This window comes from Schistocerca nitens, chromosome 6 (genome assembly GCF_023898315.1).
Source record: "Schistocerca nitens isolate TAMUIC-IGC-003100 chromosome 6, iqSchNite1.1, whole genome shotgun sequence".
In the NCBI taxonomy this organism is placed as follows: domain Eukaryota; kingdom Metazoa; phylum Arthropoda; class Insecta; order Orthoptera; family Acrididae; genus Schistocerca; species Schistocerca nitens.
Window position 1 is genome coordinate 296,144,590 of NC_064619.1, and position 144,179 is coordinate 296,288,768.

Consider the following 144,179-nt stretch of genomic DNA (forward strand, 5'->3'; position numbering starts at 1 on the left):
TTGCAGTTATGATAAATATCAGTGAAGTTTATTGAAGATCATTCTTCAGAGTTGTGTAACATATTAAATTATTTGTGTAACCAGTCATTTACCACTACAACATTTCCTGATTGGCTGAAGTACACATTAAGTTAAGCTACGGTATATGGAGGAGATCAAGAAATACCATCAAATTTCAGTACTGTTCCACTCTACTGGCATTATCAAAAACTTTAGAAAATGTAATATAGAAGAGGCTTCTTAACCATCTGATTACAAATAATGTCTACCGGAAAGTCCTCAGAGGAAAAATAATAGAAGGAGTAAGGTAACAATTCACCATATATTTGATGTGTTCAGACATTGATAGGCATATAAACAAGTGCAGCTACTCATGGAGGTCCAGCGTAGACTGTAATTATTGTACAACAGTGAAACTTGACAGATATGATAATGCGTTAATATGCATCTGACTTATACTATACAAAAATTAGCTCATTTTGGCCGCCAGACGTAGATCTGGCACTGTACAGCATCATCTCCTGTGCTCATACTGAACAAATTGTTTAAGTGGCAGGTAATAATAAAATCAACATTATGCCTTTCTCATTTGTTTAACATTTTCTGCCCATGTCCCAGTCTTAATCCATTGTATATGGAAATATTTCTATATATTTTTCTTGCATTCGCAGCACCAGATTTACACCTGGTGGCCAAACCTGGAACAGTTGTTTTACCAATATAAATTGGTTCCGCAGTAACACATTCCAATATTTACCAAGTTTTGCTGCCATACGATGATTACGGTCTACACTAGAAATCTGTGAGTAGCTGCACTTTAATTACGACCAGCTGGTATTTGTTACCAAAAAATTAGACATTACATTTCAATATCAGATGTGAAATATTATGAGTAATAATTGATAATATTATTGTATGGGAAACTGCTCCACTTCTGGCCTATGTGCTTCATATCTGTTGGATTAAACTTCAGAATTAAGCCACTGTTGTAAAGAAGGGGACCTGAAAGTAACAGTAATTCCTTTCCTCTGACCAAATGATTTGTAATTTTGGGTTAGAGGAAAGTGCATATGTGTTATGTATGAGGGAAAGAAGTGATATATAGGATGTAGTACACAGGGGATGAGTAGGATTGGAGTTTGGCAGGAAAAGGGTGGGTTGAAATCTTCATTTGGGTTGAGATACGTAGGAATGATTGCAGTGGTTATTGTGAGTAGTTCTCAAAGATTATTTGATGGTCTCTGAGAGGGACATAGTGAAAATTGCATTTGGAAAAATAGTGGAGAGTTTGCAAATGAGAGGCAAGTACGATGAGCTGATGCAGGTGTGCACAAGAACTAGGAATAAACCAATGTGTTGCAACTGAGATAGGACAAACAAAAGTGTTGTCCAAAAATGTGTCTGAACCTTTAAAATAGTTCAGGATACAGATAAAAGAATGCAGATGAATGTGGTAAATCAGATAAAGTGTAAGTAGTTCAAGAATTTGGAGGAACTGGTTTAACTTGGTTGGACTGAGGACCATACCATAAACAGCCTGGTCAAAAGTATCCAGACACCTGCTAGTGGTGTCCACCCTTCACCATTGACACCTTGGACTGCACTGGAGACATTTTCAATGAGCTGTCTGAATGTCTGTGGAAAAATGGGAACCCAAGAGCCAAAACCAGAAAGGTGGTGATATTGGACACTGGGGTCTGGAACGAACTGACATTCTAACTCTTCCCAAAGGTGTTTGGGAAGAGTTAGAATGTCAGTTCGTTCCAGACCTCAGTGTCCAACATCACCACCTCCACTGGGTTCAGATCAGAACTCTGTGCAAATCAATCCGTTTCAGGAATGTTATTGTCCCCAAACCATTGCCTTACATGTACTGTCATGCTGATACAATCGGTCATCATCTCTGAACTGTTCCTCTACTGCACACTGAACAAAACACTATGAAATGTGTTTACTGCCTTCCACATTTAGAGTTTTCTTCAGTACAGTAAGGGGACCACACCCTAACCAAGAAATCTCTCCCATACTGACTTCACTGTTGACTCCGCGCATGATGACAGGATGTTAACCTCTAATTGATCTTACTTTTCAAATGGTGTAACCCTATACACCACTTTGAACTTCACTTAGCATTGACTACAGAAATGTTTGGCTTATGATGGGGCTGCTCAGCATTTGCTTCCCATTCTTTTTAACTAACTATGTTTATTCATTGTGGTAGGTGGACTGCTTGTAGTACTTTGGAACTCATGAGTGATTCCTTCCATTGACTTTGTGCAATTTCTTACAACCATACTGCATGATGCTCGATGGTCCTGGTACATTAGTATATGAAGTCTGCCTTGTCATGGTTTAGTGATAGTTGTTCTTACCTACTTTCACTTCACAGTTGCATCATCAACAGTCAGCTTGAGCAGATTTAGAAGGGCTAAAACATCCTTGATAAAACTGTTATTAAGGTGACATCCAATAACTAGTGTATGTTCAAAGTCATTTATCTCTTCTGACTGGCTCTTTCTACCGTTACTGCTTTTTTATTGACAACACTTAACACCTCCTTCTATACTGACAGTTCTGCTTCTTGTGACATCTAGAGGTTGATCTTGCATTACATTGTGGTGCCCACATACTTTTTGATCAGATACTGTATTTACAAAAGTGAGGACGAGGCAAAAAGATAAGTGTCTCGACATATGACATAAACTGAGACAACTTTGAAACTATTTCCATCAGGGGATTAAGTGCTGGGATAAGTAAATTGGGTAAAAGACAGTTTTGTAAATGACCTGTGAAGTACAAAATGCATAACTGAATATTTCTCATTATTTTTTGGTCATCCCTAATCTGCATAGAAATAAATACTTTCCACTTGATATTAGGTTACAATACTGCCAACTGATGGTGGAGACAAGTCTTACCAATAAATATTAAGTTTTATAAACGAATTGTATTTCATTTGCAGAAATGAAATATCAAATGATCTGCTTAAATTGTACATTAGACCACAACTAGTTTCGAAATCTCATGTAATGTACTCTTTGGTGGAGTGTGCACTGATAGGAAACTTCCTGGAAGATTAAAACTATGTGCCAGACTCGAGACTTGAACTCAGGACCATTGCCTTTTGCGGGCAAGTGAGCCATTAACTGAGGTATTTAATAAATGTAAACATGGTCCACAGTAGGCTCCAATGCGATTTTTATTTAATCGAGCCATAAGCTAATTTCGACTACATGTCATTGTCAAGCACATTTGTAACAACTGCACTTCATGTAATTTTCAAATCACTCTTAATTACGAATAATAGTGTGATTAAACAAAAATTGCATTACAGCTTACTACAGACCACGTTTACATTTATTAAACATCTGGAGGCTGTGAATCCCCACAAATACAAAATTTTAAGGACTGAGCTATTCATACAACGGTTTACATGGAGGGATGATAAAGGCCAGAAACTCAATGTAAATATAGAACAAACTGCCTGGCACAGCAAGCAAAGGGCTAACAGGGGTGTGTGACTGAGTTACAACACAGAAACTCTCTTCTTATTGTTATGCTGCCTACTGAAGGCTATCCACACATACTCAACCTGGTAAGCTTACCTGTTATCTAGTTGTTAATACTCTGGACTCCAGTACGTGAAAACTGATTAAGTCCTGCTTTTACACGACGACACTCCAGCAGGTTTTCGTACACTATAAAATAAATAATAAACTTATCTGATAAAATATTAACATATTGTTGAGGCCCTAAGTCCCAAACTTAACGTAACACAACTGCTCTGCCACAAGGGATTTAGAGATGAAGTGTCAGAGCAGTTTTGGATCAGCTGGCACTAAGTCACATGATATTACCCAAGAGTGACCATCTCTTACCAATACAAGACAGTACAAACAAGATAATCAGCATTGTCCGACTTACTGATTTATGTTGTAAAGTTACTTCAGACAGGAATGGAACACAAGCACTGCAGAATCATATTTATCCACTGACACTGTGGCAAATGACTTTCAAGTAATAATATCTCCCCTTTATGGGAATATACATAATGGAGGTACAAGTACAGGTTGCAGACTCTTTGTTGACACTGTATGGGAGTTTGGGTCAGGCTACTGAGTTGTTCTCAGATAGCATAACAGTAAGTTGACCACTCATGACAAGCAGGAAATCTAGGTTCAAGTCCCAATCTGTCACAAATTTTGATTGTCATTTCATTATACAGCTGATGGTTGCCCATATTTGCAACTGCAAATACATGTCATGTATTACTGATAAAAGATTGAGCAATGTTATTATGTGACATAAACTTTGTTCATTACACTACCCAGTCTTTGTCAACGTAAAATCAACAAATACAAATCTTGTTTCACAACAGAGATGGAACTGTCATTTGACACGAGTGTTGCCTCAGTCAATACTTGATGGGTTCTTTGTTATACTATGGTCTCTCACTACTATTTACAACTTTTTTTGGCTCCTATGATGCCAGACAAACTTCTTTACTAATATTTTCACTCTTAGTAATATAGTGTGCTGCATCGGTTCCTCCAGTGGAGACTCTTTTGGAACACTATAAATAATTTATGTTCTTGCTAATTCTTAAAAAATGTAGTTTTTGGATGGACTGCGTTTCGTTTCCCAGGGTCCAGGGCATGTGACAGATCCACGTGCTTGTTGCTAAGGGGTGTCGGTCCCACCAAACTGAGTCTAACCACAGGGCACAGTCTAACATAACAGTCACGACACTTCGCTTCAAATGCGAACATTTTAGGTTAGGCTTTGCCGTGACTGTTATTGACATTAAATGAAAAACAAGTTTGCTGTTACCAATCACCGTTTTATTTATTTACACGACGCGTTTCAAAGGTTTAAACCTCCATCATCGGGTGGATTTACATTAGTTAGTATGCCATTTGTGTGTGTGTTGTGTTACAATTTTTTGGAGGAGCTTGTGGCGCTGCCTCCAGTGGTCACAGGTTCCTTTCGCTGTCGTAACACATCACATGTATACTGTCGCATTTGTAAACAAACGTGACACATCACATGTATACTATCACATTCGTAAACAAATGTGACAGTATACACATTACACACAGTCCAACATAACAGTCGGGACACTACGCCTCGATCGATTGTTGCCTACAGCGCCAGCAGCGCCCCAAGCGGCCGGTACGTTAAACTGTGAGTTTGGCGCGATCGTGAAAGCGAATAGTGATTGTTTATTTTGATTTATACAATGGTTTTTACCATCGGGAGCGTTTGTAGCGATAAATTGCAGCAACAATAGGAAGAAGACACCACAGCTGTCTTTTTTTAGGTTTCCTAAGGTTCTTGAGAGGTATATACCATCGTGTTACTAAACTGTATCGTCAGGATTCGCTTGCAAACTATATGTGTGTAAATGATGACTGTTTCGTTTTAGGAGCGGAAAGTGGCTAGTTAATAGCAGACGAGAAGACGTTATGAAGAAAGACCCAGTTTACCTGTATAATAATATTAGGTTTTGTTCGCTACATTTCGAACAAAACCAGTTCATGAACGCAGACAATAACAAACTCGTGTGGAATGCAGTATCCACACTGTTTGACATTCCAAATAAGCCACCTCAACTGACGATGAAGAGGAAACTGCCACAAAGATTCGACAGTTTTTATTGCCATTGGAACACTACTCTCCCAGCTCTCATATATCGTTAGAGTTATGTTAGCACCCCGTCTATGACAATGTCGATGACAAATTGCAAACCAGGTAGTATCAGAGTCAAGTTCAGAGCCTGAGACTTCTGGGAGGAATGGTAGCAGAGTTTACCAGCGTAGCGAGAATTTATTAAACTGATTGTATTAGAAAAAAAATGTTCTGAGACAAATATGTAGTAACTGTGTATGTTTGCCATTGTGATGGCAACCAATAAAATGTGTCTGGAAACGTAACTGTTATGATTAATGTGTAGTGGAACTGTGACACATCTGGAAAGACGATGTTTCCACAAGCTACAGTTGCAATCCTGCAGACAGTGTAAAGGATGCGGAGATGTTGGAGGAAAAAGAGGAGGTGGGGAAGGGGATGAGGTCATACAGGAGCCGTGTGGAGGAAGGAAGGCAGATACGGAGGGCAAGGCAGAGCGCATGGCGTTTGAGGATTTGGAGGGCCTTGTAAAAGTGGGTGGGTGCAGAGATCCAGGCAACGCTGGCATAACAGAGGATAGGATGGATAAGGGATCTGTAGGTGTGGAGGATGGTGGAAGGATGCAATCCCCATTTTGGCCAGACAGGAGTTTCAGGAGGCAGAGGCGGGAATGGGCTTTCTGCTGGATGGTCAGGAGGCGAGGGGTCCAGGTGAGGTGACGATCCAGGGTGAGGCCAAGGTATCTCAGGGTGGGGGTTAGCTGGATGGAGGACTTTATGGACTCCCTGTATATAGCACTTGTGTACTGATCCCCACCAGTAACAAGTGCAGCGTAATGTTATTGGTTTTTGGAGAATTCTTCCACTTAGTAAGGGTTGTGTCTGAGGGTGGGGGGGTGGGGGGGGGAGGCACGGGACACGTCCTCTCACCCCACCCTCCCCACTGGCAGTTCGAGAGAGAGAGAGAGAGAGAGAGAGAGAGAGAGAGAGAGAGAGAGAAAAAATCACGGCATAATATCAATTTTTTACCTAGGGGTAGTATGTAATTCTGATTTTTAAAAAATGCAGAAAGCCTGGAACTAACGCAACATAAGTGTGACGTGTTATGTTATGCCTTCTTGTTTCTTTTTGCTCAGAATTTATGATAAAAGTACAGTAAAACATGACGTCATTTATCATTTCGTGAATGCGTTGTAGATAAATGAACTACTGTGTAAGCTTTACTCGCTATGCTTGTAAAGTTAAATCTTTTACTTCTTGAAAATTTTGTAAATGTCTAGAGCTGCATTCAGGTTCAAACATTCAGATATTTTCGGCAAATAATTAATCTCTCTGGATTCTTTTCCTAGTTATTAAGAAATAGTACTGCCACGAGTTACTACTATAAGCAACTTTATTTAAAGCTACACGTTTCGATTTTCCATAATCGGCAGGCGTCTTACAGTCAGTACATTTGTTGTTCTATGGGTCTTGACATTTCGCCAAAGTCCTCTTGTTGGCAAATAGTACATTATGTCGTGTTTGGCGTTTTTGTCAGGAGCGAGATGGCCGCCGAGTGAGATCACAAGTATTTTCTTCGTCCGCTAAAATAACTTATTTAAGAGGAAATATTGTCAAATTTAAATTTTCTTTGTTTCGTATATTTTCTGTAGTGTCCGTTCTTGTCACACAACTGAATATTAGTGTTCCAACAGAGTTTATTCTCTAAAAAAACTTCGTGTTATCTGAAGTCCCGATAATCGCGACGTAGTCCGAAATTTTGCGTGACATAAACACAAAAAATTCTATTCAAGTTTTTTGATAGTGCAAAATTCGTTTAAGAAAGACAGCTACGAGTTTCATCAGTGTCTATTGTCGCAATAAAAGTGTAATTAAACGTTTCTAAATCGTATTTAACGAACACATTTCGTATTGTTCACTAGTTAGATAGACGCGATCAAGGCTTAAATTTTCCGAGCTACAAACGTTTAAAAAAACCACCATAATCGCTTGATAACGTAAATTCTCTAAAAGCAAAGCAATTACTAGTTCATTCTTCTGTCATTGTATCTCTAAATCAGTACAAAAACAACAACAACAACCACCGCACGTAAGACCCTTGTATCGTTTCTTGTTTACATAGAGCCAATCTCACGTCCTTGACAAATTTAGAACATTCTTAACTTAATTATTCTTTCGAAACTGACCATGAGTGAGAAATGTGGGAGCTGTTACAGGGTAGTGAGTAGAGAGATTTGATGCCAATCTTGTATGAAATATTTTCACTGGGGAGGATGCAGTAGGGAGAATGTTGGGAAAACAGAAGAGGCTCTCTCCTGGAACTAAAAAAAAAATGTCGTGTGACTAGGGCCTCCTGTCAGGTAGACCATTCGCTGGGTGCAAGTCTTTCTATTTGACGCCCAGGCCCTTAGGATTGACATTCTGTCGCACTGACCACTCAGCTACTGGGGGCGAACTCTCTTGGAACCGCAGAGTATACAGTAGGAACATTTTGACTGGGGAACAGGAAAGGAAAATCTGAGGTCTGAAGCAAGGAAGGAACTGATAAGGATCAAGGGAGATAGGGGGAGGAGGTTGGCTGGGAATGGCAGCTAGTAGGAGGATAGGAAAAAAGAGAACATGATGTAATAGTTTTATTATTAACACCAAAAACAGATATCTACCACTGCCAGAGTGAAGTGGAGAAGAGCCTCAGGTAGAAAGAGGAGCAAGAAATGTCCAGCACACTTCAACCAAGGCCAAGAAGCCTAGGGATATACCAAATGTTAGGAGGAAGAAAGTGCTGCTGCTAGGTAGTAGCCATGGGCGAGGACTTGGCCGTCAGTTACAGAAAAGTTTTGGGGTAGCGTACCAGGCCACCAGTATCTTCAAGCCAAATGCAGGGCTAAGTCATGTGACAGAGGACTTAGGGTCTTTATGTTACGAATTTACAATAGGGGACCATGTAGTGATAGTGGGTGGGGTGGGAAACAGTTTGGACAGGGATGGGGCATATGACATAGGTGGTGATCTGGACAAGATAGCTTCCCTGACTCAAAGCACCAACGTACACTTTGTTGACCTGTTCTGGCGTCATGATCGACCACACCTTGATGGAGCTGTGAGGTGAATCAATGTGGGGTTAGAGAAGGCTCTGAGGGCAGCCAACCTTGCTCATGTTTCTCTGGTGCCCATCGGGACAAACAACAGATGGGGTTTCATGAGGCATGGCCTACATGTAAACAGGACTGGGAAGAAAGATTGGTACAGCTGATTAGTGGAAGTATAGGGGGTGGATCTTGGGCCACAGATGGTCTAATACCTGTTGTCATGGGTAGGTGAAGTAGGTCTTTTTTAGGATAAATTCAGACAACAGGTTCCCCTGCCAAATGAGTATCTCCAGCAGTTTAAAAAATATTTAAACAACCACTCACAAGACAGATTTTAATACTTCAAATATCACACTTACCAGATGTCACAAAGAAAAACAGACCATTGGAGAGAGGTAACATGGGGCATTTCACAGACTTAACAATCCTCCATCAAAACATGCAACCAATAAAAAATAAAATACAACTATTAGAAGTTGAGCTCCAATCTTTGAACTGCACAGTAGTTTGTATTACTTAGCACTGGTTTAGAGACACAGAAATCCAACATTTAGTATTATCATTGTATGAAAAGGCAAACTCTTACTGCAGACCTACTTCAAAGGGTGGAGGATCATGCATTTATACCAGAAAAGGAACACAGTTCAAATCAAGACATGACCTTGGTACCGCAAGTGAAGACAAACACTTTGAAATATCAGCTATTGAATTTACAGGGCTTGATATCACCAAGAAAGTAATCATTTTGTGTGTGTATAGATCTCCCGGTGGTAGTGTGGACACTTTTTTCAACGAATTAACAGAAATTTTAGAAAAAGCCTCAAGTACAAATGTCAGCATCATTCTGTGTGGGGACATTAACATAAACACTCATGTCATAAATGAATCCAGCAGCACACTCATAAATATCCTTCAGAGTTTGGCATGTCCCTATTGGTCAATAGTGCAACAAGGGTTACTAGAGTGACTTCATCAGTAATTGACCATATGGCCACAAATATGGACAGGGAAAAATGTGATGTAGTTGTAAAAGATCTCAGACAGTCAGACTATCTGTGTCAAATAACAACAGTAAAATCAGCTATCGAATAATTCCCTAAACTACAAGCCTACAAATGATATCTATCAGAAAACTAAATAAAAGATTTTTCAAAAGATCTAGTAAAACAAAGCTGGGATGAAGTGCATAAGAAAACCACTATGAATAAGAAATTCTCTAAATTCTCCACATTATTTAAATTGAACTTTGAAAATGCATTTTCCAAAAGTATGTATGTCTGTATCAATATCACCAAAAACAGATGGATACATCAGGTATTAAGAAATCCTCCCAAACACTTAAATACCTCAGTTGCATGAAGAAGAGTCCCCATGATCAAGAATTCTTAAATTTCTGTCATAGATACAAAAAGATCTGTAGGAAGGTGCTGACTGCTGCAAAAAAGTCATTTAATGACAAAATAATATATAATACAGAGAATAAAACCAAATCAGTCTGGTATGCTATAAAAAAGGAAGCAGGGAGAGGCAAACAAATGCAGAATAACATACTGCTAAGGGAGGGGGATACGGTAATAAATGATCCACAACACTTAGCAAACTATGTAAATGAGCATTTTTCAAGTTTTCCACAACACTTAGCAAACTATGTAAATGAGCATTTTTCAAGTATTCCATAGAAGTTACAAAAAATTCCCCAAAATAAATATAACACCTGTAAATATTGTTGCACTAAATACAATAATATTACTTCCAGCCACAGAGGATGAAGTCAATAAAACTGTTCAAAAACTAAAAAATAAAGTTAGTAGGCTTAGATGAAGTATCAATGTGTCTACTAAAACAATGCATAGAGATTATACAAAGCCCCTTAACAAATATAATAAATGAATCCTTCACACCAGGGACATTTCTAGAGCAGTTAAAACAAGTAAGAGTTGTACCTTTGCTCAAGAAAGGTAATGCAGAAGACATAGAAAATTACCGGCCCATTTCCCTTCTGTCACCTTTCTCAAAAATAATAGAAGCAATTATGAAAGACAGATTAATGAATTATCTGAATAAATACAATCTTTTAAGCGAATCACAGTTTGGTTTCCAAAATGGCAAAAGTTCGGAGTCAGCCATAATTCACAAAAGTTGTACTTGGTGCTCTTGATAAAGATGAGTGTGTCACAGGCATAAGTTGGATCTTTCTAAGGCCTTTGATACAGCCGACCACAAGAGTCTACTAAATAAATTAGAAGCATTAGAAATAAGAGGGGTAGCTAATGACTGGTTTCAATCATACCTAGCAGATAGGGTACAAAGAGTAGAGATAATACATACTTCAAATAGATCCAAACATTTAGTAAAACACTTATCAGAACCAAAATACATTAATTTAGGGGTTCCACAAGGTAGCATATTAGGACCAATACTATTCCCAATATACTTCGATGACTTTCCCTGTAGTGTTACTCATGGTGAAAAAATTATATTCACTGATGACAGCAATATTATAGTGACTGAGAATACAAGAGAACTCCTCACAGAGAAAGCAAATGAAACTCTCAAGGAAGTTTACGATAGGTCAATAAGCAATAAAGAGACATTGAGCATAAAGAAAACTAATGCCATGAATTTCAGTTTGAAGAGAGAAAATGACAACGTTAAATTAAAAATAGATGCCACCTCTATATACTGTGTAACAAATGCAAAATTTCTAGAATGAATATTGATTCTCAGTTGAAGTGGTGTGAACACACAAAGGTACAAGTAAAAACACAAAATAAGAACACGATTTTCAAACTCCATAAAAGAGCCATAAGAATAACAACCAAAAATTGTAGTTGAGCTCATTGTAAAGATCTGTTCAAAACACTGGGAATTTTAACTGCACCATGTGAATACATTTTCTAGTCAGTTGTACACATCAAAAATAACATTGGTAATTACTGCACAAACAGCTCTGTCCATGACCATGGAACATTTACATTTACCAAGAAAATATAAACATAAAACTCAAAACAGCATTTTCTACAAAAGAATAAATCTGTACAATAAATTACCAAAAGAGATTAAAGAAATTGCAAAAATACACTTATTTAAAAAGGCAGCTAGTGCCTGTTATGCAATACATTTTATACATTGAAGGATTACTTAGATAAAACAGAGTAGGGGTTTGGTAAAAAAATGTTATATAAATAAATAATAATAATGATTATAAAACATGCAACATTCCACATAACACCTTCACACTATGTTTTTTCCATTCTTTTTTCCTTGTCTATAAATACTTACCCACAAGCTATGCACAGCACAACACTAACACCTCTTCCACTTTCTGAGCTCAATGTCTCACTCATTATAGAATGATGCTCACTCTGTGTGTGTGTGTGTGTGTGTGTGTGTGTGTGTGTGTGTGTGTGTGTGTGTGTGTGTGTGTGTGTGTGTGTGTGTGTGTGTGTGTGTGTGTGTGTGTGTGTGTGTGTGTGTGTGTGTGTGTGTGTGTGTGTAAATACTTTGTCATGTCCCATATCCCTGTAAAAAGAGATCTACAGATCAATAAAGCCGCTAGTACAACTACTACTAACCAGTGTGTATTGTCCATGACTAGCACTTCACTTCTTATTGAAAGGCACAGTGAGTAATCCATGTTGTTGTTGTTGTGGTCTTCAGTCCTGAGACTGGTTTGATGCAGCTCTCCATGCATCCATAAGATACCAATATTATAAATATGAAAGCAACTCCATCTTTCTGTCACCTATTCAGGGCAGAACCACTGAACCGAATTTGATGTAGTTTGATATGGAGATAGGTTGAATCCTGAGAAAGAACATAGGTTATTTAAAAAATTAAATCAGTTGGCAGAGGTGATAATAGTTGATAATCGTGAATCAAGGTAGCAAAATCTTTGTTGGCAATGCACTCTTTTACGATATGTCATGCAGTCAGTAAGAGTTACGTCAGACTGCAAATTCTAACCTGTAGATCTCAAAACGATCTACCCAAAAGCCCACGAGAGCATATGCTTAGCTTTTACAGTCCACCCGTAATAACATTTGTCTTTTGATTGCACCTGGTGCAGCCAGTCCGGAAGACATCACAAAAATGGTGATTGTGGATGAACCATAAAAGATAAATCTGTGTTCTTGTGGATTTTTTTGCAGAGATTTTTGAAATCTGTGTTGTAGCTTGGCATGAAATTATGTACCACATAGTGATTAGACAGTGTGTTACTGCTTTCCAAATCTCTATCTTATACACCAGATTATCTTTAAATGGCAGAACAAACTTTCATCGAACATGTCAGGATAATTCTAATTAAATTAGCCTTCAGATAAATAAAATGCCCCATTGAAATCGATGCATTCGTGTCTGTGCTGTGATGCCACAGACATACAAAGATTTACAACACCTGACTCTGTGGGATGGGGCAGCGGAGGGAACAGCACAAATTGCGAGACGTGCTTCTCCAATACTTACTCTTCATCACACTGCCACTGATACGCGAATGAAGCCGCAGGTAAAAGCTAACAGAATAATGAAAATGTAAACATTATTACTGATCAGTGGGGAACTTTCAGAAATGCTTCAGGTGGCACTCTGTTTATGTAGCTGTACAGCTATACTTTGAACAGATCAACAGATCCAATTTTCATACAAGGCTGTAGAAGAGTATTACCGCTTGTCAGTGTTCATACCTTCTCTCGATCATTTTTTGAATGAAATATAAGTAAGACTTCCTACAACTCGGCTGCAAAGAATCGGACTTTTACAAAAATTGCTGTCGCAAGACATTAGTGATAACAGATATAGAGCGTGTTCTGCGAAGTGCTGAACCTTACAAAGATGATTTCTTTTGTTTTGTAGCTTGGAAAGGAGAGCTACAAATTTGGCAACAAATGGAGAACTCCCCAGTAGAGGCCTGGAAAACAGCAACGGCGCTGCCAGATATCAGAGTTTTGAGTCAGTTATTTTACATATCTTTCCCAACAACCTCATACCATCTGAAGACATATCGTCTCTGCGAGATGACAGAAGCTCAAATGGACTGGCACTGATTCATATCTATCCAGGTATTGCATCAATGACGAACGCTGAGTATATCTTCTGTAGGAAACACACGAGGAAAATTTCATTGCATCATATGTAATAATGACAGTTGTAAATGGTCCGCCTCAGTCGTTGATATCTCTAGTTGCTGTAATCGCACTATTTCACTCCCATTTACGGAGCTTGTTAGCACTTGATGATAGGTTGGCGCCATTACAATGCATTGTAGTAATCGCTGCTCCTTGCTGGATCGCTGCTGTGTCTCGATGCTGATGCTGGCTCTAAATCTGGTTGTCTAGGGTTAAAAACATGAGGTCCCGTGTTTTTCATGTGCTTTTGATGATAAAGAACAAACGAAACCAACACATATGTAAACATCAAATATTTATTACTTTGGTGGCCATCTTAATTCCACTGTCCACCAAAGACCATAACACAACACAAAGTAGTACTTCCTTTACATGTTCTTTGCATTGTTTTTCCATCCCAAACAATAACACAGAAACACACTTCACCAAAGTGACATTCCGACTGCCCCACTGCCTCCGACTGCTCCTCGACCCTTCTCGCTGCTTGTATTTATAACATTGTCAAAGAACTACTAAAAAGAGATATAGTTTATAAGTCACATGTACATCTGTTACCATAATTTGTGCAGAAAAGTTATTAATTTGCATCGATTGACATAATTTAACATGTTATTAAAATGACAGACAGATTTGTTGACTTGACAGAATAATTCTTTGTTACAAAAAGGTCGTTTTTTAGAAGTTTGTCAATTGACTTCTCTAATTTGCATAAATAAGTAAGTAACATGAATTATGAAGAATTACATTGGTTTTCGTCTAAAATAGGACTGATTACGTGAATACTGAGTGAAAACGCTCCTAGTGAACAAATAGGTTTCACTGGGTGATTTTTATTTAAGGAGATCCAAAATACCTAAGTTGGCCACTATTTTTCGTACTTCATATTAATTATTTAAGATGAACTTAGTGTTTTTACATGATGACATTTGCTGTATCAGTGATCAAGTGATATGAACTTTTGTGTGGGTCAGTTATTCAGTATAATTTAATGGGTTGACTGTTTATGGAGACATGTTGTGCAATCATTGTTAACATACACAATAACTTTACTATAATCATAAATACTCATTAAACTGGTTGAATTTGGAGGGTATCGCATACTTCGGGAAAGTAAAGCCTTTAATATGTTCCGTTACAATACCCCCCTCGGGTAATATCATTTACAGAATGTTAATGATATTAGCCGACTAGGACAAATGTGTCAATTACTATGCATAATGTGTATGTATACAACGACCGTTACACCGTTTCAAAATGACTTTTTCCTGCAAATATTTTAGTTGTGTTGTTTCAAATGCACTTTGTGTTATGGCTCTCAGTATGACAGCATCATAAAAATATTTAGTAATATATGAAAGTAAAAAAAATGTTAATCTTAGCTCCCAGTGAGCCACATGAAAAATGATCAAAAACAGACACAAATATATCACATGCGATTTTAAGATATTATAAAATAAATATATGTAAATTATTTCAAAGTCAGTTCTCATTGAGTCACAGAATAATCAAGATAATAGAAGGAACATAAATATATTACATAGATGGACAGGTCAGATGTCCATAGGAAAATTTTGCAACGGTCTGCTCGTTTTGAGCCACATAAAGGAAATGAAAATGAACATAATTATAAGTATGGACATGATATATAAACACAAACACTAGAGAAGTCACATGTATGAATATAATATGCATTTAAAAAAAAGGAAATATTTTAAAAAGTTGTCTCCCATTGAGACACATAGTCAAGATAGTACAAGAACGTATTCATACCAAAATTGCACACTTCAATTTGGTCACAACATAACACAAACATCAAACTTGGTGAACATCTGATTTTCTGTAGAAAATTGTACACAAATCTTATGCCTAAAAAAATAGTAACAAAATGATGGGTCTTGCACACCAATTTTTACATTGTCTTTTATATTTGGTGCAAGTATGTCCCATATTCAACAATACAAAAAAGAAAGTAATAAATGTTTGTCACCTTCTTGCCCATTGCAAGTAAAGAAGATATCACAATATTTAATATTCAATAGTGACAATGAAAATATAAAAACGATCTCTCAGAGATCTGGAACTTTTCCATGGTCTGTAGGATGAGTGGTAAGTGCTATTTGACACACCCAGTAAAAATCTTTGCTGATAACATGCTTTACGGAAAATGGGTAAGTAACTGTATTCAAACAGGGAAATGTGCTTAATCATGTTTATATGGTTTCAATTCAGTGATGTTTCTTAATCCAAATAACCTTCTTGATCTGGGAAAGATAAGTCTATACTCATTAGGATGTGGGCTTTCTTTTATTTCAAATGGACTAATGTCAATGTTTACTTTAACATATAGCCAACCTAGATCAACATCTTTGTCTATTTCAGTATTTTCAAACAATAGATCATTTTCAATTTCTTTAGTTCCTAAGTCTAATGTCTCTTTCCTACATTTAGCCACATCCCTCTCTGTTTGCAAAGCATTGACATTTATACATAAACCTTTGTTTTCATCTGTTCCTCTTAACACTGTGTTGCCACTCAACAAATTATTGTTTTCACCCCATTTTTTATAAAGTCCACTACGGATTCTTATCCACCATATAGGATACAAGGTTGCACTTACCTTTGCTAATTCTTTCCAAAAGGCATCTTTGTTTATACAGTTTCCATACTTGTTCCACAAAACTTCTAAAAACTTTTCCCCTTTTTCTTGAAAACACACATTTACATTCCATCCCTTAATATTTTCTTTAATATTATTATTAGTACCATTCTCATAGATTAGTGTTTCATAGTTCCCAATAGGCAATAGCTTGTCCTCAGATACACATTCCCTAGTCTGCATTTCACTTAAATTAACCTCATCATTACCCATGTTTGTCATATCACTTACATTTACCACATAATCACTTTTCAATTCTACAAATACTTTTATTTCTTCCTCCACACTCTCATCAATAACATCACTTGATTTAGGATCATCATTTAAATGTCCCTCTATTACTTCTTCCTCCTCCTCAACAACAACCCCCTCTTCAGTTTCCCCCCTATGTATCTGAATCTCAGCAATTGAGTCATTTGCTCCATTAAACACTTCGTCATCCCCCTTCGTATCAAATAAACCCCCCAAAATAGATTCTATTTGTGGTGTGTCTGACTTGTTATTAACACCAGTATCCTTTTCAGCCCAGCTATGGAACTCTGCAATACCTTCAACTTCTGCACTTTCACTAACTACCTGTGCTTGAACACTGTTTTTATTAACTGTATCACTATTACTCATAGTATCCCAAAACCTTTTATTAAATTCTAATTTATTCATTCTAACAACATCAGTATTTTCATGGTATTTACTCTTTACATTGTATCCTCTCCTTTTCCAGTTTCGGTTATGTGTTGTCCTGTCATAATATTGTCTAGCCCCAAAACTACGGACATCTAGTGGGAATGTCCACCGTTTCCCGGCTGGTTCCCTCGGTCTGTCTGTTTGTAGCTGTCGTTTTGTTCACTAGTTTCAACAAACCCCCTTCTATCTTGTTCTCTTCCCCAATACCTATTTCTATCATTCCTGTTATCTCTCCTCCATCCTCCCTCCTGTGTATTGTTTCTGAAATCATTTTCATATCTCCTATCTCCCCTATTTGGAGCATTATTTCCAGAATTTTCAAAGTTTCTCCTCCCATAATAATCTCTATTTGCATTCCTGTTCCACCCCCCCCATACTGGTTGTTGCCAGAGCCAAAACTTTGGTTATTTTCTCTTTCCAAGGCCGTATCTAATCTATCTACAAATTTCAGGAACTCTTCCATTGAATCGTATGGTCCATGGACCAATTCCCACTGCAGTCTCTCTGGTAATCTTCTTTTTAAAACATCAATTTGTGTCATAATATCAAAAGAGTTATTCAAATGAGCAAGTTTTTTCAATTGATCTCTGCAAAATTTTTGCATTCCCCCTACTTTCCCTCTATACACTGGTCCATTTAGAAATTCTGACTTTAATCTGGCTTGTATGGACTGTGACCAAAATTTACAAACAAATTTAGCTTCAAACTCTTCAAAAGTATTCCAAGAATCATTATTCTCATTTGCCCAGGATAGGGCCTCCCCTTCTAGAAACCGTTTAACTAACTTAATTTTTATGTTATCTGACATTCCTACAACAAACATATCTTTACATTGGTGAATAAAGTCAATAGGGTGCAGATTTTCACCAGGAAAGCATTTCACTTGGATGTGCCCATACATTGTATTTTGATTGTAAAACATTTGTTTTGACATTAATGCATCTTCCAATTGTGTATATTTAGTGTGTATATTTTCTACTTTTGTATCTACATTAGTGGTGTACAGGTTGTATTCCTGTTTAAGGTTTTCTGATGTTTTGTCTATTCTCTGATCTAATCTTTCAACTTCAGTATCTACTCTGTTGTAGATGACAGCAATGCTGTCTGTGTTCGCTTGTATGTTTTCATTTAAACTTTCAACTTTATCTTGAAATTCTTTTCTGAAGTATATCAGCTGCTCTCTAGTGTCCTTACTGAGGGTAGTTTTAATTTCCTCACACTTCTCATTGAGATGAGTACTTAATAGATCAAAATCCAAACTTAACTTATCCAGTCTATCTGTGTTTTCTTTAAGTTTCAAACTTACTTGTTCACTTGATTGTTTAAAATCCAAACGTACTTGTTCACTTGATTGTTTAAGTTGCGAGCTTATTTGAGTTGCAAACTCTGCTAGCCACTCTGTTAAGTTTAATTGTTCACCACCCCCTGGTTCAATTTTTACATTTCCTACGATCTCATCACTCTCAGGTAGAGACATGTTCACTATTAATTTGGTAAATGACAACAACAAAATACCTTGCTTTATGTAGCTATGTCGTGATCGGTGTTCTTGTTGGCTTTCTTCACTTATATTTGGTTTTATCGAAGCTGAAGTCTTGATTGATGAATTCCATTGACATAATCCAGACGTTAATCTTCCGAGCGGTGTGATGAGTTTTTCGTAGTCGCACAAACACACTTTATTTATTTATTTATTTTTGACATATTTTCACTGTTGCCACACTGCACAAATAAACTTTTTTGGAATGCTAAGCACTTACGAAATTTATCGCTGCACTATTATCATCGATGCACTTAAAGATCCCGGACGAGCCCCCACTTTTGTAAATGGTCCGCCTAAGTCGTTGATATCTCTAGTTGCTGTTATCGCACTATTTCACTCCCATTTACGGAGCTTGTTAGCACTTGATGTTAGGTTGGCGCCATTACAATGCATTGTAGTAATCGCTGCTCCTTGCTGGATCGCTGCTGTGTCTCGATGCTGATGCTGGCTCTAAATCTGGTTGTCTAGGGTTAAAAACATGAGGTCCCGTGTTTTTCATGTGCTTTTGATGATAAAGAACAAACGAAACCAACACATATGTAAACATCAAATATTTATTACTTTGGTGGCCATCTTAATTCCACTGTCCACCAAAGACCATAACACAACACAAAGTAGTACTTCCTTTACATGTTCTTTGCGTTGTTTTTCCATCCCAAACAATAACACAGAAACACACTTCACCAAAGTGACATTCCGACTGCCCCACTGCCTCCGACTGCTCCTCGACCCTTCTCGCTGCTTGTATTTATAACATTGTCAAAGAACTACTAAAAAGAGATATAGTTTATAAGTCACATGTACATCTGTTATCATAATTTGTGCAGAGAAGTTATTAATTTGCATCGAGTGACATAATTTAATATGTTATTAAAATGACAGACAGATTTGTTGACTTGACAGAATAATTCTTTGTTACAAAAAGGTCGTTTTTTAGAAGTTTGTCAATTGACTTCTCTAATTTGCATAAATAAGTAAGTAACATGAATTATGAAGAATTACATTGGTTTTCGTCTAAAATAGGACTGATTACGTGAATACTGAGTGAAAACGCTCCTAGTGAACAAATAGGTTTCACTGGGTGATTTTTATTTAAGGAGATCCAAAATACCTAAGTTGGCCACTATTTTTCGTACTTCATATTAATTATTTAAGATGAACTTAGTGTTTTTACATGATGACATTTGCTGTATCAGTGATCAAGTGATATGAACTTTTGTGTGGGTCAGTTATTCAGTATAATTTAATGGGTTGACTGTTTATGGAGACATGTTGTGCAATCATTGTTAACATACACAATAACTTTACTATAATCATAAATACTCATTAAACTGGTTGAATTTGGAGGGTATCGCATACTTCGGGAAAGTAAAGCCTTTAATATGTTCCGTTACACAGTGTAAATTAATTTGTGTGTGCGCTTATTTTAAAATTAGACTCGCAAAGCCTATAAGGACATGTTCATTGCCCCCCCCCCCCATCCAAAAAAATTCTATATCTGCCCTTGGTTGTGTTACAGCATTTCTGAAAGCAGCCATAGGTTCTCTGCTACGAAGTGCAGTCAGCAACCTTATAAAACTCATAGATTGATCATAGCTCTATTTTTTCTTCATCATAGGAAAGAGTATGTGAGGCTCTCTTGTGTTACAAAGATCATAATTTACCACCACATACGTTTCCAGAACGCACTTTTTTTGGTTGCCAACGCAATGGTAAACTTGACACAAGTTGCTACGTATTTGTCTCAGAATGTTTCTTTCCTAGTACTTAATAAAATCTCACTATTCACGTGAACTCTGCTACCAATCCTCCCAGAAATACCAGGCTCTGAATTTGGCTCTGATATTACCTGATTTGCGATTAATCATCGAAAACAACGTCATAGATGGGGTACTGTGACAGCTCTAACGTTATGTGATGCATTCGTGTCGGTGCTGTGCTGTGATGCCACAGACATACAAAGCCCTAGAGAGACGTTTTTCGCAGTGTGTGGGCGCAGCTCAGCTCCTGTTTCATTTTAACGGCGGCTGTCTTCCAGACACTCGCGTCACGCGAGACATAGGTTGATGATTCCTCCAATTTATAAGCTTTGCATAGGCCGCTTTCCGTGCTTTCCATCAGCCAACGTCCACACTTTGAGGCTGTGGATCTCGGGACAAACGGGAGAGACGTTGCATAGCCAATGTATGGTCAGTATTTCCAGGACTGTAGCAGAATTAGCAAATAAGAGCAGCAACTCGTCAAAATTGGGGTGCTGATTGCAGTGTTATGAAGTATGTGCAATCTGTTTTCTATTGCTCGTAGAAATAGTTATTATTATTATTCCTTTTCTTCTGCTGCACTGTAGTCATTGCTCAGTCTCGTTTGTGTGTTGTGGTGAGGAAGCAGTATACTTTGAAGTATTTCTGCAGGTATTTACGAGTATTATAGTGATGTCAGGCTATAATATTGTGAGAGTTAAATGACTGGGAACTGTGGTAGCTATAGCCCACCGTCAACGTGGTTCCTGGGTCGTATATAGTCACTAAATTTATTCCTGATACAGCCAGTACGGTTCACATGTAGTGGGGAATATCTTAGTTGCACTGCCCTTCTCACATTTGAAGGATATTTATTGCTAATACCCAGATAATTTTTTGTAACAGTAATTTCTTGAACACTTCTCTGTGTTAGGTGTCCAGCGTGTGTATTTGGAAATCTGTGGATCAGTCAAAACTACATTAACTGTAGTGACTAAACTCCGATTTTCCTGTGGTTATTATACGAGACGTACAGTAATGTCACATATAATAATAATATTGCAGGGTTTATTTTATTTAGACATCGTAATTATGTGTATTTAATCCACCTGGGAGGCTGCCTGGCTGAAAATGGACTCACCCAAACTACAGGGTTATTACAAATGATTGAAGCGATTTCACAGCTCTACAATAACTTTATTATTTGAGATATTTTCACAATGCTTTGCACACACATGCAAAAACTCAAAAAGTTTTTTTAGGCATTCACAAATGTTCGATATGTGCCCCTTTAGTGATTCGGCAGACATCAAGCCGATAATCAAGTTCCTCTCACACTCGGCGCAGCATGTCCCCATCAATGAGTTCGAGAGCATCGTTGATGCGAGCTCGCAGTTCTGGCACGTTTCTTGGTAGAGGAGGCTTAAACACAATCTTTCACATAACCCCACAGAAAGAAATTGCATGGGGTTAAGTCGGGAGAGCGTGGAGGCCATGACATGAATTGCTGATCATGATCTCCACCACGACCGATCCATCGTTTTTCCAATCTCCTGTTTAAGAAATGCCGAACATCATGATGGAAGTGCGGTGGAGCACCATCCTGTGGTACGTTTAGCTCCCTGCTTGCTTTATTCGTCGACTTCTGCGGGCTACGCGTGAAACTTGCCCGCATGCGTTCAACCGTTTCTTCGCTCACTGCAGGCTGACCCGTTGATTTCCCCTTACAGAGGCATCCAAAAGCTTTAAACTGCGCATACCATCGCTGAGTGGAGTTAGCAGTTGGTGGATCTTTGTTGAACTTCGTCCTGAAGTGTCGTTGCACTGTTATGACTGACTGATGTGAGTGCATTTCAAGCACGACATACGCTTTCTCGGCTCCTGTCGCCATTTTGTCTCACTGCGCTCTCGAGCGCTCTGGCGGCAGAAACCTGAAGTGCGGCTTCAGCCGAACAAAACTTTATGAGTTTTTCTACGTATCTGTAGTGTGTCGTGAACATATGTCAATGAATGGAGCTACAGTGAATTTATGAAATCGCTTCAATCATTTGTAATAGCCCTGTAGTTTTAAAAGCATGGCAGTGGGTGTTGAGGGGAATATGTTTCTGATTGGTCCAGTGGAAAAGGGTGGTAGGGAGGGATGTGCTTGGCACTTAAGCTTTAGCAAAGTTTATCCACAAAGGAGTCCACAGATTTCCTCTGAGAATTATGAGTGGTTTGCCTAGGTGGTATGCCATCTCCCTGAATTATTGTCTTTTTTGCCATCTACCAGATTGGAGATGATTATACATACAATGTGTAAATTTCTCTACCACACCTGTGGATATGGATGTGGTGTAGTGTAAGCAAGACGCTAAGAGCTCTTCTGTTCACGAACTGGTGGCTGCAACTGCACGAGGAGTAGTTTCATACCCTACCAGCATATCACTTGACTCATTCGATATGAGAATGCTTGGAAGAGTTCCTCATTATCTAAGTTTGTATTTGTACCAATCTTTAATATTTCCACTGGCGTATTGGGGTCACTTTGCCATCGTTTTCACTAAGGGCAGGATGCCCCTTGGCTGGAACTGACTGGAGAGAATTATATCACATTTGTTTTCAGCAATTGGTGGGTAGTGTGTTGGCAGTCATAATCCAAGCATTGGTGTTCATGGCAACGCAACCACATGTCAGAGTCTGAGGGAAGGGCTATCCTCCAGATGACATTATTTTTACTGGGGATCTTTCAGTTCCTGGTTGACTTTATCTCTACATGTGTATTGTGTAGTGCTGTGCTACACACATACTGTGACTTTGGTTGGAGGCATCAGAATTTTACTGTGACTCACACAAGCTAGTAATGTAGAGGAGATTTATGTATTGCAGTGTGTTATTTCTTTTCCAATATCTTTGGTTATAAATCGGTAGTGTTAATAGAATTTGCTATTATGTCATTATTTCTACCAATGTGTTCATTTCTAATACTAAGATATCACGCCAACACACACACACACACACACACACAACACACACACACACACACACACACACACACACACACATACACACACACACTAGTAACAGAATGGAGGCTTAGCAATGATACATAAATTGGGTCTACACTACACTGTGTCTGGCTAAGAACATTATGACGTTATGACGTGATGCAACATGACGTGATGCTGATGTCGACACATAGGGCACTTAACTTGGTAAAATATGAAAAATTCTGGAAAATTGGGGAAAAGGAGAGTAATTAAATATCTGTCTAGGTGTTGTGTCTTCTGGTTCCTGTAATGACAAAATATTAATTTATTATTAACAAAAAGATCTTGACTGATGTAATTTGTTATTAACAAATAGACACCACCTATAACTTCTTCTATGGTGCCCAATCAAGTGCTTCAGGCACATGCTGTATTATATTTGCCTGAGAATGTCACGACATTGATGCAACATTGGGAACAGAGGGTCAGATCTTGCATCATTGGGTAAAATACGTAAAATTGTGGAAAATTCAGAAGTTGGTGACAATGGATAAAATTGGACAAAATATGAAAAATTTGTAAAAATGAGAGTACTTACATATCTGGCTGGGAGTTGTCTCTGCTGGTGCATAGAATGATGTAATATTAAACTGGTATTAAGAAACAGAACTTATGTTATATGACTTAACATAATTTGTTATTAATAAATAGACACTGCCTGATCCTCTCCCTATGCTGCTCAGCTGCAGAGCGACCCCAACAACTCAGGTGTTCTATTTATAAAAGATGAATATGTGGTCAGGGTACTTGATCGTTATTGGTACAGAGTGGAGGGGAGAAGTGGGCAGATGAAGAGGGGTTGGTGATTCCCTTGGGTGACCTTAACCAATTCCTGGTGGTTCCTTAGGGGGGAGGAAGTGGGGATAGCAATTAGTCCATGTGTATAACCTGACACCTTATGTTTTTGTAAGTAACCTTGAGATAAGATCGTTATCTCAGCCAAAACATGCACAGCTATTCTACTGATGATGATCTTTTTCCAAAACACTATTGAGAAAATTTAGGCAACTGGTTTTTGAGGCTGACTGAAGAAAACTTGTACTGTCACCAATGCATATTTCACATAAGCACCACGAAGATAAAATAAGACCAATTAGGGCTTGCATGAAGGCATGTAGATAGTCGTTTTTTCCCTTGGACCTTTAATGAGTGGAACAAGAAAGGAAATGACAAGAAATGTTAAGGGTACCCTCCACCATGCTGCACAGTTGGTTTACGGAGTATGTACATAGATGTAGATGTAGATATTTTCTCTGGTAAATTTGTTAGAATATTTTGGCAATATCCTTTGTCAGAATCGTGAAAACTTTGGTTTCTTGAAACTCTCACTAATGAAGTGTTCCTTCAAAAATAAATATAAATATTAACTTTATTGACTTTATTCATTTAACTTTCGTACTGAAAACTATCGACTTACTAAATATTGGACTTCTTTTGTTTTACGTACACTTTTTCTTTGTCTCTACATACAAGTACATACATGTTTTGGAGTAAATTATGGACTGAGCAGACACAAGCACCAGAATAAGTAGTAAATGAATCATGTACAGTCTTAGACATAAAACCTGGGTTTCACAGGACTAAATCCAAGTTGTTCAGTTAAGGCAGACAATAAAACTGGCCTCTCCTGTCCAGGGCATCTCCAGACACATCTCGGCCTGGAATCTTATTGACCGGAGTAGAATTGCCCTCAGTGATGAGTCTCGCTTCGAATTGAGCCCCAATGACCAGCAAAGACGTGTCTGGAGGCGGGACAGAGAGTGGTGGGATACCAATCTGATTATCGTCCACTATACAGCTCGACAACCAGAAGTGATGGTTTGAGGGTGACGTTCGTTTTCAGAGCAGAGCCCTTTGGGTTGTCAGCTTGGGGCACCCTTATTAGCACATCGACAATATTCTGGGCCCCATTTTGATGCCCTTCGTGGCAAGCCATCCTGGGATTACCTTTCAGCAAGATAATGTCCACCCACACACAGCGAGAGTTTTTACTGCTTGTCTTCGTGACTGTCAAGCCAAAACTTCCGCCTGATCTTACCAACTGAGAACATTTGAAGCGTTATGGACAGTGCTCTCCAACATACTCGGGATTTCGACGATCTATCGAGCGAGTTGGACAGAATTTGTCACACTCTCCCTCAAGAGAACATCCAACAACTCTATCAAAGTGAAGCCGAATAACTGGTTGCGCTAGAGTCAGAGGTGTACTAACATGTTACTGGCTTGCTCAATTTGTGAAGGTCTTTCTCTTGAACAAAATCATCCAATTTTTTCCGAAATCGTACTGTACATGTGCATCACATCTACCTGTTTCTGTCCCATTTGGATAATTCCTTTGTTGTGCGTCGTTTCTTGCCTTAGACTGTATTTTGCATCTTCCGGCTCAAAATCATGTTGTGCACTATGCACTCCTCTCCAGAGGTGTGTTCAACGCAGCTGGTATTTGTTACCAACAACTGAGACAGCTTTCGGTCGCAGTGTAAGAAAAGCTACCAATAAAACTGCATAATGTGATGTTACTACATAATAACACACTCAGCTGATTTCACAAACAAAACTATCCGGGACTTGTTAGGGAATTCATCCCTTACGCACTTATTCTTCGGATCTTATGCACACAAATTTTTAATTTACGATACATAGTAACCAAGTGTCAAGAAAATTAATTTCCAGAGGAAAATTCAGTTGAAACCTGGTTTGACGACATCTTTAAGTCAGAAACAATAGATTTCTATGGTGTAGAATGGTTAAACATTGTCAGAGTGTTTTAGATAAGCTGAAAAAATGTATTGTTGTTGATTAATTACTCTCTGATATTGACTGCTGTGTTCAACAGACTAATGGAAATAGCTGTTAAAATATGCACTGTAGCAATACAAGTGAAATACAACTTACCATGATAACCTTATGATAAAAAGTCTGTTTCAATTAAACATAAAGTATCTGTGACACAAAATGCCTAAACTGACATGATAGCACTTACTTTGGATCTTGAAAAATGGTCTGTGTTTACTTGCTGTCTTGTGACGTACTCAAGTAGTAGGGGACTGTTGAAATATGACATTTGATAAATAAAGTCGTGTATTCTGAGTCATCGAAAATTATATTGGCAGAAACAGGAACGGGTATTATCATTTGTCATTTATCATAAGTTTTTCGCCCTTACACTATGGAGTGTCTGATATGGTGCGAGTGGCAGCAAAAGGCGTCTGTATCCCATATTAGGGATGGCCTCCAGAAATGCAGAAGGCAGTGGAATACTACCACAGATTATTTTCCCTGTATAATGTGGTCTCCATTTTATGTTTAAAAATGTGGCTTCCTCTCATGTTACCATAAATCAATATCTGGAGCTATAATAGGCCCTTACCTGGATCTCCAGTGGGAGGGGGGGGGGGACATAACTACCTGAGAGGATACAATATCAAAACAAAAATTGGTAAATGGAATGTCAGAAAACTGCTACAAGCAGGAAAACTAGAAAACCTTAAAAGAGAGAAGGAAAATAATAATATGAATCTGGTAGGAGCTGCTGAGGTAAAACAGGATGGACATGGAGAGTTAAAATCTGATGAATATGTAATATTCTATTCAGGACAGCAAATGAAAGGTAGAAATGGAGTGGGGATGATTATGGCAAAGGAATTGGCTAAGTGTGTGGAAAACATAGACTAGGCAAGTGACAGGGTTATAAGCAAAAGGCTGAAAGGAGTACCAAAAGATATATTGGTTATCCACTTCAAATGCCAACTTCAGAGCATAATGACCAATTCATAGATGAAACCTGCAACATGACAGAGAAAATAATGGGTGATAATCAATTATGTTGCAAAATAGTAATGAGCAACTGGAATGTCATTGTTGGAGAGGGAAGGAGGGAACTGTAATGGGCAGCCATGATCTTGGAAGGAGGACTCCTGCAGGGAAAAATGGCTGGTAGTGACAAATACACGGTACAAAAGTCACAGAAGGAGACTCTCCACTTGGAAATCACTAGAGGATAAACATAAAACCAAATTGATTTCATACTGGTGGATGAAAGGTACAGAAATGGAATTAAGAAGAGACACACATTACCAGGTGCAGAAATTAATAGTGGACATAATTTACTTATGGCATATACAGAAATAAAAATGAAAGAACTGAAGAGGCCTGCTATGGTGAAGAAGTGGAACTTAGAGGAGGTAAGATCCAGGAGAGAAAGAATTATGGAAATTCTATCACTTGAATTTGCAAACACATTATGAGAAAAGAACGTCCTGATAATAATAAAATAATAATAAAAGGGTATTGGAATATGTTGAAAGAAGGAATCATGAAAGCAGGGCAGCAAAGTATAGGCTATGCGAAAGGGAAAACAGCAGTGTGTTGCACAGGAAATGACTTCAAAGACGGAGGAGAGAAGAAAATTCAAAAGAAAAACAATGAAGATTCAAGAAAAATGTCATGTAGGCTGAATAACGAACTACGTAGAGAAACAGAGCAAGCCAGGAATAAATGCCTAAGAGAGGTGTATGACTCTATTGAAGAACTGGAGAGGAAGGGAAGATATGATTTACTGTACAATAGAGTAAAGACTACAACAAGGGTTCAAAACAGACCAGGAAGTGCTACTTTTGAAACTCTCAGAAAGACGAAAATGTAGTGTACAATGATCCTGAGATCATCCTGGAGAGATAGAAAGACTGTTTAAAAGAGCCATATGACACATATCACAAATCAATGACTCTGGAACTTGAGTCCTCCAACAACATAAATGGTGATGAGATACGACCATCAGTCACAACTGAAGAAGTAAAGAGTGCAATAGCTACAATGAAAAATGGGAAAGCAGTACGCATCGATACAAGACCAGGAGAAATGATAAAATGTTTGAACAAAGAAGGTGTAAGAGAAGCATTTAAGTTACTTAACAAAAAATATATGGCAGTGGTCAATGGCCATGGGACTTTCTGACTACAGTAACGATTCCAAGCTGGCCGGTGTGGCCATGCGGTTCTAGGCGCTTCAGTCTGGAACCGCGTGACCGTTACGGTCGCAGGTTCTAATCCTGCCTTGGGCATGGATGTATGTGATGTCCTTAGGTTAGTTAGGTTTAAGTAGTTCGAAGTTCTAGGGGACTGATGACCACAGATGTTAAGTCCCATAGTGCTCAGAGCCATTTGAACCATTTGAACGATTCCAATAACAAAAAAACAAAAAAACAAGGAATCAAGAAATTCCACGAGCACAGGACAGCTGGCCTCCTTTCACATGCAGCTAAAGTTATGCCTGGAAATGGTAGAGGAGGAGAATTTGACTGAAGAACACTTTGGTTTTAGATGGAATACAGGAACAAGATTTGCAATATGACGTTTGCAAATTTTGGGAGCGAGGTTTATTAAAAGGGGAAGAGACCTATATATGTGTTTTACAGAGCTGGAAAAGGCCTTTGGTAATGTGGCTTGGGGTAAGTTGCAACTGTTGTGGAGAGTAGACTGGAAAACCCAGAGACACTTACAAACTCATAACATTTAAATATAAAAAAGGTGTAAGACAAGGCTGCTGTCTTTCTCCCACCCCTTTCAGTCTATACTTAGAAAATATGATTGACCACATGAAAGCGAGTATTTTGGAGCACATAAAGAGAATCATTAAAACCTGGATGTGTATGAAATGTAAACATCATGGTTCATGAACATGGCTAAACATTCTCCCACAAATAACTGGGGAGCATAATCGAGCTGAACATCGTACAATTAAGATGCGACCCTCTGTTGATGTACATGTCACTGGATCTCTAAATACAGCATTTATCATATTAAGATGGTTCGTCCACACAAGTAGAAGTACAGTGTAGGTAATGTGGTGTGAATTTCGAAACACAAAACTGTGTTTGAGATGAGAAGTCGTACCTACCTAACTAGTCAAGAGAACTATTTATTGTGACCAAAGTAGAGAGGACAAACCTCAGAACTTATACAGTATGTTAAAGGATAGTGATGTTGAAGGAATCACAAAAAAGTTTTACACAGAGGAGTTACAGAGAAGGTCTGAATCAGACATTTCTCATAGAGGGTGTTATAAGGCATCACAGGAGCAAGGCTTCAGCAAAATAGTTTGGCTTTCCAGTATTGCAGAGAAGTTGGGTGAACACTCACAGTCTGATGTATAACAGGGCATCCAAACCTCAGACAATGCACGAGCATACCATGAATGCTAGAAAGCGCTTCATGAGTGGTGTGTTTGGTAAACTGCCAGTTGAACTTCTTAGTAGTGAATACATTTCCTGTGGACCTGGAATGAAACTAAGATAGCATCTGGTTTGTGGTGATACGCAGATTATTATACTTGATGAAGCCTGTCTGAAGCATGATTTAGCAACTGTTGCAAATCAATGTATGGCAGAAAGTCATGCCACCAACCAAACTTTAGCTGGTAAAGCCAAGCAAATACATCAAAGAAGGGATATTAGGCGTAGGACAATGTATTCTAGCATTCACAGTTGGTAAAGTAATGTGTGCCAGACTCAAATTCGGTACTGGAATAAAATTCAAACAAATTATGAATGCAACTCATTGCTCATTGTATACTAAAGAAGAAGAAACATACAGGATGTTTAAAAATAGTATACAATCAGCTCCAGTAGTGGCAAAAAGTGCCTTGAAGAAGAAAGAGTATCCAATTAGTTCCTTGGAGAAGAAGCAGAACGAAGGAGTATAAACAGGCTATGTTAAATTGTCTAGGGTTTTGCTAATACATCTGGTGGAATTATCCCATTCCCAATTCCAGGGCTATTGGCAATTTGGTTGTTAGCAGAAGGAGCTGCTGCCATAGACTGAAGAGTGGAGATCGTGCAAAGTACTCAGGAGCAGCTACATGAATATAAAATGTATAAGAGGATGGTGGAGGATGTCACTTGGCAAACAAAAACATATTTAAAACCATACAAGAAATACGCTGACGAGCTAAATAAACGGGTACACCTGCCTAATATTGTGTAGGGCCTCCGCAAGCATGCGGAGGTGCTGCAACACAGCATGGCATGGACTTGACTAATGTCGGAAGAAGTGTTCAAGAAAACTGATGCCATGAATCGTGCAGGGCTGTCAATAAATCCCTAAGGGTACAAGGGGGTGGAGATCTCCTCTGAATTGCATATTGCAAGGCATCCCAGATGTGCTCAATAATGTTCATAAGTGGGGAGTTTGGTGGCCAGTGGAATTGTTTAAACTCAGAAGAGTGTTCCTGGAGCCACTCTGTAGCAATTCTGGACATGTGGGGAGTCGCACTGTACTGCTGGAATTTCCTAAGTCTATCAGAAGTGCATGAAGTGGACATGAATGGATGCAGGTGCTCAGACAAGATGCTTACATACCTGTCAGGATCATATGTAGACGTATCAGGGGTCCCATACCACTCCACCTGCATATGCCCCACAGTATTACAGAGCCTCACCTGCTTGATTAGTATATTCGTGGGGTTTCAGGACCAAAGGCATTTAAGAGTAAAAATTCCAAACCTGGAGTTTTATTCTTTAAAAATAAGAAGCATAAAACATCATTTGCTGATATCGAAAATGGCAACACCCATTTTCTCATTTAAAAATTTTCAAATATAACACATTTTATTCTTTATAAGCAAGAACCATCAAAGCTCATTTGCCTATACCGAAAAAATCAAATTCTCATTTTCTCATACAAAAATTGTGAAATCTAATAAATGGACAACAAAGTTGAACTATTTAAGAAAGTATTAAATAAAAGTATGGATTGAGTTATAAAGATTTAGAAAAATATTGTAAAGAAAATGTTTAGTGAAATGTAACTAGAGAAAATCTGTTGGAATTTATTGATTACTCTAATAGGAAATAAATAAATAAGGAAATAAAGAAAAGAGAACTGAAATATAAAACTTTAAAAGAACTTCGATCAATTGCTAAAGCAGAACATTTAAAGAATTATTCCAAACTGGCCAAGGTGGTGCAGTGGTTGGCACACTGGACTCGCATTTGGGAGGAGGATGGTTCAATTCTGTGTCCGGCCATCCTGATTTAGGTTTTCTGTGATTTCTCGAAATTGCTCCACGCAAATGCTGGAATGGTTTCCTAGAAAGGGATTCCATAATCTGATGAGACTGATGACCTCAGTCTTTGGTCTCTTCCACCAAACACCCCAACCCATCCTCCTAACATATGGAAATTGCTCCAAACTTAATAAACAAAATGTAATCGATCTTATTGCAAATCCTATTGACTATGTTAATAACAATGATAAATTACTCCAAACTGAATAAACAAAATGCAATCCATCTTATTGTAAATCCTATTGACTATGTTAATAACAATGATAACAATAATGAATAAAAAATCTTTAAACTTCATTAGAACTGAAAAGTGAAAAAAATAAAAACTATTTTAAACTTAGGAGAAATGAATGTATCATTCTTAACAAAAAATTGAAGCTAAAATTAATACAGATAACGATTTGAGGAAAAATATCTGTAATTGAGAATAAAAATATTAAAAAGGATAATAAGAAAAAATAATAATAATCATAATCACAATTATTTTCAAAAACGTGTAGTAGATAAAAATCAAGAAATTAAACCAAGAAGTTATCAGAAAAATTTACCAGTTTTCAATTTTCTAGATGATGATGATTTTTTCAAGTCACCTAAACGAATTTATAAAAAAGGTGCTGCTTTTAAACCAAGAATAATAACTTATGGAATTAATAATAATGATAATATTGTGGAACCACAGGAATTTTTTAATTAAATTAAAAAAGAGATAATCACCAAATTAAACAATATCTTAATACGAAGAATAGCAATTAAGTTGACACGAAATTTTACTGTAACATTAAAACACAAAAAGAAATGCAAGAGTCTTATTTTAAAACAACTAATGAGGTTTTATAATGAACAAAAATCTGCGAATAAACTATTTACTGAAATGGAAGAAATGCAAAGGAGAAAATCTGGTTGGTCTTAATGTCATATAGATTGTTTAGAATGTAATGTTAATAAACAGAATAAAATTTTTGATTCTTCTTATACCAATTTACTGAAGCTAATTAAAGATAAAGAAGCTGTAATTAGTGTAAAAAATGCAGATCAAAAATGTTTTCTTTATTCAATAAAATCAGCAATATATCCAGCAAATCATCATGTCAAAATAGTTAATAATTATAAAAATACTGGCTTAGAATTAGATTAAGTTTTTGAGAAAGAGAAAATTAATCTTCCTGTTCCGTTGGAAGATATTCCAGAATTTGAAAAGATATTAAATATTTCAATTAACGTTAATGCATATGGAAACAACGAAGAAGAACTGATTATCGTATGTCCTCTCTACCATGCACAAAATAAACAAGAAGACTTGTTCTTCTTCTTCGTTATTGGCTCTACAGCTCATAACGATCCTTGGCCTCTTCTACAATTTCCTTCTATTTCCCTCGGTCATTTGCCAATACTCTCCAGTTTCTATAGCCCATCTTCCTAAGATCTTCGATTACTCCATCTTCCCATCTGGCTCTTGGTTGACAACGTCATCTCTGCCATCCTGGCTTTCCTTGCAATATTATTTTTGGTACTTCTGTATCATTCATGCAAGCCACATGGCTCACCTACCTCAGTCTGAATAATTTCACTATCCTTCTGATGGGTTGGTCTTTGTATATGATATACAACTCATGGTTGTATCTCCTCCTCCATCTTCCTCTTTCACAGATTGGACTGATGCCCAAATGCATCCAGTGTTTCAATATCTTCAGTTGTTAATGTCCAGGCTTCAGAGGCATATGTAAGCACTGGTCATATAATTGATTTATAGATAGTTAATTTAGTGGTAAGAGTCAGGAGCCTTGAGGATAGAAGTCTTGTTAGGGCAAAACAGGCTCTATTGGCTAGTATTAATCTCTGCTAAACTTCATAGAAGGTATCATTTAGATGCGTAACTGTCGAACCGAGGTACTTGAAATGTTCAACTCTCTCAAACGTATAATTGCCCATCGTTATTTCATTTGGCATATTGTCTCTATGTGCTTTTCCAGCTGCATATATTTTGTTTTTTGTTCATTAATAATTAACCCCATGTTCCTACTAGCCTGTTCAAGAGCTGTAAATGTCTCTTCCTTTGCTGTTTGGGTTTTTGTTATTATTTCTATGTCATCTGTGTAGGCCAGTATTTGCACTGATTTATAGAAGATCGTTCCCCTGTTCAGAAGGTTTGCATTCTCATCACCTTCTCCAGGGCGGAATTAAAGAGGAGATATGCCAATGCATCCCCTTGTTGCACTCCGTTTTTAATACTCAATGTATTGGACATTATTCCTCCTATTCTTACACTACCATGTGTTTCGCTCATTGTCATTCTCACTAACCTCACCAGTCTTACCAGCTTTCTCAAGATTACCAGTTCATCTAGAGCTTGATATAACTGCTCTCTATTTATACTATCATAAGCTGCTTTGAAATCTATAAAGAGGTGATGCATGCCAATCCCGTATTCGTTTGTTGTTCCCAGGATTTGTCTTAAGGTGAATATTTGGTCTATAGTTGACTTCCCGTGAAGGAATCCGCATTGGTACGGCCCTGTCTTCCTCTGTATGATTGGGAGTATTCTGTTGAACATTATATTAGAGAGTATTTTATATCCTAAATTAAGTAGTGTGATCCTGCTGTAATTGCCACACCCCATCTTATCTCCTTTCTTATATATGGGACATATGACAACATCTTTCCATTGTTGGAGCATTTTCTCCTCTTCCCATATCCTTGTGACCATTTTCAGAAGCTTCGTTCCAGCTCTCTGCCTCATTGCTGAAACCGTTCTGCTCGAAAACCATCTGTCCCCACTGCCTTGTTGGTTTTCAATTTCTTCATGGCAATTTTCACTTCCTCTATATTTGGTGGGGTAGTGTTGTTGTCTGGGTCCTCTTCCCCATTCGTTTCTGCTGGATTCCCTGGTATAGTTATTCTAGGGTTGAGGAGATGATCAAAGTACCTGTGCCATCTTTCGCGTGTTCCCTTCTCTTCACATATTTTATTCCCTGTCTGATCTTTTATTAAGCTTGTTTTACTATCAAAAGGCTTCAGTGCCACATTCACACCTCTATAGAACTTTCTTGTTTCACTTTTGCTTCTCATGAGCTCCATTTCTTCGACACTTGCTTTCATCCATTCTCTCTTTTTTCTTTGGTGAGTCCTCTTTTCAATCCTCTGTTTTTCTTTGTATTCTTCTACTATCCTCCTCATACAGTGTGATCAGAGTGTCCTTCTGTATACTTTGTTCTTTTCTTCAGTTACTATTTCGCATTCATTATCAAACCATGATGGTCTTACTTGTCTTGTCCCAATTCCAAGTATCTCTCTCGCCGATGTCTCCACCGTCTTTTTTATCGCTTCCCACTGATCTTCGATATTGTTATATTCTCTAATGTTTTCCAGAATCCGAGTTACCTTCTCCTGATACTGTTCTCTAACTTCCACTGATTCAAAAGTTGTTATATTTCTGTGCTCTGGGTCAGACTCCTTTTGCTGCATTAGATATCCTTGCCCTCACCTGTGACCATACCAGAAAATGAACAGAATTTATGTTTGGGCTTCTGGGACACCTCATGTCCAGTAGGTTCGATTTGTGTGTCAAATCTATCAACACATGGTCGATCTGGTCTACTGTGTTGCCATGCAGTGAGTTCCATGTTCCCTCACGTATTTCTTTATGTGGGAACAGTGTTGATCCTTTTACCATGTTTCTAGATGCTGCGAACAGTATAAGCCTTGTTCCGTTCTCATTACTTGTTGCATGTTTGCTGTGGGGGCCAATTGTCGGTCCATAAATCTGTTCTTTCCCCACCTGAGCGTTTAGATCTCCGGCTGTTATTTCAATATCATGCCCTGGGCACTCATCATATACTCTTTCCAAAGATTCATAGATTACTTCTTTCTCTTCTTCTTTGGATTCTTCTGTTGGTTCATGGGCATTAATTATGGAATAGTAAGAGAATTTCCGCTTTACCTGAGTGCTGATGATCTTGGACTAATGGGTGTAAACCCAATTACCAAATGCTTTAATTGATGGTGTATAATAAATCCTGTCCCCAACTCATGATTTCTTTCACTGCATCTAAAGAATATATTCGCCTCTTTCTTTTCTAAAACTCAACTCCCTGTCCATCTAATTTCTTGTAGTGCTATTATACTTTGCTTCTGATTCATTATTTGATCCAGCATTATTTTCAGTGCTCCTGAGTGGCCGAGCGGTTCTAGGTGCTACAGTCTGGATCCTCGCGACCGCTACGGTCGCAGGTTCGAATCCTGCCCCGTGCATGGATGTAGTTCTAAGTTCTAGGGGACTGATGACCTCACATGTTAAGTCCCATAATGCTCAGAGCCATTTGAACCATTCAGTGGTCCTGGTCGATATAGGGGTCTCACATTCCAAGTACCAATATATATAGGGTGCTACAAAAAGGTACGGCCAAACTTTCAGGAAACATTCCTCACACACAAAGAAAGAAAATATGTAATGTGGACATGTGTCCGGAAACGCTTACTTTCCATGTTAGAGCTCATTTATTACTTCTCTTCAAATCAAATTAATCATGGAATGGAAACACACAGCAACAGAATGTACCAACGTGACTTCAAACACTTTTTTACAGGAAATGTTCAAAATGTCCTCTGTTAGCGAGGATACATGCATCCACCCTCCGTCGCATGGAATCCCTGATGCGCTGATTGCAGCCCTGGAGAATGGCGTATTGTATCACAGCCATCTACAATACGAGCATGAAGAGTCTACATTTGGTACCAGGGTTGCGTAGACAAGAGCTTTCAAATCCCCCCATAAATGAAAGTCAAGAGGGTTGAGGTCAGTAGAGCATGGAGGCCATGTAACTGGTCCACCTCTACCAATCCATCGGTCACCGAATCTGTTGTTGAGAAGTGTACAAACACTTTGACTGAAATGTGCAGGAGCTCCATCGTGCATGAACCACATGTTGTGTCGTACTTGTAAAGGCACATGTTCTAGCAGCACAGGTAGAGTATCCCCTATGAAATCATGATAACGTGCTCCATTGAGCGTAGGTGGAAGAACATGGGGTCCAATCAAGACATCACCAACAATGCCTGCCCAAACGTTCACAGATAATCTGTGTTGATGACATGATTGCACAATTGCGTGCGGATTCTCGTCAGCCCACACATGTTGATTGTGTCGGGACACCTTCGTTCTGGAAATCTGTCTTGATACAAATGTACCGCGCCACGGCTGTTGCCCCGCGCTAATCCATACATCAATTGGGCATCTGCCAACTCCGCATTTGTAAACATTGCACTGACTGCAAAATCATGTTCGTGATGAACACTAACCTGTTGATGCTACGTACTGATGTGCTTGATGCTAGTACTGCAGAGCAATGAGTCGCATGTCAACACAAGCACCGAAGTCAACATTACCTTCCTTCAATTGGGCCAACTGGCGGTGAATCGAGGAAGTACAGTACATACTGACGAAACTAAAATGAGCTCTAACATGGAAATTAAGCGTTTCCGGACACACATCCACGTAACATCTTTTCTTTATTTGTGTGTGAGGAATGTTTCCTGAAAGTTTGGCCGTACCTTTTTGTAGCACCTTATAGATCTGATCTATGCCTTATGTTTCTCTTCTTCCTTATTTTCCCTCCTTCATTTACTTGTGTTCCATCCTCTATCTCCTTTTCCATGCCAGGTCCATCTTCCTTCATCCATCTGACCTCACTTTGTAGAAGTTTCGCAACAATTGTTGTTTATAGAGCGGGCTGTCAACTCTTCATCTAACCCCTACTGGGGGACAAGTGATTTTTAATCAGGGTTTTCTTCCCTTAGCCTTTGGAAACCGAACTCGCAACTGCAAGGTCTGCCCCGCGTATTTTATTTCCCTGGTGTCCACCATATTTGGTGAATGTTCCCCAATTTGCCACCTGGGGAGGCACCCGATGGGAGCCTAGCATCTCCACAGGGTAAGAAGAATTGTTAGTCTTCTTTTAATTCGAGAAGAAAATAATTCATATTAATGTCAGATAAAAGATATATCTAGACTGACTCAATCAGAAGCAACTAAACAGAAAACGAAAATTTATCTTTGTGATCGATGTTTAAGATTTTTATATTTGCAAGGAAAATTAGGGATATTTATGAAAACGATTGTTAAGAACAGAAAAAAGTGAAACTAAATATGTCTGTAAAAGGTCAAAAAAATGGAATTTAAAAATTACATTAATTCTTTATTTGTACCTTTTGTCCTTCATATAGATTTCAAATGTTTAGTAAAAGATATTCAAACTTGTCAACGAAATCTTGAAAAATCTAATGTTGACAAATATGAAAAACTATTTCCAATTTGGTAATTATGCTAAATATGGTAATGGAAATGATAAAAATCCATTTAATTATACAGGTAAAGATGCAGAAAAAAAATTCGTTGAATTGTTAAAAGAAGAATTGCTAGAATATATGAACAAAATAGTCCAATGAAAATGAGTAAAGAAGATGTAACAGTTATAAAAATTGAGAAACTCACCTTATTTATCAAAAGAATATACGTTTTGTGAAAAGAGAGTGAGAGATCATTGACATGAAATGAACAAGTATCGTGGATTTGCACATGAAGATTAAAATCTTAATTATAAAAATCGTACTTTTATTCCAGTTTATATTTATAACTTAATAGATTATGATGTTAATTTGTTTATTACAGAATCAGCAATTGATAGTAAAGATATTGATTCATTTCCAAATAATGAACAAAAATATATTTCTTTTAGTAAAGATGTTGAAGATGGATTAACATTAAGACATTTGGATACATTTAAATTTATGGCAAATTAAAGAAACAGCAATGTATTTTGAAAGTGAACAATTAGATTTAATAATTAAAAAAGGAATTTATATTTATGAATATTTTGATTCTGACGAAAAAATCAAGAAACTAAATTACCAGAAAAAGAATGTTTTCATTCAAAACCTAATACAGAAAATATTTCTGATGAAGCTTATGAATGAGCAAAAATCGTTTGGAAAAAATTCAGTATTAAAAATTTAGATGTAAATCAAAACCATTTAATAAATCTGATGTTTTAATCTTAGCAGATATTTTCGAAAATTATAGAGATACGTGTATTAATTCTCACAATCGTCATACATCTTGGTATTTTACTGCATGAGGATTATCTTGGGATTCTATGACAAAAGTTGAATTAGATTTATCACTCGATTATGATATGATTTTATATCTTGAAAAAGGAATTCGAGGTGAAATTTCTCATAGTATTAAAAAATATGCAGAATCAAGGAAAATGCAAATTTTGATCCAAAGAAACAAAGAAATAATTTTGCATATTTAGATGCAAATAATTTATGTGGCTGGGCAATGTCTGAATGTTTACCATTTAAAATTTGCAGTTGGGTACATCCAGAACGTTTTACTTCTGATAAAATACTTAAAATGCCAGATGATTATAAATTTCCTTTTATATTAACGTTGATTAGAATATCCAAAAACTTAAATGAATAACATAAAGACTTACCATTATCACCAGAAGGAGGAAATAAATTATTAACAACTTCAAATAATAAAGAAAGATATGGTTTACATTTTACAAATCTTAAACAGTGTTTATATCTTGGCTTAAGGTTAAAGAAAATTCATAGACTTTCATCATTTGAACAACCAGATCGGTTGAAAAAATCAGTGATATATGAATTATATACCAAAACATAATTATGAACACACTACAAAGCTTTCAAAAAATTTTGTTGCAGTTTATATGAAGAAAATTCAAATAATCTTCAATAAATTAGTTTGTATTGAATGAGTATTCGAAATATTTCGAAAATAAAAATTTATGATTTTCAGTACAATGTTATGAAACCAATATATGATGCAAATATTGATTTATATTATATGGACATAAGAACTGAAGACTTTTAAAAACATATGAAATCAATGAAAAACCAATTTGAAACAAGTTATTATCCAAAAGGACTTACACAAGTAAATAAAGGTTTTGGAAAAGTGAAACATGAAAATTGTGGGAAAATTATGTTAGAACACGTTAGTTCAAGATCGAAAATGTATGATTATTAAGTTGGTGGACAAGCAGAGAAAACATCTAAAGGAAGTAAGAAATCTATTGTGAAAAATGAAAGAAATTTCGATGATTATAAAAAATGTTTAACTGACAGATGGCAACAGTACAGAAAAATGAATTTGATTATGTCATTTAAAAATGAAATATATACAGTTAAATGAAATAAAATTGTTTTAAGTTCTGATGTTCATAAAACATGGAAATGGAAATAATATATTACCATATGGTCATTATAAATTAAATCCAATTAAAATAAAAGATAATAAAATTGGTTTCTTATGAGTATTAAACACTTATGCAGAAGATTAAATAAAAAATAAAAAAATAATTATATATTTATATTTTTTCATGATGTAGTAATTTTTTCACCTTTTCAAATAAAGATTACAAACAAGTTTTCCACAAAAAGAGTCAAATTTTGCTATTTTTAATTGTTATATCATCTTTTGAACGATCATAGTATGAATATATTTAGAAGAAATTTTACGTTCCTTTCCACATTTTTCACAAATAAATGTTTTAATATACTAATTATGAAGAAGTTCTTTTTGTTTCGTTCTTGTAGAATCTATACAGCCTACTTCTGAATAAAAATTATGTCTTGTTATTTTAAATTCCTTATGGATTTCTTTTTCTTGATTGCACAGTGGACACATGATTTTATTTTTGCTTTTCATTATAAGGAACCAAACAAATGTATTACATTTTTGTATATAAATGGAGCCACTTGTAGAGCTAAAAACCAATAAACTAACATTTAACAATGAATAAGGTTTAGAAATCTTTGATGAAAAATAATCCATTGTTAAAGCTAGAAATATTTGTTATATTTTTGAATATTCGAACTCTAGAAAACTTAAGTTAAATTGTCAAAAGTACATAAAATATAACGAAATGAAATGCAAGCAAGCTTTGCACTGACATTTGTGTATAAAATTTTTTTAAATGAACAAGGATTACATTCTTTAAGTATAAAATAAAAAATCAGATTATCAGTATGGGTCAATAAAAAAGTTTTACAATCTATTCGAAAATACGCAAAATGTACCTTAGTAACTATTAACAAAGATCAGATAAGACATAAATATTATTGTACAGAACATCTAGAAAAAATTAATTTAAAAAATGGAGAAATCATTAAATTGGAAGAGAAGGGAACAGAAAATTTAAGAGACGCAGTTAATATTGTTATGAATTACTAAACGACAGAAATAAGAAATAAATACACTACTAGCACTTGTTAGTCCTCAATTATTAAATGGAAATTTAAGACCAACTTTTTATTATGAGTTTTCATGATTTTAATTAAGAATATTATGTTATTTGAATCCAATTAAAAATTTACAAAATCAAATAGATATTATTTGAAACACACATTAAATGGGCAAGAAGTTTTAGATAGTAATTATGTACAAAATTCAGTAAATTAATATCAACAAATGAAAGAACATTTAAGAATTGTTTGCAGCCGAACTTATTTTAATACTTTGTATAATTATTCACAAGAACAATTGTATGATTCATATAAATAATGTTGCAAACGTCTCTTAGATTATAAACTGAGTTTTTGAATACTTTTTTCATAATTAATTTCGTAGAACATTCATAACTATTTGATATACGTTTAATTAGCAATACTTAATCTATCAACTCAAATATAAATTCCTCAAATGATGTTTACATTGAATCGTTATTGTTAACCTTTGTTTGAATATCAAAATAAACACTGTCTTATTTAATACGACAATAAGAATGGTGAACATTATATTCAACAGATTTGCAATAAATAGCTGTATTTAAAAAGAAATTTTTTATTAATCAATATATATAAACACTCCAATTTGGAATTATTGAAAAACCATTATTTTTTAGTACTAGTAAAAGCTATAAAATCATATTGCTTTTATTTACCCATCAATTTCGTGAATTATCTAAACTTCACATTAAACAGACACATTATTACCTTTCTTATTTAAAGCTCTACTATCAAGATCAACATCAGTAAAATTTCGTCCTCAGTATTACTTGTTCAGAAAATTTCATTTTATTTGTTCACCGTCTATATCTTTCAGTTTATATGTGATTGGATTAGAATGAATAACATCTTCAATTTCGAAAATTTCTTTTGACCAATTTGCTGCAGATCATTTTTCAGAAATTCCTTTTAATTTCCTTATCCTTTCTTTATCACCAATTTTGTATTTAGGTTCACTATCTTACAAATTGGTTACCAGTTTTTTGAAAATAATATTAATCAACTTCTTTATTCACATCTTTTGGTTGCATTTTTATTGTTGAATATTTTGTGTTACTATATTCATCAATTAATTTAGACACTACGACAACACATTTATAATTCCCTTGAAGAGCAAATTTCTTCCCCAAACTTCCTTTCAATATTTTATTAAATTCTTACACAATTCACTAAAAGTTCATTATTTGCAGTTACTGTTGTCCCACCGACAAGTGAACCAGTTCTTACTAAATAATGTAAAGGAACTAATAATACTGGTGAAATTTCATGCTAATATTTTGTTTCTTTTTTTCATTATATATTCAACACTCTTTTTCACAACAGGGAATGAATTTAGTTTCCATCTGTTTTCTTTCTTTCTTTTCTGAATATCAGTTAATAATGGTTCAATAATGTTTCATTGAGTTTAAGTTTATATGATTTTTATTTACTTTTGCCACTAAGGAACAAAGTAAAATCAATTGAAAGGTTATTTATTTATATAGATTGAAAAAAGAATTTTTTATAAACCAAACCATTTTTTTCAGCATACGAACCCATTCCTAATCGATTTTTCATACATAATTCTTCTTACTGCAGTTGCAGGATTTTTTCTCCTAATCAGGAATCATTTGTTTTGTAAATAATTGAAGTTTTTCATGTTCTTCATGTCTTTCTTCTAATCCTTTATTATCTCTATAAAATGTCATGTTCTTTACATTTTTCATCGAATGGATAAATTCCTGTATTATTATAGCCAATCTTTCTACTAAAGTTTTTCCTGGGCCTCAATAAATATAACCAGGTAAATGAACTACAATTTTTGTTATTTAAAGTATTAACTAAACCTTTTCCATATTTTTCAGTTTTCCAAAATATGTGTTAATTCCTTCCATAATCTAATTAAATAAAGAATACCTTAAAATCACTAAATTTATTTGATAATATTTGTGTTATTTCAACTTTTTCATTATGATGATTTTTTTATTTCGAGCCTATTCTTCACCATGAATTAATGTTAATCAATCAATTAAATCTCTAACAACATTCACTGAAATGTATTCAACTTTTTATCCTGTTTATTTTGTTACTAAACCTTCATCAGCTTCTTCAAATGAATCACTAAGATTTCTTTCTGTAAAAGTTCTTTGAAAACTGTTTTAATCAAATTATTATATTTATTGTCATATATGATGTGATTTTATTTGGATTATTTTCATTATATGCAGCAGTTGCATAATTTTGTAAATCAAGAGAATCATTATCTGTTCCTAAATCACTCATACTTAATTTTTTTAAAGATTCATTATTCTATCTGTTCCTTCTTATTATTTTTCACTAATTTTTAATTTATTGCAATTGAACTGTACTGGTACTTTTCGAACATATTTAAATTGTTCAACAAATCATCCCATAAAAATTCCAATTTTTGACGTTATTAAATATTTATAAATAGTTATAACTGATGAAAATGATAATGTAACTTACTATAATGGTGTTCATGTGACAGTTGTTTTTGCAATGAATTAATTACGTTTCTCCTTAATAAATCATGAACCAAATCGAAAGTTATCAATTTTACTCATTTCCTGTTAGTGATTAAACAAAAAGTAATTCAATTCTTCCTAACAAGGAAACTGAAATTAATATATAATCTTGGTGATAATACCACTGATTCGAATTTTTCACAACTTCAAATGACTTTTGATGTTATCCAGACAGTTGGAACTGATGTTTCTGCATATAATGGAAAACCAGTTATTAAACTAATTGATAATTATGTTCTAAAATTCTTTGATGTTATTATCATTAGGAAAGGAAATAATATTTTATCCATAATAGAAGATCCATTTATTTCTTCTTCAACTCTTATTTGATTAACTTCTTCCCTTTTTAATGAATTAAATATAGAAGGATATATTAGTAACAATAGAAAAATAAAAATTTCTATTCATCATTTTGATTTGCAGCTCCTTTTGTTGGCCATGTTTGCAGTTAAAATTGCCGGATGTAAGGTCTGCCAGTTATGCAAAACACCGTTTTTTCTCAGTTCCCAAACATATTTTGGCACCACTGTGCCAACATCAGCGGGTTTTCATTTTTATTTATTCTGCAATATGAACATTTTCGTTAAATGATTATAAAATTATATGCATCTTTAGTTCAAACAACAGACCGTTTATTTTTGTAAATGCCTTTGATTTGGTGTGCATGAATTTTATGGATCACTTGTGTGTTAATTATTACAGGTAGCTTGTCGTCTGCAACCAAACGAATATGATGAGAAAGTGTTTTGCTGGGAGTTAACCTATCTTCTAGAAGTTCATTGAGTTTGTCGCGATGTTTTCGTGCCTATATTAATTTTTAATTACGTTTTCGTGTGGCAAGCACTTCTATTCTTCCCATCATGCTGAGGTGTTCTGATGCACTTGTAACTAAAACAAGTATATTCTGCAAGTAACGTAGTAAAACGATTTTCACTTCACCAGAACATTGTGGTTGTCATTTGTTGTGTATCCCAGCCCAGTCAGTGTTCATTTGTTCACCAGAGAGTTCGGCACCTAATTTAAATTTTGTTTGCATTTTATCTTTGTGTTTGTGTATATATCTATGTGTGTTTTCTGTGCACTTCTTAGGTGTGTGTGTAGTTCTTTATCCATAAGCACTATTTGGTGGATTTTTTAATAGATTTTTTATAAATTTTTATAATTCCTTCTTAGAGTTCAAGAAAAGTTTCAGAAGATTCTGTTCTTCATTGGACTACAGAAAATGGTAATTCTACAGTTGCAAGACAAGGTAAAATTCTTGTGAAAAATATAGAATTTTTTGCTCCTGTTGCTAAATATGAACCAGAGTATTCAACTGAATTAGAACAAGAAGTATTGAAAAACCTAAAATTTCAGTTTCTTTCATCGAACTGTAAACAACTGAATATGCCAGATTAGAAGGAAAAGGAAGTTTTGAATTACAAATTACTAATTCTACAGAATTTGACATGCCGTACTTCATTTTTGTTAATTTGCAAACTACTCGAGAAAATTATTAGTTACTTGATTCTTCTTTATTTGACAATATTAAATTACAAAACATCTATGTTAAAAATGAAAGAAATGAATTTTTTGCTCAAGAATTATAGTATCTTGGACCTTCAGATAACTTCATAAAAGCTTGATTCTCCCAGAATTTAAAAAAAAATCATGTAAAAGTACATCTATTCAATTTTATTCATAATTATCTTGTTTATGTAATTAATATATCTAGAAGATTGAATGTTTTAGCTACGAAAACACAAGGATGTAATTATGTGCATTCTTTAATGAAAATATCCAAAATGAGAAAGTGGCATATAGTATTATATATAGAAAAAAATTTAACATACGTTTCACAACCTAGAATCTTAACTGAAAATTTCTAATTAAGTAAATGAGTAAAAAATTAGAAACATTTGAAGAACTTTTAACTTCTTGTTTTCATTTGCTTTTGAAATATTTTCAAAAAGCTATAGATGATAAAGCTGAAAACTTAAGTTTTTCAAAAATTAATAAGTTCTCCAAACGTTTGGAAAATATTTTAATTTTTGATTCTTTAGTTATTTTCTATATAAATAAAATCAAAAAGCATGAATAGAATTTATAGCATTGAAAATCTAGCAACTGAACTTGACGGTTATAGTAATGGTTATGCAGAGGTGTTCTCTAAATAATCAGAGTTGAAAAAAATAAATCTTACAGTATTTCTATACCTGCAATTTTGTCAACTAAATATGGTCAAAAGGTTTTATTACTTTTTGATCATAAATATACACTTAATCTTCCTGGCCATTATACTAAAATCCTTTTAGGTGACGATGAAAAATTAGAGAAAATTATTGGATTGAATGTTATACATCGACGTGTAAATAGCCTGTTTTTATGTTGGTAGCACTATAGACTGTGTTAATATTGCTGACAGTGGTCTGCGCCCTCAGCAATAAGATTCCGTTGTTGGACAGACGAGCAGTTAGCGAGTGGATAGGGGAGTTTGTGGACATGATGTTCTTAGTGGAGACTATTGTTGGTTGGACATGCTTTGTAAAGTGAGTTGGAATGATGTGTTTATAAGAAAATATGCAAGTAGATGTATGAGGAGGGATGTATTGATAATGTTTGAGCAGTGGAATTATTGACAACTATATAATTTTTGGAAGTGAATGTCACATCCAGTAAACAATAATTTTATGATCCACATTCTAAAAAAGAGAGCACTTGGAAACGAAAGATTAATAAGAAGGAGAATAGACCAGAAACAGGAACTGCACACATAATTTTCTTTTCAAGAACTTGGTAATTTTTTTTGTAGATTAAGTTGGTGTACCACTTTAGCGTTAAGATGTGACACAGGACCATTGCATTTCACATGTGAGATAATATAGATCTTGCTCCTATGCTGGCCGTTTGCATACTTTTGATGCTCACAGATGCACTTAAGCTTACACATATATTTCCCTTATCTGCATTGCTGTCTTTACTGTAATGTTTTTTCTGATTCTGCTTTGTCATGTTTACAAATAAGTTATTGCATTTGCTGCTGCTGTTTGTCAGGCATTGTCCTGCTGAATTTTACTTTGAATTACTATGCTAAGCCAATTTTCCCATTGATTTATTTTTCTTGTTTGCAGCATATAGCCTTATATTAGTTGTAATGTTGCATTTGCTTTGCTAATTTAGGCATGCCGCTGCTTGCTTTACCGATCTGCATTTCTGTCTTTTCTGTTTATGTTAATTTTTTTGTGCTGCTACATTGCCTCTTTCTCTAGTTTATGTATCTGAGCTCAGCAGATTTAAGTTAGCTTAAGAGAGGCTATGCTATATAAGAAAATGAGTTGTGACGAGGTGGGAATAAATGCATTGAGAAGCTATAAGGAAAAGGTCTAACCAAAGAACGTTGTATAATGAGGAAACAATCATTTTGAAAGAGGAAATGAGCAGATATAAGCAAAGTATGGTGACAACTGGTTTAGGTATAATTTTCTTGGAAACGAATGTTGAGGTAAGAAAAATATGGGAATGTAAGCACTGTTTGGAAGTCTAAATACAGATAGCATGCTTAGATAGGACTTTTTGCAGAAACAAATGTTGAATTAAGAGAGGTCTGAGAGAATTAAATGAAGTTTTGGTTGGAAATGAAGTAGTTTTGGTTGAAATTAAAGGGGGTATGAACATGAAGTATATTATTCGAAAGAGAAAAATGAAACAGAGGTATAAAATCCACCCCACGAGTACTGCAGTATCAAATGTTACACTTACACTTTGACACATTTACACTTGAAAATAGATCTTGTCCTTTCCTTTAGTGTTATTCCAATATGTTTACATGTACCCTTGTGTCTCTGTGTTCTTCCTATCTCTTTGTGTTTACCTGGTAAGGTAAATTTGGTACAATTTTTTTCCTTCTAATTCTAGGCTGCATGAGGACTACTGTTATCCTCAAACCTAATCTCTGTTTTTGCACCATGTTTTTTACTTTAAGATGATGTTCAGACATTATTTATTCTGTTATGTTTTATTTTAATATTCATGTGTCAAGTTAATGTTTCTACTCATGGCCTCATTTTTTATTTATTTACTTACATCATAATTCCTGTGGTGCTCATGGATATGCTTATCTCTGCTCTTTTGTAAAGCCTGCATACTACAAATTTTATTTGTATTATCATGTTCTTTACTATAATGATGTTTTCTTTACATTTGTCATTATATTTTTAAGCCGTAAAATTGTAATTGTATAGACACCAGTTCTTCAAGTTAGATAATAACTAGGGATTCTATTTACTGCACACATTTGTCTGTTGGTCATAATATATGTATCAAATCTGAGAGATTATATTACTGTGTTAGTGCTTGCACCTGTGTTGATAATTCAACAAGAATCTAACTAACAGCATTGCTGGTTGTAATGTCATTGCAAAAAAAAAAAAATCTGAGTGCACAAGTGGTGGCTCAGGGACTTGTGATATGCATCAATACTGACTCCACAGTAGTAGCCAGTGGACTTGCTATTGTGATTGTGCACCCACTGCTGGCAATCTCTACAAGGTCTATAGTGGGTTTGCACCTGTGGTAGGACACTACTATCATAATCTCTACTAAGACTATAGTGGGTCTGCCCTGTGGTGACCCACCAATTCTACCAATATTCTTAAAGACTTTGACCGATACTGCTGTGGGTCTGCTCTGTTGTGGCACATCACCAATCTTATGATACCATTTCAAAACTTCATCTCAAGAGTCAGCACTATATTTCTGTGGAGAGGAGAACACTACTTCTTCAAGACTGCATGGTTGTGCACTGCTTGCTTTGTCAGTGAAACTGGCACATGCATCGCTTCTGATAAATTATTAGGACTGTCTTTAGGGACTGTGAAGAGAATTTTTACTTTATTGAGCAACAGTATATTACTTAACCTTTCTGTGCGTCTGCTGTATTTGATATCGTTAATATAAAAGTTTTAACAACTTAGTCTTGGCCACTGCCCAAAACACTTTGTAAAATTTTTTGAGGGAAGCAGGGGAGCTATGTAAGTAGCCTGTTCGTATGTTGGCAGCACTATAGACTGTGTTAATATCGCTGACAGTGCTCTGCACCTTCAGGAAGAGATTCTGTGGTTGGGTGGACAAGCAATTAGCGAGTGGATAGGGAAGTGTATGGACATGATATTCTTAGTGGAGACTCTGTGTTGGTGAGACATGCATTGAAAAGTGAGATGTAATGATACATTTATAAGATGTGCAAGGAGATGCATGGCCGCGAGGGATTAGCCGAGCGGTTTAAGGCACTGCAGTCAGGGACTGTGTGGCTGGTCCCGGCGGAGGTTCGAGTCCTCCCTCGGGCATGGATGTGTGTGTTTGTTCTTAGGCTAATTTAGGTTAAGTAGTGTGTAAGCTTAGAGACTGATGACCATAGCAGTTAAGTCCCATAAGATTTCACACATATTTGAACATTTTTTTTGGAGATATATGAGGATGGAGTATGACAGATAATGTTTGGGCAGTGGAATCATTGACAACTATATAATTTTTGGAACTGGATGTCACATGAGTAAGATAAAATTTTGTAATTACATTGTTTGCTCTTCTACAAAATCTTTCTTTTTGCTAACCATATACCTTCTAGTAGTTAGAGTCTATAGTAGTTAGAATCTTTTTATTTAGCTGGTCATTGTTGCTACTTGGTGTAATTGCTGTAGTTCTTACGAAGATTTTCTGTGAGGTAAGTGACTTATGAAAAAGAATGGGGTTTCCATTATCAGGATTTGTATCTGAAATGAGTTTAGGCAATTAACAGAGTTGGAGGTAGTTTCATATTTCTTTAATTTCATATATTTGAGATTTGTGTTATTGTTAGGATTTCTTGCAATTCAGGACCATTCTTTTTTGTTAATTATCGGAAGTCATACTGTCAATGTATAATAGTCAGATTGCATTGGGTTTGTATATTGAGGGCAATAAATGAATACAGTGAGTCAAGTTGTCTTTCACAGGGAATATTCAGTAGGTCAGTTGTTAATAAGAAAAAATTAAAGAGCTAGTTTCAGAGGTAAAAAACAAAATAAAGATCTTTCAACTGACATTATTGAATTTAAATATATTTTAAAATTTTTTGTATTTTCGCTTTTAATTAAATTAAAATTTCCTGTACTATAATTTTCTAAGTTTCCAAATACTCAACTTTGTTGGTCATTTTGTTTTTGTTGTATTTAGGTAGAATCATGATTTGAAAATTTTTAAATGGGAAAATTAGAATTTGCATTTTTTCAGTATAATCAAGTGAGATTTCTTGCTTCTTATTTATAAAGAATAAAATTCCAGCTTTCCAACCTGGAATTTTTACTCAAAAATGCTCTTTGGTCCAAGAACCCTACAAATATACTACTAGTTTGAACAGTCCCCTGCTGTCATGCAGGGTCCATGGATTCATGAGGTAGTCTCCATACCTGTACAAATCCATCTGCTCGATACTATTTGAAACGAGACTCGTCCGACCAGGCAAATGTTTCTAGTCATCAACAGTCCAAAATCGGTTCTGATTGGACCAGGCGAGGTGTTAAGCTCTGTGTCGTGCAGCCATCACAAGTACAGGAGTGGGCCTGCGGCTCCAAAAGCCCATATCGATGATATTTCATTGGCTCAAATGTCTTTGTTTGAAACAGGACACTATAGGCATAAAATATAAAACCAGTTCACACTGACAAGTAAGTACTCATTCTGTAGTGGAAGAACAAGGTTACAACAAGTCAAAATTACGAATTCGTCAAGTCGATAAGACTGAATCCTCGTAACGAAGTCATGCAAAATAACAACTTCAGTTCAATATGACGAACAATCGCTCATCAGGAATATATCTCCCACAAACCTTTTGCTTCAGCAACGTTCAGTGAGATAAGTTGAGTTAGCAATTCCTAGCTGCAGTTACCTGTACTGGGTAGATACATTTATGAAGATGATGGAGGTGCTCCAGGAAAAACATTGTGACTTACACATGATACATTCGCCTTTTTGTTTTAAAAATTCCAATAGCAAACTCAATGGCGTCAAAGTTGACCACAGTAGATGGACAAAGCAGGTGTCACCTCACTTTGTTAGTATGAGTTTCATACATTCAGGGTACCCCCCCCCCCCCCTTCGATGACATCATGGGTTTTCCTCAGCGAACACATCAGATTCTTCCCACGCCCCTCTTAGCGGTGGTGGAGGTGTCTAGAGCTGTGGTTTCAGGGGCAGGAATCAATCACATGCCCAAGCGGCGTGCACCATTTTGCAAAGCACTGCTCTTGGCTGTGAGAGAGGCGACTGTGATCGCTGCAGTGACCCCCAACAATAACCCGCCGCCGCGCTCGCACCATCACATGCACTGTGGTGTCTGTGGGTGGTTCATCAGTGGAAGAAGGAGAGCAACAATCTCTCTCAGGCTGGCAGTGGTGAAGGCTCCAGTATGCAGCAGCAACAGCATCAATTTGGGTGCTCCCACTGTGTCTCACGATTGCTGCCACGTCCTACTACTGCTCAGACTGATTGCCCTGACTGATGAAAGATATGTGTGTCTCGGCACATACCCCTGACCCCAGCAAGCATCTCCTCCCCAGCGTCGTCATCCACCAGGTGGACGCAGTCATCAGATTCATCTCCTGCACATAGTACTAACGATAGTGTTAATGATAATGAACCTGTGGCAAGTGGCAGTTTCCTTCCCCACCCTTTTAGTGAAGGACATCAGATCAGTGACACCATACCACAGTTAGAATACTTGGTGATTGCAAATGCCTTTGAGGAGCGAATCTCGTTCACACAGACTGAGAACCTGGCAGGAGGGTACCGCAACCCCATTGTGTTTCAAAGAGTGTGCCTTTGGTATTCCGCCATTAATTGCAGTGTGGTACTGTGCACTGAACTGTCACACCCTCCAAAGCTGCCTTTGGTATTGAAGAGACACGTCTTTGTTATATTTGGGGGGGGGGCATGATAATGCAGAACACGTCAATTGCTGAATGGTTACATGAACCAGCTTGAGAGCTATACTGGCATGATTTTCCGAGATGGAAGTTAGAGAGTTGGCTAAAGCTCTCAGCCAAATACTACACCTGGAAATCCACGCACGTGTCTATGATCCAATAAATGGAGGGTCCAGCTATGTAGAGCTATCTAAATATGTAGCTAATAAGAAGGCATGTATTAATGCTACAAATGAAATGGGTCAGGCCTGTTTTACAACTAAAATCCTGGCTTTCGAAAGAAATTACAGTCCTAAGGACCATCCAAAATGCACATCTCGACACGGTAGATAGTGCTATTAATTTAATGGCATTGAGTTCCCCATCAAGATCCAGGACATAGCTAAATTCGAGGCGCAGAATACTGGAATATCAGTTCACGTTTATAGCCTGTAGAAACGCAGGACAAACATCAGCCTCCTCCATTTCCGAAAATTTGCAGTGAGTGGGAAAGCATGTAAACATGCTCTTATTCTCTGATGAGAAAAATGAAGAGAAAGGCAATTATCATTATGTTTGGATCAAACACCTATCCCATGTCCTCGCCCCCCAGATGAGTAAACATGAACATAAACACCTTATTTGCTTAAGGTGTCTGAATTATTCTTCCTCAGGCAATTTATTAGCAGTGCATCTAGTAGATTGTGCTTCCAAGGAAAACAAATTCATAAAGTTTATAAATGCTCATGATCTGGAGGGATGCCCATTTTTAGTGTACACCAACTTTGAATGCCTCTTTGTTCCTATGACCCACTGTAAAGGTGGGCCTATGGAATGTCCCCTTTGAACAATTATACATGACTGTGCTTAAACTGACACACAATATTTTTTTTATAGCGCAACGCAATCTGACTTTCAATAATCCCTACAAATAATGGTCCTGACTAACATTAACCTATACCTTTCACAAATCACTTACCTCACAAAAATCTTCCTTACTCGAACTACTGCAATACAGCGAGCGCCAATACTACCAGCTAAATAAAAGATTTTAACTACTGAAGTCACTAACTACTGATAGGCATAGTTAGCAAATGAAAGATTTTGATAGAGAACAAACAATGTATTTACCTTAATAGTGTTCAAAAGTCATAATATATATATATATATCAGTTCATGATATCCAGTATCACAAATTTACTCTTTCTGGCGGACACACGTCCAGATCGTCCGCTCTTAAAACTCCGCCATTTCACTCCCCACATCCACCACTGCGGGCAGCGCACCTGCAACTGCGCAACGCTACGCGCTGTTCACATCCAGCTGCCCAACACTACAATGGCAGATATTCCAACAACAATGAAAACCAGCCACAGACTGCACACAGCACATACAGAGCGCTACGTGCCGTTACCAGTATAAAAACTTAAACAGCCTACTTACACCTACAGTCTCAAATTCACCTTTACAAAGGAACATGTATCGTATGTGGCAGAGTACCAAATTCTATCGTCCTTTGATTCAAGTCTTATTTGCTATAAATCTCATCTAAGGGATAATCATATGGTTTGGCTACTCACTGAACTCGAAAAATTTTCATGGGAAGTTGATAAGTTTTACAGCGACAACATTCCCATGACCAGATTAAAGGAGAATGAAGATTTGAATAATAACATGGTTGACCAGCTTACCTGTGGGTTGCTGTTAGATTGATAAGTGGAAACTTCTCATAGGGACCACTGTCATCTTATGGGGAATTTTCATGGAGCAGCTCACCATATGTGCAATTTGAAGTACCAGCTAATGAGGCACATATCCATTTTCTTCGATAATTTAAGAGGCTGTGATGACCACTTTCTTGTTGAGCACTTGGCTGATTTCGTCATGGAGAAAGATCAGGTGAGTGTCTGCCTGAAAGCGTTGAAAAATATATTTAATTCTCCAAGGAATGATGCCGAGAATTACACTACGATTTATGCAGACACCATTCCAGAAATTAGTTAAAACTCTAGTTCAGGAGGATATGCACATCATTCAAGCTGCATTTTCCGGTGAGAAAAACTTTCAACTTGTGACTAGGAAGGGGGTTTTCCCACATTAGTATCTGGATAGTATGGAAAAGCTTAATGAAACCAGGTTACCCGACATAGTTGCATTCTCCAGCAACCTTACAGGCGATGCCATTAACGGATACAAAGGATGAGCATGTCGTGAATGTCTGGCAGGAATTCAGTATCACCACTTTAGGAGTATACGCACGGCTTTACATTGACACAGATGTTTGCTTGCTTGGTGAAGTTTTTGAGAAGTTCCGGAGTCTATGCATGGCCACATTTTCTCTGGAACCCACCTTTTGGTACACAGCACCTGGATTGTCTTGGGATGCAATGCTCAAGAAAACAAAGTGCAGCATCGAATTATTGACTGATGCTGACATGCTTCTTTTCTTTGAGCGAGGGATCTGTGAGGGACATTGCCAATGTGTCCATAGGTATACCAAGGCAAATAAGCAATGGATGAGTGACAGGTTCAGTGCATCCCTTGATTCGAGTTACATAATGTACTTGAATGTAAATAACTTATACGGGCATGTCAAACAGCAATCACTGCCGATTGCCCAAAGACAAATGCAAGGAATTCGATGGAAAAACCATAGGGGGTAATGGTAGCTGATTCGGATGGATTGTATGTGGTGGAGGCAGAACTCACATACCCTATTAGTTTGCATGACGTGCACGCCGATTTGCCGCTGTGTCCGGAGGAACTAGTTCTCCGAGGAGGCTCTGCCCCAAAACTGATGACAATGCTGGGAAATATGCGGAGATATATTATTCGTTATAGTAATCTCCAACAGTGTCTCAGCTTGGGGATGAAACTGGTTAGGATTACCCAGGCTGTCTCCTTCAAGCAGTCCCCCTGGCTGAAGGAGTATTTTGTTATGAGTACAAGACAGAGCTGCAGTGATGTGTGACTCTGAGAAAGGTTTTTTAAAATCAATGAATAATTTTATTTTCGGCAAAACAACGGAGAATTTGAGGGAACAGCTTGCAATTTTGATTAGAACCGAATGAGATGGGCATTATGGTGTAAGAAAATACATTGCCAGACCAAATTTTAAGTGGGTTACTTTGTTGCTGTGGAAATGGTGAAGACTGCAGTACAGTTTGCAAAGCCTATTTATGTAGGGATATGCATACTAGACCTATCCAAACCCCACATATACTGCTTTCATTATCAGTTTGCGAAAACTCATTTCACAGATCCTAAATTACTTTATATAGATACAGATAGCTTCATCTATTGGGTGAACAACTCCAATACATACGAAGAAATGAGGTGCCACAGTAATGAATTCGGCATGTCCTCTTACACGGCCGATAATCATTACGGTATTGTTCCACAGAACTTGTATCTTATTGGTCTTATGGAAGATAAGGTGAATGGAATGCCGATTGTGGCGTTTGTAAATGTGTGATCAAAAATGTATACATATCGCCCATCAAAGGGTGCCACCCAGAGGCGGACTAAGGTTGTGTGGCATATGACATCGAGAGCCCTCTTTATCGAAGACTGTTTGTAGCATCTGTACAGTGGTGTTCACAGCACTGCACTGCAGCCACCACATAAGGTACGGCTAACTAGTATTGAATCGAGAGGACATGAGATGTACACTGTGCTGTGGTCTAAAATCGGCCTGTTACTTCATGATGATAAAAGAGTCATTTATGATGACAGGACTGAAACTCTCCCATACTCACACTACTCAATTGTAGCAAGAGAAGGGGTGGGGGACTCTGTTTGTGTAATAGGGAGAGAATGAGTGGGAGTGAGAAAGGAAGAGAGAGAGAGAGAGAGAGAGAGAGAGAGAGAGAGAGAGAGAGTGTTTACAGAGTAGTATGGTAATTTTGTGTGTGATGTATATATATATATATCACATATATATATATATACACACAGGGTGAGTCACTTACCATTTCCACCAAGAATAACTCCAAGAGTATGATAGGAGCGGCTACTGAGACTAATCCAATGATGTGTAGCAGTAAGGTCTTTGAAGGTCAACGAAGGTCACAAAGATGGCATGAACGTCCATTTACAGAAGATGTTCAAAGTAATGACCATTGGTATCAATGCAGTGCTGCAAATCTTCTTTTCATGGATTGAGTGGTATTCCTTATCACATGCTCTAACAATTCTCTCTCGCATATCTTCAGGAGTAGTTGGAATGTCTGTACAAAAGATGTCTTTTAAGAGTGCCCACAAGAAAAAATCCAGAGGCATCAAGTGTGGCGACCAAGCTGGTCACTACAAATCTCCTCTGCGTCCAATCCAGCGATTGAGAATTGACTCTGCAACTCATTTCTAGCAAATCAGTGAAAAATGTGCCGGACACCCATCGTGTTGATACCACATTTGGTACCATGTTCCTAAAGGTATTTCTTACAGGAACAGACCTAATGTTTCTTGCAGGAATGTGGTGTACTTCCTACCATGGTTCGTGAATGTAGCCTTGTCAGTAAATAAAATCAAATTAATAAATGTGTCATCCCCCTGAATCTGAAGTTGAGCCCATCAGCAGAACTCAATGCGACGCATTCTATCAGTACGAGTTAATTCTTGGTGGAGACTGAAATGGTAAGGATGATATTTGTGGCGATGCTGAACACGAACACTACTCTGGTCAGTTAGACCGTCAGCGAGAGCGCATCGCTAGCTCCTGCTGCTACTAAGGCGAGTACACCGTTTGCTTCTTACATATTTTACAAACAGCAGCGACTTATTTTCAGTTATCTGTGTAATTACTAGTTTATTTTTGTAATTTCTTGCGTGTTCGAGTGCTTACTAGGTAGAACCTTTTATTTCAATAACAGTGTAGTGTACAGTACCGCCATTGCTATCGACCGTTGTATCGACTCTCGTATCGTGCAGGCTTGTATGTTTGGTTAGAGCAGCTCAGTCAGTGTCAGTTAGACCGTCAGCGAGAGCGCATCGCTAGCTCCTGCTGCTACTAAGGCGAGTACACCGTTTGCTTCTTACATATTTTACAAACAGCAGCGACTTATTTTCAGTTATCTGTGTAATTACTAGTTTATTTTTGTAATTTCTTGCGTGTTCGAGTGCTTACTAGGTAGAACCTTTTATTTCAATAACAGTGTTTTTGTACTTATTTGCTGCGCTTAGCTTTTAAATAGTTTTTCTGGGAAAACCTAGCGTAGTTTTCGCGTCTCGTATTTCAGTGAGTGTTTCTTGATTATCAGAGTAGCTCATCAGAAGATTATCTTGGGAATTTGTCACCGTATAGAGTAGGGTAAACATAGTCATGTGTAGGGACTGTGGTTGTTGTGAGCGGACGCAAGGAGAATTGGCCACTCTTCGGGGACAGGTGGAGGCTTTGTCTGTTAGGCTCATCGAGCTCGAGGCGCAGGCGTCGGCTCGTAGTGGCGTTGGGGCAACTGTGGTGAGACCTATGCCTACTTCGGTGGCCTTGGAATCACATGGAACCCCTGATGTCGCTGCGTCTTCCGGCAGTGAGCATCTTACCGGTCAGCCATCACTCCAGGGTGAATGGCGGACAGTGGTGGGCTCGCGCGTGCCTGGCCGAAAGGCGAAGGTGGGATCTGGCCGCGTGGCGGCTGCCTTACCCCTTTCCAACAGGTACGGGGTGCTTCCTAGTGGTGATGACATCGTTTCCGAGCCACCACAGGATGCCTCGCCTGTTGGGCCAGTGGCCGATTCTCCGGCAAGGTCCCGACAGTCACAGAGGGCGGGCCTATTAGTTATAGGGAGCTCCAACGTTAGGCGGGTTATGGAGCCCCTCAGGAAAATAGCGGGTAGGTCGGGGAAGAATGCCAGTGTGCACTCGGTGTGCTTGCCGGGGGGTCTCGTCCGTAATGTGGAGGAGGCCCTTCCGGCAGCTATTGAACGCACTGGGTGTGACCGGCTGCAGATAGTAGCACATGTCGGAACGAATGACGCCTGCCGCTTGGGTTCTGAGGCCATCCTTGGTTCCTTCCGGCGGCTGGCTGATTTGGTGAAGACAACCAGCATCGCACGCGGAGTGCAAGCTGAGCTTAATATCTGCAGCATAGTGCCCAGAGTCGATCGCGGTCCTCTGGTTTGGAGCCGTGTGGAGGGTCTAAACCAGAGGCTCAGACGACTCTGCGACTATAATGGTTGCAAATTCATCGACCTCCGTTATTGGGTGGAGAACTGTAGGGCCCCCCTAGACAGGTCAGGCGTGCACTACACACCGGAAGCAGCTACTAGGGTAGCAGAGTACGTGTGGCGTGCACACGGGGGTTTTTTAGGTTAGAGGGACCCCCCCTTGGGCGAAACGATAAAATACCTGACGGCTTACCAGAGAGAACATTATCATCGTTGATAAAGAACGTCCGTCCTCAGAGACCAAAAACAGGAAAAGTTAACGTAATATTGGTAAACTGCAGGAGTATCCAGGGCAAGGTTCCTGAATTAGTATCTCTTATTGAAGGAAATAGTGCGCATATAGTATTAGGAACGGAAAGTTGGTTAAAACCGGAAGTGAACAGTAACGAAATCCTAGACACAGAATGGAATATATACCGCAAGGATAGGATAAACGCCAATGGTGGAGGAGTATTTATAGCAGTAAAGAATTCAATAATATCCAGTGAAGTTATTAGCGAATGCGAATGTGAAATAATCTGGGTTAAGTTAAGTATCAAAGGTGGGTCAGATATGATAGTCGGATGCTTCTATAGGCCACCTGCATCAGCAACCGTAGTAGTTGAGCGCCTCAGAGAGAACCTGCAGAACGTCGTGAAGAAGTTTCGTGATCATACTATTGTAATAGGGGGAGACTTCAATCTACCAGGTATAGAATGGGATAGTCACACAATCAGAACTGGAGCCAGGGACAGAGACTCTTGTGACATTATCCTGACTGCCTTGTCCGAGAATTACTTCGAGCAGATAGTTAGAGAACCAACTCGTGAAGCTAACGTTTTAGACCTCATAGCAACAAATAGACCGGAACTTTTCGACTCCGTGAATGTAGAAGAGGGTATCAGTGATCATAAGTCAGTGGTTGCATCAATGACTACAAGTGTAATAAGAAATGCCAAGAAAGGAAGGAAAATCTATTTGCTTAACAAGAGTGATAGGGCACAAATCGCAGAATATCTGAGTGACCACCATCAAACGTTCATTTCTGAGGAAGAGGATGTGGAACAAAAATGGAAAAAATTCAGAAACATCGTCCAGTACGCCTTAGATAAGTTCGTACCGACTAAGGTCCAAAGCGAGGGGAAAGATCCACCGTGGTATAACAATCATGTACGAAAGGTACTACGGAAACAAAGAAAGCTTCACCATAGGTTTAAGAGTAGTCGAATCATAGCTGATAAGGAAAAGCTGAACGAAGCGAAAAAGAGCGTAAAGAGAGCAATGAGAGAAGCATTCAACGAATTCGAACATAAAACATTGGCAAACAATCTAAACAAGAACCCTAAAAAGTTTTGGTCATATGTAAAATCGGTAAGCGGATCTAAATCCCCTATTCAGTCACTCGTTGACCACGATGGCACCGAAACAGAGGACGACCGAAGAAAGGCAGAAATACTGAATTCAGTGTTCCGAAACTGTTTCACTGCGGAAAATCGTAACACGGTCCCTGACTTCAGCCGTCGCACGGACGCCAAAATGGAAAATATTGAAATAAACGATATCGGAATTGAAAAACAACTGCTATCACTTAGTAGCGGAAAAGCATCCGGACCAGACGAGATACCCTTAAGATTCTACAGTGATTATGCTAAAGAACTTGCCCCCTTTCTATCAGCAATTTATCGTAGATCTCTGGAAGAACGTAAAGTACCTAGCGACTGGAAGAAAGCACAGGTCGTTCCCATTTTCAAGAAGGGTCATAAATCAGATGCGAATAATTATAGGCCTATTTCACTTACGTCAATCTGTTGTAGAATAATGGAACATGTTTTGTGTTCTCGTATTATGACGTTCTTAGATAATACAAATCTCCTTCATCATAACCAACATGGATTCCGCAAACAGAGATCATGTGAAACCCAGCTCGCCCTATTTGCCCAAGAAATTCACAGTGCCGTAGACACTGGCGAGCAGATTGATGCCGTATTCCTGGACTTCAGGAAGGCATTTGATACGGTTCCGCACTTACGTTTAGTGAAAAAAATACGTGCTTACGGAATATCGGACCAGGTTTGTGATTGGATTCAGGATTTCCTAGAAGAAAGAACACAACATGTCATTCTTAACGGTTCAAAATCTGCAGATGTAGAGGTAATTTCGGGAGTACCGCAAGGAAGCGTGATAGGACCTTTATTGTTTACAATATACATAAATGACTTAGTTGACAACATCGGTAGCTCCGTGAGGCTATTTGCAGATGACACGGTTGTCTACAAGAAAGTAGCAACATCAGAAGACTCGTACGTACTCCAGGAAGACCTGCAGAGGATTAATGAATGGTGCGACAGCTGGCAGCTTTCCCTAAATGTAGATAAATGTAATATAATGCGCATACATAGGGGCAGAAATCCATTCCAGTACGATTATGCCATAGGTGGTAAATCATTGGAAGCGGTAACGACCGTAAAATACTTAGGAGTTACTATCCGGAGCGATCTGAAGTGGAATGATCACATAAAAAAACGATTTGACGTGAACTAACACAAGAATATCGAACCACAGTGGCAAGAGTACTAATTTCCGTTTCATCGTTAGTAACTTTTCTTTGCTGGATGTGTTTCCGATGCGTTAAATATCCAGTTGTTCTCAATTTATCATACACGTATTTAAATGTAGGACGTGTAGGGCGAGTACATTGAGGATATCTTTCAGCGTATAAGTCTCTAGCTCTCACTGAATTTCGTTGGCATTCTCCGTAAATGAGAAGCATATCGACTTGTTCTTCGAATGAATACATCATTCACATTCGCTTGATTCGACGATACTAGTCTTACCGTTCCTATTAATGTTGTACTGCAAAACCGTCGAACGGTGTTTACATGTCAATGGCACGTTAGATGGATACGCCGTATCTGGCGAATATTTTCTATCTGGAGGAGAGGGTATTGGTACTTCAGGTCCATGAGGAACAGGGCGAATGGCTGATTGAATGTTAGGGTAAGAAATAATCTTTTTTTTAGATTAAAAACTTGTACATTGCAAGAGCAAAAACAGCATCATCACTATGATTTTTGGGCTTCCTCCAAACCATTGGTATTCCAAAACGTAACGACTGCTTTTTACATTGAAACCATTGCCTCAGTTCTTCAACACACACTGAACAAACTTTGTGTGGAGCCCAAGGCTTATCTTGATTACCTACCTTTATACCAAAATAGGCGAAATATATTTTTTCAACAAAATCGTAAATGTTTCTTTGTTGCTTTTTAACTGTATAGTTACCACAAATTTAGCAGACGAAATCTGGCGAGTTTATACATCCTCTGGTAGCCATTGTCCATTCTCCATAAAACAACTTCACAACACAAGAAAACAGTCACTACTTTAAAGCACTAGTGACAACAACACGTGAACAGCACAGAGTGAAGGGTTACTGTGAACTGAAGGACGATAGCAGAAGCTCACTGCTTGGTGATGGTGGGGGGATGGGCAGCGTGACAGACAGACACTGACATGAAAATACTGCTGGTTTGTTCTAATTACTCTTTATTTTACGTACATCTAGTTTAAAAACGGCTAAATAACAGTTTATGGAGATCCTAAAAACCAAAATTCAAACTCACTAGAGTGCTGAAATATCGAAAAAAGCTAAAACTAGACAAGCAGTTTGTGAAATAACTGTACCCGGTGGAATTTTTTCACTATTTTTCCCGAAATCAGCGTTGAAAACACTATAAAAATCACTTAATAAATTTGAAACACTTTTTATGTGGCAGACCTGTCTAATCATCGTGTCTTCAACATACATCAGACACCGCTGTGGTGTCAGTCCTTCTAGTACTCCATTCAATAGACACTGTAATACTGCTAGTGCATTTTTTAACCCAAAGTGCATCCTTCTGCACTGATTCTGTCCCCAAGGTGCTGAACATGCAGTTTTTGCTCAACCTCTGGAGCCACTTATAACCGATGGTATCCACTCAAGTCCATTATCGTGAAGTAATGGCATGCCTAAGATTGTCAATCATTTCTTTGATGTTCTTTGTTTATTTATTTAACCCGATCTGATCAGGGCCATTGTGCCCTCTCTTACACTGCACCTAGGTTTCACACATACAGTACCATTTTTACATTATAGTTCTCGAAGAAATACCAATTTTAATACGACAAATATTAAAATGTCTATAGAGACAATGTGAGTAAATAATGCTGACTATGAACTAATAATGTTCATACTGGCTGTACTTTTAATACTGCTGCTAGAAATAATATAGAAATAATAATAATAATAATAATACAACAAATATACAGAAGAAAACTGGAGAAAAAATTGAAAAATACACCCATCTGGCTGAGGAAGTCATGGACATGTGGCATCAGGATAAAGTTGACATTATACCAATTATACTATCAACGACAGGAGTCATACTACACAATATCCACCAGTACATCAACGCAATACAGCTACATCCAAACATATATATACAACTACAGAAATCTGTAATTATTGATACATGTTCAATTACCCAAAAGTTCCTAAATGCAATGTAACATATACCGTACAGTTAAAAGGAAGTCACACTTCATCAAGGTCCACGTCACTTTCCATTTTTAACCAGACATAATGTCTGAGACAGGAAAGAATAATAATAATAAAGACAGTAATAATAACGATGATGATAGTGGAAGATATTAAAATAATTTATATGTGTAAAAAATAAATGTTTTCTGATAAAGCCAGTTCTGGGGAAAGATAATTTAAGGAGACAGCACCAGCTAAGGATATTGGGGAAAGAGGAAGATCTGGTTGGAAAGAAGGATGTACAGGTATAACGAGTGTCTATATAGACAATGGTAGTCATTATTGTTGCTTCAGCAGATATGTCGTTAACCATCTTCTGAAGCTGGACATGTTATTCAGCTTTCTAATATAGTCTGGGAGATTATTCCACAGGTGGGTTCCTGCTACTAAGAAGGCCTGTGAGAAAGTGACTGAGAAATGAATTGGGACAGAAAAGAAATGTTGCTGTGACGGGATGGGTGTTTCTGAAGTGTTGTTCAGACAAAAGACTGAGGAGAAATGTGAGGAACAGTGAATGTTTATAAGATAGTTGAGAAGACAGAATGTACAGAAATCTTTTCATCTGTCTGCACACAGCCAGGATAGTTGGCATATGATGGTGGCAATATGATCAAAGAGTCGAACATCGCAGATGTAACGAACACAGGCACTCATAACCAGTTCCAGACACTGTGTGCTTTCCTGGGAAAGACCTTGCAGGATAACATTGCTATAATCAGTAATTGAAAGTTTAAATATTCATACAAGTTTCTTTTTCAGGGCAAGAGGGAAGAGCTTTTTATATTTTTGTAGGGCGTGGAGAGATGCTGATGCTTTCTTGCACATTGCAGTTACACGTTCAGCCCAATTTAGATTTCATCTATTATTACTCCTAGGCTCTTCTCTGATGAAGAGAAGTTGATATTTGTCCCATTTAGAATTAAAGATAATTGGGTTTCCCGATATTTCGGTTTAATGAGCCTAGAATAACCAACTAGCATCGCTTGAATTTTGGATGGTATGAGCTTTAACCCTATATTCTGTGCCGATTTTGATAGTGCACAAAGGTTGGTACTGAGATTTTTGACAGCTGTCTTCAGCTTTATTGGTTTTCACTTAAAATACTACTGGAGGTCATCAGGGTACATGTGGTTTTGCAGCAGGACAAAACTGGTGACACGTCACTGATATGAGGGTGGTTTGGAAAGTTCTCGAAACGGAACAGAAAAAAAGTACTTACATCACTAAAATTTCTTTTATTTTTCAATGAAGTCTCCTTGTAGATTAATGCACTTGGTCGAACGATGTTCTAGTGCCTTGATCCCATCTCGAAAACGAGTTTCCTCCAGGCCTGCAAAATAGTTGTCAACTCCAGCTATCAGTTCTTCGTTTCAAGTGAATCTTCGTCCACCAAAAAAAAATTTCAGTTTTGGGAAGAGATGGAAGTCTGACGGAACCATATCAAGTGAATAAGGCGGATGTGGTAACAAACAATTCATATCTTAGTTCGTGTAATTTTGCCATGGCATTCTCAAGCGTTTTTGATCCAGCGCCAAGAGTCGCGGCACCCATCTTGCAGATAATTTTTTAATTTCTAATTATACAGTTAAAATGTGATATACCCTTTCAGATTATATCTGATAACCGCTAGCAATTTCACGCACTTTCAATCGGCGATCCTCCACGACCATTTTGTGCACTTTTGCAATGATTTCTGGAGTAGTGACACATCTTGGCCGACCACTGCGCGGATCATCATCTAAGTTCTCCCGACCAAATTTAAATTTATTTGTCCACTTGGCAGCAGTTGAATATGAAGGAGCAGAATCCCCCAGTGTATTATGGAAATCGGCATGAATGTCCTATGTTTTCATATCTTTCTTTATATAGTACTTAATCACTGCTCGAATCTCGATTTTTTTTCCATCTTCGCAAATCACTACGTGGGAACAACAAGAAAGCCACGTCACCACCACAGCTCTCTTCCAAGGGCACTGACAAGGCACGTGTTTACAGGCAACAGTCCAATGAATATCATGTGAACAACTCGTTGCGCTAGCGCTGACCTCTCGTGATGATTCCGAGAACTTTTCAAACAACCCTAGTATTTAGTGAAAAGAGTGTAGAACCTAACACCGAGCTCTGAGGGACACTGATACTACCTGCCGCCACTGTGACTTCGCAGTGCCGGCGAGGTGTGAAGTATGAGCGAAACCATTGCGCTGAACTTGGCGAAATAATTTGGCCGTTTGGAAAGAAAAATATCGAAGTCGACAATGTCAAAGGCTTTGCTGGAGTCTAAGAAGCAGATGACAGTCGTCTCTTGTGCATCCATGGCCAGCTCCAGGTCATCTATTACATTTATTAAGGTAGATGGTGTGCTGTTATTTTACGGAAACCTGATTGGTATTCGTCTAGAAGATTGTTTGTAGTTAGGTAGTTTGTTAACTGGTTGTGGTCTACATATTCTAAGGTCTTGGACAGTGCAGAAAGAATGCAAGTAAGTCGATAATCAATGGGTGCTGTGGCAACTTCACTTTTAGGTAGTGACTAAACGAGGCCCTGTTTCCAGACCTCACAGAAAACACTTGACATTAAGGAGTAATTGAAGATACCTGTTTTAGTGGACAGTAGTGGATGGATCAATAATAAGCTTCATCATTGGGACTGTGACGCCGTCATGTTCAATAGATGCTGAACTGATATGCAAGATGGCTTTTTTGACAGTACTGCAAGTAACATGCTTTAGACTGAATTTCGTGGCTATAGTCTTTACACCCATGAAGTAGTCAACGAGTCTCTGTTTTGTTTGCGGTGTTCGTACGTAATGTGAAGTACTGGTTCAGTTCTTTGGCTGAGACAATGGGATCAGCTGCAGCTTTTATTTTGCCAACACCATGACCACACAGATTTTCCCACAAGAGAGTCGGACTATTTCTGTTGTCAGTTAATGTATGACAATGCCGGAGTTTAGCATTTCTCACAACTTGACTGACTCTGTCCTTGATTCTTTTTGTAAGCAATGTGATTTTCAGGCCTAGGACATAGTTTTTATGCCCAAGGTGCAGTGTCTCTGATATTCATGAGTTGTTTTGGTTCTTCAGTTCAGCAAGGCGCAGGTTTCCTTCTTACTTTTCCGGCCTTTAGGGTAGCGTATTTGTCATATAGTTGAGTGAGTATGTTAGTAAACCCATGAAGTTTTTCGTTTATGTCCAATAAGGGACTAGAAGACGTCTGCCAAGCTACTTCTTGTGCCTCAAATGCAAATTCAGATAAATTTAATCGTTTTAAGGCTTGGTATGTAGTCAGTTGTGGTTATTTTCTGCGATATTCTAGAGTATGTCATGAAAATTATGTTATGGGCAGAGATGCCAGATATAAATGTTTGAGAGGTATGAATCACTCTATTTGGGGATTTCGTTGCAAATATATGTTTGGGAGTGTGACTACTGTTCGTTTGATGAGTAGGAGCAAGCTTAAGTAGCAACACATATGAAGAACAAAGCATCTGCTTGGATTTCACACTGGAAGGATTGTTGTATAAAAAATTTATGTTACTGTCACCAGCTCTAATTATATACCCGATACTTGAAAGAGCAGTTTCGAAGCAAGCAAACCCACCTACTTCAGGAGGTTTGCAGAGTATATATATCAGGCACTTCCTGTTAAGGGATTTGATCTCTGTGAGCATACACTCATGTTCATAAGAAACCGAACACCTTGAACGACTACAGATAAAAGATTAATATTCACAGGACACGTGCATTAGTGTGTTCTGCAGCAAAAATTAGCATTTAAGTCACCTTGGTTCAGCATGTGTCCAGTTGCCTAGTAGGCACAGGGTCCAAAATGGGGTCTGATACTTGTTCCATACGTGATAGCATCGACGCATATAAGACACGAATGGAATCCTGTTATATAGTCACCTATGCTGCGTTCACCTGGTTCCAAAGCTCATCTTTCGTGGTTTGCATTGGGTCACAGAGCTGCACCCACTGTTTGACCATATCCCACACGTTTTCGATTGGCGACTAGTCTGGTGATTTGGTGGACCAGGGCAAAAGACTGACATCCTGTGACATCAAGAAGATAAATATTCGTGCAACAACACATGGTCGTGCATTCTCTTCCTGAAAAATGGCGTCTGGGGTGTTGTGCAGAAAGGGTATCGCTATGGGTCGCAGAATTCACGTAGCTCACACTGGTCACAGTGACCTGTGCACACACCACGGAGATTTGTGGTTGTACCCGATAGCATTCCACTCCATGAAGCCTTGAGTTGGTGCTGTACGAGGGGGGACCCAAAAGAAACCGGATTGTTCTCATAAAAAATTTATTGATGAACCTTTTTACAAAATTACTTCAGTCACCTTCAAAATACTCTCCATTAAATGCGATGCACTTGTCAAGTCTCTTTTCCCACTGTTGGAAGCATGTTTGGAACTCCTCAAGTTTGATAATGTCCAGTGCCCTTTGCGAAGTTGTTTTTACCGCCTCCACATAGTCATAACGCTCCCCTTTTAGCGTTTTTTTCATTCGTGGAAATAGGAAAAAGTCGCACGGGGCTAGGTTCGGCGAATACGGAGCATGGGGAACGACAGATCACCTCTGAGATGCCAAGTAGTGGGTCACTCGTAAGGCCGTGTGTGCTGGAGCGTTGTCGTGATGCGGAAACCAGTCACCCGCTCGCCAAAGTTCCGGGCGTTTCCTCCTCACATCCTCTCGCAGACGCCTTAAAACATCCAAGTAAAAGTGCTGGTTAACAGTCTGGCCAGGGAGTACGAATTCCCGACGCACAATTCCACGAACATCAAAAAAGACAATGATCATCGTCTTCACATTTGACCTCACTTGCCTTGCTTTTTTTGGTCTGGGAGAGTTGTGAGTCCTCCACTGGCTTGACGCTTGCTCGGTTTCTGGGTCATACCCGTAACACCAACTCCCATCCCCTGTAATGACTTTGTTCAAGAAGTTTGGATCACGTGCAATCTCTGTTTTCAAGTCCTGACACACATTCATGCAAATGGTTTTCCGCTCCTGTATGAGAAAGCGCGGAACAAATTTAGCAGCAACACATCTCATGTGCAAATCCTCACTCAAAATCCGCTGGCACGAGCTCCAACTGATTCCTGTCTCTGCTGAAATTTGGTCGATCGTTTGGCGACGATCATCGTTGATCTTTTGTCGGACCTTTTCAATGTTCTCCTCATTTCGCGATGTTGAAGGGCGTCCAGATCGAGCTTGGTCTTCAACGCACATCTCACCACGTTTAAAACGCCCAAATCACTCGAAAACCTGTGTGCGGCTCATAGCGTCCTCCTGGAAAGCTTCCTGAAGCATTTGGTGTGTCTCCGTTGCAGTTTTTTTAAGCAGGAAACAAAATTTCACACACACTCTTTGTTCTTTTAAAGTTGCCATAACGACTTCGCAGAGGTAACCCGCCAACAGTCAGAGAAACACAATACCACACTTGCACGTTCAGCTCTACACTGACGCCGTCTGCACAGCTGTTTCATGAAGGTCTCTACTAGCACCATCTAGCGTGAGAACCCTGCACTACGTCTACGAGTGGCAGCGCCCTCGGAGTCCGGTTTCTTTTGGGTCCCTCCTCGTATGTCTTGTGTGAATGCAGTCACTATGATGCCACTTTCGCTGTCTGTGGAGAATCAAAGTGCGGTCACCATTTTCAAACAAACAGAACCTGGATTTGTACAAAAACCTATCTAATGATATTCCTGTCCCCATTGACGGCGTTCCTTACACTATTGCCCTCTAACATACTTCTGCAGATTCGTCAATTGTAGACGGGTACGTGGACAATGCGCACATAACCCATACCGTAATAAACGGCGATGGACTGTCATCCCTGTTAGTGTACGATGTGTTAAACTGTTCCACTGTTGCGCCAGATGCGGGGAGGATGCAGATCTGTCCTGCAATGGCAATCAGATGAGGTGTCGATCTTCTTTGGGGGAAGGGGGTGGGGGCAGTCTAGGTGGTGCGACATGACTCATCTTGTCATGTTCTACGAACTTCCGTGAACCATTTGGCATACACCCGTTGCACTGCCAAAACACTTCGTCCCACACGGGCAGCACTTTCCTGGATGGATGTATCACATTCTCTTATGCCAGTAATGCTCCTTCTTTCAAACTCCTCATCCGTCTGCGGAGCATCCTGCATGTCTTCTCAAGGCACACTGATCCCCTACCCTTTGTTTGTAGGGACAACGAGAGTCACAGACGCATTTTACCTGTAGGTGGTGCTGCGCCGCGATATCGATGTTGATCTTGAATCCATGGGCTGACTGCTCAAATGCTAATCATTTGTACAGAAGATAATAATGTACATTCCCTGTGAATATGATCGTCTTACCTCTAGTCATTCAAGGTGTTCTATTTTTTTCTGAACTTGAGTGTATATATATTCGACTTGTTTATCTTCGTTATTGTTGGATGTGTGTAGCACAGTAGGTGATTAATCAGAGTGTTTGTACATCCCTGCCCCAGCCCATCGTCTTTTATATCTGAATGTCTTAGAAAGATGTAGCTGTCTACATTTACCAAACTTGTGGGAATACTTGGTGTGTGACAGGTCTCAGACAGAAGTATTACATGGATGTCTATATCTTGAAATGTATGGCTGAACTCGTCGAGATGAGCTGATAGAGATTGGATATTTGCATGTGCAATATGGAGTTAGTGCAGACAGGTGCAAAGTGTGGAAGGATGTGAATGAGGGGCACATGAGACTGTGGGTTAGTGCCGGGTGGGGAACAAAGCATAATGAAATGTGCTCTTGTATGCATACAATACTACATCTCATCAAACAACACACTGCATGCAAGACCTCACTATCCTCCAGCAGTTCCACTATATGCACATACCACTAGGTAAGTCAAGCTCCACATTCATCAACAGCAACTTTCTAGTGTCACTTGAAAAACAGTCATGTGAATTAAGCCTTTATGTCATTGTTTGCAGTTTAACTGGATTGCTCTCTATACTAGACACTCCTCACGACAAGTCAACATTGACAACAGCTTCCCTAGCTTGAATGTCTCCTTACTAAGCTCCACTAAACGGCACTGAAGTCCAGTTATGGCATGATGTTGGTGCAGGAAGTCTAACCCTGGGATCATGCTGAGCCCTTGCTTACATAAGACACTACTCCCACACATAGCCTAAACTTGGTTGACTCAAACGAAGATTGATCATAATCAATCCGAATGGTCGTATATTGCTATCCCTTACTCCATGTAACTTGTAACAAGATGGATTGCAACGCCTCCTACCTACAATTCTAATTCTCTTGAAGCCACTGACGCATGCATCCCTGTGTCCAATAAAACTTTATGTTCCCTATCGCCTATCATACCACTAGATGCACTCCGCCTCTGCATTCGTTTTTACTGCATTTATCTTTAGTGGAAACTGCTTCCAGCGGCTCTGGGGTTCCCACTTAAGTTCAATAGGTACTTCTTACTCCGCAAACCACCCCTACATTACGCCTGTTAACACATCGGGAGTCCACGCAACTCCTGTTACCGCCCTGTGTCTGGTAGCATCATCGCTACACACGCCATGTATTCCCACAATTAAATCATTTTGCATTCTACGTGAATATATTTCTCCAGTCCCTCACAACTGTTTCAATTTCCTTATACTGCACAGAGATCTCTAGGCATCGCAAGGTGCACTCACGTGGATATCTCTTATGCTAAAACTCTTAGGAAAGCGTCAAGCACACGTTATTCGGCTTCCTGGGTTAACTCGCAACAACCAAGTTTTCAACTGCTCCATTACGCCTTTCGGAAACCAGACTCAACTGATTACAGAAAAACGGTGAACTGCTCTGTTTCCTATATCTTTCTTCTAAGCCCCGTCTGAATTGATCAAAAGTCCCCGTTAAACGTAACCTTGCCATCTGTGACAGTTGCTAATCTGTTCCAACCCTCTATGTCAGCTGATAACATGAGATGTTACACAAATGGTAACACATCCTTAGATGAGCTACCAGAAAAGGAAGAAACAAGGTTAGCAATTCTATCTCCTCATTTTTCTCCACTAGTTAATTGTCTGAAACTTATCCGCCCTTAAACGATTTACCTGATTCACCAATCACTGTATAGCCTCCTCTCTGGTGACATCTTGTGTCTCTGATTTTACCATTACCTTACCATTATTCATTTCCACGATTCAAAATTAATAATCCAAAAACAACACAGAAATAATCATCCAACAATGATCTAGATAGGGCACTCTATGGATATCTGTACTATCAACCTACTTCTCTTACCTAATCATGAGCCACCTGGACCCTCTACGCTGTCTAATCATGTGTCCAGCACGATTACATATAAAGCGAACAACTGCTACGGACTCGGTAAATGTACAATACATAAGCTCTAACCACTCATCTCTAGAATTGCCCGTATACTGTGATAAGTACACTGATTTCTCAAGTTTTGCATAAGTAACTATAGCTTTATCATGCCCTGTAAGCCTCAGTCCCATGATTGTCACCACAAAAGTACAAAATTGCCTCACTGCCGCAAACGACGATATAGTAGGCTGTGGTTCGGACGTCCTGCTGCGGGGAAGGTGGCACACCGTCTGCTGTAGACTGCGGCGATGGCGGCTCCCACAACATCATTCTGCAGAACATAATTGCAATTGGTGGGGTGAGCGGTGGTGGTGACGGGCCAGAGGGTCCCATCGACACACTGCTGACAGTAAAAAATTCTTTATTCAGCTATGGTACTACCACCCAGTCACGATGCTCAAAACAAGAGACTTATGGTGTGGTGACATCGACCGTCCTGCTAAGGTTAACACTGCTACACAGTCGAGTTTTCCACTAACCAGGAAAGTACTTCGGCTCGAACAAACACAAATACACCAAAATCGAGTGAGAAATAATGTAAAGGTCTCTTATTGCACTAGTGATACTCCCGCATCTGCAAAACTCTGCAGTCGTCCGTTAGAGGCCTCCGCGTATGCCATGCCGCATTGCACACTGACCTGCCGGTACGCCAGTCGGGACCAGTAGGGACGGTGCAGTGTGCCTCTAAAGTTGCGTTTTGTGACATTATTTGTGTATTGAAGCGTCAGATGGCTCGGCGATTGGTAATCAATCCTGCTAATGTATTGCGATTGGTTGAGATGAAGTTACGAAGAACCCTTCTTCGTGAAGATGGTATTGGTGTAGAAGACGAATCATTCGCATGTTTTCTGGTTTCTATTACAGTGCAGAAATATGAGCATAAGTTAGAAACAGATACCGTTGTAACACTAACACATAATGATGATGATAGGGATGATAATGACGAACAACTCATTGCAAACGGTAGTGCTACGGCAAGTGCGGGAAGAGGCGATGGAAGCAGTGACAGTGAATACAACCGTCTCCCAAGAAGAAGGTTAAAGTTGCAAGTATCATCACGGCGTTTGATGACAACACACTGGAGAACATGTACGACGATTATTACGTAAGAGGTTTCGACACATGCGACAAGCTTCTGAAAAGATACCCTAAACTGAAGTCTAAAAACAAAATTAAAAACATACTGGATTACATGGCAAAGAAAAGAGAAGGAAATACAGTTTTCAATGGAAGTCGTACACTGCTCTTCAAGACCATCAAGGAGGGTGTAATAGCGAAATTCGATGAAGCGCGAGAATGCGGTTCCGCCGTTCATTATTGGCATTTACAACATTGGGCATTGGACGTAGCCAGAAATCTCGGGTGTACAAACTTTACAGCTTCACTAGGATTTATTACTAATTTTAAAAAGGAGTTTACGGTAACATCAAGCCGTATCACTATGCTCCAAGCACGAAAAGATAAGGATGGCGAAGAAGAGCTGATTGAAAGAGCTCAAACGTTTGTTGCTGACGTCAATGAGCATATCACGAGAGAAAACATCGATATTAGTTCTGTATGGAACTGTGATCAGAGTCTGTTCAACTATGAACTTTTTTTGTGTGACAGAACACTATCCATGAAAGGGGAGAGAAACACTGTCGCGATGTTGCAATCAGTTAACTGTCCAACACATAGTTACACGATCGATGTTGCTATATCAATGGACGGACGATTGGCAGACAAACTCTATATTTGCTTCCAAGAATCCAGTGGAAAGTTTGGACCCCGCGTGTCAAGGGAAATAGAAACGCGGTGCCCTCCAAATGTCGTCGTCGATGCAAGTGTGAGTGGGAAGATGACGAAACAACATCTGAAGACGTTTTTTCTGTCAGTTTTGAATCCACATTTGTCGAGAAAGTCATTAGTACTTTGTGACTCCTGGTCTGGACATAAGGATGAACGAGTACTACTGGAAGCATCTGGCGGAAAACTTGTAGATTTAAAAATCATTCCGCCTAAAACTACAAAATATGCACAACCTCTGGATGTGTATTTCTTCAGGCAATATAAAATATATGCCAAGAGAATAACAGACTTCATTAAACTACGTTCCAGTAATATGCAGCCGAAATTGCACGACAGATTCTTTATCATGAATATGCATTCTGTCATTTACAATCAGTTATCTGCGGGAGTATACAGACCAATGCTTCGTTACGCGTGGCAGAACGCTGGCTACGATATTGGTGAACCAGTGAACAACTTCAAAAGTGTCATTGACGTGGCGTTCAACACTGATATTATAGAAAGTGCAAATACGCCATGCGATCAACTTGCATTTCTTCACTGTGCGTTTTGAAGTCATTCGTATTGTTCGGAGCATTTTATTGACATTCCGCATTTACATTTATAGTGAAGATTGTTGCGTTGCGTATGGCGTCTACAATTACATCTACAGTGATATCTAGAGCATGACTGCAGAGTTTTGCAGAAAAACGACACCCACCAGCACATTCAGAGGTACATAATGGTCCTGTAACCAAACGTTCAACAGATCTGTTTGTTCGAGCCCAAGTACTTTCCTGGTAAGTACGACTGGTATCATCTTGCAATCCCCTTACGTACATGCTATTCTGACCCACATATCGCCACGCTGTGGCCACTAGCCTACAGCTTCCAATGCAATAATTCACGGCAGCTCTCTCACTACCTCTTATTAGTGTTAATAAAATACTGGGTAGCAACACTACAACAGCAACAAATTCTCACGTCAGCCGACAGTGCCACAAAATGCAGGAGTTCTGGTCTTGAAGGAGGGTATATGGCTGATATGGCTGGCAGATCCGAGAGGGGACACTGAAGATCTCTCTGCTGAAGTTCTGATTGGAGCCGACTATTACTGGAAAACTGTGACGTTGGAAAAAACAATTAAAACCTCACATTCTCTGGTTGTCCTTCCCACAATCTTTGAATATGTTCTTTGAGAAAAGAAATATTGTAGCTAACAAGGCGATCGTCAACTTCACTCAAGACAGCTTCAGTGAGGTGTCTGATAAGACACTTTTGGATATGGAGACAATTTGCATAACAGAGCGAACGTTGAAACCGATGCATCATTCAGTCTCGCAAGAGTTCCGAACGTCATACCATGGGAGATTGGCCCCAGAGTTTTATGCTTGCCTCGGAAGGAGAGCATCCGTTTCTCCAGAAGCTGCACTACTGCTGAAGCACGTTTTCGCTCCTTACAAAACAATTTGCAAGGGAGTGAAGAACTGAAGAAATTTTTGACGAGAATAGGTCAAATTACCTTAAGATGAATCAGGTGTAAGTTGCACCTAAGGGCTACACAGTTGGAAATGTATTTTACCTGTCCCCCCCCCCCCCCCCCCCCGTATAGTGAATAAATTCGGCAGTGGAAGCATCAAGTACAGAACTGTGTTCACTGCATCATCACACGACCCCCAACTCTCCATCTCTGAATGACGCCCTCAAAACAGGACTAAATTTACTGCCAGACATGCTTGTAATTTTGCTACGATTCCGTAAACTCCCAACGAGACCAGTTTTGATGTAGGTCAAGCCTTCTTGCAGCTAACACTAGACGAAGAGGATGGACATCTCACTACATTCTTTTTGTATCGTGTTCAACAAACTGAGAATGGGGCCTATACAACCACAGATAATTTGATAATGTAACCCTTTCGAACGTTTGCTGTTTGGACTTGCGCCTAGGGCATTTCTTTTGTCATATGCCATAAGTGAGGTAGCAGTATTATATAGTGACAAATATCCACGAGCGTCAGCGCTTACATACAGTTCTATATTCATGGAAGATTTTGTAGCTAGTGTGATGACGCTGGAACTGTTTATTATGAACTGACGGCACTCTTCCTCCAAATAAGCCTTTCACTTTCCAAAGGGGTGACTAATTCGAAAAAACAGAAGGTAATGTAGCATGACAACGACTTCGGAACCAAGCCCCCAACGCGAGTCGTGGGAATCAATTGGAATTCTGAAGATGACTCTATCTCCACCGACTACCAGAAGACCGCGGAAGACCTGAGTGACAGACTGGTAACTAAGAGAAACATTCTCCAAGCAACCGTTCAGTTTTATGTGCCTCTTGGTCTGTTCACACCCATTAGAGTTGTTGCTGAACTCATCTTCCAAGACAAGTGGCTGAGAGGACTTGTATGGAAAGAAGTTTTGCCCAAAGATTTTGCATATATTTTGTAAGAGGTCCATGACTAAGGAATTTATTGCTAGCGCATTCGAGCAGCTGTAATTTCGATGGATTTCTCACGCGCTGCCTACGATATATAAGCTATAATAGAATCGCGGACCAATGAGCAGTGTTGGCTGCAGTAGGAGCTGTGTCAGTAGTAGTGGTAGTAGCTAGCAGTCTGGTGTATGGTATAAGGTAAAAGCAGCCGCGCGCACGTGTAGTTTGTTACAACAAAATATGTACCATTGTTATATCATGTCCCATGTAAATGTTTCAAAAAAAATCTTTTAATAATAATCTTTTTTATAAAATTAACTTTTTGACAGTCATTCATCTGAATTTAAAGAATTTATTAATTTCTGCAATCCATGGTCATCCCGATTATCGCAAAGAAAAATCAGTCGTTTCCTTTTATACATGACAAATCTAGCGGCCAGCATTGCACTGGGCTTTGCCAGAAAAATTTCCTATAGGAGCAGATATATACGCGTTATACGGCGACTTCATTGAGGTAAGAATTTTCAATTTATTCAGAATGATCTTTCAGGGCCATGGCGCAGCACAGCTGACGTCCAAAATTTACCAGTTTAAATTCACAGTCAATTATTTAAAGGTTATAAGTGAGCCACAATTTTATTGAGAGGTTAGTCACGTTATTATTGCGAGGTTACGGAATAATAAGCTGTTGGGAGGTTACACTGAATGTGAATGATATACATAATTTTTTGCTATTGGGAGGTTACAACTTGGCACTCTTTGATCTCAAAGCTTCATCACTTACCATCAGCATGAATAGCAGATGAATAGGTATGACAGGCACAAGTGATTCCGTAGAGGTGCACGTATTTTGTGACGTATCTGAAAGAGCTTATAGTGCTGTTTGTGTGTACAGACAACTACTGAAATTGGTTACATAGCACATATTGTTTGCAACAAGAACCGATTGGCTCCAGCCAAGACGGTAACAGTACCTAGGTTGGAATTGCTTGCTGCATTGGTTGCCTCACTATCTTTTTTTGTTGTCAGGAAACATCGTTTGATGCCAACAGAATTACTTTATGGAGTGACTCTACAGTCACCTTGGAGGGACAGAAATACTGACTTACGCAACACCCAGCTAATGGAGGCGTTGTGCTGGAAGTCAAAATCCCACAGATAACCTCGAAAGGGGAATAGAAGCAGACCTACTATTAATGCATGACATCTGGGAGTTCGGTCCATCTTGGCTTTCCTAACACAAACAGTCATAGCCACTGAACATCCCAATCCAAACTCCACCTAAATAAATGCCAGAAGCCAAAACTCGAGGACATGCTACTCTGACGATTACAGAACGTCTATTCAGTATCACAAAATTCAATTCATAATGTGAATACTGCCCATAGCCGTATTTGTATTTCGATTTATTGATATAACTAAGAATAAGATAAGAAGTTCTGGCAGTCTGAGTGATGTGGAACCACAAAACGCCTGTACATTCTGGATTAGAAGAATTCAATAGGAACTATTCACTGCTGAAAACTATCTGCATTGCATAGGGGAGAACAGTTACCCAAGGCATCAAAGATTTTTCAGTACAACCCGTGCATGTCAGATAGCGTGATTCGGCTTGGTGGTAGGCTACAATGCACTGCATTATCCAACTCCGAGAAGCATTCAATTATAATGGATGGAGGCCGTCATTTCATGGAGCTTCTCATCAAACATACACACGTAAAACTGCGTCATCTCAGCATAGACGTTGTGAAAGGAGAACTGCATGAAAAATTTTGGATTCTGCAACGACGACATGCTGTTTGGAGCGTTCTTCAGCCTTGCCTTCCCTGCAAGGTGATACATAGTCGTCGACAGGAAGAAATCGAGACTCTACTACCACTGGACAGAGGTCAATCTGCAAGACAATTTGAAGAAACAGATACTGATTTTGCAACTCTTTATATGTCAAACAACGAAGTTCTACATGGTCCTATTCACATGCACCCCAACACATGGAATTCATACTGAACTTGTGGCGGTTATATTCAGAGACAGTTTTATATACACTCCTGGAAATTGAAATAAGAACACCGTGAATTCATTGTTCCAGGAAGGGGAAACTTTATTGACACATTCCTGGGGTCAGATACATCACATGATCACACTGACAGAACCACAGGCACATAGACACAGGCAACAGAGCATGCACAATGTCGGCACTAGTACAGTGTATATCCACCTTTCGCAGCAATGCAGGCTGCTATTCTCCCATGGAGACGATCGTAGAGATGCTGGATGTAGTCCTGTGGAACGGCTTGCCATGCCATTTCCACCTGGCGCCTCAGTTGGACCAGCGTTCGTGCTGGACGTGCAGACCGCGTGAGACGACGCTTGATCCAGTCCCAAACATGCTCAATGGTGGACAGATCCGGAGATCTTGCTGGCCAGGGTAGTTGACTTACACCTTCTAGAGCACGTTGGGTGGCACGGGATACATGCGGACGTGCATTGTCCTGTTGGAACAGCAAGTTCCCTTGCCGGTCTAGGAATGGTAGAACGATGGGTTCGATGACGGTTTGGATGTACCGTGCACTATTCAGTGTCCCCTCGACGATCACCAGTGGTGTACGGCCAGTGTAGGAGATCGCTCCCCACACCATGATGCCGGGTGTTGGCCCTGTGTGCCTCGGTCGTATGCAGTCCTGATTGTGGCGCTCACCTGCACGGCGCCAAACACGCATACGACCATCATTGGCACCAAGGCAGAAGCGACTCTCATCGCTGAAGACGACACGTCTCCATTCGTCCCTCCATTCACGCCTGTCGCGACACCACTGGAGGCGGGCTGCACGATGTTGGGGCGTGAGCGGAAGACGGCCTAACGGTGTGCGGGACCGTAGCCCAGCTTCATGGAGACGGTTGCGAATGGTCCTCGCCGATACCGCAGGAGCAACAGTGTCCCTAATTTGCTGGGAAGTGGCGGTGTGGTCCCCTACGGCACTGCGTAGGATCCTACGGTCTTGGCGTGCATCCGTGCGTCGCTGCGGTCCGGTCCCAGGTCGACGGGCACGTGCACCTTCCGCCGACCACTGGCGACAACATCGATGTACTGTGGAGACCTCACGCCCCACGTGTTGAGCAATTCGGCAGTACGTCCACCCAGCCTCCCGCATGCCCACTATACGCCCTCACTCAAAGTCCGTCAACTGCACATACGGTTCACGTCCACGCTGTCGCGGCATGCTACCAGTGTTAAAGACTGCGCTGGAGCTCCGTATGCCACGGCAAACTGGCTGACACTGACGGCGGCGGTGCACAAATGCTGCGCAGCTAGCGCCATTCGACGGCCAACACCGCGGGTCCTGGTGTGTCCGCTGTGCCGTGCGTGTGATCATTGCTTGTACAGCCCTCTCGCAGTGTCCGGAGCAAGTATGGTGGGTCTGACACACCGGTGTCAATGTGTTCTTTTTTCCATTTCCAGGAGTGTAGCAATGCAACACTTTGCAGGATGTAGAAGCCCACTGCTCACTGTTTAGGCAGAGAACGCAATAGCATTCCATGCAGCCAACACAGAACTGTCTGAGCTCTTCAAAACTGTCCACCTTACTGACATATAGTACTACTGTGCCCCCTATGAAATTACCTGGAAGTACATACCACTGTGGGCAGCTTGGTGGGAAGGCTGGTGAGAATGCGTCATACGGTCCATAAAATGTTGCTTAAGGATGGTGCATGGTTACTCTCAGGTGGATAAAGAGAGTCTAAACACCTTTCTGATAGGAATAGTAGCCTCAATAAACCCAAGCCCCATCACTCAAGAAGAGAGTGACACCGTATTGACGCCAGTCCACTTCCTAAATTATGGCAAACTACTAACCATTCCATGTGGGCCAGAACCAGCAACTAGGAGAGATCTTGACAAGGAGTTTCAGCTAAAACAGCAGGTTCACGAGGACATTTGGCGTAGATGGAAAAACGAATGCCTTCTGCTGCTAAGAAGCTGCCATGAGGTGAAGGGATATCCCTCAAGAAGAAAACTGAGAATTGGAGAAGTCGTTCTGCTTCAAGAGGATATCAAACTACGACACAAGAAGTATCATTATCCACCAACCGAAACGTACGAAGATCTGTCGAACGGTCCAGCTGATCATCCCCCCCATGAGCGCGAGCAGGGTGGGGAAGTTATTGGGGGATAAGAGACTTCTACGCCATCTGCCGACGTAGACTGTGCTGCCCTGTGCAGCAGGTATGTGTGTGTGTGACTAAACTGTAAAAGGCGCTGTGAATAAATGTGTGACCTGGAAGTTGACTCTGTTGCAATTCCTTTAAATACTAGTAAGTAGCGACGAAGCCACGTAGTTTTCCTCGGAACACCTGTAAGGTGTCAGGCAAATCCAACACCTTCCATGAAAACCCTGACATGATAAGCAAATCCAGTAGTATGTCACATAGCTCCGAATAAATCGTGACATTAAATTAACCAAAGTAATACGAGTAACGAGTGAGCAAATGGAATACCACAGACTAACACAAGAATGCCTAAATGCATGTCATACCTTCCCACCGTGAGACAGACGCAGTTCCGAGGGGAGAAACGAGAACAGAAGCCGAGAGCAGAACCGTGTTAAGCTGGAAGGCCCTACGATAAGGGACGGACGGACACCCACGTCGCCAGCTAACTGCTAGGACCACACCACCCGCAAGTTTTTGCGTGTGACTTTTTCGCGTCTCTATTACGTTAGGACCACCCCCCAGCCCATGTTAAAAGATAGAGCCCTCCAGAAGAATAGTATAGATCTTACGATAACGCTAAAAGGACCACACCAGCTGCAAGTTTTAGCGTGAGACTTTTTCGCGTCTCTGTTACGTTGCAAACTTTAAAAACATTGCCCCACCACGAAAAGTATAACGTTTCTCATTGGATAGACAGAATTTTTGTAGGTGGAGCTTAAGGTTAACATTCAGACCCTGATTGGTAAGATGAAAACACAGCCAGATAGTTTTTTTTTAAACCAACTTCGGTAAATTGTAGCAAGGGGAAGTTAGGAGAGAGTTGCTTCCGAGACAGCGAGGTGAGCGGAGCTGTGCTGCCTGCCGCCCCCTGACGAACACCAACAAGGTAATGAACGCACGCGATGCCGCATTTTTGAGCGCATAAGGCTTCACTCAGAACTGCAGAAGTCTCATCTGTTACATCCCCTTTACGTAATACTAGTGTCGATCGTCAATTAAAGCTCATGGTGTTCACATTTGCCACTTGAAGTAAACATCTGAAACGCGATGATTTTCCTGTTATGTAGTTATTGAGAAGCCACATCAGCCACTGTAATTTACGACAAGTTAGATAAGTAATTAAAGATAATTGAGGGTCACTGTAGACCAGTTTTCTCTTTTGTGAAACTTAATTTAAACCTAGATTATAGATGTGATATGGCATAGGTCATCCTTCGATCCATTGTAGAACTTGGAAACCCAATCAGGGAATATTCGTTCACATTTTTGTTGAACGCAGTTGGTTTTTACCATCCTGTATTAAAACATTTCCTTTTATCAATAGTGCAATTTATAAACGATGTTTTGTGAGTAGAATAAAATTTCCAATGGTAAACTTAACTGCTTTTTCGACGTTATTTTACCAGCTAACTAAAAATAGGAAAGCCTTGAACCCCTTCCACTAAATTTAGTTAGTATTAAGATTCCTTTACAGGGAGTGCAGTGGAGCTGACGCTGAAATCATTAAGTATTTGGTTATATCATCGCTAGTCTCACTGAACTCTTCTGAATTCTACATGTCATGTGTGGTCTGACGTCTCCTTACCAGCAACAGGTCCCAGGTTCAAACTAGTCAATTCCCTAAAAAACACGCTCAGAGCGTCGTTGCGCGAAAGTGGTAGGGAGACACGATATAGAACAAACAGACACCACACAGAATGTTTAGACACCGATGTGAGTCACGACTGTTATTGATACCGTCACGAGTGAAAGTGCCTTAATCAGTAAACAGTATTAACGGGGTTACTCGCCGATTTGCGTTTAGCCAACGACAAAGTGCCAGCCGTCAACATCATCTCCTCGATGGTGCTGAATAGGCTGTAAATGATACAATGTCTCTCTTATTCTTTTATGTGGAACACCGATGTGTGTAGAAATTTTGTGCGTTTTTATTAAGGGACTACGTTCTAGCAACTGAACAATGCCTTCTTCTTGATCGCATACTGTTTACTTATTAGACCAGAAGCGATATGAATGTTGGGCGCTGCACCAGTCTCACGCAGTTTCGTGATGACACGACTGAACATTCTTGGTACTCTGCGATTAGGAAATCGTCTACTGTATTAAATGTAAGCAGCGTCAGTGTCTCCATTACAAAACTCGTGCACAAATGCCGCATTGGCATACCCAGCGTTTGTAAACAAGTGTGGCATGCTTGAAGATTCATTAGTACTGGCTAACAAACCAGCACCACAATCACAGTTGAAAAATTCATCTTTGTAATCTGAAGCACAACTTGAACTTCCGAACAAACATAACAGTCGAGAAATACATATATAATATATAATGGGAATACCAACAAACAAAATGAAAAGTTATCTCTCTAATCAGCTGTGCCTCTGTAATCAATAAAAATTGGACCCATGTTACAGGAAAGTGTTATTCGAATCAGTCTATACTACCAGCTTCTAAAATGTTTACTAATGCTCCTAAAAGATGCTGTATGGTTATTTATAATGTCAAGATATTTCTCGATGCGTTCAACAATGTTGTATATTCGGTTTAGTAAAATAGCGGACAATCTTTGCTACAAATTCGTGAGAGTTCCGTAACGATTAAAATACCTCTACCCAAATTCAGGAAGACGGCTGGGGAGGGGAAGGGGGGCGGGGGTGGGTGAGGAAGGAGCCTCTCTTGCTCTAACCCCTTCCCCCACTCCTGCCCCTCCTTGCGGACGCGAACGGTAACATGAACAGTGTGTACATTCTCACTCTGAGAGACGCAGTCTCCGTACTTGTTGAGACAGGAGCAAGTGCCACCAGCTCTTATCTTAATGCGATTGTGCTACGCAGCTGGCTTATCACATCCTGGCTGCCCGTGCTACTTCAGTACACATCACCTTACCCTTGGCTAGGAACCCGGAAAACGTATCGATATATCGATACCTCTTGGTATCGAGTACTTTCATCTCGATACACATACGTTTTTTCACGATGTCTTTTAACTGATAATTTTACTATATAAGTAATATATAGCAGTTATTGTATCGAATGACTTTATAACGATTTATTACATTAATGTTACTTACCCAGAATTTTGACCACATGACTAAATTCCAACAAATGCAATAACGAAACGTGCGAGCACCAACAGGTTAACAATTACACGAGCAGTGAGTGAGTGTACGAGCGACATAATGAGTGTACGACAATATTTGCGAAGCTTCACCAACCTTGGCAACGTGTCATTCAAAGCTGCTTCATCTGAAGCCCACTTCGCCTTACTTATTTGTTTTTATATTGCTGCTTAAAACTGTTTAAGTGCAAGAATGACTGAATTGCCAAAAATTTGAAGTCTTCGCGAAATACTTCAGACGTGAACATGCATTTAAGAAAACACCCCCCACAACAGCAAGATAAAAGTACACTGCTGGCCATTAAAATTCCTACACCACGAAGATGTCGTGCTACAGACGCGAAATTTAACCGACAGGAAGAAGATGCTGTGATATGCAAATGATTAGCTTTTCAGAGCATTCACACAAGGTTGGCGCCGGTGGCGTCACCTACAACGTGCTGACATGAGTAAAGTTTCCAACCGATTTCTCATACACAAACAGCAATTGACCGCGGTTGTATGGTGAAAAGTTGTTGTGATGCCTCGTGTAAGGAGGAGAATTGTGTACCATCACGTTTCCGACTTTGATAAAGGTCGGATTGTAGCCTAGCGCGATTGCGGTTTATCGTATCGCGACATTGCTGTTCGCGTTGGTCGAGATCCAATGACTGTTAGCAGAATATGGAATCGGTGGGATCAGGAGGGTAATACGGAACGTCGTGCTGGATCCCAACGGCCTCGTATCACTAGCAGTCGAGCTGACAGGCATCTTATCCGCATGGCTGTAACGGATCGTGCAGCCACGTCTCGATCCCTAAGCCAACAGACAACGTTTGCAAGACAACAACCATCTGCACGAACAGTTCGACGACGTTTGCAGCAGCATGGACTATCTGCTCGGATACCATGTCTGCGGTTACCCTTGACGCTGCATCACAGACAGGAGCGCCTGCGATGGTGTACTCAACGACGAATCTGGGTGCACGAATGTCAAAACGTCATTTTTTCGGATGAATCCAGGGTCTGTTTACAGCATCGTGATGGTCGCATCCGTGTTTGGCGACATCGCGGTGAACGCACATTGGAAGCGTGTATTCGTCATCGCCATACTGGCGTATCATCCGGCGTGATAGTATGGGGTGCCATTGGTTAGACGTCTCGGTCACTTCTTGGTCGCACTGACGGCACTTTGAACAGTGGACGTTACATTTCAGATGTGTTACGACCCGTGGCTCTACCCTTCATTCGATTCCTGCGAAACCCTACATTTCAGTAGGATAATGCGCGACCGCATGTTGCAGGTCCTCTACGGGCTTTTCTGGATAGTCAGCACATTCTCCAGATCTCTCACCAACTGAAAACGTCTGGTCAATGGTAGCCGAGCAACTGGCTCTTCACAATACGCCAGTCACTACTCTTGATGAACTGTGGTATCGTGTTGAAGCTGCATGGGCAGCTGTACCTGTACACGCCATCCAAGCTCTGTTTGACTCAATGCCCAGGCGTATGAAGGCCGTTATTACGGCCAGAGGTGGTTGTTCTGGGTACTGATTTTTCAGGATCTATGAACCCAAATTGCGTGAAAATGTAATCACATGTCAGTTCTAGTATAATATACACTCCTGGAAATTGAAATAAGAACACCGTGAATTCATTGTCCCAGGAAGGGGAAACTTTATTGACACATTCCTGGGGTCCGATACATCACATGATCACACTGACAGAACCACAGGCACATAGACACAGGCAACAGAGCATGCACAATGTCGGCACTAGTACAGTGTATATCCACCTTTCGCAGCAATGCAGGCTGCTATTCTCCCATGGAGACGATCGTAGAGATGTTGGATGTAGCCCTATGGAACGGCTTGCCATGCGATTTCCACCTGGCGCCTCAGTTGGACCAGCGTTCGTGCTGGACGTGCAGACCGCGTGAGACGACGCTTCATCCAGTCCCAAACATGCTCAATGGGGGACAGATCCGGAGATCTTGCTGGCCAGGGTAGTTGACTTACACCTTCTAGAGCACGTTGGGTGGCACGGGATACATGCGGACGTGCGTTGTCCTGTTGGAACAGCAAGTTCCCTTGCCGGTCTAGGAATGGTAGAACGATGGGTTCGATGACGGTTTGGATGTACCGTGCACTATTCAGTGTCCCCTCGACGATCACCGGTGGTGTACGGCCAGTGTAGGAGATCGCTCCCCACACCATGATGCCGGGTGTTGGCCCTGTGTGCCTCGGTCGTATGCAGTCCTGATTGTGGCGCTCACCTGCACGGCGCCAAACACGCATACGACCATCATTGGCACCAAGGCAGAAGCGACTCTCATCGCTGAAGACGACACGTCTCCATTCGTCCCTCCATTCACGCCTGTCGCGACACCACTGGAGGCGGGCTGCACGATGTTGGGGCATGAGCGGAAGACGGCCTAACGGTGTGCGGGACCGTAGCCCAGCTTCATGGAGACGGTTGCGAATGGTCCTCGCCGATACCCCAGGAGCAACAGTGTCCCTAATTTGCTGGGAAGTGGCGGTGCGGTCCCCTACGGCACTGCGTAGGATCCTACGGTCTTGGCGTGCATCCGTGCGTCGCTGCGGTCCGGTCCCAGGTCGACGGGCACGTGCACCTTCCGCCGACCACTGGCGACAACATCGATGTACTGTGGAGACCTCACGCCCCACGTGTTGAGCAAATCGGCGGTACGTCCACCCGGCCTTCCGCATGCCCACTATACGCCCTCGCTCAAAGTCCGTCAACTGCACATACGGTTCACGTCCACGCTGTCGCGGCATGCTACCAGTGTTAAAGACTGCGATGGAGCTCCGTATGCCACGGCAAACTGGCTGACACTGACGGCGGCGGTGCACAAATGCTGCGCAGCTAGCGCCATTCGACGGCCAACACCGCGGTTCCTGGTGTGTCCGTTGTGCCGTGCGTGTGATCATTGCTTGTACAGCCCTCTCGCAGTGTCCGTAGCAAGTATGGTGGGTCTGACACACCGGTGTCAATGTGTTATTTTTTCCATTTCCAGGAGTGTATTTGTCCAATGAATAGCCGTTTATCATCTGCATTCCTTCTTGGTGTAGCAATTTTAGTGGCCAGTAGTGTATGTACTTAACAAAATAATGACGGTGAACAGAAGTACTGAAAAGCACAATATCAGGTGCTAAAAGTTAGTACAGCTGCTGGCTTAAGAGTCGAGCAAATAAAAGGTTTCGGTTCAGAAATAAGTGAATGAGTTCCATGTTTCTTCAATAATTGTCTCAGTAAACGCCGGATCCGAGAGTTATGGAGGAAGTCTGTTGTAGTTGGCATTCAGAATCCAGGCAAGCAAATTAAAAACGCAAGGAGTTACAGCTCAACCTCTCTTGTATGTCATCTGTACGAGATCTTAGAACGAAAATTCCATAATGGACTGTTAGAATCAATTGAACGTCTCTTAATCACACAATAAGCTGAATTTAGTCCGGGTAAGGACTGTACAGCACAGGTATTAAATCAGAGAAGTTGGCTTTGAGACAAGAAAGGTCATCAAGGTAGCATTTATTGACCTAACAGCAGCTTACCACACAATCAACCAATAAATGCTCCTTCGCAGAATATATGGAATAACGAAAGGTTATCATTTTACACGGATTTAACATCTCCTCCAAAATAAAATGTTTTTCATAGAATTTCAAAATCACTGCAGCTGTTGGAGGGTTCAGAAAAATGGGTTATCACTGGACTGCGTTTTGCCTCCTCTATAATTTAACATTTATACCAATGATCAAACACCACCCAGCAACACGCCAAATTTCATCTATCCCAGAGTGTGACATTTGAAAAGCTGCAACAAAATCTTAGCGCTGCTCTGGGGGAGTTAGATAAGTAATTCTGTAAGAACCAGTTAAAACCAAACCCCAGCAAAGTGTAAGTGTGCGCATTCCACATGAGGAACAGGCAAGCCCTCAGGAAACTTCGAAACTTCGAGCGACTTGGAGAGGAGAGCAGCTGGAACACAGTTTCCATCCCAGATATCTTGGAATCACTCTTGACTGTACATTGATTTTCAGGCAGCATTGTTCAGATGTACAACAAGAAGTGTCTGCACAAAACATTACGTCGCACAAAATTATATGAACATCCTGGGGTGAAACAGTTAAAACTGCAGCTTTATCTACGTAGCAGGGGAATATGCTAGTCTTGTTTCCTACAATTCTGCCCATCCGCAAGAAGTGAATGTTGCTCTTAATGAGTCGTGTAGAATCATTGCCAGACGTCTGAATCGTACATCGTGGGATAAACTCCAACAATTAGCTGGGAATGTCACTCCTGTCATCAGTCGTGAGGTAGTTGCGTGTAGAGAAAACGGAGCTCTTGTACCGTTGTAGACAATGTCCTTGCCAATCTGATGCCCACAAGCTCTTAAGCCGTAGTGATTACCAAATACTGGTCTAAAGTTGCTTAGATTGTCTTCTTGGCCTTTCAAATGTTCAAATGTGTGTGAAATCTTATGGGACTTAACTGCTAAGGTTATCAGTCCCTAAGCTTACACACTACTTAGCCTAAATTATCCTAAGGACTAACACACACACACACCCATGCCCGAGGGAGGACTCGAACCTCCGCCGGGATCAGCCGCTCAGTCCATGACTGCAGTGCCCCAGACCGCTCGGCTAATCCCGCGCGGCTCTTGGCCTTTATTTCCTTCTTTTCAACATTATTTTAATACCTTCTTCAAATTACAAATTAGCATAAGTTTATATTAATGACTGAGAAATTTAACAAACTCTACCAACGTAGATTATGTCATCCAAGACGTACCACAGTCTTCAAATTTTAAGTCAGCAATTAGTTTATAAATTCTATTATCTTCGTACGTATATGTACACACCCTGTACGCTGAAAATACTTTTCTTACGATACTATTCAATTTCAATACTTTTCTTTCGATACAGTGTTCCTACGCGGGATGCTCGAAAGTGAGTGCCTGCAGGATGCTAAACGTAGACATAGATGGAAAGACAACTGGCATGGTCAGGATCGCTACAAACCGTACGTGTCACAAGTTCAAGATCGTGCTATAATTGTTCTGAGAGCGTTATCACGAATTCGTGCTGATATCCTGCCCCTCAAATACGTTTGCACAGACTATGTCAAACAAATCTGGTGACATTGTGCACAATCTCAAAGCTCACAATTTACCTTCCCGCAGCTTACAGGCATTTCCTGACCTATAATCACGTATCTACATCTTCCAACATAGCAGGCACAGGGGCTGGACAACAATACGGAAACACTACAAACACAACACGCTACTAAGCGTAATACGGTAATGCTAAGCTCGGCATTCAATACAGCTTCCAGTAGTCCAGCAGTGGATAAGTACAGATCCTGTATGGTTTTCAATAAAATTTTTGGACCATTTTTCCTGCAAAATAGCGAAATGCTCAAGTAACGATGATGGAGGCGGGTAGCAGTACGAAAACAAAGGAAGTAGGTTACAGCACACTTGTTCGCCCACTGCTTGAATACTGTACACCGGTGTGGGATCCGTACCAGATAGGATTGATAGAAGAGATAGAGAAGATTCAACAGAGAGCAGCGCGCTTCATTACAGGATCATTTAGTTACGGATATGATAGATAAACTCCAGTGGAGGACTTTGCAAGAGACACGCTCAGTAGCTCGGTTCGCGCTTTTGTTGAAGTTTCGAGAACATACCTTCACCGAGGAGTCAAGCACTACATTGCCCCTCGTACGTATATCTCGCGAAGAGACCATGAGGAAAATCAGAGAGATTAGAGCCCACACAGAGGCATACCGACAATCTTTCTTTCCACGAACAAGACGAGACTGGAATAGAGGCGAGAACCGATAGAGGTACTCAGGACTCAGGATACCCTCCGCCACACACCGTCAGGTGGATTACGGAGTATGGATGTAGATGTAGATGTAGCGATCACGGACCTTTCTCACTAAAGTAGATATTGACGTGGCGGCCAGGGAGATGCGACAATAATTCATCCTGTGCTCACAAAACTAATCCTGGACAATTTGATCTGCGTGAACAGGGGTCCTATCGTCTCGGAACACAGCTTCATCGTTGGGTTAGAAACATTGTACTATGGTATGGATCTGATCAGCCAAAATGGTCATATAATCCTTAAAAGTTAATGCAACATAGCAGAGTAACGATGGGGCTCAGGTAGTACCACGACATGGCTACCCAAAGTATCGCCGATCCCCTGCCATGTTTCATTCTTAGCAGTGAGCAGTCTGCACGGCAGGCCTGGGACGACATACATCAGATATAAACTCGGGTTGGGTTGGTTTTGGGGAAGAGACCAAACAGCGATGTCATCGCTCTCTTCGGGTTAGGGAAGGGTGGGGGAAGGAAGTCGGCCGTGCCCTGTCAAAGGAACCATACCGGCATTTGCCTGAAGTGATTTAGGGAAATCACGGAAAACCTAAATCAGGATGGGCGGACATAAACTGGACCAAAAGTTGGAAACAATATGGATCAAGACACATCTTGTAAGTAGGCTGTTTAGGTTTTTTTATTGGTAACGCCACCTCTGTATGAAAATCACTGGCTGTGCTGTGTGCAGTCTGTGGCTGCTTTGCATTGTTGTAATACTCGCCATAGTAGTGTTAGGCACCTGGCTGTGAACAGCGCGTAGCGTTGCGCAGTTGGAGGTGAGCCGCCAGCAGTGGTGGATGTGGGGAGAGAGATGGTGGAGTTTTGTAATTTGTCATGAACTGCTATATATATTATGACTATTAAGGTAAATACATTGTTTGTTCTCTATTAATATCTTTCATTTGCTAACTATCCCTATCAGTAGTTAGTGCCTTCCGTAGTTTGAATCTTTTATTTAGCTGGCAGTAGTGGTGCTCGCTGTATTGCAGTAGTTCGAGTAACCAAGATTTTTGTGAGGTAAGTGATTTGTGAAACGTATAGGTTAATGTTAGTCAGGGCCATTCTTTTGTAGGGATTTTTGAAAGTCAGATTGCGTTGCGCTAAAAAATATTGTGTGTCAGTTAAAGCACAGTCGTGTATAATTGTTCTAAGGGGACGTTTCATATGTCGACCCTTAGCCGAGGATACCTCACTGGAATCTTCTGATTTTTTCTTGTAGTTTGTGTAATTAGTGTAGCTTTTGTTTATTGCTAGCGCGTAATTGTAGAGAAAATCTCCTTTGTAGTTGCAGTCTTCCATTGTTGTACAGTAAAACAGTTGTGGCATGCATGTAGATTTGCACCAAGTATTTCGCAGCTGCAATTAACTAGATATTATTTTCAGTGTTATGTTAATGTGTTCTCTTCTTTTTGCTCTTCAAATTGTGCTTTTCTGTGTTGTCGTGTGAAATATTGTGACAATAATGGCAGGCTCCAAAGTAAACTGAGAAATAATAGTGACGACGAGCGTAGCTTGCCAGCACCACTGTGTAATGAATTAACAGACGTTCAAAGTAGTAATTTGGTAACTGTGCATAGGGAAATGGAGCGGGCTGCAAACAATGGCGTGGACAGTGAAACAGTTAGTGAAGAGGGAAGCATTATCGATCGATCGGTCGGCAACAGCTCGCCTCAGGAATCCGAAATGACAGGACACAATTTTGCAAATACTGTAGATTCAGGTTTTGCGTCTTCACCGTTTTCTCAAATGAGTCAAGACACATTTTCCGCTTGTCAAAATGTGAATGTTGCCGGTGCAAATTCACTGCCGAAAAGCACTGAGGAACATGTTTCAGACACCAGTGCATTGTTATTACAATTAATGCAACAAATGGGACAAAAGCTTGAAAAGTTAGACACAATGGAACAAAATCAGTTAGACACAATGGAACAAAATCTTAAAAAGTTAGACACCACACTTGAACAAACACGTGAAGATTTAACTACTGAGTTACATAACATTGAATCGAAATGTCAAAAAGTCTGTAATGACGTAAAAACACAAATTTGTGAGCATTTTCAACCTATTTTTTCGCGGCATGAAAATGCATTACAGAATCACGAAGCAGCCATAAAAGAACTGCAAACCATTGTTCATGAAAATCATGAGATCTTGTGGGCTAAAATTGACTCAGTTGCATCTACCGATTCGGTTACGCAACTTGCAAAAACTCAGGAAAACTTGAAGTACACAATAGATTCGATTTCAACACAAATGGACACTCTGAAACTTGGTTCAGAAAAACACACTGAGGAAATGTGTTCACTATCGGAGAAAGTAGCCGAACTTTCGGATCAGGTCACTAACTTATCTGCAAAGGTAGATGATGATCTGAATGACACAAGACCTGTAGCCATCACTGACACAGAAGAGTATGAACAAATTAAGAAATTCAAACAAAATCAGAATCAAATTAATACGCAATAAAAAAGAGAAATCCGGGAAGTACAAGATCAGCTGACTCAGGTAATACAAGAATTACGTATTTCAGAGGACACTCGCGCTCCAACACGGGAAGAGGGACTTAGAAATACGGAACACCCACAAGATAATAACACAGGACACTTCGGAAATTATGAAAGAAATTGGCAAGGTGCACAGAATTTTGAGATGGAACCGCCGACACGACGTAACAATGACCGATATGCTACTCGCCGACACGATGATTTTGACTATAAGCTGTTCATTACTACACGTAAATTCAAAACATTTAAGAATTCTGGCAACGACATTCATCCACAAGCGTGGCTCCATCAATTCTCTCATTGTTTTCCTCCCAACTGGTCATTGGAGCACAGATTAGAATTTATGTGTGGCTACTTGGAGAATGAACCAGCTGTAAGAATGCGATCGGTCATTCACGATTGCCACAATGAAGGAGATTTTTATCATGCCTTCCTCTCAGCACATTGGTCTCAAGCTACACAAGACCGAGTAAAACATAGCATCATGATGATGAAACACTTTGAACAATCTGAATTTTCCAGTCTTGTCAAATATTTTGAAGACATGTTGCATAAGAATCAGTATCTTTCAAACCCATACAGCCCCTCAGAACTCATCCGCATTTGCTTAATCAAATTGCCTGAACATTTACGACATATTATTCTGGCAGGACGTTGCAAAGACGACATTGAAGCTTTTCAGGGACTGTTACAAGAACTAGAAATTGACATTGATAATCGCGGAACGCGAAAACAAGAACACAACAATTACAGGTCACATCCGTCGCAATTCCGCGATGAAAGAAATAATAACTGGACACGACAAGGCTATTCTTACAACGCAAAGCGTGAACAAAACAGACACCACCCATATGACACCCACTGGCAGAGTAATAGTTACAGAGAAAGATCGCATTTCCGTAGTGATGAATATGACAGAGACAATAATAGAAACAGACAATATGGTAACCAGAACTATTATTATCAAGGGAGACAGAGTAATTTCAGACGCAACAGTTCAGCGTGCAGTTACGATTCAGGGAGAAATTCTCCACCACGTGACAGACAAGGAAGAAACTACGGAACCTACCGACATGACGACAGACGATATATTCGTAACAACAGACCTGAATTGCATCAGAACTGGCGGGATTTAAACAGGGCAGGGCCTTCTCGGCAAGGTGAATTTGTAGAAGTTAGGTCTCCTAATCCCAATAACGACGCGCGCCAACAAAGAGACAGACAATGACTCGCACCGCAGGCAGCCGCGTTCGCCGGCTGGCTCAGAGAAAAATAACATAGACACTAACCTTGAGAAAAATTCCAGTATTCTTTACCGACGTATACCGCATGATAATTGCGTTCAAGTTGAAACTCTGAGTACTATGAAGAGTAAAAGATTGCACCACATTTCACATGTAAAACCGCTTATTGAGAGATAATCTGCATTTTAACTTAGTCTTTGCTATAACATCTTTCACTTCACGTTACTAGTACACATCGTCAGACTTAGAAACTGTTAACATGCAACAATGTTTGAAGTTAAATATCCAGCCTAGAACCTAGGGAACATTTTTAAACAGAAATTACGAATGCATTGTTATAGTGAACAGACGACACACTGTTGTCATTTGTACACTCTTGCTTGTTAGTTGCACGATTACGTAACTACTATCAGGCTTACATACTTAGGACACATACTGGTACTGCTAATGAGATTTTAATGCAACATTTTGGTTTACTTGAAAATACATTCTGGATTTAAAGTACTTTCTGAGAGATACCAGATGACACAGTGGTTAGTTTATGCGACAGCTACACGATTTTATCACGACGCTACTAATGAGTGACAATTTACAATGTTGCTTTTGCAGTGTTTCTGTTTTATATCTGCACAGTTTTCTGTTTTATTCTGGAAAGTAAAACATGTTTTAGTAGTAACTTTTATGGTATAGCTACAATGAGACAGCCTTTTTCGTAGCACAACAATACGTTACATTATAGTGCTTTCTTGATCACGGTAAGGTACATAATAACTACGGTATCCATACGCAAAGCATTTCACTTTGGTTTATCATGAGGTAAGTACATTGACTTCTGCAGAACTTAGCTTTCGGAGGACGATAACTACGACACTTCCACAGAGATTATCTTACAGCAAGACGCACATTTAGCGCTACAGGAGACGCATTTGAGAGATTAATTTTGTACTTAAGCCATTTATTTTTCAAGATTTTTGAATAACAAAGAAAGTTTTCTATGATACATTTCATTCCATTGCTGTAATCTGTAACACCTGAGGGTATAATTACATTAATCCTCAGGGGGGTACACGCTTACTTTGTGTACCATGTGTTTGGCAAACACAAGGAGCCCTAGCTAATATGGTATTTGCTTATACAACTTTACACATCGGTACCATATTTCTCTAACACACAAATTACACAGCTATCTGATCATTTAACTGAGAGATAAACTTTTTTTTACTACATCAGTGACACATGTTTACGCAATTACACAGTTGGGTAACTTCACACTTACGAAATTGTATTTTGTCTGTACTTTGTGAAATGTTCATATTTTTTTGGAACCATTGTGATACTATGAGAGCTTTGAATGATGTATTTGGTAAGGGACCATGATTTTAAAGTACGTTTGAGGTAGATGACACTACTGAAATGAGCAGAGAATATTTTTTTAGGATTTGAAATTATTGCAGAAAGCTACGACGATTTTGAGAGTTGACTGAGGTGTTATGATGTTATTTTTACGACGACGATGTGTATTATGCTGCTGAGGTATGTTTGTGATCAATAAGCTGATGCTATATGAGGAATTTGATTATGCTATGTATTAATTATGATGAAATATTGAAGTGTCGTCGCAAGATTGACGTGTCGACGAATATATATATATATATATATATATATATATATATATATATATATATGTGTGTGTGTGTGTGTGTGTGTGTGTGTGTGTGTGTGTGTGTGTGTGTGTGTGTGTGTGTGTGTGTGTGTGTAATAAGGTAAGGAGTAATGAGTAGTGGTTAGGGACTCTGACTTGTGAAGAAGTATGTTGGAAACCAAGAATCGTACTTTAAGAGTTATGAAATGTGTGTAAATGCGTGACTGTATCACAATGCTGACGAATATTTTTTTTGGACACTTATATTTATAGGATTTTGTTTCTACAGATTTGCAACGCTAATTCTTGACCTGTGAAATATTTTTTTATGAGACTGTCACTGTAGCGGAAACTGCTGTCGTAAATATTTCCGTAAGAAAGTTAAGTGACCACCTGCACGTAATGCGTCGTGGGCACCCAGATGGGCGACAGTCGCCTGGAAAGAAGTCATTAGTGTGTGCCAGAGGTGCAGGTGGAGAAGAAAATAAAAAGGGAGGCCATTATCCTCGCTATTGACGTTCCTTTGTAGAGAGCATCGCAAAAACGACACGGTCGAACTTGAAAACATGTGATGACACTGTGGAGCTCTTAATTTATGATATTTACTAAAATGCCTAATGAAACGATGAGAAACATTTCACGGCTATTGTCTTGCTAATTGAGAGAAATGCCATATGGCTTGCTTTATGTATTTATTAACTCATTTTGTTTAATATCTAGTTTCTAGCTGCATTGCAGCATTGGTAAAAATAAAATTTTATAGATGTATTAATATAAATATTTTCTGTCTACAGATCGAGTAAATAATAATTTTTTTCAAAAAAATGAGGGAGCACAAAAAGACATTTACCTTCACAGGAACTGCATTTATAATTTTCTTTTCTTTTCAAGTACTTGGTAATTTCTTTTCTAGAATAAATTGTGATGCATCACTCTAGTGTTAAGATGTGACATAGGTATTAGACGTGGCCATTTGTAATGTAATATTTTTTTCTGCTGGAGGTCTAGGTTTAAATTTTATTTGCTGCTGCTGTTTGCCAGGCATAGTGTTACTGAATTTGACTTTGTATTACTCTGTTAAGCTAGTTTTACTACTGATTTATTTTTCTTGTTGCTGCACATTGGCTCATATTAGTTGTAACGTTGCATTGCTTGGTAATTTAGATTTCCTGTAGCTTGCTTTGCAATTTTCCATTTTTTTGTCATTGCTGTTTATATTAATCGTTTTGTGCTGCTGCATTGCCTCGTCCCTTAGTTTAGAATCTGAGCTCAGTAGATTTAATTTAGCTTAAGAGGGGGTAGACTATATAAGAGAATGAGTTGCGATGAATTGGAAGAAATGCATTGAGAAGTCATACAAAAAAAGTACAGAAAGCAGGTATAGATAGGACCTTTTGGAAATAATGAAGAACGAAGGGAGATCTCCGAGAAGTAAAGAAAGGTTTGTTTGCAAAATACTGCAGTAAAAGAAACCCTGTCCTTTCCTTGTGTTATCCCACTATGTGTTTTGTGTACTCTTGTATATTTGTGTTTTTCCTGTCTTTATGTGTTTAGCTAATAAGAGTTATGTTGTAGAATTTTTCTGATAATATGTTATTTTCTTTGTAAAGATGTTTAGAAATTATTTATTCTGTTTTTTTTAATGCTCATGTGTGAAGTTGATGTTTCGAAAGTTATTCTGATCTTTTATGTATGTACTCATGTCATAATTCCTGTAACACTGACGTATATGTTATTTCGGTTCTTTTGTAAAGCCTGTATTACAAATGTTCTCTGTATTGTTATGTTCTTTAATGATGTATTTTGTACCTTTGTAATTGTATTCTTATGTTATAAAATTGCAATTGACACCAGGTCATCAAATTACTAACTTGTAAGTTACATTTCACTGCACACATTTCTGTTGGTCATAGTATATGGACAATATGTGAGAAGTAGGGACTGTTAGTGTTTGCACGTGTGTCAATAATTCAGCAAGGGACTGGATAACAGCATTGCTGGTTCTAAGGACATTAAAAAAAAAATTGTGAGTGCACAAGTGGTGGTTTATGGACTTGCTATATTGTCCGCAAGACTCTTCGATGGTGATTGTGCACCTGCACAGTCGCAACAGATGGCTGCTGGCCATCTCTACAAGGACTACAGTGGGTCTGCATCTTTGATGACCCACCAGTACCATTATTTCTACAAGGACTGCAGTGGGTCTGCACCTCTAGTGGCCCACCAATACCGTAATCTCTACCAGGGCTGCAGTGGGTCTGCTCTGTCATGACCTACCAAACGATATTCTTCAAAACTTCGATTGACTCCGCTGTGGGTTTGCTCTGTTGTGGCCTATTACCTGTCAGCATGTCAAGAGTCAGCACTGTCTTTCCGTTGGAAGAACAACACTACTTCTTCAAGACTGCATGGAAATCCACTACTTCTGTGTGCAATTTCTTTTACTAATGAGACTTTGTGGAAAAAAACTGTAATTACTATTATGATGAATGATCAGGACTATCTTTATGGACTGTGAGAAAATTTTAGCTTTTGACCAACATTGTATCAATAAGTGTGTGCATTTGATTTCTTTGTTATTGTAATTACGATTATGAAAAATTTTAACAAATATGTATTGCCCAGTGCCCAAAACAATTTGTAAAATTTTTTGTGGGGAGCATGGGGGCTATGTAAGTAGGCTGTTTAGGTTTTTTTATTGGTAACGCCACCTCTGTATGAAAATCACTGGCTGTGCTGTGTGCAGTCTGTGGCTGCTTTGCATTGTTGTAATACTCGCCATTGTAGTGTTAGGCAGCTGGCTGTGAACAGCGCGTAGCGTTGCGCAGTTGGAGGTGAGCCGCCAGCAGTGGTGGATGTGGGGAGAGAGATGGTGGAGTTTTGTAATTTGTCATGAACTGCTATATATATTATGACTATGAAGGTAAATACATTGTTTGTTCTCTATTAATATCTTTCATTTGCTAACTATCCCTATCAGTAGTTAGTGCCTTCCGTAGTTTGAATCTTTTATTTAGCTGGCAGTAGTGGTGCTCGCTGTATTGCAGTAGTTCGAGTAACCAAGATTTTTGTGAGGTAAGTGATTTGTGAAACGTATAGGTTAATGTTAGTCAGGGCCATTCTTTTGTAGGGATTTTTGAAAGTCAGATTGCGTTGCGCTAAAAAATATTGTGTGTCAGTTAAAGCACAGTCGTGTATAATTGTTCTAAGGGGACGTTTCATAATCTGACCGAACGACTTGCTTCCATTACTCCGTAGTACAGGTTTTATGACGTCGACACTACGTTTTTCTGTTATGGGCATTTGCATCGGTGATGAGTGAACTTGGAATTCCAGATTGTCCTGTAATTCCCAGCTCTTCATGTTGTTTGGGTGCTGACGAGAGCGACAATAAGCTCCGCAATGACTTACTTTTCGTCACAGTTCTCTTCAGTGACCGCCTGTCACGGTCACTGAGCACACACTTTTGTAACTTAGCGGATGATGTTTTGTGCTTTCCATGCGTGCGGTACAAAGTTTTGATATGGAGTCTCTCGAAACACCAAACACTGCGGCTACTTTGGTTACGGAAGCACCCACCATACGAACACCAACAATTTGCCCACGTTCGAATTCACTTGGCTCCGACAAAATGCACTCACAACTACTCAGAACACTGTTCTGAACACGAATGACACAGGAGCCAAAAAATGTTCAAATGTCTGTGAAATCTTATGAGACTTAACTGCTAAGGTCATCAGTCCCTAAGCTTACACGCTACTTAACCTAAATTATCCTAAGGACAAACACACACACCCATGCCCGAGGGAGAACTCGAACCTCCGCCGGGACCAGCCGCACAGTCCATGACTGCAGCGCCCTAGACCGCTTGGCTAATCCCACGTGGCTGACACAGGAGCCGTTCGCGAACAAATGCAACAGCGCCACCTGCAGGTTTGGCTAACGTCTGAATTTATTTTAAACTGTGCGTATTTTTGTCCAATCTCTGTAGTTGCAGGAACTACTTTGTCATGAATAAGAGCTATTTCTTGAACCGCAACACATGCGAACCAAATCATAGTAGGCAGTAGTGATAATTTCATGTTAGTTTGTTCCGATCTATTTGATGTATCATACTTAAAGAAGTAATAAACCATGGTAAATGTCCTTAATCTGTTGTCTTTAACCCGTTTCGCAAGTCAACGTAGTACACTGAAGGAATCAAGTACAGAACTCGGCATTATGTTAGATAAAGGGTACATTCTCTGCTAGTAAGTGCCGTAATCTTTCGATGGATTTCGTTATGTGTATGTATGTAATTACACTAGTTTATAGACGGTTGGTTGGGGGTTAAAAGACTAAACAGCGAGGTCATCAGTTCACACTGGTTTATCTGCGATGTACAAGACAAACGTAAGTTGCAAACGAAATGCTTGCCGCTGTCTGAAGACTGGCATGATTTCGAAATAAGTTAAGAAAACAAACTGATGATTTCACGAAACAGTGACATATTTCACTGTCCTTTTCGTTATCATATTTCTAAACGCTAGTGGAATTCTCAAACAGTTATGGATCAAATACACACATCAAAAAAAGTTTTGCATCACCCTGGTTCCCAGAACTCCTGAAGATACTCGTTGACTGTGGATATTGTATCACAGACATACTCCCTGTGACTATTCAGAGATGTCACTAAACCCACCCAAAGATGTAAACAACCGTGCAGGAGCAGCATCTATTAGACGGAGGGGGTCAGACAGCCGATCAGTTGGAGTCATTCCACCAGGAAGTAAGTACACGGCTCGTGTTGTCTGTAGTTCAGCCATGTCCAGACGGTCAATACTGCGGTTCGATCGCGTCCGCATTGTTGCTCTGTGCCAGGAAGGGCTCTCCACAAGGTAAGTGTCCAGGCAAATCGGAGTGAACAAAAGCGATGTTGTACGGACATGGAGGAGATACAGAGGGACAGGCCTCGCTTAGGCCGCCCAAAGGTTACTACTGCAGTGGATGACCGCTACCTACGGATTATGGCTCGGAGGAACCCTGACAGCAACGCTGCCATGTTGAATAATGCTTTCCGTGCAGCCACAGGGCGTCGTGTTACTACTCAAACTGTGCGCAATAAGCTGCATGACGCGCAACTTCACTCCCGACGTCCATGGCGAGGTCCATCTTTGCAACCACGACACCATGCAGCGCGTTACAGATGGGCCCAGCAACATGCCAAATGGACCGTTCAGGATTGGCATCACGTTCTCTTTAACGGTGAGTGTCGCATATGCCTTCAACCAGACAATCGTTGTAGACGTGTTTGGAGGAAACCCGATCAGGCTGAAAGCCTTAGGACACACTGTCCAGCGACAAGGTGGAGGTTCCCTGCTGTTTTGGGGTGGCATAATGTGGGGCCGGCGTACGCCGCTGGTGGTCATGGAAGGCGCCGTAATGGCTGTACGATACGTGAATGCCATCCTCCGACCGATAGTGCAACCATATCGGCAGCATATGGCGAGGCATTCGTCTTCACGGACGACATTTCGCGTCCCCATCGTGCACATCTTGCGAATGGGTTCCTTTAGGATAACGATATCGCTCGACTAGAGTGGCCAGCATGTTCTCCAGACATAAACCCTATCAAACATGCCTGAGATAGATTGAAAAGGGGTGTTTATGGACGACGTGACGACGCACTAACAACTCTGAGGGATCCACGCCGAATCGCCATTGAGGAGCGGGACAATCTGGACCAACAGTGCCTTGATGAACTTGTGGATAGTATGCCACGACGAATACAGGCATGCATCAGAGGTTCCGGTGTGTACAGCAATCTGGACCACCACCTCTGAAGGTCTCACTGTATGGTGGTACAACATGCAATGTGTGGTTTTCATGAGCAATATCAAGGGCGGAAATGACGTTTCTGTTGATCTCTCTTCCAATTTTCTGCATAGGTTCCGGAACTCTCGGAACCGAGGTGATGCAATACTTTTTTTGACGTGTGTATATAGCTACTGATGACTATTCGTGTTTTTTTATTGGCAACATGCTCCATTACAATATTTCTAATACTATATGTATGTATTTTGTGTAGTGTAGTGTAATCTTTGTGTTGTTTGATGATGATGATGATGATGATGAAGGGAGAAGGTGAAACCCGGTGCCGGCACATCGCCTACATCTCGCGAATAGCACACGAGGGGCCACTAAGCTTAACGGCCCCATCTGACAGACGGATCACAGTCAACAGCGTCATATGCCATCGCTTCATGAGACTCCCTGGAGTGGTTTGGAATTTGAATCAGGGTATTGGCGCAAAATCTGGTGATCAGGAACTTTTCGCCGCCACCTCTCCTCCCCTTGCCGGCCATTGGTCTTGTGAGGAAACAGGTATTCATCCCGTCAAATATCTCTACTAAGTGTCTGGTTCACACAGCCCTTCTTCCACGTATCTTACGAGAAATACGCAATGCTCTCGGGAGAAATTTTTGCAGATATAACTGTACAAACTGGTACGATCCACATTACCGAAAGGACAACTAATAAACAATCTGAAAATACAACAAATGCTTCAAACTGAATTGAAGGTAGTTAAATTTTGATATGAATCAATTTATGCAGTTCAGTTTCTATTCCCCAGAGAATGCTTGAACCTGTGCCTGTAACTTATAATATTGCTGTCGCACCTGGCAACATAGTAACATTGTGGGATGTAGTAACCAAACAGCAATGGTTCTCAGCTTAAGGATAATAGCCCACTGGAGTGTAAGATGAAATTTTTGGAGAGTAAAAACAAAAGGGATCCTATTACATTTTGGTGAAAACTCTACATTATTTTTAAGACAATAATATCTATTACTATTTGGTTTGTTAAACCATCATCATTATCGTCATCGTTGTCGTCGTCTTCTTCATCACCGCCATCACCGTCATCATCAACATCATCAGTACACAACTGACGTATACTGCTGGATAAAGGTCTCCTTTATATTTGCATATATGATGCCCCTGCACATTTTCCCGTGTGATATTCGCAACTTCCATTAAGTCGTCACCTCAGACTTTTCGTATCTAGTGGAATCAGCAAAGAACTTTCCAGATCCACCTATCATCAATTCATCCTACACGTGCCGTCCGTCTCCACTAAATTATCGCTACAGTCTTAATTACACTACCTGACTAAAATGTGAAGCATCCAGAAGACGTGGTCGGATGTCAATGTAACTTCGTATATGTAGGGCTATGTAAATGGTTAGGACTGCAATTCTCTGTGACAAGTAGATCGGACACTATAGTGAATCAGTGTCGTTCGTGTTTACCAGGCTGGTAGGACATACAGGGGACGTGAACAGCTTCTGACATTGAGTGATCACCGTGAAGGACACGGAGATGCCTCATACTTGTGTGAGACAGCGTTTTCAACAGCTCACAGAGTTTGAAAGGGGATCATTGTGAGTCTGCATTTGGCTGGCCGGTCAAATCGTTCAATATCCAGATTTTGGGGATATTCGGACGTGACAGTGGCCGGATGTTGTGCTGCATGGGAACATGAGGACAGGATACTCGTCGCAAAAGTCCTGGTCAGCCACGTCTGTCCTCTGTAAGGAAGACCACTGTATGATATTCCAGACACATTGTAACCTGTTCACGTCTGCTCTTGCCATCTGAGAACAAGCAATGGACTTCCTGAAGCATTCTGTATCATCTTGCACCTTTGGTCAGAGACTAGCAGCAACAGTGCTGGGTAACTAGTGTAGGCTGCTGTTAACTCCACAGTACAAATAGCTGCTCTTGGAGTGGTACCATGAATGTAAAGCATGGACTGCTGATGAATGACATCACATAGTGTTAAGTGAATTGCAGTTCTCCATTAGGCCAGATCACCGTCCGGGGAGTATGGAGTCGACCTGAGGAGGGATGCCATTCTTTCGATGTTTTGAAAAGCCACAGCAGTGTTACTCCTGCGATCATTGTATGGGGACCACTGAGTATGACTTCAGGTCACAGCTGGTAGAGATTGAGGGACGACGGTATGTCTTCGACACCCTGCGTCCTCCTATGTTACCTCCCATGTGGCAATACTGTGTTGCCATTTTTCAGCAGGACGACACTCATCCATACATGGCGCCTGTCTTTATGAATTGCCTGCAAGGTGTTGACATACTGTCGCGGCCAGCAAGATCCCCAAATCTGTCCCTGATAGATCATTTGTAGGACCAGCTTGGACATTAACTATGTCCCATGCTGGTATTCAGGGTGTCGAGGATCATTTACAACATTTGTGGGCCAGCTTGCATCAGGAGAGGATGCAACGCCTTTATGACACCCTTCCCAACGGAATCACTGCATGTGTCCAGCCAAGAGGGGATGCAACTTCGTACTGGTAAGTTTGCTCATGCTGCTAAGATGAGAAATATAGAAGTAGATATCCTCGAAGTAACGAAGCAGCTTAAATCACTTAATAAAGCCAAGGCCTCTGGTCCAGATTGTATACCAGTCAGATTCCTCTCAGAGTATGCTGATAAGATAGCTCCATATTTAGCAATTATATACAACCACTCGCTCACAGATAGATCCGTATCTAAAGACTGGAAAATTGCTCAAGTCACACCAATTCCCAAAAAGGGAAGTAGGAGTAATCCACTGAATTACAGGCCTACATCACTGTTGTAACGGCGACCGGAACAGTCGCGGGGTTGAAGTGAAGGAAAATGCGGCGGAACCCATGGAGCAGCCCGTGAACAACAACACAATGGGAGAGGACGGACACGACCAACGAAGGACCTTATGACAACAAGAAGAACGAAACAACAGAGTCAAGAAAACCTAACTAAACAACGACGTCCACTCGTAAACAAAACACCAAAGTAAATACTCTGTCTGAGGCGAGCGATATGTCCTGAGACGTACGCAAGGTTGGACTAGTGGGCTGAGCTTTTTTTTTTTTTTTCTTTATTATTATTTGACACCTTACAATAAGGTGGGCTGGCAGCAGCACACTACGCTGCTCTTCAGCCACAAGTTTTAAAGAGAAAAATATGACGGAGACACAGAGAACAAAGTGAGGGACAAAAAACAGTAGACACAGAAACAAATAACATGTAGCCTCTAACAACCCTACCACAAAAAAGGTCAAAATTTTAATAACGATTGTGGTGTTGCTCACGCTGCTAAGTACTGCATTTTCGGGCAACAACAGTCATATTATGTGGCAGGTGTCATTAGAGCACAGTTAATAGTCATTTCATGTAATAATGAAAAAACTAGGCACTCATCTTTTTGTGTTTCCCACGCTGGTCTCGTCGTAAAATCATGGCTCAATCGTTGAAAATCTAGGTGGTTATGATTCCAAGCTCGGATGCAAAGAGGCCTAGGTTTTATTCTGCTATATTCAAAAGTTTTGTAGATGCGCTTCTCAAACCATTCTTGGAGATTAAACCTTTCAAAGTTAGCACAATGGTGATGTAAAAAAATAATCAGCACTCCGAATTTAAGTTACACTTCCTTTTAACTGCTTTTATTGCAATATCACATATCACACAAAACATCACTTCACAATACAAAACATACTTGAAAACATCTTCCTCACATTTTATAAGCCAACTATAATATGTGTCTTTCCAACATGACGTCGAAGACTTGACTTTCTCAAGGTCCGACTCTCTAACAAGTTAACAACTAACTGATAATCGCTTATGCGCCCAAAAATCAAGAGTTACAAGTACGTCAAAGATCATAGTGACAAAAGAAATAATACACAAGAATAATATCATTGCAATATAAACATATAGATGTATCACAAATGAAATCAAATCTGAATGTTGTCTCAGAAATATGTGAACTACGAGGGCCGTTCAGAAAGTAACCTCCGGTTGATTTAAAAAAATACACCAAGTTAAATAAAAATATTTTAATATATATATCTTACAACTACATCTTTGCACTATTTTTCTACATAGTCTCCATAGCGATTGAGGCACTTATCGTATCTCTTCACAAGCTTTGAAATTCCTTCTGCATAAAAATCACCCGCTTGTGCCTGGAGCCAGCCTGTGACCGCATCTTTGAGCTCTTCGTCGTCATCAAACCGCTGTGACCCGAGCCATTTCTTCAAATGCATGAAGAGGTGATAATCACTTGGCGCCAGGTCTGGGCTGTAAGGTGGATGGTTGATAACGTCCCACTTGAAGGACTCAAGAAGGGCCGTTGTTCTGCGAGCAGAGTGAGGACGGGCGTTATCGTGCAAAAAAACGATACCGGAAGTCAGCATACCACGGCGTTTGTTCTGTATAGCCCGTCGTAACTTTTTTATTGTTTCACAGTACACGTCTTGATTAATGGTCGTACCACGTTCCATGAATTCAACCAACAACACCCCTTTGGCATCCCAAAACACCGTTGCCATCAGTTTTCTGGCAGAAAAATCTTGCGAGGCTTTTCTTGGTTTGGTAGGCGAATTTGAATGTGCCCACATCTTTGATTGTTCTTTTGTCTCAGGGTTCACGTACTTAATCCAGGTTTCGTCACCGGTCACGATTCTGTTTAACAATGGTTCTCCTTCGTCCTCATAACGTGACTGAAAGTCTAATGCAGAGGCCATTCTTTGAGTTTTGTGGTGGTCGGTAAGAATTTTGGGCACCCATCGTGCACAGAACTTACGGTAACCCAATCTTGCTGTCACTATCTCGTACAAGAGAGTCTTAGAAATCTGTGGAAAACCAGTAGACAACTCTGACATTGAGAAACGTCGATTTTCACGAACTTTTGCATCAACTGTCTGAACGAGTTCGTCAGTCACCAATGATGGTCTACCACTCCTCTCTTCATCATGAACGTTTTCTCGTCCACTTTTAAATAAACGTACCCATTCACGGACAACTCCTTCACTCATAACTCTTGGTCCGTACACGGCACAAAGCTCACGATGAATAGCTGCTGCAGAATATCCTTTGGCTGTAAAAAACCTTATGACAGCACGCACTTCACATTTGGCGGGGTTTTCTATTGCAGCACACATTTCAAACTGCCACAAAAACTAAACTAGCGCAGGTACGACGTTCACTCGACCACGGCTTGATGCCGACTGACCTGTTGAGTGCGTGAACGCACAGATGGCGTCGCTACTCCCCCCACAACCCGCACTGTGACCAATCGGAGATTACTTTCTGAACTGCCCTCGTACTTTGCAGAAACACAGTAGAATATTACTGGTATCGAGAGGTTCAGGTGAGCTGCCGTAATGGTTACGTAATTCAAGTACCATTACAAGCCGTTCACACGCGAAGACACCTAAAGAAACTGTTGGCACTGCACACGGACACTGATGGCAGAGGCGACACGTGAACGATGGAGCGTGGTCAGCGAAAAACACTGATGGACAAACATGACGGCACACACACTAAAACGATGTCGATGATCTCCGGCACGCGAATGTCCACTTTACATGTACGAGTCCGGGGACCTGCAAGAGGGGAAGAAGGTGGTGGGAGAGGGAGAGGGGAGAGCAAAGATGCCAAGGGTAGAGGAGATGGGGGGTTGAGTGAAGGTATGGGGGTAGGGGAAGCCCGGGGGGTGAGGGGGGAAGAGAGGGATTAGGGTGGGCTGAGCTTTTATTTTTTTTAATTTTTCTTTTTATTGAATTTCAATCCCCCCCCCCCCCCCCCCGAAGGGGGCGGGCTGGCAGCAGCTCAGTACGCCGCTCTACAGCCTACAGACTTTTTGCAAACGTAAGAAGAAAAGAAACAAGAAAAACAGGCGATAAAACAGTGACTTAAAGTGTAAAATGGCGGAAAATTGTGGAAAGGTGTTTTTGGGCTGAGCGAGAGGCAGGCGCTTAAGTACTCTATCGAGGACGCCACTATTGGCCGCTGCAACCACATGTTCCACTGTGGCGCCCTCACTTTAAATGCGGGCCAGGAGGCGCGCGCCGCCACAGCTTACGGCACGATGGTGCAGAGACCTCTATGGGTCTTCGACGTCCATGACGTCTGGCGGGGTTTCAAATTCCGCGGCGTGCGGAACCAGAATCACTAAAGTAAGATATCTGTATGATGCGAAAAGTGGCAATTGGCCCTGAATAAGGGAAAGTGTGAAGTCATTCACATGAGTACTAAAAGAAACCAGCGATAAGTCACACAGATCTGAAGGCTGAAAATTCAACTAAGTACTTAGGATTACAATTACAAATAACCCAAATTGGAACAATCACATAGATAATATTGTGGGTAGAGCAAACCAAAGACGGCGATTCACTGGCAGAACACTTAGAAGGTGCAACAGGTCTACTAAAGAGACTGCTTACACCACGCTTGTCCGCCTTATTCTGGAGTATTGCTGTGTGGTGTGGGATCCGCATCAGGTGGGACTGACAGATGACATCGAAAAAGTATAAAGAGGGGCAGCTCGTTTTGTATTATCGCGAAATAGGGGAGATAGTGTCACAGACATGATACGTGAATTGGAGTGGCAATCATTAAAACAAAGGTGTTTTTTGTTGCAACGGGATCTTCTCATGAAATTTCAATCACCAGTTTTCTCCTCTGATTGCGAAAACATTCTGTTGGCATCTACCTACATAGGGAGAAATGATCATCACGATAAAATAAGAGAAATCAAGGCTCGCACAGAAAAATTTAAGTGCTCGTTTTTCCCGCGTGCCGTTCGAGAGTGGAACGGTAGAGAGACAGCTTGGAGGTGGTTCATTGAACCCTCTGCCAGGCACTTTATTGTGAATAGCAGAGTAATCACGTTGATGTAGATGTAATTTCAACTCGGTTTTGTAATCACTGCTATAACACCGCATACCCTCTCGACCCATGAAATTTCGTTTCCTCACTGTTCTTTCACTTTTTTGTCAGACAGTGTACACTTTCCAATCGGGTCTGATCCATTTATTTCTTCTCCTGACTTTCCTAATATGAGACGCATTCAATAAGTAATGCAACACTTTTTTTCTGAAAGCAGATTGGTTTTATTCAGGGTTCCAATACACCATATTATTCCGCACTCTTTTGGATACAAAAATCTATTTTTCAACACAATTTCCATTCAACGCGACGGCGCTACGCCACCTTACTGGGACGGCCTGGATGCCTGCATCGTGTCACTCTACTGGTCGACGTTGGAGCCAACGTCTGCTGCATCAATAACTTTCCCAACATCCACATACTGCTTCCAGAGGAGTGCTGCTTCCATCAAGAAGATGGAAGCTGAAAGATATGGATCTGGTCTGTAGAGTGCATGAGGAAGAACTATCCAAAGAAGTTTTGTGAGCTCCTCTTGGGTGTGTAAACTTGTATGAGGCCTTACGTTGTGATGGAGAAGGAGAAGTGCATTTGCGTTTTTATCACAACGAACACGCTGAAGTCGTTGCCCATTTTTCCAAGTGCAGCACAATACACTTCAGAGTTGATCGTTGCACCGTGAAGGAGGGCATCAAACATAATAGCCCCTTCAGAGTCCCAGTAGACCATTCCCCATGACTTTAGTTTCTGAGGGTGCGGCTTTGAACTTTTTCTTGGGAGAACAGGTGTGTGGAGCCATTCCATGGATTTATGTTATGTTTCCTGTTTCAAGTGATGAATTCATGTTTCAACGCCTGTGACGATGGTCGATAAAAAATTGTCACGATCAACATTGTAACGTGCAAACAATTCCGCACAGATGGTCCTTCGCTGCTCTATATTTATTCTGTCGGCAGCGAAGAGCCCAGTGGGTGGTCAACAAGTGCATCAGCACTAACACAGAGAGCAGGCCGGTGTGGTCGAGCGGTTCTAGGCGCTTCAGTCTGGAACCGCGCGACCGCTACGGTCGCAGGTTCGAATCCTGCCTCGGGCATGGATGTGTGTGATGTCCTTAGGTTAGTTAGGTTTAAGTAGTTCTAAGTTCTAGGGAACTGATAACCTCAGATGTTAAGTCCAATAGTGCTCAGAGCCATTTGATTTGAACTAACACAGAGACTTCCACATGAGCAGGGAGGTGTTTGACTGCGATTCATCGATCACCTCGAATGAGAGTGCCTGCACGTTCCAACATTGCAGCCGTCACAACTACGTGCGACCGGCCGGTACGCTGGAGATTGGGCAGGTTTGTGCGACCTTGTTGCGATGATGTCAGACGCTTCGGCCAAAGACTCAGCGTGCTTTTGGTCACTGCATGGTCTCTGTAGACAGTCCGATGATGGCTGCGATGCTCTGGTTTTCCGCCAAAAGGAACTCAATGACAGCTCTCTGATTGGAACATGCCTCCGTTACAGACGACATTTGGAAGCCTACGTTTGTCGCTATCACCTGTCGACCTTAAAGAAACTATTTGGGCTGAAGCAGGAATATTCCACGATGTCAACAAAGCCTGCGATTTTTCAAACGAAATTGGTTGAGAACTCATCAGTGTTGAAATACTTATTGAATACCCCTCGCAATTCCCGTCATGCATTTATCTATTGCTCAATGAGACTCAATTTTAGAATAGTTTCCTCATTTAATGTCAACATCTCACTGCCATCTGTAAAAATTGATAATGCGCATGTGTTGTAAACTTTCAGTTCCAGACACGATCGAAGCTTCATTTTCAAAACTTATTTAATCCAATAAAAGCATCCAAAGACTTTTTGGTCATTCTGATTATTCTCCATCCAGTCATAGTAGTCGTCAATCGTCAACAGTAATCAAATTTTTCTTCTTGATTATAAAAATCTACCAATAATACCTTAGGTCGAAGATGATTTTTAGTGAATAGGGAAAGCAGAACACGTGTATGTGTATTAAGCAGTCAGATGGTAAGGTAATACCAAGCAAAACAAGGAAGAGAAAACTGAAAGATGGATGGAATATATATGAGGGCTATGCAAAGGAAACGAACTTGAAAATAACGCTATGGAAAAGGAAGAGGAAGTAGATGAAGACGAGATGGGAGACGTGACACTGCGACAAGAATTTGACAGAGGACTCAAAGATCTTAGTTGAAATGAGCTTCCTGGAGAAGACATTCTCTCGGGATTATTGATATCCTGGAGAAAGCCAGACGTGAAAAAACATTTCCACGTAGTATACAAAATATGTGAGACAGGCGAAATATCCTCAGATTTCAACAAGAACGTAACACTTCCAATTACAAAGTAGACAGCTGCTGGCAGATGTATTATGGAACTTCCAGTTTCATAGTGTATGGTGGCAAAATACTTGCACAACTCGTTTACACAAGAACTGTGCATGCTGACCTTGGGGATTCCAGAGAAACTGTGGCGTTTCTGTCACATATTACGCCAGCATTACATTTTTATTTTACTTCCACTTCATATCAGTCAGGCAATAAATTCAGTAGCAGGAAGGTAGGAAGAGAGTACCATGCATTGAGTTGTGTGGCAGATGGTTTCAGAGCTTGGAAATGCGACTGCTAGTGGTGACTATCATACTGGAGTACCATATAGACAGTCGGGAGTCACATACTGAGCGCGACGTTAGTTAATATTTATTATTTGAACAGCCACACTGTCAACGTAAGCTGCACTGATAGAAGATTAAAAATAACCTCATAAAGTCATTAACTACCGTTAAAACGTAAACGAGAAGAAAATTTTTACTTAGTTGTTACTGGTGGAAGACGATGGATCAACCAGTAGCGTGCATTGAATAAGCAGGTGCCAAACTGTTACTGTTACGAAGTAGGACTCTTTGTCGGGGTACAAGTGAGGCAACATGTATGAGGACGGTCAAGTTGAATAAGGTGAGATTAATTATTCGTTGCAATTAACAATGCCTAAGCGAATGTTTGTGTGTATCAGCTCGCTAGAAGTTTTATATCAGTTATGAACAAATGCAAATGTAGTGTATCATCTGTCTTGCTGAACAGTGCCTTGGTGAAGGGTAGTGTGACGTTTTGAACGTCTTATAATACTGTGACTCAAAAAATTGTGTCTTGTTGCGGTTCTCTGAACATAGCTTCCACGGAATTTAATTTAATGAATGAACATAATCAGGCTCTTACTCGCATTTATTGATTACCGCTAAACGTCAATGAATAAAACTCAAGTGGCATCCTATGTTTTGATAACTGTATTCCGTAGCGCTGGAATTTTTTTCCCACGCTGCCACTTCAGTTCACCACAGTTTGTTGTTTGGAAAAAAAAATGTTTAAATGTGTGTGAAGTCTTATGGGACTAAACTGCTAAGGTCATCAGTCCCTAAGCTTACACACTACTTAACCTAAATTATCCTAAGGACAAACAAACACACCCATGCCTGAGGGAGGACTCGAACCTCCGCCGGGACCAGCCGCACAGTCCATGACTGCAGCGCCTCAGACCACTCGGCTAATCCCGCGCGGCTGTTGTTTGCACATCGGATCTTAGGCCTATATGGAGAAAAAGCCAGTCGCGATGAGATCTAAAAGACAACTTTAGAAAAAGTCAGGTAAGCAAACCAAAGGCAGTGAAGCTAGGAAGGTGAAAAGACATAGCTCATCAACAGTATTGTTGATAGGACCTGGCAGTTCTGCAAAGTGGGTAGGGAATTTTATGAAATCCTCCGAGTAACGGTTAACTAAGTGAATATTGTAATAATAATTCGTGTAGTCACTATTTTATTTTTCAAACAGGCCGGCCAAACATTGCATTTGGCATCTCTCTTGGGGAAACAGCAAGTGAACTGTGTTTAATCAGTCTGACAGGAAGTTTTAACTGATAGTGGACATGACGGAATTTAAAATCACATGTGAAATTTTCAAAGCAGTGACAAGACAATGATTAAAGTGGAGAAATTTTAAATCATTGCACAAAAAGAGCAGTGCCTTTTGTTGTTGGTGAAATTTCGAAGACAGTGAATTTTTACTGTTGGTAAAGCTTTGAATAGCAGAAGGAAACAGTTTTTGAACTGTCGTTATATGAAGAGTGATGATTAATATTCATTTTGAATGTTGAGTTTTTATGAAAATTGAACAGACAAACAGCTCAGAACCTATTTGATGAACTGAAATGGCATTAGTTGCTGTTTAACAACACAGCATGTTACATATGTTATGATGAAACAATTTCCACTACAAATGGAACAGAAAGAGAGAAGATGTGGACATCGAATGGCATGTGCATTTTTGAGAATAGCAGCAATAGAGGTGTCATAGTGACAGCAGACAACGCAGGTCGACAGTAGCATCATTGTTATCTCAACTTCATTGGCATTCAAAGCGGTGGCCAAGAGAGCATGTCTGAACATGGGTGGCAGGGGCCTCGCCGCGGACGATGTTTTCAGCACGCACAGACTCAACTATATGATGGCATCGGGGTGGCGTTTCACTTTGCAGTTGTTAATGTAATTTGTGCTTACATTATTATTATAGGAAAGGACTTTTAATATATTTTTAAGAAATGTTAACTTAGGAATTTTGTAATTTAAAACTGTTTTTCTTTGTGAGCCAGTCATAGAGCAAGATGCTTTCTGTTAAAGTAAGTATGAATAATGAACCCATCACTCAAGTGAAGGGTGGTACTAATGGAAAGAATAACAATGAATTAGTGAATGTTAATGTGGGTAATGATATCACAATCCAACCAGATGTTCATAGTGCTGAAAAACCACTGATGCGTTGATCAATAATGATGACAGCAACTTAGTACCATTGAGAAAATCTCACAATGAAGCATGTCATGACACTGTTGGGTTGAATGAAGAACAAGAAACTGATGATAGTTTAAGTCAGGTTGAAGTAACAGAATTACCAAACAGTGATGATGAGGTTAGCGTTGTGTAACGCAGCAAGTTATTATGAGATGACGTTCGTTGCAGTAAAGCACGCAGCCGTCTATTACGGTGGCTGCAGGATGAGTACTCAACGACGAACCTGGGTGCACGAATGGCAAAACTTCATTTTTTCAGATGAATCCAGGTTCTGTTTACAGCATTATGATGGTCGCATCCGTGTTTGGCGACATCGCGGTGAACGCACATTGGAAGCGTGTATTCGTCATCGCCATACTGGCGTATCACCCGAAGTGATGGTATGGGGTTCCATTGGTTACACGTCTCGGTCACCTCTTATTCACATTGACGGCACTCTGAACAGTGGACGTTACGTTTCAGATGTGTTACGACCCGTGGCTCTAACCTTCATTCGATCCCTGCTAAACCCTACATTTCAGCAGGATAATGCACGACCGCATGTTGCAGGTTAGTTCTAATATAATATATTTGTCCAATGAATACCCGATTATCATCTGCATTTCTTCTTGGTGCAGCAATTTTAATGGCCAGTAGTGTATTTTTAATGAGAAGGTTCCTTGTTTATTGGATAGTGGTTCCGATTTATGTGGAGTGTCACAGGGTTTTGTGACTGCTCTCCCTGCTAGTAAAGATGTGGCTGTAATGCCAGTGAATGGCATAAATATTATTGTAGCCACAGGTAAAAGTAAGAAAGTAGTTAAACATGAAGTTATGCTACCTGTAAGCATCGGTGATGAACAATTGGACCAGGATTTTCTAATAACAAATGGCTTGAACTTGGAAATGCTGGTGGGAGCAGATTTGGTACGAAAGTACAAAGGAAAAGTGGATTTTGAACGTATGAAGCAGTCATTGTTTTGCAGGGAAGAATAATAGCTATTCCTTTTATTGGTAAAAGGCTATATGAATCCAACAAGCAAAGTGACATGCCTATACGTTACTACAGAAAGATAGAGGATGTTTTGGGGTATAATGAGTATTAAGAATTAATGAAAAAGTACAGGGATTATCGGATTTGACAAAAACACAAAAGGACGAGCTAAAACAAGTTTTGAACATGTATCGGGAAGTGTTTTCTGACCATCCAGGACTAGTTAGAGGTTACGAATGTTATCTATCTGTAAAAGAGGATGCACATTTCTTTCAAAAGCCACTCGCTGTTGCTGTGAGAGATGAATATATGGGGCCCTTTCGAATTGTGGCCAAGTCTCATGCCAGTGCATATAAATTAGAATATGTCAAGTCGCACAAACTTCTGGGATTGCGAAATATCATTGATTTGAAGATGTACATACAGAAGAATGATGGGGAGAGTAGTAGTTAATAGGCCTCAGGGGATGCGCATTCTTAGTGTCGTCAGATGTATGATGAACACCAGGCATCCCGAGTTGTTGGCAATATTATTTCCTTTCCATTTTGTATTGTCAACCGAGCTCATCATCATTTGGAACTTGTTTCCTATTTTCTTTCCTTCTTCCCCACCATAGTAAATAATGTATATAAAATGTACATAGAGAATAAAGGCCATCAGAAAATAAGAGAACTAGTGAAAGAAAGATATTTTTGGAGGTAAATGATTACTAAAGAGTAACATGAATGAATGAGGAGTGAAAGTGATGTAAAAATGTATACTGAAAAAATAATGTAATGTGACTCCTTAATACGTGATTGCCAAGCCATTTTCAGAACATGTAGGAGTGATGTTGGAAGATCTTAGTGGTAAGAGTCATAAGGAAAGTGCCTAATAGAAGTAAGTAAATAGATTGTGTATCTGATGTTTACTTGAGAGCCACGTAAGTTGACGTAAATATTTTCAATTTTTCAAGTAATTTTGCATTCTCTGTGCATAATAGCTTGTTTTATGTAGTCATGAGATATTTAATAGTAACTGCAAGGTAAATATTTTTTCTGAAATGTAAAGTTAATTTTAGAAAATAATTTTTTTTGTTTACTTGCATCATAATAAGTACTGCTTTCAGCAGGAACTTGCTTAAGAATTATCCCACTATAAAATGCATATAATGATTTTTTGAAAAACAGTTAAGTGCTAATTTGGCTGCTATTGATATTTTTGAATGATGGTTAACTCATTCTTTACTGAAAATAATTAGTACTTTATAAGACTATTTGATAAAAGATGTTGAATTTAAATAAATATTGAGTTTTCTTGGGAAAGAGTTTTCTGAAAATAAGCAGTAAATTTTGAGTACACTAAAATTCTGGAAAGTTATTCACAGATTTCCTCTTTGATTTGAAAAAAAATGCGAATTATGATTCGTGTATATGTGTAAAGTTAGGGTCTAGAAATTGAGAATGGTGGCTTGAACGTACTGTATTTTGCAGGTACGAAATTTTTAAAAACCCGATACGAGACCTTAAGAAACCAGGTCTAGGACAGATGACTGGATGCTGTATCACAGTGAAGTGCCTTTAAAGCAACTGAAATGTAAGTGTGAGGAAAAAAACTTGCTACCCCAAAGCTGCTACAGAGAGTAAGTGTTTTCTTGCTAACATATGTAAGATAGACACTCCCCAAAGCCAGAACAAATAATGAAAGAAACATTTTATCCACAGCAATGATTAAAGCTAGTGTTATCCTGTTAGAAAATTTTTTGGAATAACGCTAATCAAGCCGAATCTTTTGTGTAATAATATAATAGGTTTCATGAATGCTAACATAGCGACTATAAAGAGCTTCAGTGGTTTATTTCATTTCAAAACGATATAGAAATTTGTAAAGTAATCACGTAAAGTAAAATTTAATTTCGAGGAAAACTTGAATATTTACTAATGTAAAAGATTTGATGAGTACTGTCTTCTTTTTTTGGAAAACGTTAAAATGTGGAATTTTGTAAGAAAAATATTATTTCTCAAGAAAAAGGGAAATTTTTTAAAATCAATTTTATTATTCGCTATCTAGTTCAAGACTTTGAAATCTGATGTAGCATCGTAAAAACTGTAAAGTATTTTTGATATTTCGTTCATTTGAAAAAATTATAAGTAGGAACAATTTTCATTAAAAAACCCATAGTTAAATTTGTCGATTCAGTTAAAGAATTCAGTAATAACATTGTCGCTATATGAACCTTAATGCACTTAAAAGTAATTTTAGGTTTGCAGGGTGTGTGTAACACAGCAAGTTATTATGAGGTGACATTCGTTGCAGTAAGGCACGCATTCGTCTAGTACAATGGCTGCAGGATGGCTATAATTTTTTCACTTTGCTCACAGCACAGCTGACGCTGCCTGCCATGAGAACTGCATAGTGTAACATTCAGTTGATACGAAGATTCATACCCTCTGCAAATCTAAATAATCCATACTAGTTATTATCCAATGTTGTTCAAATTTGGTACACAGCCTATTGTTGTTAATGGAATGACGCTGTCAAATTTTTAGATTTTTATTTATTGTAGCTCTGGAGATAAAGAGAATTACCTAAAACTCCTAAAACCTACTCTTGTTTTTTAAAACCAAGTTAGGAACAATAACAGATTGACTTTCATTATCATTTGAAGCCATTTCTAAGTTATCAGTGCATAAAAATCAATTAATTAGATTTTTTAAAACTTTAGTTACTGTGGATTACATAATACAAAAATCGGTCAAAATTATCATTTGATTATGTTTTGCCGAGTGAGTGCGTGAAAATGTTTGAGAGAGTGTATGTGGGACATACGTTAAAATCTAATATTTCAATTCTCGTAAAACCTTGTACAAACTAATCATGGGAAAATTATGTTGCAACCACGATTCAGGTGATGTATGTTGGTGTGTGCTTGCTTTTGTACAAAAGCAGCCAGAGTGGAAGTTAGAGGGGGAATAAGTTCATTTACCAATTTGAAAAATATTTCGCACTTCATTTATTTTGATTAAACAAAATACAAGAATTTGAAGCTTTGCTATTAATTACTATCAAATTAGTGATTGGATAAGGTAAGATTTGCTGCGAGAATGATCTCGAAGGAATGTTCTGATTGGTCATTTAGATCAATAGCCAATCAGAATTAAGCTGTTCCCACACAAAAAGAGGATTGGGCATATAGGACAATACCTCAAGAGGAGTCACTTGCTAGCCGGTCTACGGATAACACGATGTCAGATCGCTCCTTAAAAATACTCTGTAAGATGAGGAAATAGTGAGATAATTTCGGTTCGAACATATTGTGACTGAAGTGACTGGAGTTACGAACATTTTAATGAAAGTTTAGTGTTTCTAAATTAATTAGTTTGAGAGATATGAGCATGTGTGAACATTGTGGTCATAGTAACAACTCCGTGTGGCGTGCTTCGTGCTATGTACAGAATATTTTGGTGAGCACCTCTTACGAAGAAGACCACTGAAACGACCGAATGTTTAACTCATGAATAGTTGTGGGTGTGTGACTGGTAAACGGGAAAATTAGTCAGGTTGGACTTACTAAAATTCTGGCTTCTTTTCGAGTGAATATTTGTTATGCAGACAGTGAACTTTGAATGATAACGTTTCACCATATTAAGAATGGACTTGATAGCCATTTCATGTGTTTCAATATGAATAAAAAGCAGAGTACTCTAATTTCAAACGCTCTTCAGCAAGTAGACTGAAGATCACGAACGCCCGATTTTTATTCATGAATTTTCAGGAACTGACTTTCAACTAGAGTTACGTGGCTTTGTGTGGTAGGTATTAGGTCGTGGTTTCATCATCCTAAGGAGGTAGGTGGACTGAACGATAGTGTTAAGAATAACAAAAATGCAGACGACCGACCACGCCGCGCCGCAGTTGGAGCACCAGAATAAAACTAAGATAGAAGTCAAAAACAAATCATAGGAATAAAAGGGTGACTAGGAGAATTACTAAAATTAGTGATTCTAATAAAAATTTTGGTAGGAAAATTGGCCAGCCTGATGATGACTACTACAAACTAATGAGAATTTGAGCAAGGAGATTAGATAAACCAATAATAAGCTAGAGCAAATTAGAGAGGATTTATCAAAGGACATTCATAAGTGAGCTGATCTGCTGAGCAAATCTTATGAGAAATTAAAGCAGGGATTTAGGAATGAATTGACTAAATTTAAGGCTAAAATGAAAGGCATGAAGGCAATTTTAAGCACAGAAAATCAAAGAATTGATCATTTGAACAGTTCATTAGAGAAAATGGAAGGGGAGTCTCAGCAAGGATTACATCTGATGAAAATAAAATCAAGGAACATCATGAACGAATTTAACATTTAGTGTTGATCGATTAAGGAAAAAAATTAGATAATATTGCTCAGCACTGTCATAATAGCATAACGCATTTTAATGCTGGAATTATCATTATAAATAAAAAGGTAAACGACAATTCTCATGAAATAAGTAATGTCAAATATCTGTCTAATAATAGAGCAGGTGAAGTTATTGAAAACAAAAGAAACTGAAGAATCTGCAACCAAAAATATTGATGTTAATAAACAGGAGTCAAATCAACATGATGTCCGAGTTGAAAGTAGCATTAAAGAGCAGTTAGAGGCTTACTATTTGTAAGAAAGGAGCTGGAGTTGAATATTAAGCTGTGTTGTGATACAACTGATGACAGATTTTGTGGCTATGCAAGTTACATCAGTTTTGAATGAGTGGTGTAATTCATCCTGTTGCATTTCTAAATCAGTTTGAGAAAGCATTACCTAAAGCATGGGATGATACAAAGAAAACTGGATGTGTCATTAGTGGGTTGGAAATTGAAGTGTTGTCGTGGACAATGAGAATAGTTTCTTCTTCTAGAACATATGAAGGATTTATAAGGGCTTTCCTTAAACAATATTGGTCCAAAACTGTGTAAAATAGTGAATGCAGTGACTTTTTTATGGGACGAAAATGCGTTGAGAGTGGGTGTCGAATAAAAAGAACTTTTTTGAAATTATTGGTAGAAGAACGTATATTTAGAAGGCCCTTAGAACGAAAGAGATTTAATTTCTATTCAATTTACCAAATTACCTGTAAGTGCAAGAAAAATTATTAGTATTTCTAAAAGACAATGTTGATGGTGTACTGTATGCTCTTGTACAGCTGGATTCATTGTCTGCCATAAGTTAGTACAGAGGAAGATGGAGAGGTAATGAGTGAATGCAGAATGATCAAAATAATCCAAAGAGATAATTATAGAAAAATTATAGGGGACCACCCGCTACAGTAAAGGCAGATGTAATCATGGATAATAATGGACAATGTGAAAGAAGTCACTCTCATCCTGCCAACTTCCTGGTCATACAGGGGGGAGGAGGTTCAGGGCACTCTCTTGCCATTGGGGTGGGAAACTGGCCCTAAAGGCGGAAGAGTCAGCAATGATCAACGGCATGTGGGCGCAGAAAGCAATGGAAACTACTGCATTAAAGATACATAACGTGTATCCACAGGATACGTGCTCTGTAATTGAAAAAGTGTCATGATGATCTCTCCATTGGCAAAAGATTGCGGAATCATCCCCCATTTGGATCTCCAGGAGGGGACTGCCAAAGGGGAGGGGACCATGATAAAAAGATTGAATAACCAACGAAATGATAACGGTCTACGAGTCAGGGCGCCGAATGTCATGTTTAAACGTGGCAGGGAAGCTAGAAAATCTGAAAAGGGAAATGCAACGTCTCAAGCTAGATATAGTAGCGGTCAGTGAAGTGAAATGGAAAGAAGGCATGGATTTCTGGTGAGATGAGTATGTGGTAGTGCCAATAGCAGCACAAATTGGTATAACAGGAGTAGGATTCGTTATGAATAGGAAGGTAGGGCAGAGATTGTGTCAGTGTGAACACTTTGGTGATAGGGTTGTTCTTGTCAGAATTGGCAGCAAATCAACACCGACAACAATAGTCCAGGTATACATGCAGACGTCGCAAGCTGAAGATGAAAAAATAGAGAAAGTATATGAGAATATTGAAAGGGTAATACAGTATGTAAAGGGAGATGAAAATCTAATAGTCATGGGGGACTAGAATACAGTTTTAGGGGAAGGAGTAGAAGAAAAGGTTACATGAGAATATGGGTTTGGCACAAGGAATGAGACAGGAAAAGACTAACTGTGTTCTGTAATAAATTTCAGCTCGTAATAGCGAATATTTAGCTCAAGAATCACAAGTGGAGGAGGTATTTGGAAAAGGCTGGGTGATACGGGAAGATTTCAGTTAGATTATATCACAATCAGACAGATATTCCGAAATCAGATACTGGATTGTAAGGCATACCCAGGAGCAGCTATAGACTCAGATCACAATGTAGTAATGATGAAGAGTACACTAAACTTTAAGACATTAGTCAGGAAGAATCAATAAGCAAAGAAGTGGAATATGGAAGTACTAAGGAATGACGAGATATGCTTGAGTTTCTCTAAGGCTGTAGATACAGCAGTAAGGAGTAGCTCAGTAGGCAGTACAGTTGAAGAGGAATAGACATCTCTAAAAAGGGCAATCACAAAAGTTGGAAAGAAAAACATAAGAACAAAGAAGGAAACTGTGAAGAAACCATGGATAACAGAAGAAATACTTCAGTTGATCGATAAAAGAAGAAAGTACAAAAATTTTCAAGGAAATTCAGAAATACAGAAACGCAAGTCGCTGAGGAATGAAATAAACAGGAAATGCAGGGAAGCTAAGACGAAATGGCTGCATGAAAAATGTGAAGAAATCGAAAATGAAATGATTATTGGAAGGACTAACTCAGCATATAGGAAAGTCAAAGTAACCTTCTATGAAATTAAAGGCAAGGAGGGTAACATTAAGAGTGCAACGGGAATTCCATTGTTAAACACAGCTGAGAGAGCCGATAGGTGAAAAAAGTACATTGAAGGCCTCTATGAGGGAGAAGGTTTGTCTGATATGAGAGAAGAAGAAACAAGAGTCGATTTAGAAGCGATAGGGGATCCAGTATTAAAATCAGAATTCAACAGAGCTTCGGAGGACTTACGATCAAATAAGGCAGAAGGGATAGGTAACATTCATCAGAATTTCTAAAATCGTTGGGGAAAGTGGCATCAAAACTACTTTTCACATTGGTGTGTAGAATGTATGAGTCTGTCGACGTACCATCTGACTTTCGGAAATATATCATCACACAATTCCGAAGACTGCAAGAGCTGACAAGTGCGAGAATTATCGCACCATCAGCTTAACAGCTCATGCATCCAAGTTGCTGACAAAAATAATATACAGAAGGGTAGAAAAGAAAATTGAGGATGTTTTAGATGATGGTCAGTTTGGCTTTAGGAAAGCTAAAGATACCAGAGAGGAAATTCTGTCATTGCAGTTCATAATGGAAGCAAGACTAAAGAAAAATCAAGACACGTTCATAGGATCTGTTGAACTGGAAAAAGCGTTCGCCAATGTAAAATAATACAAGACGTTCGAAATTCTGAGAAAAATAGGGGAAGCTATAGGGAGAGACGGGTAATATACAGTATGTACACAACCAAAGAGGGAATAATAAGAGTGGACGACCAAGGACGGAGATCTCGGATTGAAAGGGTGTAAGACAGGGATGTAGTCTTTCATCTCTGCTGTTCAATCTGCACAGCGAAGAAGCAATGATGGAAACAAAAGAAAGTTTCTGGGGTTGAATTAAAATTTAATGTGAAAGGATATCAATGACACGATTCGCTGATGACACTGCTATCCTCAGTAAATGTGAAGAAGAATTACATGATCTGCTGAATGGAATGAACAGTCCAATGAGTACAGAACATGGATTGAGAGCAAATCGAAGAAAGACGAAAGTAGTGAGAAATAGCGAGAAACTTAATATCAGGATTCATGATCATGAAGTAGATGAAATTAAGGAATTCTGCTATCTAGGCAACAAAATAACCCACAACAGACGCAGCAAGAGGGACATAAAAAGTAGACTGGCACTGGTTAAAAGAGCATTCCTGGCCAAGATTAGTCTACTAGTACCAAACATTGGTCTTAATTTGAGGAAGAAATTGCTGAGAATGTACGTTTGGATCACAGCATAGCATCCCGAACAGAGGAGAATGGAAGCATTTGAGATGGGGTACTACAGACGAATGTTGAAAATCAGTTTGACTGATAAGGGAAGAAACGAGGACGTTCTCCAAAGAATCGGAGAGGAAAGGAATATGTGGAAAACACTGACAAGGAGAGGAGACAGAATGATAGGACATCTGTTAAAACATCATGGATATACTCCCATGGTACTAGAGGGAGCAGTAGAGAGCAAAAACTGTAGAGGAAGACAAAGATTGGAATACATCCAGCAAATTTTAAGATGAAGAAGTTGGCACAGGAGAAGAATTCGTAGCAGGCCAGTCAGTCAGTAGATTGACAACTCAAAAAAAAAGAGGTGGGAGAGAGAACGTCGAGAAAGGATGAGGCGAGAAAATTCAGATGATAGGAGGAAAAAGAACAGGTTAAGTCAGGGAAACTAATTAGGAGTTCTGATGGGGTCTGATCGAGAACTGATTTGAATGAGGGCCATCCAATGTTAATTATTTGATATATGTGGAGACAGATGCCATTAAACAAGATTTAATATTTTAGAAGCAGAAGAAGTTCAATGAAAATTATTAGCCCACATTCAAGGTACAAGTATATGGTACGGAAGTATCAGCTGCTCTAGATTTAGGGAGTGATGTTTGTGCAGTAAGCTATATTTGAAGTTAAAGGACGCAAATGATAATACAGAATTGCCAGTGCAGGAGGTGAGAATTATTGGAGCCATCGGTGTAAGCAGTAAGTTAGCAAAGAACCAATTGATGTTGTTAACTGAGATTAAAGACAGGAAGATAATGGGAATACAATGATCGTCCCTGGATTGGGCATCGAATTAGTTTTGGGGATGAATTGCTTAATAGAGGCTTGTTTTCTGGTAGATTTTGCAAGAACAGTTATAAGATAAGTCAAGGTAGAGAGGAAGATGAGCTGTTATTTATGGGATGTGTGATCCTGAGGCATAAATAAAGTGAGGTTCATGTTAAAGTACTAAAGGACAAAGTTAATGATTACCATGAAGAAATTAGAAATGGAATAATACGAGATGTAGGTGCCACAAAGGGATAAGATGAGGAGGCAATGACTTGTTCCATGTTTAATGAGGAAAATCTGTTACAGAATAATGTAGATGAGAGTGGTGAACACGACATTTGTAGGCTGATATTAAACTAGAATGGCATCTCAAGAAAATATTGATGACTTAATTACTGATGAAGCAGGGCATGTGGAAAGCATAAGTTTTGATGAGAGAGAGTCACTAAAGAGGTTGTTGAGAAAACGTATAAACGTATTTTCACATAGACCTGGACTAACGAGGGACTATTTCTTCCATTTTGAAGCAAAAGAGTATTATCCATTTAAACTCAGACCATATATTATTCCTATAGCAAAACGGGAAGTAGTACACAAGGAAATTAAATATGAGTTGGATTGGAATGCCATTGAAAAATCACATAGTCGATATAGCAGTCCAATAGTATTGGTCTCAAAGAAAGTTGAACACTTAAGAATAACCCTGGATGCAAGAACAGTAAACAAAATTATTATTTCACAAATAGATAGACCATAAATATTTGAAAAAGAGGAAGATTTGGTTTAACATCCCATCGACATCGAAGTGATAAGAGATGGGGCACAAACTCGGGTTGTGTCAATGATGGGGAAGGAAATTGGCCGTGCCTGTCAAAGGAATCATCCTAGCATTTGTCTGCAGCAGTTTAGGGAAATCACTGAAAACCTAAACCTGGGTGGCTGAAAATGAGTTTGAACCGTCGTCCTCCTGAATGTGAGTCCAAGAAATATTAGAGGAGATGATTCAGAAGTTTAATAGTATACAGATTATGACTAGTATTGACCTGACAGGCAGTTTCTGGCAGATACCATTGGCAGAAAAATGGAGAAAATGTAGACATTTTGTCTACAAGGATCAGTGTAATCGTTATAATATGGTACTCTCTGGGCTAAATATTTCTGTATTAGCATTTATCAGAATATTAGATGGTGTACTAGCAAGGGAATTAGTATCGAAGGTGACATGTAATGTGGATGATGTGCTAATACCAGCAAATAGCTAGAAGAAACATAACAAAATTTGGACTGGATACATGGGATAAGGAAGCAGCAGAACTCAGAAATAAAAAACAGGTAAACGTTTTCCTTATAATGTGTAATTTTTATAGAAAATTTGCAAAAAAATCAGGCTATAATGCACAGGCATATTGGAATTTGCTAGAAAAAATAGCCCTTTGGCCTGGACAGAACAATGTGAACAGTAATTTTCGAAAATAAATGAAACTTTGTATGAAACAATAAAGCTTGCTCATCCACATTTTTCTAAAGGCAAATGCATTGCTACAGATAGTTTGGAATAAGGAATTTCAGCTGTAATTTTCCAGGTAATAGAGACTCAGAGCTCAGATGGATGAATGACAATTAGTTTCACGAGTAGAACACTGAATGAAAGGGAAAACTATTCTTGAACACAAAAAGTGGCTTTAGCCATTTGTGGGCGTTTGATAAATTTAGAAATTATTCGCTGAGCAGAAAAGTTTTGTTTTACACAAATCGTAAAGCTTTGTCTTTTTTGCAGGACTGTAGGTTGACTAATGGTCGACTTACAAGGTAGGCTGTATTGATACAAAATTACAGCTTGAAATTAGATACCAAACTGAAAAGGAAAATGTTGTGGCATACGTGGTATCTCATTTACCAAGTCTTATGGATAAAGTTGACTTTAAATACAGCAGTGAAAAAGATGTCAATGTACTGATGATAAAAAATGTTCCATTTGAAAGATATATGAAGAGAGTTTTGAAAGATATGAAGAGAGAACAGAATAATGGTGATGTTGTAAGAATGGTTCAGACTAAATGTGGGACGAGAAACGAGGATAAGTAGCGGGAGTATTACATAATTAAGGATGAGTGCTATTCCATTGGGTTAATAAAGAAACAAATGAATGGAAAGTATGTCTGCCACAAAATGTCACTGAGAATTTTATTCACTACACTCACCTTGCATGTGGTCATTATGCACCCAAAAGTGTACAAAAAACTTAAGGAAACATGTGTATTTAATAACATGAAAAAGAAAGTGTGGAAAGTATTGGAGAAAAGTAAACTGTGTCATAAAACTAAAGATTCAAATAAACATATGAAAAGACATATGTGTAATGTTATTCTGTGTTATGTACTGCAAATAGTTGATGTGGACTTCTGTGGGTGTCTGCAGACTACTATGGAAGACTGCAAATATGTGTTAGTGGCTTTAGATGATGTATCTAACTACATAAACCTACATCCTTTGAGAAAACGTAAAGGAAAAGCTAAAGCAAGCATTATGAGATACGATTAATTTAAAAATGTTGACAAGGCATAAACGATCCTTAGTGATAATGGGCCTCAACTTGTGTCAAACGTATGGCAGACTATGTTAATGAAAGAACACTTAATTAAAGAAAGAACACATAACACCTATACATATAGCAAAATACCATCCACTGTAAATATAGCCAAGAGAGTGATGAAGAAGATATGTCGTTATTCAGTGCCCATTAAGCTAAGAAACACTGAAGCTGGGGAAAATATTTAAAGGATTTCAAGTAAATAATTAGTGAACTGCCACAGTCAACTACTGAACTTTCACTTCTACATCTAGTTCTACATCTACATCTGTAGTCAGCAAACCATCATGAGATGTTTGGCAGAGGACACGTCCCATTGAACCAGTTATTAGGGTTTCTTCTTGTTCCATTCACGTATGAAGTATGGGAAGAATGATTGTTTTAATGTCTCTGTGTGTGCAGTAATTATTCTAATCTTATCCTCATGATCCATACCTGATCAAAAACCTTGTTCTTGAAACTTTGTTAATAAACTTCCTCAGGATAGTTTGCCTGTCTTCAAGAATCTGTACTTCAGTTCCTTCAGTATCTCTGTGACACTCTTCCACAGATTAAGCAAATGTTGGACTATTCGTGCTGCCCTTCTCTGTGTACATTCAATATCCCATGTTAGTCCCACCTGGTATGGGCCCCTCACACTTTAGCAGTATTCTAGGATGGGTTGCAGGAATGATTTGTAAGCAATCTCTTTTGTAGACTCATTGCACTTCCCCAATATTCTACCAGTAAACTAAAGTCTACCACTTTCTTCACCCATGACTGGATCTATGTGATCATTCCATTCCATATCTCTGCACAGTGTTACACCCAGGCATTTGTATGAGTTGTCCAATTCCAGTAGTCATTCATTGATATTATAGTCATAGGATACTACGTTTTTTCGTTTTTTGACGTGCAAAATTTTATATTTCTGAACACTTAGAGCAAGTTGCCCATCTTTACATTACATTGAAATCTTGACAATTCCTACCTGAATATTTAAGCAGCTTCTCTCAGACAGTACTTCATTATAGATAACTGCACCATTCGCAAAATGCTTGAGTTTACTATAAACATTGTTTGCAAGGTCATTAATATACAACATGAACACAAGGGTCCCAACACACTTCCCTGGGACACACCCAAAGGCACTTCTCCATCTGATGATGACTCTCCATCCAAGATAACATGCTGTGCCCTCCCTACCAAAAAGTCCTGAATCCAGTCGCAAATTCCAGTTGACACCCAATATGATCGTCTTTTGACAATTAGCATAGGTGCAATATTGAGTCAAATGCTTTTTGGAAATCAAGAAACACTGCATCTACATGGCTGCCTTAGTCCAAAGCTTTCAGTATGTCATGTGAGAAAAGTTGGGTTTTACATGATCGACATCTTCGGCATCCATGCTGGTTAGCATTCAGGAGGTCATTCTGTTCGGGATACCTCATTATATTTGAGCTCAGAATGTGTTTTAAGATTCTACAACAAATCGATGTCATGTTTGGTGAGAACCCAGCGAACATGTTTGAACAAATCATTACATTTCTACCAAAGACAGAGTCACTGGATGAGATCATATGGCACTAAATAGATCAAAAGAAAAAGTGGAAAAAAGTCCAGGAAAGTATAAAAATGGAAGATGGCCAGAAACTTTAGGGAGTGAGATGTATTAGTCATGGCAAGAACAAATAGAAGCCATATAAAATTGTTCATGTAGCTCATCCTAATGCAATGGAACTAGTGATTCTTGTAATAAATCTGTCAAAAGATATCTACAGTGATGTAGATCTCAAGCATATTTGTAAATGGTGCATTACTTGTTATATTATTACGCTGGGAAACTGACTAATTCAGGAGTCACTACAGGAAAAGAGGACAATATGTAATATAAATAGTGGAAAACTATAATATTAAATTGTGATAGTGCAAGTATGAAGCTTGGACTGTCAAAGTCAGCTTAGCTGCTAAAACCAGTCATGAGAAAAGTGGCTTGTGCCACTGAATTAACAGCATGTTAATTGGTATGGCAACAGTGCCTGTAGCACTCCTTAGCAGAGCATGGATAACTCATTGATGTAAAATGTGCACTGAGTCATAAGACATTATCCAATGTTGATAAACAAAACATGCAGAGTACTGAAAATATCATGAACTAAATCAATATAATTAATTATGGAATTACACATACACACACAGATATATATATATATATATATATATATATATATATATATATATATATACAGGTATGATTTTTATCTTTCTCTTTTACAGAACATGTAATTGTGTCATTGTTTCAGGAACATTACAAAATAATACGGTACTTCTATTGTATGTCTCTAATATTTGTATTGTTTGAAGTATTTTATACATAACCAAAGTGTATAAGACCTGTGGAATATGGATCTCAACTACCATGACACAATCGCCTGTAAATCAAGAGAAGACTCTACAAACAGTCACAAAAGAGGTAATCAGTAAATATGCGACACTGGTGTCGTGAACTGTAAATTAAAAAGTTTTTATTATTTCAAATGTATCCACAATGAAATCTTAGTAAATGTACTGAATGGCAACGAGACAAAGCTATTTCTTCTTCTTTCTTTTTCTGTTTGGCTCATCTAAGGACCACACTCCAATTTCAGTGTGTCTTCCTTTGTTTTTCTTTCTTCATCATCCAGTATTTTTCCATCTTCTTGCTGTGTGCCCTTTCTCTCTCCTCAGACCATTTTGAGCTTACCTTCTTCTTCCACTTGCCTTGGACTCCTTCCATTTTTAACACTTTCTTCTTAAAAATCTCTCTTTCTGTTGCATCCTTTTCATTTATTTTGTTTCTTTAGAAATCTTTCCTAGCTTCTTGAACTCAGGCTAGTGTTGACTTCTTGCCCCACAGACATTTAAAATCTGTTTGGTTAATCTGTTGCCAGTCACTGAGATTAAATGTCCAAAAAATAGCAGTTGCCCCTTCTGTAGCACTTTAATTTAGTTTTCTATGTTGCCACATGCTTCTTCATTACTTTTTGATTTCAGACCTTTGTATTTCTTAGCAGACCAAGTATTTTTCAAATGAGTCTACTTTCTAGGACTTCAAGACTATGTAATTTGTAATTCAGTTCTAAAAATTCACTTGAATAAAGACATTCTAGTTTTACTACTGTATTGGAGTGTTGTAATTTCAAATTTTTAGACGGAGACCTTTTGTTATAAGTGTTCTTACTTATACCATAGGCTCTCTACATTTTACATACTCTTTCTTCTACAGCAAACTTTTCTAAGCTATTTTCTTGAATCATTTCTCCCCAAAATTTAAATTTATTAATTCTATTATTTATGCAGCATCTGTTACTAGGATATCTGGAGCAATTTTATGTTTGTCATAAATTTTGCTTTTTTTCTGCAGAAGTTCTTAAACTTGCTTTGTTGGTTATTTCATCTAAGAGATTGATTTGTATTTCTCTATATGTTAGGTTTCCAGGTAAAAGAATGGCAAAAACATCCACAAATGCTATACACTGAATTTCAGTGCCTTTGTTCTTAGTCCGCAGTCTTATTGGTGGTAACTTATGTTCTTTTAGTTTTTGTTTCCACTCTCTTACTATTTTCTCTAGGATTTAGTTGAAGAGGAGTGGAGACAATTTACTTTACACCTATTTTTATTTTGAATGCCTTAGATATTTCATCCTGAAACATTACCTTTGATTTGGTGTCTGGGAGGGTTTCACAAATAAGGTTTGTTAGTTAATATTTAATGTGAAATTCTTGGATCACTTTTTCTAGTGTTCCCCTACACCTGAATCAAACGCCATTTTATAATCTATAAATTCTACAATTATGTGTTTATAATTTGTAAGTCTGTGATGAATTATGAACTTTAGGTTGGAAATCTGTTCTGAGCATGATCTGCCCTCTATAAATCCGTTCTGATATTTTCCCGAATGGTATCAAGAGTTGCTTCTACCTTGTTTAGTGATATTGTTGAAAATATACAAAAGAGATATACCTCTGTAGTTACTTATATTGTGCTTATCACCTCCCTTCTGCAAAGGGTGGGTAAGAGTTGTTTTCCAGTCTTGTGTGATCTGAAGGTTAGTTATAATTTTTGCTTCAGACAATTTTATAAGTTCAGCTGTAACACAGTCTTCTCCGCTGGCTTTGTTGTTTGTTAGGGTATTTACTGCTTTTGTAATTTCTCCGGCTGTAGGTGGTGGATCTGCTTCTGTGTTTTGATGAAGATCTGGAAATTCTGGCTTACGGCTTGGTTCTTCACAGTTCAAGACTTATTTAAAGTACTTTCTCAGTATTTCACAGTTACGGGTATTGCTGAGGTCTGTTTCTACCATTTTCATCTTGGAAGCAAATACTTGGTAGCCCACTAGTTGATTTTTAAATATCTGATATAAATTCTGGGAATTATTTTCAACCAAGCCATTTTGAATGTCTAGAAATTGTGATTTCTCGAAAGGGCATTTAGCATTGTTTGTTATTCTTGGTGTTTCTTTCCTTTGCATTTTAAATTCATCAAGGTGCTCAGTCTTCCTGGAACATTCCCATTTTCCACTTTTTTGATTTTCTGCAGCTACTTTGTGGCAGGTTTCATTCCACCTGACTCTCTTCTTGATTTTATTGAGCATGCACTGTTGTTTTTTTAGATAATTCTTCAAATTTCCCTGATTTAACTGTTTCAATTTCTACTTGAAAATATTTTATTGCATATTTTGTAATGTTGAGCCTATCTGCAGTCATTTTTAATCAGTTTTTATTGTCACTTTTGGCTTTTATTATGGAGGAGTTTCAGTTTAATTTTAGTCAGGTAATGATCACAGTCAAATTCCCTGTTTCTTGTTACTTTGGAATACAAGATTTCTTTAATATTGCTTTGTTAAACAGCCACGTGATCTAACTGGAACTCCCCTAGTATTATATTTGGAGATATCCATGTTTTTACTTTTCTTGGCAAATATTTTGAAGAAAGCTGACATTAACTTCAACTGAAAAGCTTTACAACGATTAATTTGTCGCATGCCATTTTTGTTCATTCTTTTATGGGTTGGATATTCTCCTACTATTTTTCAAAAAGTTTTTCCCTTCCTATTTGTGCATTAAAATCTCCCAGTAGTATCACAACATTTGATTTTGGAATTTTTGGTATTTCTTCTTCCAAAAGTTCCCAGAATTCTTCTACTTTACTCGGATTTTTCTTATTGTCATTATTAACTGGAACATGGCAATTAACAGAGGTATACTGTTTATTTTTGCATTTTGCTATGAGAAGAGAGAGTGTTATTGAACCAGATTGGAGTTCTATAACGTTACCTACTAAATTTTTACGAATATAGTAATGAGTTTACATTCAAGATACCTGTGAAGAATTTCCTTTTGGGCTTGAATTCCGAACGATAACAAGGACACACCGACTCATCCTTACAGCAGATTTTGAGACTCCTCAGAAACCTAGGTCCAATGTATTGCATAAAGCAATGGTGGGCTTGAGTATGGAACGATACCAAAGACACTCTGACTCTATCCTTACTGCAAATTTTGGGACTCCTAAGAACCCTAGGTCCGATGTATTGCATAAAGCAGTGGTTGATTGATTTTCAGAGTACCACCTGAGGTAGTGGTTACTTTTAGCAGATTTTTCCATTCTGCAATTGAAATTATATATGTTATGTTGTAGGAAATAAATTCCAACATAAGATCGGATAGTTAGTCCTAAATAATTATTTTTCATGGTTTTTCCCATTAGGTCATTCCACTCTTCCTGCTGTCGGGAGCTAGCATTACTCCTCCATCTTCGAGAGTGTTGACTGGTTTCACCTGTAACCTGGGCGCCCTCACAGGGTGCTACAATCTGGTGCCAGGTTTATTTTTTACGATGTGATACTCCTCCCCCTCCTCTTCCCTCATAACTTGTGAAATGAGACCCCAGGCTTGTGACCATCAGTGGCGAAGTTTGAAACTACTTTCAATTAAATACAGTATTACCTGACACTGTCAGAAGCAGAGCGACCTCTGCATCATAGTAAAAAAAGCTTCCAAAATAGAAGTTTTTTGTCCAGATCGCTGTTGATACATATCGTCATCACTAGTTTCAGCAAATTTATATTTCCGTTTTCAGATCATTGTATATGGGAATTACAAAACACTACATGTTGCACATGCCCATCTGGCCTTCGAAAGCGCGTATCTAAATTATTGTCTGTGAACAAAAAGTCTGTTTGCGTGGCCTTCATCCACAGCAAGCACAAAAACATTCCTCTTATAAATAAAAACAGCCTTTTTCTTGGAGCAGTTATTTTATTCGTTCCAGACTTGTTTCGCCTTTCACTTTAAGGCATTTTCGGTGGACTCTAGAATGATACTGTTTTGTTTTGATATGCGATATCTGTAGATAATAAAACAGTTCACGTCTTGTTCTTTATGTAAGTAAGTTATTACAGTTACTCGAGTTTTTGGCTGACATCTGCGTTTCCTCTCATTTGGTCTCATGCTGGAAGTCGCACTTCTGTTAACTTCACTTATGAAACATAAACACAGTTTCATGTTACGAACTTTTTTCGCCGTTTTCATATTCTTTGTGCTAGTTACTGTGGAGCACTATTAGTCTTAAGTCATAGTTGGAGATATTTTACAGAAAACTGTAATCGAAATTCTTAACTACTGTGTGTTCACTTCCATGTCTCTTCCTGTTTGGTTTATTTGCATACCTGTATCGAACCTAACGAAGTATATGCTGAAAACTAACATCTGTTGCATCTGTTCATTTCTGATCTCTGTCTGTCTGTCCCTCTTTCTCTCTCTTTCTGTGTGTGTGGTATGTATGTCAGTGGTTATTGAGGGCGAGTTGTAGGAAGTTGAATACGAATCCCATAGCTGTCAGAAAGTGGTTGAAAATTTTAGTGCTCAGCTGATTTGAGTTTTGGTTTAAATGTTTTGTGGACAGGTTCATGGATGAGTAGGTGGAAGGGGGCTGGGTGGTATTATTATGATAACAATCCTATGTTGCAGAGTTGCTCTGTTACTTTATCTACTTTTTTGGCTACCTGCATTATTATGTCAAGGTTTTTGGTATTGCTCTTGGCTGAGTGGCACTGTGTTGAGTCTATGGAGCACAAAGAATAGAGCACTTAGTAAATTTACACTGCAAACACACAGCAACTGACATAACCATTTCCCAATCTTCAAACCACTTACATTTGGGAGTAAACTTCAACACATGCTCCATACACTCAACACAGCTCCACCCAACAAAGAAAACGACCAAAAACACCTTGACATAATAATATAATAATACAGACAGCCTAAAATGATGGATACAATACTGAAATGGTCACAAAGCTAAACAACAAAATTAAAAGAAAAACAGAAATGTAAAATGTAAAACCAAACACAACAATGCAGCAGAACCAAACACAATCACAAACACTCAGTACCATAACAATACACAGAATAATCAGGAAAACATAAGAGAAAATAGAAGATGGTACACAGTGACATACAAACACAAACTCCCACATAAAATCGCCAACATTTTCAAAAGACATGGCACAAACATAGGATACACAACGGACAGTTCTATCCAAAAATACACTCCAAACCTGACAAAAGACGTTGACATATACCAGAACATAGGCATATATCAATTACAGTGTAAAACTTGAGATAGCACATACATAGAATAGATGGACAGAATATTTGGTATCATATTCAAAGGACACATGAGAGCCTGGAAGTATGGGACAAACCACTCCACATTTGCAGAACACATAAGAGAACACAGTCACAAACCAACCTCTAGAGAAGTAGTCATGAAAATTATTAGAATCAACGATAAGAAATACCTCCTACCCCTGTAAAAAAGTAACACATTCAAAAAATCAAAGTTGAAAAGAAAACGCTGTTGAATGATCAAGTACACATGACAAATAACTCACTGTTTGCATTAATCGGTAAAATAATAGAGTAACATTCCAAAACAGGATTATTATTGTAATAATAATACCATCCAACCCTTTTCCACTCAATCGTCCACAAACCCCTCCACAAAACATTTAGTAAACCAAAACTCAAATCAGATGAATACCAAAACTTTCAACCTGTCTCTGACAGGTATTACATTCATATTCAGCGTTCTACAACTCGCTCTGAATAACCACTGACTGATCACCTGCCCCCCCCCCCTCACACACACACACACACACACACACACACATACACAACACACACAGATATAAAGAGAACAGAAGTGAGAGATGTTAGTTTTCAGCATATACTTCGTTGAGTTGACAACAGGTACGGAAACAAATCAAACAGGAAGAGACACACAGTAGTTACGATTTTATAACACAGTTTTCGATCATATATTTACAACCAGTGCCAGAAGACCATTAGCGCTCCACAGCGATTAGTACAAAGAACATAAAAATTATGAAGAAAAAAGTTCATAACATGAAAATCTCCTCCAGTTTCATAATTGACTTTACTGTGCAACCTCAGCAGGTGACCAAATGAGAGGAAAAGCAGAAAACAGCCAAAAACTGTCAGTAAAAAACAAGCCTTAAACTGTTTTATAACCTACAAATATCGGATATCGAAAGAAACCAGTAAAATATTAAATTCCACTGAAGATTCCTTAACATAAAAGATGAAACGCATGTGGAACAAACAAAATACAATGCAGCAAGAAAAAGGCGGTTTTCCTTCTCAAAATGAATATTTCTTTTTTATGAGTTTATCTCCATGTTCTGAATGACCAGATGGCAATGTGCCACATGTAGTGGCTTTATAATTCATGTATCTGATGAGCTGAAGATAGCAATATAACTTACAGTGTAATATGATGTTCACTAGAACATCATTTTCCACTGTGATTTCTTACAGTAGCCAGAGGTGCCATGTTCTATGTTAACAAGGTGCAATGTAAATGAGAAAAAAAAAGATTGCACTGTGTGCACCCAGAAAAATGAAGACTATCTTTAAATTGACATACTCTGATGGTAGACATTGGTCGACAAGCTTCAATGTATGTTCACTTGTGTGATTGTCAATAATAAGAACGATATTGTAAAATGGTTCTGTTATTTGTTTGACTTAAGTTGTTCGAATATAGAAGAATCGTTGAAGAAAGCAGTAAACTGATTATTTCAGAAGTGCTGAGTAGTGAAGGTTTTCTTTCAGCACCACGCTACAGGAAGAAGAACTCTGATGAAATGAACATTATACACCATCATGGTACAAATGGCTGGACCACAAAAAGTTTTAGAATGGCGATTGAAATTATCAACAAGAATTAGTAAACATTGACTTAGAGTGATAGATCCAATGTGTAGGTTACACACTCATTCACAATACCGAGAGGGTACATTTCATCCCATGTGGCGACCTTACAGTGAGGCCAAAGCATGGTGTATGATTTAAAAAACTTTAAAAAGAAGGTTGCACGAATTTTGAAGAGTTTTTAACAAAAAATTAAGAGGGGGCGATATGTTCTTAGTTAGCTCACTGGGTGAAGAGAACCACATGCCTGTGTTCATTGACAGCAACCTGTCGACACACTGGCGATCGGCTGCCGACTATCAGTGTGTTGTTTTGCCAATGGGCTCCAGCTGGCTGTAATGCATCATGGAGCTGTAGCAGGCTGCTGACGAACTGCTGCCACCAGGTTGGTGAAGCGATGCCAAAGTCTAGGAATGTACATTGGCTCATAACCATACATCACCAACCAAATCGACGATCTTCTTTTCAAAACCCACTGTGAATTCATTTTTACATATTTTCACAGTACTAGTGGTGAAACTTTGTTACAGGCGGAACAGTGAGGTTTCGTGCGATGGAGGAAAAGCAATGGAATTTTTAGCACCATCATAAAAACCGAAATGGCTTCAAGGATTAACAGGTAGTCTTATGAAGAAATTAAAGGTAATGACAAAAGATTACAAACATTAATAAAGATTAAATTGACTCTATAAGAAGGATGTATTAAGAAGTTAGAGAAAAATATAGATAAGGAGTGGAGAAAACGATTAAAATAATATTTCTGTCTCGTACACATCTATCAGCAATAGTAGAGACTATACAGGTAGTGACTACTAAACTTGCAGGTCATTTTATAGAGGTCAAAGAGAATTTACGAGTAGTAAGCAATGAAATCTCAAAGATGTAAGAAAGAGTTGAAATCTTAGAAAATAAGTATGTATTAAATCCATAATCTACCTTAACCACTTTAAAGAAACGACTGCAAGATTTCATAGAGCGAAAGATTAGGGACACTATGGAATCTTCTAATGGACATACCACTCCTGTGGCTAGTACTGCACAACAACAAGTACAATTTCGAAAATTTTAGGTGATTTTAGAGAAAACACAAACATGTAGTAGATGTTGAAAAAAGAGAGAACAATGCTAATGTAGATGTGTCTAAAGAATTGTTGGAGGAATTCTGGTTAGGATCAGGTTTAAATTTATCTCAGCAATTTCATATTTTTAAACTAGGGGCTAGGCATATCCCATTTGTTTCTTACCAGCATTGTCTACATCATTAGCAGGTAAGTAGAAAGACTCTCAATAATAGATTTTGCATATGGCTATGTAATAGGAGATGCAGCAGAATGAGGCAGTAGCCATTCTGAAGATTTCAAATCTTGGAAAGATTTCGAAAGAAGTTTCAAGAGAAAAAATTGGTCAGCTAGCACACAGGATAAGTTAACGCTTGACTTACATTAGCCTGAAAATTATAATAATAGTTGGCATTCTTACAAGAAATATCTGGAATGGCACCTTGCACAGGCCAAATATGTAGACAATAAAATAGAAGGACATTTAGGGGAAGTATTGGTAAGATGATTACCTTACCATGTACATAACGAAGTCTGGTATTGAGGATAGACAAATGTTAGTGATTTGTTAAAGTTAATTCAGAGTTTCGATAATTTTGAAAAAAAGAAAGGAAGGACTACTTCCATGGAGACAGTCAGGCATTGGGGAATAATGGCACAAATCGTTATCCTCCCAGATTTCAACAGAAGAATCAAAACGAATTTTGTGTGTTCAAAAGATAATGTAATAGTAAGCAAAAGAATCAAACAAATGAACAGTCTATGAAGTTTACTTCAAACAATCGTTCCAACACTGGAGATGATGTTCATGATACCATAAGAGCAGAAGGTACGCAGGTGAAAAGAGTAGGAGCTCCTAAGCATTAAATTCCGATGTATGATTAGCTACTAAAAGAAGATGTGTCAGTAGAAGAGGAACAAATAAAACCTATAATTGTGAGAAAAAGTACTGAAATGGAGGTAGATTTTCAATTAGGTGCAGGTAGTGAGATATCAATAATTTTGCAGGAATTTATGTCCTTGATTCGTAATAAATGGAAATGTCCTAACCTATCAGTAATTGGTGTTCATGTAACAGGCATAACAGCAAGTATAGGTAAGCATATAAAAGAAGAAGCAATAGTACCAATTATAGTGAACAGTTCTGTGTTTTATCAAACCTTATTAGTATCAATAATTTAAATTTTTATTTATTATTTGGGCTTGATTGGTCGTTGTAACAACATGAAGTGTCACTCGATTTTGGAACTAACAGAGTATCAACAAGGAGCAGAACTATTTCTTACAATGCGCCATTTTAGAATAAAACAAAAGAAATTTGATAGGTTTTAAAAGAGGTAGCCAAGATATATCAGGTTGCTACTGCTAAAAACAGTAGCAGTGGAGAATGCTGTAGATGAAATGGCTGAAATCAATGAAAGTCTACAATTGATGTCTCATGGATCAGATAATATGAGAGAAGAACAAAAGCAGGAATTATATGATACATTAATTAAAAATAAGGAAATTTTCTCTGATAAGCTTGGAGCGGTAGGAGGATATGTCTGTAAGTTTAAAGTAAAAGATAATAGGACATATTTTAGTAAGCCATGTACTATTCGTATGAGTTTACGGAAAGAGGTACAGGAAGAGATGCATAAAATGATCGGACATGGGATCATGGAAGGCAGTCTTAGTGCACACAATAAGCCATTGTCGGTTGCAAAGAAAGCTACTGGCAGTGTGCGCTTACTATTAGATGCTTGCACATTAAACAAACACATTGAAACAGAAAGACTCCAACCCGAGGGAATAAACGAATTACTATTCAAATTTTAGAAAACCAGTTTCTTTAGTTCAATGAATCTCACAGACAGGTACTGGAAAGTGAAACTACATAAAGACTAAGTCCATTTACAGCATTTCTGTTTGAAGGGAAGTCTTACCAGTTCCAAGTACTTCTTTTTGGATTCAATATATCAGCACCTGTTTTCATAAGAGCATTGGTAAGAGCATTAGGAGACGATTTAGTAGAAGAATTTAGAAGAATTAATAATTCCTTAGGAGAAGAAAAATTTAGCCAAGATCGCAATAAAACACTGTATTGTGGATAATCGATTTTGGTAAACTATGTTACCAATCAGATCTGTAATAACATCACAAAAGGTACTACAAACTGTTTAACAAACAATGCCAGATTGATCCATAGAGGAATCAGTGACATTATATCTTCATACGGGTTGTTATAAACATCTTGTGCCAGATGCACGCATAATCTTTCCATTAAATCTCCAAATGAACAACATATGACATGAATGATATGTCAGCATGTCAAAAGCAAAATCTGAAATTACTGTGTACACAAATCACCACAACAGTGCATCCTTATGATCATACGTCATCCTTTCTAGGGCGCCACAAGATTGACTGTCAACAGTAAATTCATGAGATGAACTGACAACAAGTATGACGGGTGTCACTGCAGTTCATAGTTTTTACCTTTAAAAGTCAAATACGTAATTTAAAACTAATCATGATTCCAAATATAAAAGTTCTAAAATGCTTGATGATTTCTTCCTCACAAAACATATTTAAGACATCCTATACATCGTATTTATTATAAATACGTTATATGATCACAAAACTGCAAGTACCTTTATGACAACATAGCTAAGCAAGCGCCAACATAAACACTTAAGAAAATTAAAAAATTTTAAACATTATAAAAATAAGTTAGATGAATGCCAAAAAAACTTTAAAGAAATTATTAAAATACATTAGTGTTCAACCCAAAGTCTGGAGCTAGTGGAAAATTTCTTAAAGTTATTCCATTATAGTGCAACACACCATATTTAGAGCACTGAAAGATTAGGCGATGTGATTGCCTATATCAAGGCCATAATTACAACATGGCATGCCAACAGAACCTGTCAAAAATAGTTACAGCCTGCTTCTTAGATTGAGCACATGAACGTCTGTAGCCAAATAATACTGAACAAAAAACAAATTGTGATCCTCAATCATGACCCTACAAAAGCTCATTCATTTCATTACATGGACATAAATTACGAACTAATATATAACGATGCCTTGCATTATTGTCATGTAGCCAACAGTCTGTCCTCATCCATCAACCTACAAAAAGGCAATCCAGTGTGGATGGAACTCTGAATACCTCACAGGATACACGAGAGATCTAGCATGGGCTCAAATAATTAATACTAGAATACTTGGAGGCTACCCTTAATAAATCATTGTATTACACCATTGTAGCTCGAAGTTCACATGCATCAGCATTTAGTCGCAGATACTAAAGATCTAATCACTCTAAATACTAGGCGCTTGCTTGCAGCAAGGTAAAACTGTCTTCTGTCCGAAGAGTAGAAGGCTATAAATTTGCTTGATAACTAGCTATCAAATATATCATCACTCATGCGACTTTTGTACCGCTATGTAGCTCGAGGTCTATGTTCCATTTATAGTTCCAAATACTGAAGAGTAATAGCAAAACACGCGACATCAAGCAGCCTAAACAGCTGCATCTGTTGGATTCTCCTCACATCCTATATACATTTTGGTGTAGATAGATTTGTATGGCAGAAAACGTTTCTATGTAACAACTCATTAGAAGTTTTATACAGGTATGAACAAATGTAATATGCACTTTGGAAGGTATAGTGTAAGCAGAATTGAAAATCATTTCTCGAATTGAACAGTGCCTTGATCTACATCTACATCTACATCTACATTTATACTCCGCAAGCCACCCAACGGTGTGTGGCGGAGGGCACTTTACGTGCCACTGTCATTACCTCCCTTTCCTGTTCCAGTCGCGTATGGTTCGCGGGAAGAACGACTGTCTGAAAGCCTCCGTGCGCGCTCTAATTTTACATTCTTGATCTCCTCCGGAGGTATAAGTAGGGGGAAGCAATATATTCGATACCTCATCCAGAAACGCACCCTCTCGAAACCTGGCGAGCAAGCTACACCGCGATGCAGAGCGCCTCTCTTGCAGAGTCTGCCACTTGAGTTTGTTAAACATCTCCGTAACGCTATCACGGTTGCCAAATAACCCTGTGACGAAACGCGCCGCTCTTCTTTGGATCTTGTCTATCTCCTCCGTCAACCCGATCTGGTACGGATCCCACACCGATGAGCAATACTCAAGTATAGGTCGAACGAGTGTTTTGTAAGCCACCTCCTTTGTTGATGGACTACATTTTCTGAGGACTCTCCCAATGAATCTCAACCTGGTACCCGCCTTACCAACAATTAATTTTATATGATCATTCCACTTCAAATCGTTCCGCACGCATGCTCCCAGATATTTTACAGAAGTAACTGCTACCAGTGTTTGTTCCACTATCTTATAATCATACAATAAAGGATCCTTCTTTCTATGTATTCGCAATACATTACATTTGTCTATGTTAAGGGACAGTTGCCACTCCCTGCACCAAGTGCCTATCCACTGCAGATCTTCCTGCATTTCGCTACAATTTTCTAATGCTGCAACTTCTCTGTATACTACAGCATCATCCGCGAAAAGCCGCATGGAACTTCCGACACTATCTACTAGGTCATTTATATATATTGTGAAAAGCAATGGTCCCATAACACTCCCCTATGGCACGTCAGAGGTTACTTTAACGTCTGTAGACGTCTCTCCATTGATAACAACATGCTGTGTTCTGTTTGCTAAAAATCTTCAATCCAGCCACACAGCTGGTCTGATATTCCGTAGGCTCTTACTTTGTTTATCAGGCGACAGTGTGGAACTGTATCGAACGCCTTCTGGCTGTATCTAATATTTTCTGGGTCTCATGAACAAATAAAGCGAGTTGGGTCTCACACGATCTCTGTTTCCGGAATCCATGTTGATTCCTACATAGTAGATTCTGGGTTTCCAAAAACGACATGATACTCGAGCGAAAAACATGTTCTAAAATTCTACAACAGATCGACGTCAGAGATATAGGTCTATAGTTTTGCGCATCTGCTCGACGACCCTTCTTGAAGACTGGGACTACCTGTGCTCTTTTCCAATCATTTGGAACCTTCTGTTCCTCTAGAGACTTGCGGTGAAGTGTTGTGTGAATTTTCAACATCTTGTAATACTGTGAATCATTAGACTGTGTCTCGTTGCGGTGCTCTGGACATAGTTAGCTTTCGCAAAATATGATTTAACAAATTAACATAATCAGGCTCTAACTTACGTGTCTTGATTACCGATAAACGTTAATGAAAAGAAATCAAATCTCGTCGTATGTTTTGATAACTCTGTTTTGTAGGAATAGATTTTCTCCCACACTGTCAGTTGAGTTTAGCACAGTTTGCTGTTTGCACATTGGATCCTGCGACTATATGGAGAAGAATTCAATTAGAGTTAGGTCTACAAGACAACTTTAGATTTCACGAGGTAAGCAAACCAAGGTTAGTGATGCTAGGTAAGTAAAAAAGACATAACTTGGTAAACTGTAATATTAATAGGACCTGGCGTTTATCCAAGGTGAGTAGGGAATTTTGTGAACCCCATGTACAGGTAGGTGACCATTATAATAACAATCCAGCGTCACCGTATTCCTACTTTTTAACATTACAAAACGTTTTGGTGTGAAAGCCTGTACGGAACCTTTAACTTACTTGAGAAAATAGATTGAAGAAAGGCAAACCTATATTGACAGCGTCTATGGATATGGAGGAACTTTTGACAATGTTGACTGAAGTGCAGTCTTTGAAATTCTGTAGATAGCAAGTCTAAAATACAGAAATTGAAAGATTATCAACAACTTCTACAGAATCCAGAATACACTTAAAAGAATCGAAGGATGTGAAATGGAATAAGTAGCTGAGAATAGGGCGAGGCACGTTTGTAGCCTATCCAAGATGTTATTCAGACTACACACTGAGCAATCTGTAATGAAAACTGAGGAAAAATTTGGAAAGGGAATTTAAGTTCATGGAGAAGAAATAAAGCATTGACGTCTGACAGTGACACGTAATTCTGTCAGAGACGGCAAAGGACTTGGAAGTGCTTTTGAACAAAATGGATGGTGATTTGAACAGAGGTTATAAAATTAACAACAATAATAGCAAAAAGACAATTATGGAATGTACTCGAATAAAATCAGTTCACACTGATAGAATGAGAATAGGAAATGACACATTAAAAGTGGTACATGAGGTCTGTTATTGGGCATTAAAATAAATGAAGATGACCAAAGTAGAGAGAATATGAAATGTAGAACAGCAAGAGCAAGAAAAACTTTTTTAAAAAAGATCATTTATTAATATCGAATATAAACTTATCCATTATGATGTATTTTCTGAGTCTATTTTTCTGGAGTGTAGTCTTCTACAGAAGTGAAACGCTGACATTAAACAATTCAGATGAATAGAACTGAATGTTATCGTACAGAAGAATGCTGAAAATTAGATGGGTAAATTGGATAACATATAAGAAGGTACTTGAGAAAAGAAAATTAGGGCAGAACTTGATGATATCAAGGATTGGTTGATGGGACACATCATATGCTTCAAGGAATAGTTCACTTCATATGTATTGGGGCAAAAATGGCAGTAAATCAAGGCTTGACTACAATAAGCAGATTGAAATGGATGGTAGTTGCAGTAGTTATTCAGAGCTGAAGAGTCTTGCAACGGTTGGAGTAGCATGTAGACCTGCATCAAACAGTTTTCTGAGTGAAGATCACAACATCAACAACAATACACTACTGTATAGACAACGATAGCTTATCTTTTTCACAAGATCTGTAATTTACTTCACAAAATAAGTTCATTTTAGATGTTAACTCCTTATTTAGGGTTCAGAGAATTATTATGCAGTCCAGATCCAAAATCCTTAACAAGCTGCGGACAGAAATTAAACAATAACATTGAGAAATTCTGTATACTCAAAATAAAATAACAAATATTTTGTATTAGTAACTCCTTACACAAATAAGTACATATGTTAATTGAGTGAGGAGTTCTGTTAGCAACCTGAGAAATAACAAATCTCACTGTGAATGGGCCTCTATTTTGGCAGCATGTAGATAACTTTGGTTCTTTTATGAGTACATTTAACAGTTTACTCTTGTAAATATCAAGCAAGTTATACTGGGTAAGTAGTACCTATTAAGTATAAGTGAAACAGTGTCAACTTGTTGTTGAAATATCAGTTTTTCTGTGAATTATGTTTGGTTAATGTAAGGGCAAATATATTACCTTTGAGAGATATAGTAATTGCCAATGAATTATAACTGGCTGTTTATTTTAATCACAGCTGAGAGATGATATAATTGACCTTCATGGTAGCTCTTATTTAGCACTTTTTCAATTTATTTATATTTTCTTGGACTACTATCATTTCAATTCCATTTTTTGTAGAAATCGGCTACATGAAATTTGGACTCAGTAAGAAATGGAGAAGGGGTGTCCCAGACCTTCAGAATTGGAAAATACTTAAAAACAAAACCATGCATTTCGCTAAATATTACTTGTGAATGACAAATCTATTCAGTACCCAATGTAGGCACTATGTTTACTTCAGCGGCTTTAATAGAATGCGTTCTCATTTCACAGAGCTCATTGGCTGGCTAACTTGATGGGTATAGAGAGTGCAGAGCAAGAAGAGCTGTATGTTTACATGGTGGCCCTCATGAACACAGTATCAGTTATTCTGCATTTCTGTTCAGTAAACACAGATACCATTCTTCCCACTAAGTTTCCTTTGAGGAGGACGTGTTTAGACATTTTGCAGGGCAACTGCCCACCACTACTTGCCAAGAGAGAATTTTGTACTGGGCTTATTTGATGCCAACATGTGGACTGTCATCCATGAACAAAAAGTACATCCATACCATCCACAGAAAGTTCTGACAGTAGTAGTGGAAGATTGTATATGACAACTATAGTTCACAAATTAGTATATATAGCTCTCCATACTCTGCTCAAAATTACAGATGTTGGTGTTATTATCCGAATCACCAATGATGCATGTTCATTCAAGGCAGCAGTATGAATACCAACAACATTCATGAATTACGTAGTAAAAAGTATCTGGACACCCCTATGTAATGCAGAATTGACCATTAGACATTATGGGAGACAGGCCGTATTCATCAGGAACATTTCAGCCATTCTAAAGCTGCCCAAGTCAACTATTGACGAAATGATTGCGATGTGGGACTATGAAGGTACAACCACAGCTGAAACAAGATCAGGTAGACCTCATGTTCTGAGAGACAGAAATCATCGAGTATTGTGAAGGGTGGTCGCAAAAATAGCATGAAATCAGTAGACAAAATCACTTGTAAGTCCCCAAGTACTAGCAACAATCCAGCTAGCACAATAACTATGAGCAGGGGGTTAAAAAGAATGAGATAGAGCGTGCACAGAATAACCAGGTTGGTAGATGCGCTGTCAGCAGGGCAAGTGTTGGGACAGCAGTAGTGGCAGGGGTTGTGAGCATGTGATTAACACACTGTAGGCGAAATGCTATTTTAAACTGAAGCCTAAGCTCATTTTTTTGTAAAAATTCTAAGTGATGTCCCTCCACACACAAATTTGTATGGTAACCACGCAAAAAGGTCTACTGTCACCTATACTTTGGTTATTATCTAAAAAGATTCTGCTGAAAATGCAACAAAAGCAACGATTTGTTTTCGTCTGATTTGTTAATCATTTCTGACTTCAGAGAAGCGCCACGAGTTGCTAATTTTGATTAAAACCTACATTTCTCTTGTTGACATGTTAAAATTTGCTTCTTTTTCCAAAGCACAGTGGACTTTACACAGCATCACCTCACTAACGTATTGTGCAGACACAATTGAAAGAGAATTCTGAACAGTGGTTTATTAAATTTATTAAGTGAGGAACAGAACAAGTAAGGTCAATAGCTTATGAAAAACCACACTATTCGTACAAAAATAAATAGTAAGGTCTTCATTTATTTTATTCCAAAACCCACAGCATTTCTCATTTCCCCAGCTATTGAGGGCCCTTAAAAATTACAGTCTTTCATCTAAAAAGTCTGTAGTTAGTGGAATAACATGGTAGATAATGAAGTTTCACATAATAACCACATGGCGAAATACTCTCCTCTTTGTGTGCTATTATTTGCGAAAATCTCAATTCGATATTTCAATCTATTTATGAAATAAGAGGAATGTTCTGGATATTTCATTTCAGTTTATCGCTGGCGTATACAATCACAAAAGAGTGGGCTATGTAAGACCAGTTTTCTCGAGGTTGGTGACAGATAGAGACCTTCAACTATGTCTAAATCAAAATTCAATATGTTAGCTAAATTTCATGTGCAGAAACACAGTATGTAATACGCACAAAACGCAAAATTACAGCATCCTTGTTTTTCATTGCAAACTTTTTCGAATTTCGCGTAGTGACTTATTTAATGGAAATGGTATGTAGTAGTAATGTATGGCCATCAACAAAATTATGGGTACATCATCATCAAGCTGCCGTATGAAGCTATAAGAAACGCAAAAATGAAGTTTCTTTACACAATAACTTCTGTAAAATTGTTTGAGAAAGGTTGCAAGTCAGGTGCTTCGATTCTGTCATCACAGCATGTCGCCAAACGGCCGATAGTGGGCAAACAATGTTTGTCCCCCCCCCCCTTTTGAACAAACGAATGAACTCACCCAATACTTCATACAAAAATTAGTCACTGCATGTTGGCCACCTTACCCTGTGTGGGCTCTACAATAGTTGAACAGCTCCTCATAAGCCTGTTATTTCTGTGGTCAGTGCTAAAGATGCATGAGATGGTGTAAAGAGCGACGTTACTGGACAGTGGATGATTGGAAACTGGTGAGATTAGAGTGATGAATCACATTGTATCCTATGGCAGTCCAATGGAAGGGTTTGGTTTGAGTGAATGCCTGGAGAACATTATCTGTCATCACATCTATGTCAACAGTGGAGTATGGAGAAGGTAGTGTTACTGTAGGTGGGTGTTTCTTGTGGTTACATTGTGGTCCCCTTATTATCATTAAGAAAACGCTGAAGTGGAAGGATATGAAAAAATTATACAGCATTATGTTCTTTGTATGGTAGAGGAATGCAGTTCAGGCACAATGATTGTTTGCATCAGCATGACAATACAACTCATCATAAAGCAGCATCTGTGAGGCAGGTGGTTTACGGACAATAACATTCTTGAAAAGGACTGGTCTGAGCAGAGTCTCAACCTGAACCCAATGCAAACATTTGGAATGAATTGCAACGTTAAGACCTCAATCACCAACATCACAACCTTCTCTGGTTTCGGCCCTTGGGGAAGAATGGGCTCACATTCCTTCAGACATTTAAACACTTCATTGAAATGTTTCCCAGCACATTTCATGCTGTCATAACAGTGAAATGGTGTACACACCCCCTATTAATGTAAAGCAAAAGATGTCCATGTACTTTCAATCAGATTGTGTATTCAGGCAGTCGAAAAGAGTTGTACACAAGTGATTAGAAGTAACCAGCATAGGTTAATTGTAGAGTTGTACACAAGTGATTAGAAGTAACCAGCATAGGTTAATTGTGAACATATGACCTGGGATAAAATGTGATCAGATCATATGACGGTATCTAATGCCAACAAGACTT